Below are 144,179 nucleotides of genomic sequence, written 5' to 3' on the forward strand. Positions count from 1 at the left end.
GCTTGTCCTACTAAGCCTATCTATGTGAGTGAATCTCTAACTTACAAGGCAAAGAGATTGTATTATCTAGCCAGGGAGTTTGCTAAAACAAATGATTATCACTTCTGTTGGACTTCAAATGGAGTCGTCCATCTCCGGAAAAGAGAAAATGGTCCGGTAATAAGGATCAATGCAGAGGAGGATTTTTCGAAAATGGTCAAATGACTAGGCTTGCAGGATGTTAGTCATTGTTTCGAAGCAAACATTAGATATAGGATACTTTTATGACTTGTTTATTGCATGTACTTATTTTGGTTGTTACTTAAAATTTTAATTTATTGTGACGTCCAAAACCAACAAATTATCACACAATCATACTTAGATAGAATTACTGCACAAACTTCACTCAGAGAATTTCCCTTGCTTGCTTGCCCTCTTACATACTTCTTCTGCAGACAATATGTCTCCCTGCCAGAGTCCCAGGTTCATAAGGCTTTACATTTGCTGCCATAAATGATCTTTTAAATTATATCGACAGTTTCTCCTTATGCGAGTCACTCATGTGCAGACCGGAAGAGTGTTCTACATATATTCAAAATTCTGATAATAAAATTAACGTTGTAGCCCAAAATATACGAAGCATGAATGCTAATATGCCAGGTCTCTAGGTCTAATTGAACAGATTGGGGATACACTGTGATATCATTATTCTATCAGAATGCTGACTATCGTGTAACCCAAATCTACCGTCTCTGTGTGGATATAATCATTTTGCCTCATCACATACTTACAACCAAAATGATGGGGTCATTGTGTATGTTAATAGCTCTTTTACTAATATCTCTGTATATGAGCCTGAAGTTTTAGAAGTTAACTGTTTAGTAATTAAAATTGGATATGAAATAGCTATTTTAGCAATATATAGGCCTTTTGCTTTCTTGAATATCACAAACTTCCTTAACTCCCTAGATCAAGTTCTATCCGGACTCGCAGGCTTCAAAAATATTTACATCATGGGTGATATTAATATCGATATAACTCAGGGGCGGGAAAACTCACAGGCATTAGATTACCTTGACCTTATAGCTCATCATGGTCTCCTTTCAGGCCATTTTTTTCCAACGCATGGCGCTTGTTATGACCATACAATATTGAAAACGTCAATAGAAGCAAAATGTCTAGTTGTAGAAACTACCCTCACTGATCATAACACTGTTATTCTATCACTCTCAACAAAGAAGACACTGACGAAACGGACAGTTATCAAAATTGATGAAGCTAAACTGGAGGATACCGTAAAAAATATTGACTTTTGTCCAGTTTTTACTTGTACAAATCCCAATATTGCCATTCAATATTTAATTGACCCACTAATGCAGGCTATAGCTTCATGCAGTTGACCGTATAATGCATCTATAAAGCGTATAACAATCAAACCATGGATCACTCCCGGACTTTTAAGGTGTATGAGGCATAGAGATTCTTTACACAAAAAAATGAAAAAGAAACCACACGACGAGACGGAAAAATTGGTATACAAAAGATATCGTAATTATTTAAATAGCTTATTAAAAAGAATTAAAAGGGAATATGAAAAAGCTGAATTACATAAAGCTAAAAACAATAATAAAATGGCTTGGCAAGTAATTAAAGAAATAACAAATTTGAATAAAAAACAACCTTTGCAAACTGATCTACTTAAACTAAAAAACTCACCACAATACTCTGTAGATGAGGTAAACCGATTCTTCGCCAATATTGGCAAAGATTTAGCGGATAAAATTACACCAGATCCAAATTTCCAAATCAATTCCCAAATTAACCCCAACTCACTTGTATTGCTCAAAATAGATGAAGATGAAGTGGAACGGCAAATAAATTCGTTAAAACCCGACAGTGCTCCTGGATGGGATAACATCTCCCCTAAATTTATACAAACTTATAAAAAAGTAATAATCCCTCCTCTGACTTATATATGTAATTTATGTCTATCGTCAGGTGTATTTCCAGATATTCTGAAAAGAGCTGTCATAATACCTATGCACAAGGCTGGGGATCGAAAATCGTATTAACCTCTCAGCTGCTGTGGCGCATATGTGCGCCACTACCGTAATCTGCTGTGGCGCACATATGCGCCAACTGTCCGAGACAACTTATAACTCGATTTTAAGCTAAAAATACATATCGTTATGATTTAAAATTGCTTAATTTACATCTCAAACATACTCAGCAACCACAGACAATAGAAATTAATTTGTTGAAAAGTGCAACCGTCATTGGTATCCCCAAGCCGGGTAAGGACCCGGCTAACCCCTCCTCCTACCGACCCATCAGCTTGCTCAACACCATGGGCAAGATCTTCGAACGCATTATACTCGCTCGGCTGAAAGACTATATAGAGTCTAAAAGCCTCATCCCCGACGAGCAATTTGGCTTTAGGGCCAAACACTCGTGCGTCCAACAAGTGCACCGCCTCACGGAGCACATTCTCTATAATAAAAATAGGGGCTGGAAAACGGGATCGGTCTTCTTCGACGTGGCCCCGGCGTTTGACAAAGTATGGCACCAAGGTTTGATTTTCAAACTTGTTCGCATAGGGCTGCCATCCTCTCTCGTGCGCATCTTACGAGACTTTTTGTCAAACCGCTCGTTCCGCTACCGTCTGGAGGGCTGTCTCTCGTCGCCCCGCCCCATTCGAGCAGGAGTCCCGCAAGGATCCGTGCTATCCCCGACCCTATACTCGCTATACACTAGCGATTTTCCGCGAACCCCGAATGTGGAAGTAGCGCTCTATGCTGACGATACGGCACTCTATTCCTCCTGCAAACAACCGGCCACCATAGCCAAACGACTCCAACAGGCCATCAAGGCTCTGGAGGAGTGGTTCCGTCTATGGAGGATCGAGGTAAATCCCACGAAGAGTACAGCAGTGTACTTTTCAAGGGACCCCGCCATCACCACGAGACCCCGCCGGGGAGGCTCAACGCCGATCGTTGGCACCCTTCAGATTTATGGCAGGCCCATCTCCTGGGCCAAACAAGCCAAATATCTAGGAGTCACCCTAGACAGTCGCATGACGTTTGGTCCTCACATCAAACGCGTCAAAAACAGAGCTGCCTTGTACCTCTACAAGCTCAGCCCCATGATCGTCAACCCAAAAATGTCGTTTAGAAATAAACTGACATTATACAAGTTGTGCATCCGCCCCGTCCTCTGCCAGCGTGTGTTTTGCACACGCGGCAAAATCCAACATTGTATTGCTCCAACGCATACAAAATAGATTCCTCCGAAAGGCTACCGGGGCCCCCCGGTACACCAGAATGAATGATCTTCACAGGGAACTGGAAATCCCATCGATCGTTCGTTACTTTAAAGAAACGTCCCAACGTTTTTTGATCGAGCTCCCTCCCACCCGAACCCATTGGTAGTGCAAGCTGCCAATTATGCCCCCGCACCCAACGCAAGGTACAGACGACCAAGGGATATTCTCATCGATCCGGATGACCCCATTACGGCCGCTGTCCCCCCCTCAGACCCCCTACCGTCCCAACAGAGGCACCGTGCCAACATACTCGCGTTCATACACCGCGTTCGCCGACGCGGAGAAGTAGGACTAGTGGCCGGTTTACTAGGTACCGCCCCGCGGCGGCACCCGGTGGATCCGCCACTTAGTCGGCCCTTATGGCAGTTGAACACTAGGTTCAACCTACTCGGGTGGCGCCAAAGCCGAGGTTCGTCCCACTTTGGGAACCCTTTGAGCAGCCACTGCGTCGGCAGGAGGCCCTTCAGGCCCCGCCACTAAAAGTCCGGTTAAGTTGTAAAGCCCTTCAGGCAACAACAAGTAATTTTTATAAAAAAAAAAACAATATTATTCATAAAGTCCAAATCATGTGGCAAAAGCCATTATTCCTGAAGTGCTAAAATATGGGAATTTATACATAAATCCCTTACATGTTGTACCGAGCGGTTAACTGATTTACAGTTGTATGAAATTATCCTTAACTTATCTGTATTTTGTACATCCATATTTTATTTTTTAGTTGCCACGGTATCACTTCTTATTGGACGCTGTTGACGATATCTTCTGAATATCTAACCCTCTGACCAAAAAACTTTAGTCAAAAATGTCTTCAGTTTCGATGTGGAAATAGTTATTTTAAATGAATTAAAATTTGGTTCTTGTGTCTCCTGTAATATTTCTATTAGGGAATATTCCTGTTTCATCACTTTGATAGAATCTATTATGTCATTCTCTGGTATATGTTTCTTCAATCTAGATAAGTATATACAGGCATTTGACTCCGCTGCTTGTAATTTAGTACTTATTTGTGAAGTACCTCGAATATTCCTATATTTATACGTATCAGGCCGTTTCTTAACTACTTTCGTAAAACCATTGTCATCTTTTTCGTTCGAATCATTGCACATTTTTGCTATATCCCTAAAGGAAGGAATATACGTTGTCTCTTTAGTAGCGTTTTTTTTTTATGAAATATCTTGTTGTTGCCTGAAGGGCTTTACAACTTAACCGGACTTTTTGTGGCGGGGCCTGAAGGGCCTCCTGCCGACGCAGTGGCTGCTCAAAGGGTTCCCAGAGTGGGACGAACCTCGGCTTTGACGCCACCCGAGTAGGTAGAACCTAGTGTTCAACTGCCATAAGGACCGACTAAGTGGCGGATCCACCGGGTGCCGCCGCGGGGCGGTACCCAGGGGGGTGACACTCCATAGTAACTTGACGTTTCGGAAAGATAGAGGTGCCCTCTAGACGTTGTCCCCAAACTAGTATCGAAAGGGATGCCCACAGTAAATCGTTGAGTTTCAAAACTCGATTCCTTCATCATCGATTTACAAACAAAATAATTTTTGGTTGCTTTGCTGCTGTATTAAATATAAAAAAAATAATTTAAACATAATATATATATCACAATAATATAAATTTGATGTTTTATTCCTAAGAATATGACTAAACAAAAAATAAACAAATCGATTTTTTATAACTGTAATCGAGTTGATCTCGAGCATAACATGGGGGATGTCCCTAAAGTGTTCACAAAATGGCTACTGTTCTGTGCGTATGCACTTTTCAATAGTTTTTTGTGTATTCTTCATTTATTTCGTTTTTTTAACTCCGGTAAGAGCGTCAAGTCGAGCCCTCAGTGTTCCTTCGCCTTACCGTCGAGAATTTCCGAGAGGTTTTGTGTTAGTGCTAAAACTACATAACGATAGGACGTTTGCGATAAAGACGCTTTTCATTTATTTTTAGTGTTTTTCTAGTGTATTTCAATATGCCTAGACTCTGTGCATTTGGGTGTTCGTCCAAGGGTAAGTTCAAACACACATTAGACAAGATTTGTGCATTACCTGTCCCAAACCAAAAACAAGTTGTATGTGAATGTTATCTTTTTACGCTATACCTGCTATGATATTTGGATGATTGATAACCATTATTATAACCATAATAAAACCTGGAGCACAAAGGGTACTTACTTCTTAGTTTTTGTCACACAATATTTGTTGATGAGTTAGGTTACTTATAAAAATTTATGAAAAAAAAGTTTCTGTGTTCTCGTTTCAGTCAAATGTACAAATTTTCATATTAAATGATGATATTATAATAACCAATCACTGTTTAAGGCGCTACATTCAGATGACATGTACCTCGATGCGGGCGAGAGGCTCACCCCGCGCGGGGCTCACCCCCGACCACGCTTGCCCCGCTAGATCGCCGCCGCACCATAGCCGCTGGCGCGTGACCTCACGTAACCGGAATAAAGTTTGCGAATGCAATGGAGTCCGCATCAGAATATTTATTGTTTTTGATACAATAAAATTATTTTACAAAAAACATACATATATTAAATTACATTATAAGCAATGATATAGTTGCGGATGTATGCAAACATTTTGTATGAAATGAATAAGTTTGTAATGGTTTTAAAAAAACTACGTAATGTATATCATAATAATATATTTTATGGCTTCGGAACCCTAAAAATATATGGTTTTCTATCTTGGGTTGTCGTTGATGTCGGCGTCGGAATAATGCCATGACTATCTAAGTCCATAATATCAACTGTCGACTCCACACCATCCGCACTTCTCTGTTCGGACATTGTCAACGACGATATCGGAGACAATTTATTTTTCCTAAAAATTAATAACAATCAAATAATGGGATAATGACTGTGATCGTGCCAAATGAAGAAAGCGAAGAAAAGTAAACCCTGCGACGTCTTGCAGCTGAGGAGGTACCCTGAATAATACAGTTACCTAGGAGTAAGTACCTATAGAAAAAGACATAGAACGATTGTTCTATCCAGTAAAAAGTACTGTTTCCGTAGGCAAAGACCAGGGCAACAACTTGTGACAGTATAACCGACGGCGGCGGAGCTGTTGTTTGTTGTTGTTTTATCTATCTATCTACCTACTGCCGCCCCGCCACAAGCCGGTATCAAATGAAAAAAAAAATCTCAGTAGGCATCTATATGTCTATCTATTAGTAAGTGTAATTAGTACCCACCATCTTAATTGTCCCATATGGGAAGCTCTTCCAAGTTTTTTTTTTAACATGCTAACATGACGTAAAATTATACACCTATTTACACTAAACGAAACAAATAAACAGTATTAAAAACTAACCTTAACTATCTATAATATATTTCAGAAAGTACCAAAATCCACGATCCTAAATACCTACGTAATATCACCCCGGCCGACGGAAAAGCGACGCGTAAGATTCAGAGATCAACGACACAATTCATAAAGCTGAGCTGACAATTATGTACAGAAATAAATTCAAACAAAATGAATGTGGGAAATTAAATACTTCGCAGAATATTTTTCAACGACGCTCGGAGCGACTGGCACAGGTCCTGCGTCCGAGAATGTGATCCGCGGAGTGAAGGCACGCTTACAAAGGACAGCGCTTTATCCCACCCGGTCGTGTAGGAATGAGACAGAGATAAAGTGTCAACACTCTACTGTCCAGTACTATTGTCGCAACAATTTTAATTCCTGTTTTCATCTATTTAGTTTAATGACGTCTAAACAAAACATCCAATCGAAATTTCATCTTCCAGAAGTTATTATTTTTTAATGATCTTCAATTTGGTACAAAATTCAAATTTTAAATCCTTATAGTTTGAGATAAATAATCGAAATCTAGACTTGTGTTCCTGAATTTTTTTGATCGAGGATTTTTGTTCCAATCGTGTTTTCATCTTCCACAAATATAATTGAATATATTTACTTTCATATCCTAAAATATTGAAACGATGCAAGTTATATTTTATGAGAAAAAACCAAGTGAAAATGACCCAAAATCTATGATGTATCGCCTTAAGGCTTAACTCTTAAAACGGGCCACCGCCAGAGAGGTTGGGGAGGGTGTGGGGAGGGTGGGGGAGGGTTTGTATGACCCCCCCCAAGTATTTTTTTTTGCCGGAAGCCCCCCCTTTTTTATATGAATTTTTGAAAATCTTAAAAATTGCACTAAACAACGCAATATTTTCGGTTTGTCATTGTAAACTGTGTTAATTTAGTATTACATAATTAGTTTGTCAATTAAACATGTACAATACATACATACATACATATGATCACGTCTATATCCCTTGCGGGGTAGACAGAGCCAACAGTCTTGAAAAGACTGAATGGCCACGTTCAGCTATTTGGCTTAATGATAGAACCGAGATTCAAATAGTGACAGGTTGCTAGCCCATCGCCTTTTACGACATCCATGGGAAAGAGATGGAGTGGTCCTATTCTTTTTTGTAATAGTGCCGGGAACCACACGGCACTCACACATGTACAATACATTAATTAATATATTTTAGCACTAAAAATATAGTCAAAAACTTTGCTTAAAAGTAAAAACAAAAAAGACACTAACTATGAACAGAACGCAATCCGCCGTTTTGGTTTTTGTGCTACTGTCATCTTATCTACTGACTTCGAAAGTAGCTGTCAGTAAATGGACAGTAGGCGGTGCAGGGGGCGTAGCCCCCCGGCACGGGGGGGTCGGGGGCGGTAGCCCCCCGCAATGAAAAAAACAAATAGGTCACAAATCAAACTCGGTTTTTTTTTTTTTAAAGAAAATTCCATTTACCTCGGTCTTGGGACAGAGTGTTTGTTTTTTTCATTAGTTTAGTTTAGCACTTTTATGTTTTTATTTACTTTCTTTGTTAAAAAAATTTCTATCATTACGTTTTGTTCCTCCTAATAACTTTTTCCGCTACCTCCATACAGAATTTTAAAAATTTGTTCCTCTTTTCCGGATCTTTCATTATTTCCTTAATGCTCTCCTTAGCCAGCTTACACCCTAACTGCTGCTCAAGGTCAAACCTGTTTCTGTCATGTACGGGACACGACAGGATGATGTGTAGGAGGGTCTCCTCCGTTGTGCTGTCACATATACACGATGGACTCCCCTTACACTTGTACCTGTACAAGTATTCGGAGAATCCACCGTGCCCGGTCAGGACTTGTGTGAATACTGCCTTTGGTCCCAAATCTTTAACGATTTTATATGCCGCTATGGCATCCGGCAGGAATACCTTAGTGGTCGCCGCCGCCTCGCCGTTGACATATCTCCCGTTCCACTCCCGAAGCGACTGATCTCTTATCTGTCGCTTCACGAATGAAACGGGGCACAAGTCGTAGTCCGGCTTACGCTTGGAGTGCAGAGCAGCCTCTCTTGCCAATTGGTCCGCCCGCTCGTTGCCTTGGAGCCCGGCATGAGCCTTAACCCAAAAAAGGTTGATAATCTTCCCCTGATTCCGGCTATTTTTAATATGCGATCGGGTCTCCAAGGCCAGAGGGTGAGTGGAACCGCTGTCGGCTACCGTTTCAAGTGCAGAGCGGGAGTCGCTGAAGACGCCAAAGGTGCTCCTGCTGCTATTGTGGGCAAACTTCGCCGCCTCGCATAAAGCGTACAATTCCGCCTGGTAAACCGTGCTGTACGACGGCAGAGACAGTTTTTTGGCTTTGGCTTCTACGCCTCCTACCCAGATGGATAGGGCCGCTCCCACCTTGTCTTCGATCTTACTGCCGTCGGTGTAGACGCAAACCTCCCACGAGCTGTTTGCGTCCACGTCAGCCCGGCTTTCCAGGCATTGGAACTGCACCGCTATAGTTTCCGCCGGATGCGGTTGTACGGCGAACTTTGCCCTCTGCTCAACCTCTCTGCCGCTCAACCCCGGAACCGGCATACCCCTCCTCGCCTCGTACAGAGCTGCGGCTTTCCGCACCTTGAGGTCGAGGGGGAGGACACCAGCCAGCACCAGAACGGCGTTGAGGGATACAGTGCAGTATGACCTGGTCATCCTCTGAGCGAATCCCCTCTGCACTATGTTGAGTCTCTTCTGCACTCCAAGCTTATTGACGGCAGGCGCCCACGCAGCCGCGGCATACGTTATGATCGGGACGATGACTGCCGTGTATATGGATCTGATAATGTCCTCGTGGAGACCCCAGCTCACTCTTGCGGCCCTGGACAGCTGCCCATATATCGCCAACGCCTTGTTGCATGTATATGCTACATGGGCGTTGAAGGTCAGGGCTGTGTCTATCCGGAGCCCCAAGAGCTTGACCTCTTTGGACATGCCAATGTCTATCCCCCCCATGCTCAGGCGCGGGGTGTCATGTTTTAGTTTGCGCGTCAAGACCATTGCGTTCGTCTTTTGTGGCGCAAACCTCAACTTGTTTCGGGCACCCCACTCCCTGACATAGGCGAGAGCGGCATTGGCACGTCTCTCGATGTCAAGCGCTGTTTCCCCCACGAAGAACATGACCACATCATCCGCAAATGCCTGGCATTACTCACCCCTCCGCTCAAGTCCCACCAGCAATGGGTTAAGCAAGAGGTTCCAGAGCAGGGGACCACCTATGGAACCCTGCACACAGCCTTTTGTGGTAGCCCGCTCCGCTCTACTTCCGCCATAACTGACAGTCACTTTCCTGCTGTCCAGATAACTGTCTATGGTCCTCCTGATGTTTATCGGGCAATTTTCCTCAGCAAGCCACAGTTTCACCGCCGGCCACCATGCATTATCGAAGGCGCCCTCTATATCCAGGGACACCAACGTTACTATTTTTTTATTTTCAATATGAGTACGTATTTGGTGTAACAGATCATAGAGGGCGTCTTCGGTGCTCCTCTGTGGCATAAAACCGTACTGGCGAGTACTAATGCGCGAATGGAGGTGCCATTTCAGCCTCCGGACAAGCAGTTTCTCCAGGATTTTTCCCAGCACCGGCAAAAGTCCTATCGGCCTGTAGGATTTGGGAGTTGTGTAATCAGTCTTTCCCGGTTTTCTGAGGATTACCACCATGGCCTCCTTCCAGAGAACCGGGAAATACCCCAACTCGAGGCATTTATTTGCCAGTGCTAGGAAAAATCCGGGGTCCACAGCGACGGCCTGCGAGCAGATGTCGGCCGTAAGGCCATCGGCGCCCGGTGCCTTCCTGGGATTAAACCCGTCCACTACCTCTTGGAGCTCCTCCAAAGTGAATGGGGGGGTCATGCTGTTCATTATAGCCCCTGTCATTCACTGTCGAGGCTGCTCTACGGGCTTCTCGGTGGCACGGTCCATCCTCCTCCTCTTTGTCTTCGGGGTAAAAGGTTTCCGCCAGCCATTTTGCAGACTCCTCGGCGTCCAGGCCCCTCCCCTCTCTTATCAGAGGGACCTCGCTCTGCCTCCTCGTAGTTCGGCCTATCACCCTATATATACCCTCCCACATTCCCTCCCTATCCTGCCTTTCGCAAAACAATTTCCAGCTCCTTGTTTGCGCTTCCCTGACATCCCTCTCATACTTTAGTTTCTGTTCCAGGTAGAGCTGCACAACGTGGTCTCGGCGTACGGGAGCCGCACAGCGGATCCGGCGTTTCCTGCGTACCATCTCTCTCTTCGATTCTTCGAGCTCCGATGTCCACCACGGTAAGTTCGGTATTTTGCTATTTTTGGTTTTGGGTATGGTCTCCGCGGCTGCTTGCGTTATGACATCTGTATAATTTCGGGTTATGTGTTCCAAATTGTTTGTGTTAGTTATGAATTTTACTCTATTTTCATTGAGGTTATGTTCAGCGTGTAATTGGGCCAGTTTCTCACGAAACTGGACCCAATTTGCTTTCCTGGTATTGTATACTCTTGTTTTGCGCTCAACGTCCATACCCTCCGCCTTAGCCTCACGAATACCGAATATGATGGCATTATGATCGGAGCTCGTGAATCCCTGGTCCACTTTCCACCCCTGTATCCGCGGGATCAATTCCGGTGACGAGGCCATCACGTCCACAATGCTGGAGAACTCCCTGTTGTTTCTGATTGTATAGAACGTGGGGGTATCCCCAGCATTGAGAACGTGTAGGCCCATCTCCGCGATGGCCCCCGCTGTTTCATCTCCGCGCCTGTCAGCCACCATGCTGCCCCACCATGGGCTCTTGGCATTGAAGTCTCCCCCAACGATGACGCTGAGCGGTGCGAGCGTCGTAACGATGCGTTTGAGCCCGTCGAGATACGGTTCCACGGGAGTGATCGGCTCGATGTATAGAGAAACCAGTATTATTTCTCTGCTACCCATCTTTATTTTCACCACCACTAGGTTAGTCGTGGTGAATTCGTCATACAGGACGGCTGATATTTGTTGGTCGAAGATGACAACGGCAGCTTTGGTCACCTCGCCCGCCTGTTTGGTGCATTGAAAAACTCTGCTTCCTCTACAATCCGCCATCCTCTTCCCGCTTCCCACGTACGGCTCCTGCAACAGAGCTATCGCTCGCGAGACTCCACCTGCCATTCCTGCGTCGCCAGCCTCATCCTCTGGAGGTTCACCTGGACCACTTTGTAAACTTTGGTGGAGTTGGCTACCGTGTTTTCCCTTGTTGCAACCTTAACAATACGCCACTGCCGATCTAGCCAGGGCGTCCCACTTCTTCCTTATAGGGCACTCTCTTTTAAAGGTGTTGTGGGCTGTTTGTGCCATCTTTGCTGCCTTGCAGTTGCTGCAAGTCGGGGCGCCACCCTCCCCACTCACCGGGCACTCCGACTTCATATGTGGTCCGCCGCAGTGGCTGCATATGTCAATAGTCTCACTACAGTATTTTTTGCTGTGGCCATAAGCCAGACAGCGTGAACATTGCACCAGCGGGGATTGGTCCTCGACCCAGATTCGCTGGATACATATGCGAACGCTACCGGCATCCACAGCCCTTTTCCAGATCATAGGCGAGACCTTAAGCACCACGGTGTTGGTTAGTTTATTCCTGTTTGCTCTTCGGTATTTAACCTCCACTCTATCCTCCTCCACTTCGAGTCCACGGAACAGGTCCTTGTTTTGGTTCCTTAATGCAATCAAACTCGGTTAGGTTAGGTTTTTTTTTTTTTTTTTTTTAATTTCCCCCGGGTGTTACACCACACCCAGGGGGAGTTTATTTACCAGTATTCCCTATCAGAGGACAGAGCCATTATTTACATTTTTGTTTACATGATATAGGAAGAAAACTATAACATTGCTTTATGCTACACTTTGAGTCTGCTTCTAATACAACAGTGAAGTTTTGTTATATGCTTTATATAATACGTGTAGTTTTCATGCAAGTTATATTACATTTCTTATAGCTAGTTTATATGCTTAATAAATTTTTCTTTTCTTTGTCGTCTTAATTTAGTATCTATCTACCTTTTAAATCAGATTTTTTACTTATTTCTATATTATTATCTAATACATTGTCACTCTTTTAATACTGGTCAATAACTTTTAAAATCATACTACGTCATACTTTAATATCAACCTTGTCCATTCATAGCGTGATTTGCTATTATTTTTAATTTGTATTTTTGCTAGTCATTATTTAAAACATTTTTATTCCTTATCTCTATATACAATTAAATTATTTGTTTATACTCTTAAAACCTACGATTGGTTGTTAATTAAAAAATTTTGTATACATGTATACATTTTCGTCATTTAATTTTTGTTATACCTAACTTATAACCACGCAACCAAGTCACTGTCACAGTTTATTTTCACTAACTATTTATACACGTTTTATTATCATTCGCCCCTTAAGTTTACTATTATTGCCTTGTATTACAAACTACATGTGTCTTCACTCCAACGGATATTTACTATCCGTTGATGCAGAGCCACATATCGATGGCTCCTACGTATACTATCGTAATCCACAAAATAGCCATTTTCGTTTTATTAGTATTTCCGAAATATTTTATTATAAACTATCTAATTCACAAACAAAAAAAATTCTATCATTTAAAATTAAAAAGTTTTCTCACGTATATAATAGTATGTTGCCGTTTCCTGCATAGTATACCGTCGTAATGTCTTATACGATCTGCTACGGGGAAGGCAGGAGCGGAGTTGGCAATCGTAACGATTACTTGCGGTTTGGTACGCTGCAAAGAGGCGCGATATTTTCGTACAGCGCGTCTGCAGATTTCACATATAATACAATAACTAAATTGATGTATGTTAAGAATGCGTAATAAGTATAGGATGGATTATTCAAAACAACACGCTAGAGGTCGAAAATTATGCGATATTGCATTAAAAACGACAACGGCAAGAAATGACACTGTTGTTTCTTAATCAATTTCTATCACCTAAGATTTGGCGTTGCTCAATAATAATGTAGAAGAAACTGGATGAGTACTGAGTAAGTATACTGACAAGAAATTTGTAATATTCAAGTATTTGCTTATTTTTTGCCAATAGTTAAAACTTAAACTATAGTAAATATAACACACGATTGTTTACGTTATTCATTTGCATTGAACAAGTATCGTAAGTATCATTTACTATTATTTACATTGTCATCAAAACTTTTTTTTTATCGTATGCAATACATACGATTTTTTACGTGGTTAATATTGAAATATTTATTATAGCATTTACACTTACTACAATTTACATTGTTTAATTATATTTTTTTATTGATAGTAATGTTTAGTTAAGATTGTTTACGTCTTAGATGCAAAATAAATATGTATCTTATGTATCATTTTATTTAAAAAAACGGCCATTAATAAATCTTACGGAATTAATCACTTGCTATTTCAAATTTTTTTATACTCATCATTATCAGAAGAAGCAGATTTATAAGAAATTGACACACTTTCTAAAATGAATATGATGCCGGTATTTTGATGCAATTGTTACAACTAATATTTTAAATCTACTATTGACATTATGTAAATATCACAATAGTAGATTTTATCAGTTATTATATTTTCAGGAAACATTTTAAGCAACTTACCTGAAACTATAATTGATCACTTGCAGCATTCCCCTGTTCATAGAGTACTTAACGATTTTTTCACCAAAGTCTTCAAACACACAGTACCCGTCTTGCCCTGAATGTACAACTAACAATGTAGAATAAATAGGCATGATTTTTGCCCGTACTTTATTGGTGATCAAACTATTCGACATCCTTAGCAAACACGCCGTTAACATATTTTAGTGATGTTACACCTACTCCCGAAATAAAAAAGGTAACTAAACAGACAAGGACCATTAGAAACAGTACATTTATTAGAAGACAGTATAAGAATGAATGGATATATGCAAAAAGAAAAATAAAAAAAATCTTGTTAAGGTGTACGTGACTCGTGAAGGTATACAAAATCCGAAAAAAGAAATAAAATCACCGTGTAAATGTCGATTAAAATGTTTCAAAAATATATCAACTGACCAAAGAAAAGCCAGTTTTGCTTTGGCTCTCTGGAAATTTGGTAATCATCATAAACGATGGATTTATGTATATAATCTAGTAAACCAAAATCTTAAGCGAAGAGTTTATATTGATACCCAATCCCACCGAAAATATAATATATGGTATATAAGTATTGATTGAGGTAATCAATACTTATATACCAGGTACTTATATTCCCGAGTCAGATAGTACAGATGAAATTACATTATAGTTTGCAAAACAGTTCTTATCTACGCTGATGAACAGTGAACAATTTGTTTACACAGTAATACAGAAGACAGACTCTTCTACAGGTACTGTTGCTACTGATAACCGAGGCAAGCATTAAAATTATCCATGTAAATATCTGCTGATGCCAGGAAAAGCGTATGTGACCATATCAAATGCTTCCAACCTGTAGAATCCCATTATACTCGAAAAGATAATTTTAAATTGTATTTAGATAGTGACATAAACTTATGCTCTTTGCGCGGTCTTAAGTTGGTTGTCCGATTTCATATTTAAAGAAGTAATGGCAGGGGCAGTCGAATCTAGGTTTTGGTTAGCTAGCGCCACAGGGTAAACCGGAATAGAATAGATTATGCAGCTTACATGTTAACAACGTGTAATGATTGTTTTTTTTATTTGGATTTTTTTGGAAAAATATATATATAACAAGAAGGAGACAGTGTTTATGCATTGATTAAAGGAATTGCCAATAATACCTAAATATATATCGATACTCCTTTGGAATGGTTTGCATAAGTGCGATGGGCTAAGCAAGATGGAAAACCTTATAATGTTGTTAAGATGGATCATACCAAGTTATTGAATAATAAATCAACTTTGAGCTTAAAAAATTGGTCTGAAAATATTAACAGTGAAGTAGTGCAATGGATAAACATAAAAGAAATAAATGTTTTTTCTTCTGAGCCTAATAAACTTCTCTATAAATATAATTTAGATGAATCCCAATACATGACCAAATACAAGACGACGACTCCAAGATAGTACCCATATTCCTCCACTTTATGATTATGTGCTCCCCATATCTTTGGCTAAAAATGACCTAATAAGTCTTTGCAATAGTTCAATTATTCCAGCAGTTCAATATAACTTTAACTAAGGGATAGGCTTATATACTTAGGATTCCTATTTTAGGTGATGGGCTAGCAACCTGTCTCTATTTGAATCTCAATTCTATCATTAAGCCAAGCAGTACAAAAAAGAATAGGACTACTCCATCTCTTTCCTATGGATGTCGTAAAAGGCGACTAAGGGATAGGCTTACAAACTTGAGATTCTTTTTTTTTTAGGTGATGGGCTAGCAACCTGTCACTATTTGAATCTCAATCCTATCATTAAGCTAAATAGGTAAACGTGGCCATTCAGTCTTTTCAAGACTGTTGGTTTTGTCTGCCCCGCAAGGGATATAGATGTGACCATATGTATGTATGTAAGCCAAGCGGTTGACCGTGGCCTCTTTTGATAACTGTTGGCTCTGTCTTCCCCGCAAGAGTATATTCCCGCATAGACGTGATTATATATCGTATAATAATATATTATCACTATATTGTGCATATTGTTTGCATTAAAAACACACAAATCATAAAGAAATATTATTTTACTTTATCAAGATAATTAATTTTAGTTGTTATTTTTTTAATTCTGGAGAAAATGTTTATTTTATGTGCAATTATTATGTTCTAAAAGTATGAAAATAAAATAATCTCTGATTCTTTGATTATGATGAAAAAGTCCAAAAATATTAATTGGTGTAATAATTTATTATGCACAAAATTAAAACCTTACACTCAACTGCCTATTATTATAATGAAATTTATGTTTTAAATAAGTTTTAAATATAATATCCCAATATACGTGCATAAACAAAAATCTTATATTCCCGTAAAAAGCAGTAAGTAACTCATACCACATTTTTTGTTGACAAATATACAAAGTAAATACTCGTAAAGGAAAGATACGATTTTTTGATCGACAAATTATACGAAGTAAATAATTGTATAGATAAGTTACGATTTTTAAAAAAAAATCGTTTCAACGTAAAGTATCCTAACAACAATATCTCAGAAACTATAACATATTTATAAATGAATGTTATTATATTCATATACACTATACTTCAAGTAATTGTAGAAAAAAAATCATGTGTCTAGCTTAAAATTTACAGGAACTACACACTCTAACACGTTCAATCGCTTCTCCTGTAAAGTTACATTTTAAGACATACGATAGTATACTTGGGAGCCATCGATATGTATGTTTGTTTCCGCGAAAACTCAGTTTGGCCCCACGTACATGCCGCGGCTTGCCTAATATTATTGCTCTACTTGATAGATCATCAATATTACAATTTCGGATGCCGCGACATGCCGAGAGAATCAAACAATAAGTGCTTACGCGTATGCAATTCTGGATCTGGCGAGAGCCTCCCACCTTTGCCTGACCTGACACGCGGAGCTAAAAGCGTTGTGATTACTCACCGCGTTTCCGTCCGCGCGGCAGTTCAGGCACGATGGGACGGCTCCCGCCATCCAGGCCTGGCACACCGCCCTTTGGTGCTCACCACCACAGTGGCAGCACCGCTCCACCTTCTCCCTGCAGTGGCGCCTGCCGTGGCCGTAGCCCAGGCACACCGAGCATTGGACCAGGGGAGAATAATCCTCCACCTGGATCCGCTGCATATCGATGCGCACTGAGCCGGCCTCGGCCACTGCTCGCCACATCCTGGGGGGGACACTTGCCACTACATGTTCCAGTAGCGGGTTACGCGACTTTTTTCTGAATTTTACTTCAATCATTTTCTCGTCCTCCTTTAAATCTTGTAAAATTTTTCGATTTTGTTTAGTTAATTTACTCACTATTTGTTGATTTGTGTTGTTTTTTAGAATATTTTTGAAAATGAGGAGTGGATTTTTGTTGACTACCTCCTTTACCTGCAAATTTTTTATTGTGCTAATTTTATTTTTTAATCTCTCCCTACCCTCTTTGGTTTTACAACTGATGATTACTTTTCGATCTTTTGTCTTCCTCACTTTTTCTATCTTTATCCACTCTCCTCCCTCTTCTGCTACTTCCCTGATCCTCTGCATGACCTCCTCACCAGTTTCCATTCCCTTCTTGTCCTCGACAATGACGGAATGTAACGTCAGGGGCTTTCCTTGAGAAGCAGCCACGGCCTGTGTGTCTGTCGGAGGGTGTGAGGCTTTTGTTGATGTTCCTACGCTGACTTCGTGCTGGCGGTTCATTGATTCCTTTATTTCCCGTATGCTTTGGGTGTTTTCTTCTAATTTGTCCATCAGCGGTTTAAGAAAGTTTTTCAGGTCTCCGAGTTGTGTCTCCTGCTGAAGAATGGGAATAGGGGATGTCTGCGTTCGGACGCTGGGATGCTGCCCTGGCGTGAAGTTCTTCAACTCCTGGTATATTGCCAGGTCGCATGCCAGATCATCCACCTGTCTTATCTTGTCTTTGATAGAGTCCTTGGCGGTCCTCTTCAGTCTTTGTGCGTTTTCGACCTCTTCGCTCATCTCGTTCAGGAGGTGTCGGATGCGACCGCAGAGCTCGTCCCTGTCATCATCCGTGAGGATCTTTCTACGGTCGCATTCCTTCAGGAGAGGCGTTTTTGGGTAGTACTGGAGGTATTTGTTACTTTTGTATATGTTGGGGGTTTCCCATTCTTTCGCTGAGGGTAGTTTGGTGGGGGAGCCCTGAGAGGACGAATCGCTCTGCAGTTGAGTGGGCGAAGGAGTTTTATCTTCGAGGTAGGTAAGAGTCCTTTTGAATGATACGGACTTGGGTGTCGGGTTAAGTGTCATTGTTTAAAATTAAATTTGTATAAGTTGTAAAGGAAAAATGTAAAAAAAAAAAAAAAAAAAAGATAAACTAAGTAAAATATAAAATGTCAAAGGATAAAATGGATAAAAACGAGGGGGTCAATAATTTAAAACTGTTCTAAAATCTTAAAATTTGTGGCATGTGCGTTGCACAGAAATCCAGGAATATCCCCTCGATCTTGGTCAGGACACTGAGGAGTGATGCAGTCCAGGTATTGTCACACTGTCACTGACACTTAGAAACCTTTATTTTTAATTTTTAATATATTTTTTTTACTATTTACACAATTTTTCACAATATTTATTCGCGGAGCGCGTCGGAGCACGTCTGCACTCCACGACGGCTCGAAGCAGACTTGGGTTAGGTTAGGTTAGGTTAGGTTCCTCTGTGAGGTGGTGGCCGCTCTGTTCCCGCAGGGAGCGGCCTTTCAGCCCCCCAGTATGGCACCGCCACTGGCGGAAAGAAGCGAGGGCGTGGAGGCGATCCCGGAGGTGACCCGGAATGAGTTTGCTGCAGCCGTTACACGGCTGCGTGCGAAGAACGTCGCCCCGGTCCCTGATGGAGTTCCGGGTCGTGCCCTCGTCCTCGCTCTGGACGTTCTGGGGGAACGGCTGAGGGGGCTGTTCACAGCCTGTTTCGAGCAGGGAAGGTTTCCCGCGGCGTGGAAAGTGGGCCGACTAGTCCTACTGCAGAAGGAGGGACGTCCGGCGGATTCTCCGACCGGGTTCCGTCCCCTCGTCGTGCTCGATGAGGCCGGCAAATTGCTGGAAAGGGTCATTGCTGACCGCCTCGTCGAGCACCTGGAGAGAGTCGGGCCGGACCTGGCGGATCGCCAATACGGGTTCCGCCGGAGGCGGTCGACGATTCACGCCGTGCTGAGGGTGAAGTCCTTGGCGCAGGATGCGGTTGCCCAGGGTGAGGTGGTCGTGGCGGTGTCTTTGGACATCGCCAACGCCTTTAACTCCCTCCCCTGGTCTTGCATTGTGGAGGCACTCCGATACCATGGGGTGCCGACCTACCTGCGTCGGGTCATCCAGGACTACATCTCAGAGAGATGGATAATCTTCCCTGACCGAAACGGTTGGACGAAGAGTTCAATGACGCGCGGTGTTCCACAGGGTTCTGTCTTAGGACCGCTCCTGTGGAACATCGGTTACGATTGGGTGCTGCGGACGGTCACTCTGCCCTGGGTGGAGGTCGTCTGCTACGCGGACGACACACTCGTGACCGCCCGCGGCGCCACATATAGGGAGGCGTCATTGCTCGCCACTGCGGGAGTCGCTGAAGTGGTGCGCCGGATCCGTTGACTGGGTCTGGAGGTGGCTCTCCACAAATCCGAGGCGCTGTGCTTCCATGGCCCTCGGAGGAAGCCGCCTGCAGACGCCAGTCTGACGGTTGGAGGTGTTTCAATTGCCATCAAGCAATCGATGCGCTACCTGGGCATCGTTCTTGATGGCAGATGGAACTTCGGCGCCCACTTCGCGGAATTAGCGCCGCGCGTGACGACGGCGGCCGGAGCGCTGACTCGGCTCATGCCGAATCTGGGAGGTCCAGAAGCGTCCTGCAGGCGCTTGTACATGGGGGTCGTGCGATCTCGCCAAAACCTCGCTTCCCTGCGGAGGCCACAGAGGCTGATGGCGACGAGAGCCGCAAGGGGATATCGCACGATCTCCTTTGAGGCAGCGTCTGTGCTGGCCGGTTCCATTCCCTGGGACCTAGAGGCGAAAACCCTCGCGTCGCTGTTCTTCTGGCGCGAGGAGGCCGTGGCCCAGGGTCACCGGTTGGCACCGAGGGAGATCGCAGGACGCCGCAATGAGCTGTGTCAGCGCTCCATTGAAGAGTGGTCCCAAAGGCTGGAGCAGCCGACTGCTGGGCGTAGAACCGTCGAGGCGGTCCGTCCGGTGTTGGGACAGTGGTTGGCGAGGCAGCACGGTAGCCTGACTTACCGTCTGACCCAGATGCTCTCCGGACATGGTTGTTTCGGAGGGTATCTGTGTCTGATCGGTCGGGAGCCGTCTGCTATCTGCCACCACTGTGACGGATGTGCTGACGAGGACGCCCAGCACACCTTGGAGGTTTGCCCAGCCTGGGACCAAGACCGCGCGGAGCTTCGCGCGGTCGTGGGGGACGACCTTTCCCTGCCGGCTGTCGTGAGACAGATGGTCGACAGCGAGAGGTCGTGGACAGCAGTGCAGACCTTTGCGGAGAGCGTCATGCTCCGCAAAGAGGCGGCGGAAAGGGTGAGAGAGGACACGTCCGACCTCCCCATACGCCGCCGGCGCACTGGGCGCAGGAGGCGGGCATACGCCCTGCACCTGCTGCCCCCACAATAAGGGCCGGTCGGGCGGCGGAAACGGGATTCCGCTGCCTGGCGAAACGGCCCTGGGTCGAAGGCGCGCTTGTGCCAGGCGCGCCCTCCCCTAGCGGGTAGAATTGAAGGCCGACGGGTCACCCCGCTGGCCGCTCCGTGGAGAGCGGCCGAGCCGAGGCCGCCGTGGAAGCGGCCGCCGCGTCAGGAGTATGAGCGAGGGCAGCTCACACTCCTGGCAACGAAGCGGTAGGCGATGGCACCGTGTGGTTTTAGTGGGTTCAAGCCCCACATAACCCGTCCGACTTCCCGTAGCCGGCCGGGTAGACGAAGATCTTTCCACACGTTAAAAAAAAAAAAAAAAAAAAGGTTAGGTTAGGTTGGTGTAAACCACTAAAGCGGAGCGAGCGGAGCGAGCGGAGCGAGCGGAGCGTTCAAACTGAGTAAAATAGTCTAGTATAGGTTAGGTTAGGTTTTACTCACCTTCACCCCTTTCATCCCTTCTTACTTCCCCCCCCTTGCCCATCTGGCGGTTAATGACCTTTACCACACTTTTTATATGAAAACTTTAAAAATTGGTAAAAAAAATAACTATAGGCTTCCGGTAAGGGGGGGTCACGGGAGGGGTGGTGTCTTTCACCATTATAGCTCTCCAGCGACCTCTGTCGGTACACAATGTTAATCTATGCAGAGCGGCAAAATTTAGAAGAACATTACAATCTATCTATATATATATATAAAACTCTTCCGTTACTGAGTGACTGACTGACAGACAACGCACAGTCGAAACTACTGGTCGTAGACAGCTGAAATTTGGAATGTAGGTTCCTTGGGATATGTAGGGGAGCACTAAGAAAGGATTTTTGGAAATTCAACCCCCAAGGGGGGGAAAAGGGGTAAAAACGTTTCTATGAAAAATCTTATTCCTTGGGTTTATAAACTTGAAACTTGGCATGAACACTTACATAGGCAAGTAAATATGTTTGACATTATAAGTTTTTTCAAACTACCCTCCAATCGTGATTTAGGGGGTGCGATTGGGTGACTGATTTATTAACGCACAGCCGAAACCGCTCGGTATAGGAGTCTGAGATTTTGAACAGAGGTTCCTTTAGTAACATAAGTGAGCACTAAGAAGGGATTTTTGAAATGTCAACCCCCAAGAGGGGGAAACGGGATAAACTGAGCCGAGGCTGCGGGAAAGTTCTAACGAGATGCCGTGGCCCCGGAACGCAAAGGGCAACTGAAGGAACGAGGTGGGTTTTAGTCAGTAAAAGTCTGACACTCCCTTCTGTTCCACCCAGAGCGGGAGAGGTCATTTGATGATTTCCCATCCTTAAAAAAAAAAGACTTTGTATGACAACTTTCAGTCGTCTCTTTAACATACATAATAACATACATAATTATGTACATACATGCATAACATTACTTAATAACATCACGCCTTTAAATCCCTATTTTGTGTTAACACTACCCATACAAACAGCTACGAAATTTGTCCGCATTCATTTTCACCTAAATTCTTAACGTTAATGAGATTTACTTTTTATTATCAGGTCAACCTAATAGCCTCACATGTACGTATAACTTCGTAAGAATTTTCTTTCAACTCCTAACCGTTGAGGAGTTGTACCTTCCATCATCAGCTCATTCACATGGGATGATGACTATCAGACGCAAATACTTAAACAGATCTATGAAATTGTCAAAAACGTAATTGCCTGTAAATTTGAGGTTTGCCCTTGATTTCCCTGGAATACCATCATCAGATCCTGACTAGGTAACAACGGGACCAACTTGAAAGTATACGCTACCGAACAAAAAAAGAATCACGTAAATCGGTCCATAAATCTCGGCGTAATCGGTATGCATAAATAAAACACCCGAATTTTATTTTCTATTAACTATCACGAGTTGTCTCGATGCTCGATAGATGGCGTTGGCATCGAGATAGATCGCGCTATGGTTTCGTTACCGTCATTTAGCTAGGTAGCGTAAAATATTTTAATTTATCGTGTAATTTTAGCAGCGCCCCTAGCCCCTAGCGGACATACGCGAAACTACATATTACACACTACAAATATTTTGATTTGAAATTATTATTCGTTTGATTCATTAACTTTTAACTTGACTTATTTAACTTATTTTACTCTCTATTTCAGTTAATTTTTGATTTGTTGATTAGATTTGATATTTTTGATAGTATATTTAGTTAGTATTTTTTATTCATTTCTTTGTTACTTTATTAGTCTTAGTTAATTTCCATAGATATAGTTTTAGTTAAAAAAATTCTAATTAAAATGGTTCAAGAAATTTTGTTTGTTAATGGGAATTATATTCCTCATGCTGTGGTAGATATAGAAAAAGATGGAGCCTGTTTATATAACCGAATTACACGTGGGCGAAGCCGCGGGCGGAAAGCTAGTTACAATATAATTCTACATAACTAAAACAATGTCATCTAAATGACAAAACATGACTTCAACTAACACTTAATACTACTTACATACTATTTTTTATTTAAACAGTTTCCACTTTTCAACTTTCAAGAAAAAGGAATGAGTTTCGTTATATGAAAGAGGTTCGACTCTGCCTTTTTATGACCAGTATTAATTCTATAAATAGAATTTGAAATCTTTTCAACAATTTTAAATGGACCTATTCTTAATTCATCTAATTTATTTCTGTTTAATTTACTACTATTCTCCACATATACCATATCTTCTACTTGGAAATCAAATTTAGCTCTATGTTTATCAAATATTTTTTTGTTGTAATTATGAGACTTGATACTATTTGTTAATGCTATTTTCCTATCTTTGAGCAAATCTACTTCTGATATTCTTTGTTTTAATTCATTTGGCAAACAGGATATATTTGTGCCTTCTAATAGGTATTTTTTTGCAAACTCAGTAACTGAATGTTTTGTTTTATTATATTTATCGACACAGTTATGAGCAATTGTTGTCCATGCCTTTTTATAATTATTTTCATTAACTTTACATCTAATTTTATTTACTAAAGTTTGATTCAGTCTTTCATTCAAACCATTAGAAAAGGGAGCATTTACAGCAGTAAAGATTATTGGTATTGATTTTTCATTTAAATATTTCTTGAATTCTTTTGAGTTGATTCCTTGTGTTGGTACTGATCAGAGAGGAGCATACCAATTGTGTTTGAGTCTGTTATTTTATTTATTAGTTTTATAAAATCATTAGCATTTTGTGTTTTTGACGTAATAATAAAAGCATATCTTGTGAAGTGATCCACAAGAAGATGTAAGTATTTTTTTGTGGATCGTGAGCCTTCAAAACCTCCAATTGAATCAATTGAGACTATCTAAAATGGTCTGGTAGCAGGACCTAATTGAGACATTAAACCATATTTTCCTTGGCCTCTTGTTTTATTCTTAATACAAGTCTCACAACTTTTACAATATGTTGAATATTTGTTGTGAAATTTTTTGCTGAATATAATGGGCTTATTGTGTTGAGCATTTGTCTTACACCAATATGACACATGTTTTCATGGATATTTTGAATCAATTGTTTACTGAACTCCTCAGATAAAATTATTTTTTCACAATTTTTATATTTTTTGTAATAAACATTGTTTTTGAATATTAAACTGTTTTTTTTATTTTGTAACTCTGTATAAAATTTACTATTTTTAATGTATCATCTGAGTTTTCATTTGCATCTAATACAGGATTCCTACTTAAACAATCTGCTTCAATATTTTCTTTGCCTGGAGTGTATTTGATTTGAAAATCATATTAAGATAAATAATAAGTCAGATCTCCCAACTCATCATCTGTCCTAGATCTAATATTTAAATTTTCCAAAGGTTTATGATCAGAATACACTGTAAACGTTTTACCAATTAACCAGAACTGCCAATATCTTATAGCTTCTTTGATAGCTAAACATTCTAAGTATATTGCTTTTTTTTCTTTTGGACTTGGTTTAATTTTGTGGAAAAGTATGCAACTGGTTTTTTAAATTCCATTTGGCTGTATTTGTTTTAATACAGCTCCAATACCTTCCAAGGACGCGTCTGTATAAATATTAATTGGTAGGTTTTTATCAAATATTTCTAAAATTGGTTTTGAGCATAATAATTGTTTTATAGTCTCAAAAGATTTTTGGCAATCTGGAGACCAAATAAAAGTTTAATTTTTATGAAGCAAATTGTGAAGAGGGTCCAAAATAATTGATCTGTTTGGTATATAATCATGATATAAAGTAATATTCCCCAAGAACTGTCTAATATTTTTTTGACATTTTGGTATAGGAAAATCTTTTATGGAAACTAAATTATCCCGTATTGGGCTAATAGTATTTTTTTGTATAATATGACCTTTGCTTGTCCTGTCGATACTCCATGCAGGTCACATCGTAGGACCATGCTGAAATTCCCTACGCATCGTACGGCCACTTTCTCCAACTCCTTCTCTGTCCATGCTGTTAGATTGTGGAACTCATTGCCTCCCGAGATACGTGACTCTAAATCTCTGTCCCAATTTTAAAAAATAATAAAAAATTATTACCTTTCCAAGCCTTGCTAATTTACTTACAGTTTATTATTTTGTATTTATATATGTATTTTATTATATTTTATATATGTACGGTCGCGTTCATAATTGCAGTCATACTTCGCAAAACTTTATAGCTTGCACCGCTGCTATCACTCACACATTCACACAAATAACACAATAAACAACAAGTGGTGAAGTGTTGGGTAACGCGCCATCAAGAAGAGGGTAGTGTAAAAAGTCAACCGCGCAGCGGCCGTCGTCCGCTAATCAACACAGCGACACGCCACACAGCGGAGATCCATGGTAGAACAGTACGAAAATAATGGCTTCATACCGACCAGAATATTTGCGGAACAGTTCGACACATCAGTGGTTACTGTTCGTGGAGTTTGCACCGTGAGGGGACTACACCACAGACAGCCAGCAAGAAAGCCGTATTTATCCGAAATAAAAAAGCATAAACGTTTAGAATTTGCTCGGCAGTATTTGGATTTTGATTGGAGAAAAGCGATATTTACGGACGAAACGTTCGTTTATGTCATCGCAACACGGTAGGCTTCATTTATGGCGAAGAAATGCAACACGGTATGAAGAAAAAAAAAATTGTGCCAAATATGGAGTCTGGACGCCTATCTGTAAATATGTGGGGCTGGATGAGTGCTGCTGGACCTGGGGAACAGGTGTGGATAGCAGGACGCGCTACAGCTGCTCATTATGTGCAAGTGCTGGAAGAAACCATGTTACCAACTGTGCGTTTCGGTGTATTTCTCCGATTGATAATATGCCAACAATTATCATTTGTGCAAGACAACTGCCCTGTGCATCGAGTCCATATAGTGCGTGAAATGTTCTGCTAGTTTATATTTAAACTACTAATTACTTAGATAGTATTTTAAGGACAGCGTCAATATCTTTTCTTTATGAAAACGAATAATTAAGCTGTTACCTTAATAAAAGGAGATAAGTAGATGGTGCAATTAGTGTAATATGCTGTTTGTATAGCTTTATTAATCATCAATATGTAAACAAAACTATAGGTAAACTGTATCAATAAAATTTACTAATTTTAATTATTGAATGTTTTATTTTGCTCCCTCTTGTTTAATATTTCTTGCTGATTTCCGTGTTTGAAGACACGGGTATTGTAATTCTTAGATACATACATACATACATAAGATCACGCCTCTTTCCCGGAGGGGTAGGCAGAGACTACCTCTTTCCACTTGCCACGATCCCTGCATACTTTCTTTGCTTCATCTACATTCATAACTCTCTTCATGCAAGCTCGCGTCGGCATAGAGCAGACATTTGACGAGTAACTCATTCATCCTTAATCCACTTTCAGACTCTTTCAAATCTATCAAACAACTATCCATAAAAAGGTTGAACAGCCACGGTGATGTAACACATCCTTGCCTAACGCCTTTCTCAATCTTAAACCACTCAGTGTGCGCTCCGTTTATCCTGACACAAGCACTCGAATCCTCATATAAGGATTTCAGTGCTCGTATTAAGAGACTGCTCACCCCATGTATAGAAATTGCTGACCACAATTCATTCCTCTCAACGCTGTCATAGGCCTTTTCTAAATCCACGAATGTGCAATAGACTTTTTGACTCTTGGCCAAAAACTTTTCGGCTATGCCCCGTAAAGAAAAGACCTGATCAGTACATCCCATTCCCTTTCGAAATACCGCTTGAGCATCCCATATTTTGTCATCAGTTTCATTCCTGACTCTATTAATCAATACCTTAGCATACAATTTGCCGACGACGCTAAGCAGGCTTATACCACGATAATTTTTGCAGTCCAGTTGTGACCCTTTTCCTTTGTAAAGTGGCACGATAACAGCCTTACACCAATCTTTTGGTACTCGGCCGCTTCTCCAACACAAATTGAAAAGGCAGTACAACTGTCTAACTACGACGAATTCTTACATATCAGTTAGTTAGTTAGTCAGTCAGTTACTTAGTTCAAATGGCACCTTGAAACATTAAAAATTGTCAGTATCACTAAATTTTTAACAAAAAAAAATCCTTGAATAACTTCGGAAGCTCCCAGGCATCCCAACTCATGCAAAGTATTTGTTGAAATCATTGACCACTGCATTTAGATCCGACGTCAGATTGTTATGGATGTTCAATTCTATGTATTGATGAAGGTTTCGTGTGTTTTTATTTGTTCCCTTTTCCTTTGTAAAGTGGCACGATAACAGCCTTACACCAATCTTTTGGTACTCGGCCGCTTCTCCAACACAAATTGAAAAGGCGGTACAACTGTCTAGCTACGACGCCTTTTCCTGCTTTTAGCATCTCGACTGACACTCTATCATACCCAGCAGCCTTACCCGCTTTCATACTCTTAAGTGCTTTCACAATTTCAAACATTTCAATTTCGCCTTCCATCTCGTTCTCTTTTTCTTCGCTATAGCAGAACTCTTTCTTATTTTCTTCCTTTTTTTCAAATAAACTCTCAAAATAGTCCTTCCATATTTTTAGCACACATTCTTCTCCTTTCACAACGCTACCATCCTCGCATCTGATCCTAGTCAGCTCTCTGGTTATAGTTTTTCCTCGGGCTGACCTTACGGATTTCCAGAATACTTTCAGATTTGACTGAAAGTCTTCTGATAGCCTTTTATCAAAATCTTCTTTATACTTTTCTTTCTTTCTAATCACAGCTTTCTTAACCAAATCTTTCATTTTTTTATATTCCTTACGTGCTTCATTCACATTTTCATCTATAACCTCTTGCATTCTTAAGTTAGCTTTTGCTGCTAACAAATCCAGCCATGCTTTCTTCTTTAATCGCACAAGTTCTTGCACATCTTTACTCATCCACGCATTATTGTAATTTTTCCCTTTCCTTCTTCTACTTACATCACACACTTCAACAGCTACTTTTACAATTCTTTCTTTAAATTCCTTCCATCCATCTTCAATATTGCTCCTCTCATCTAAATCTTCAAATTCATCCTTCAGTCTATTTATATACTTCTTACCTACATCCATATCTTGCAAATTTTCTACTTTCACTCTTTCCAAAGCGCTGGTTTGCTCCCTTACCCTGTGCCGCCAGCGATTGAAGATACCCCTTATCCAGGATATCACCAGTAAATGGTCCGAGTCAATGCCATCACCGCGATATGCACGGGTTTCCAGCACTTTGTTCTTCAATCTTTCATCTACAACCACAAAGTCTCTCATTCTTTTTAAAATACCTTCCACTCTTGTGTAGGTGTGGATCTCTTTATAATGAAACATTGAGTTTGACACAAAAAGATCCCACTCTAGACAAATTTCTAATACACTTCTTCCATTATCATTCACCTTTTCGTCACCAAACGCACCAAGCACCTTTTCATATCCATCACGCTTTACACCCACCCATCCATTAAAATCACCTAGCATAATAATCTTCTCATATGGCTTGGTAACTTTCAATACTTCTCTCCTCGTTTTCGCTTTTTACTGATGCTGTACCCCTCGAACCCACATCCCACGGTGCATAAACACCTAGAACGAAGATCCGAGTGATTCCAACTTTCAGCCTAATCCATAGAAGACGAGGGCTGACACACTCATACTCATTCACACACTCAGCCATTCGTGCAGAAAGAATTAGACTGACCCCTTGACAGCCTCGGCTGGTACTGGAAATTCCAGACCAATACGCCGTGTAAGGGCCGTGCTGCGTCGCGTCGCATCCTTTACGCTTCGTTTCATTCACGCACAACACATCCAAACGTCTTTCATCCATCATCTGGCATACTTCCTCAGTCTTATCCTTCATTCCTCCTCTTACATTCATCGTCGCAAAGCGGCTTTCAGCAGACCGCATACCGCTCCCGCCGGGAACGAGACGTGATGGGGTGCGGACACCATCGCCGCCATTTAGGTGCTTTTTACGATTCATCATGCGATTCCCACGAGACGCAAGGGAAAAATTTTGTCCGCCCCAGCAGAGCCCCGCATGCCAGGGTAAGGCTAGCCATTACCTGGGGGTCGCCCAACCCCATGGCGGAAGTGGCACGCTCGAGACTAGGCTCGCCCCTAGCCATGCATCCATCGGCGCGGCAGAGCTTAGATTGGCAGGCATTAAAAGAGGAATCCCAAGTCTATCCTTTAGTCGGCTTTTACGACATCCATGGGAAAGAGATGGAGTGGTCCTATTCTTTTTCTATTGGTGCTGGGAACCACACGGCACGCAAATGTTAAAAAACCAAAAGGAAGGCGTTTCACTATTGAAGAAAAAGTTCTATGTTTGTTATTGTTTAAAAAGAGTCCGAAATGCTATAAACTTTTACATAAATATTTTACTTTGCCATCCATAAAGGCTATGCAACGATTAATTAGCCAAATCAAAGTATGTCCGGGGATCAACCCCATAATTTTTAAAAAACTCAAAGCTATTGTACTGGATATACCAGTAAATGACCGTCTTTGCAGTTTAATTTTCGATGAGATGTCATTAACACCACAAGTGTCATATGATGCACACAAAGATAGTTTGGAAGGGTTTTCCACTAATAAGATGACTGAATTCACTGACCATGCTCTGGTATTCATGATTAAGGGCATCAAAAGTAATTTTAAACAACCAGTTGCGTATTATTTTACGACAAAATTAAATAAATTAGAATTAAAAATTGTTATTAAAGAGGTAATTATCAATTGCCAAAATGCAGGCTTAATTGTAATAAATACCTGTTCGCATTAAACATAACCCTGCTCCTTGGCTCACACCCGAGATCAGGAAGTGCATGGCCAGAAGAGATAAAGCTAAACTAAAATTACGTCAGTGCCCATCTGCTGAGAACCATTCTGCTTATGTTTTTCTTCGTAATTTTTGCAATAAAAAATGTAGGGATGCTAAGCGCAAATATATTCATTCTAATGTGGAAAACTGTCCCCCTGGTAAATTGTGGAAGTTTTTGAAGGGTTTGGGTTTTGGAAAGCAAGGGCCTGAGGAGAGTTTTGATATGGACGTAAATGAATTAAATAGGCACTTTTGTTCTTCTTCTAAGAATTGTTCGTCATTTACGAAACAGGCAACGCTTGCTAGTCTGGCTGTTCAACCTTCTTGTGATTTCCCCTCTTTCTGTATAAATGAGATTACCATTGACGATGCAATAAAATTAATTAAGTCCATTAATTCAAGGGCAGTAGGTGATGACGCTATATCCCTTGATATGATTAAACCGATAGCGGAATTGATTGCCCCTTATATTGTAAACATCTTAAACTGTTCCATTTCGTCGGGCATCTTTCCCACTAATTGGAAACTCGCTCACATAATTCCTCTTCCTAAAAGAAATTCGCCTTCAAGTCCTTCTCATTTGCGTCCTATTTCAATTCTGTCTGTGCTGTCAAAAATCTTGGAATATCATGTCCATCAACAATTAAGTGCACACTTATCTCGCTATAATATTTTAAGTTCTTTTCAATCAGGTTTTAAATGTGGCCATAGTACTACGACAGCTCTTGTAAAAATTACGGATGACATCCGTTTTAATATTGATAATAAAAAGCTTACCGTACTTGTTCTTCTTGATTTCACAAGTGCTTTTAATACTGTCGATTTCGATATTTTGGTTGAAATTTTACGTACTTTAAATTTTTCCTCAAATGCCCTCTGTTGGTTTTCATCTTACCTTACTGGTCGTAAACAACGTATAAAATTGAATGATTGCTTCTCAGATTGGTGTGATCTAGTAGCTGGTGTTCCGCAGGGTGGCATTCTTTCTCCGGTTCTGTTCTCAATATTCGTTGATGGTATTACTGCATCTCTTTCCTCTAATTTTCATCTTTATGCCGATGACTTACAGATCTATGCGTCTGCTAGTTTGGATGATATTAATGATGCTTTTAGTACCATTAATTCGGATTTGGAGAGGATTGCAGATTGGTCAAGCCGTTTTGGTCTTTTAGTTAATGCTGCCAAGTCACAGGCCATTGTTATTGGTAGTCCGCATTATATTTCGAAATTGGAAAATGTGATGGTTCCTAGCCTAGTTCTGAATAACAATATTATTCCTTTATCTCCCAAAGTGACTAATCTGGGTATCATCATTGACCAGACTCTCTCGTGGATTCCCTATATTAATGAAATCAGCCGTAAGATGTATGTGTCGTTACACTCACTTCGCCGAATGCAAAAATTTTTACCCGTCGTCACTAAAGTTGTGCTTGTTCAGTCGCTTCTCTTTCCTCTTCTAGATTATTCCGATGTTGCTTGTTTGAACATTACTGAGGAATTGCTTGACAAGTTAGAGCGTTTACAAAACCAGGGCATTCGCTTTGTTTTCGGTCTTCGTAAGTTCGATCATGTTTCAGAGTTTCGTCGCCAATTGAATTGGCTCCCAATTCGCCTTAGACGTAATGTTCACACACTATCTCTCTTGTTTAATGTCCTTTTTAATCCTTCTTTCCCCCACTATCTTCATGATAATTTCTCATTCCGTGAGACGGATAGTCGTTTGCGGTCTCATAACGATCCCAAATTACTTATTCCTCCTTATTCCTCTCGAACTTATGGTTTATCTTTTAGTGTACGTTCTGCTCAGCTTTGGAATGATCTTCCCCAAGATACGAGATCTGCCCCTAACCTAAGTTCTTTTAAAACACTAATCAAAAGACTGTATTCTGATGCATCTAACATTTGAGTGTACTTATATTTATGTATGTTTATATATATTTTATTTATGTATGTTTATCATTAATTAGTTTGTAATTTATTGATTATTGTAACGCATCCTCAATGCTTTTAACTGCGCTGCCTCTTTGACTTTGATTTTCCTTTTTATTTTGGTTGACTGGAAGAAATCCCGATTGGGATAAGTCCGCCATTGTACATATTCTTTTATATTCAATGACTGTTCTGATTTTGTTATATTTATTTTTATGTGCAATAAAGAGTTTACAAACAAACAAACAAACAAATACCGTATGTGACCAAAGCACAGTTAATGTAAGTGCAATATCAGACTTGGTTAGTGATACAAAAGCTTCATTTTAAAAAAAATGTAAAGAGTGGCGCCATGAAGTTATAGGCATTAATAAACGGAACATTATACCACTATATGATGTCCCTCACCTAATTAAATGTATTCGAAACAATTTATTAACTAAAGACATGTCATATGAAGTGGATAATGAAATATATGTAGTAAAGTGGGAGTATTTTCAAAAATTATATGCAGCAGACACTTCTTATGGGGAATTGAGGTTATTAGATAAAATTACGGAAGAGCACATTAACCCAGAAAAAATAAATAAAAATGCAGGTAAAATGCGCAACATAAGTATTTAGCCACAGCGTTGCTGTGGCTGCAGAACATTTAACCGGTAGGGGCAATTTGCCGATTGAATGTAAGCAATTAATTAAAATTACCTTATTATTGGACAATTTGTCTGACAGCCTTAATGTAAACTCTTTTAATCCTATTAATGGTAAAAAATATAAAGGTGCTGTCAGGCGCAATTCTTGTCATCACCAATTGTGGAGAAATGCAAAAAAAAATTTGAAGACTATTAGATTTAGAGAAAATAAATTTGTTGGAAACAAAATTAGATTGACTGAAAAAGTGGTATTATCTGTCACAAATTTTATAAAAACGATTGAGGGCATGGAAGCAATTTGGGATGTTTTGTCTAAAAAGTATGGTTTTGATACATTGTTTACTCGTAATTTTAATCAGGACCCAGCAGAAAACTTTTTTGGGAATGTCAGAAGTTTCGGAGGAAGAAATAATGCTCCTAATTCAGTTGCCTTTCAAGGAGCATTTAAGGGGCTTTTATTAAATAATTATAACTCTCCCCATTCTAATCGATCTAACTGTGAAGAAGACAATAACAAATGTCTGCAGTCATTACATATTTTTTTTAGATGAAGAAATCATTGAAACTTCTGATGTTCCTACTCATGAAGGAAATGTATTTTGTAATGAAGATATTTTTGATGTAGTCGATTTTAATAATGAAATAGACGCAGTTCAAAGAAATTATGTATGTGGATGGGTCTTGCTAAAACTAAATGCTTAAAAAATGTTGCAAAAGGCTGTAGACAATGTAAAGAAGACTTACTTGATAACAAAAAAGATAACGAAAGTAATGCATTCATAAAAGCAAAAGAATATGCCAACAAGAAATGGCTTTGTTACCCAAACAAATATACAGAACATTGCTTCCATGAAATGCAAAATATAATAATATCATTTTTGAAAAAAGACGCACCAAAAACAAATGTAAAAAAAATATATATATGCTTTTATTAACTTATTAATTTCCCATTTAAATGTCAGAGGCACAACGAAGTTTTAAAAGAATATTTCACTAATACTATCTCAACGTAGTGTTACACAGTTGGTGTCGCTCAGTCAACCGAATTTTGAGTGGTAAAATAAAATATGAAGGGGAGGACGAAATTAAAACAGCTGCACAATTGTACTACGATAAACACAAATATTATAAAAATAAAAAATGATTAATGGTTATAACTTGTTTTATTTTTTCTTGTTCAACAGAAACTATTAACATTATTTAGTATAGTATTAGTATTTTACTTTTGCCTGTGTTATTGTCCTATTTAGGTATTTCATATTAAACTTTTTTGAAATACCTAAACAGGATAATAACACAGAAAGTTCAGCAGTGGAAGTTCGAACAGTGTTTGCGTTCCTATCGACAATTTTCGTTAACTTTCAAAAATAAAAATATTGTACAAATTGAAAGTTAACGAAAATTGTCGATAGGAACGCAAACACTGTTCGAACTTTCACTGTAGAAAAGTTTTCACAAATTCAAAACATACCTATAAGTATAGGTACCTGTATAAATAAATATACCAATACTATAGGTAGGCATGTATAGGTATATCAACGGAGCTTTAGTTCAGGGGATAACGTTCAGAGGGCGCCTCTCTTCAATCGTGAAGCAAAAAATCAACGCGAGAGGGCTCTCTTTTCCTACAGTATTACTTTGCTCTTTGGCGGTACCTAGTGAACCGGCCACTAGTCCTACATCTCCGCGTTCGCCGGCGAACGCGGTGTTGTCATAGATTGTAATTCCAGTCGAAAAAATTGTAAACAAACACTTTGTAATACGACACACGCCAATTTTAAATATGTATGGGGTAGAAGGGACATTGAACAAATAGACAAATATACATCGTTTTGTGATATCTAATTAAATGAATTAATTATTAAATATACAGAAAATTTTACTAATGAACATTTAAATCGAGTTTTGGGAAAAGAGTACCTAGATAATTTATATAATGATTTAATTAATATATTACGAATGGTGGCAGCACATACTTTTCACGTAACTAAAAAGAAATGACAACTAATATGGTGGAATTTTCATGTTAGGAATGCACATGAAAAGGCCAGGCAATATTTTTTGACTTGGGTTGCTTATGGTTAGGCCATGCGCGGGATATTATTACGAAAACATAGTAGTCGCGCGAAGGGAGTTTAAAGCTGCCCTTAAGTATGTTCAAAATAACCAAGAAAAGATTAGGATGGATGTGCTAGCTCGATATCGGGCTAATTGCAATTTTGTTGAATTTTGGAAAGAAACAAAAAAATTTAATAATAAAAGTAGTATACCAGTAATTATAGAGGGTGAGAAAAATCAAAAAAACATTTCCGACATGTTTCGAAACAGTTTTAATAAATATTCCAATAAAATTACAAATACTATTAATTTGGAAAACCAAAATATGCACAGCAGACGGGGCACGGCGACTGGCCGTGTGTCAGTGTCTCCCAAACAAATAATGGATATTTTGAACCCTGTCATATGCCTGTGTCATATCAAGCAATATTCCAACTCTATATTTTTTATCGTTTAACAAGTTTAGTATTTCTTGCATATATTTAACCCTTAACCGGTATCGTGGGGGCCGCGCAGACCCCACGCGTTATATTTTTTTGAATTTCTTAAAAACTATGCATAGTACGCGGCTGCCGGACGTTCGGCGCTGAAGCTTTTACCAGAGCGGAGCTATGTACGTTGCGGGGGCCCACTATATGTATATATAATTTTGTGTTAATTATTTTCTAATACGTTGAAATACTTATGTTTGAGTTTATTTTTTCAAAGTTTATTTTATAAGAAATAAGAAAACATACATATGTATGTTAGGTAAAGCCTTTGGAAAAAATATTTTATTTTTATTTTTATAGTGGTAAAAAAAAAATACCAAAAAATTGACCAAAGTTTGTGATCTCTTGTAGTAAATAAGTTAAAAGAAGTATATGAATAAAAACTTATTAATTTCATAAAACAAGCTTGTTATTTATCCTATCAAAATAATTCTTAAAAAAACTTGTAGACATTTGTATCCTAGAATCTAATTTTAATAGGGGGCCGCGCGGCCCCCACGATACTAGTTTCGTCAAATTTACGATACCAGTTAAGGGTTAAAAGTCGCAAGTGCAGTGGATTTATTTTTGCGAAAACCATTTTGGCAATCGTCAAGGATGTTAAATTTTTCACAATAATTGTAGGCTTGCATACACATTGCTTTCTCAAAAACTTTTGTAGCTGTGCAGGGTATTGCTATAGGACGAAAGTTTCGAGTCTCCGTTTTTCCCCTTTTTTATGTACAGGTGTAATCAGGGAATTTTTTAGGAGTTCTGGAAATTCACCTTCCGTAAAGGATTGATTAATCATCAACGTTAGCGGTAGGGTAAGCTCGTCGGCACATTTAAAAAAAAAATTGGTAGCATCTCATCAATTCCGGTACTATATTTATTTTTTAGTTGTTTCAATATTTTTTTGACTCCAGATAATTCGATTTGTCCTAAGAACATAGAATTTTCTGAGGGATGTAGTACGGGCCGGCCTGGAGACTGTATGGAGCTCCCAGGCATCCCAACTCATGCAAAGTATTTGTTGAAATCATTGACCACTGCATTTAGATCCGACGTCAGATTGTTATGGATGTTCAATTCTATGTATTGATGAAGGTTTCGTGTGTTTTTATTTGTTCTCTTTTATAATTCGCCACATAGTTTTTACAATATTTTTTGATGTTTTAACTTGATTTATATAGTTAATAGTTAAATTTTTTGACTTAATCGCCCTCTTTAAAGTTTTTTCATAAGATTTATAGAATTTTTTTAGGATATCACTATTTGAACTATTTTTTAACCGTCTTTTATTTCTACACGTTATTTTTATCCCTTTTGTAAGCCAGCGTTTTTTTTAAGTTTGATTTAACTTTTATAAATAGTAGATGTTTATTGAGAATGCTGGGACACACAAATTAGATTTATTCTAACCATCAAACATTATTTTGTTGTACTTTCCTGATTCCTGTTCAACCAACAAGATTTTACATGTTTAAATTATAAAACGTGTTTATTCATTAAACCTAAATTCATTTCGCTCAAATTCGTTGAGTACTGCAGACGAGTTTAAGCACATGTTAATAATTTGAAATGAAATTTGTGAAACAAAAAGACTCACTCAAATTAGATTGTATTTGTCCTGCTTCATCACACGAATCAAAACGACACGGAAACCTTCTGCTAAACAATACGTTTTATCGTTTGTGGTCCATCAATTTGTGGAAAAACCAACTTAGTAATAAGTTTATTGTTACATACAGATGGTCCACGATTTTGTAACTTATATGTTTATTCAAAATCTTTATATTAAGCAAAATACTTATTTTTAGAGAAAGTTATGAACATGGTTTCTGGTACAATCTTTCATAAATACAATCACAATTATGAAATTTTGAGTCCTCACGAAGCGCTACCTGATTCAATTATAATATTTGATGATGTAGCTTGCGAAAATCAGAACAGACATAAGAAAATTGATTGTTTTTATATTAATCAAACATATACAAAAATACCTAAACAACTAGTGAGAGACAATTCCAATTTGATTATATTATTTAAACAAGATGACATTCATTTGAAACATGTTTACAATAATAATTCAGGATGGTCCTCTTGACCTGGTCGGGAGTGAAGAACACCGCGACCTCATTCTCCGGCACTGGCTCCGCCACGCCCGACAACTGCCGACAGAGGCGGTAAACGGAGGGGATATCACCGCCCACCGATATGAGGTGGTTCTCCCACGATCTGGCTGCGTGCTCCTCCAGTCTATCCTTGACGGTCTCCACCAGCTTGTTGAGTTCGGCTTTAAGAGTTGGGCAGCGACTGCTTATCCACAGCCTCCGCATTCTTCGCTTCCGCTCCAGCAGCGCGGTGATGTGCGCCGGGAGCGGCTCGGGTTTGGCGGTGGCCGGCACGGGCGTCCGTGCGGCGTCGAGAGCGTGCCGGATGCTGCGGGTGATGGCACTCGCCGCAAGCTCGACTTCTTCGCTGGTGGAGACCCGCTTGAAGGCGACACTGGCCTTGTCGCCCTCTATTTCGTCTTCATAAATTGTTCAGTTTATCTTCGATGTTCTCCTCGGCAGCGTGACCCTTGCTGGAAGGTCCCGGAGGATGAGAAGAATCGGCCGGTGATCTGATGGCAGGTCCAGGTAGACGTGCAATGTTGACAGCGCGGTCAGCCCTCTGTGGGCCACGATGTCAATGACGTCGGAGCCTCCCACTGTGTCGGTGTGAGTGGGTTCGTCCGGCCCTAACAGCTCGAAGTCGTGGTCCACAGCGGCCTGAAGAAGGCGTCTTCCGCTCCGGCTGATCCTCGTGGAGTTCCAGGCTGTGTGCTTGGCGTTGAAGTCGCCAGCCACAAGCGTTGGCGTGGTGGTGTTCATGAGGGACCAAAGCTCGTTAGTGTTGAGTTTGGCCCCTGGCGGAATGTAGGTAGCAAACAGCCGTAGCTCGCGGCCGGCGACGCTGACGAGCACGCCCAAGGCGTACATCGTCTGGAATTCCACGTATGGGATGATCGAATGCCTTGGATAAATCCAGGTAGCTGACATACACCGGTGTCTTTCTTGCGGTATAGTACTGAACAGTCTGCTTTAGGCAAAGGATAGCATTCTCTGTAGACAGACCTGGTCGAAAACCGAACTGCGCTTCATTAAGTGAAACGTTTTTATCCAGGTGCTTACTAAGCAGACTGTCCAGCACCTTCACTATCACCGTGGCGAGCGAAATCGGCCTATAATTTCAGTCAGCGCGCGTGCGTGTTAACAAGCACACACTTACTGCGTATTATCTGGATTTGTTCCGGACCCGCGATATACGGCACATAATCAAGTGACATTGTTTCAAAAATTTTTAATATACTCGTATATCATTTTTGTTAAGAACTTTGTCAAACTCCATCAGTGACGATCCTGCAAAAATTTTAAACATGAACTTACAGCGAAGTCCTCCTGGCCACTCTAGCTCGCAACCTAATATTTCGGAGCTAATAAACAGCGACTATGAGCAACAGGTGACACTCAGAAAAAGAAAAAATCCAAATGAATTCAACGTTGTAGAATTTGATAAAAAAGTGGAAGAAACGCTGGAGAGTATGCGGTCTAACATTATTATTGACATCAACAACTCATTGGCCACGTTCCAGGACCACATGAAATCTACTTTGCAAGGTATGATCGACAATCAAAATGACACCATTAAGGAACTTGCCAATAAGGTCACTGGCCTCACCTCACAGATAAGCGATATGAAGCAATCGTGTGACACAATCCAGTCGGAAAACAAACGAATCGGGAATTTTTAAGAGAGGTTAAAATCTTAGAATCGGACAACAGTGACCTGAACTCCAAGATTTAATTACTGGAGAAAAAGTTAACTGATAACACAAACACAATCACTGATCTTGCCAACCAGCTTTCATATAAGGAACAGCAATGTAGAATGAATGCTGGCATACCCTACATGAAATCAGAAAATCTGTTAAACATTATACAAGCAATTTGACCAAAATTGGTATATCTTTGTGTTCTTCCGATATCGACCACATTCATCGTGTGCGACGTTTTGCTTCAGTGAAAACGGCTACAGAAAGCAGTGGTTAAGAACCAACACAAATCCCCAATATCATCGTTAAGTTCATACAACGTCAGAAAAAATCTGATGTGCTTGCAGCAGTCCGCGCGAGACGCGGCGAACTGCCTACGATGTGGATATCGACGGACCCGCACGGTCAGTGTACGAGTGTAGTGAACGAGCATCTAACGCCCAGCAACAAAATGCTGTACAGTCGCACGCGTAAACTGGGCAGGGATATGATACGTGGATATGCCTATATTAGAATAAAAGACTGTAAAATTTTTGTGAGAAAGAACGATGAATCAAAACCTATTTTAATTTCACGTGACGTTGATATTGCAAAAATAAAATGACTTTTATTTATATTGTTTAATGGTGATTGTCATACTTTAGTATACTGCTTACTGTTGCGTCAATAACGTTTTTACCAAATAACAAAATACCTTACTAAGTACGTTCCAATTGATATTTTTAAAACTGTACTTACTTATTTCTTTAGTAAAAATAAAGTTTGTTTTAAACGTCTCAGGCCTCTTTTCCATTACACGGTTTCTCGCCGTGAAAATCTACGGTTAATTCGCCGCGTGTAGGCACGGTCGTCAGTGTGGTATGGATCACTATATGAGCTTGTCGACATGCACGGTGGCGCCAAGGCACGGCGCCGCGGCCGCGTGCGCCGTGACTGCCCCTCGGCGCGCCGCGTCTACGCACGGCGTGATTTTCACCAGTGTTGTATGGCAGTCTATCGGGGTGTGTCGACGGTGCCGGACGTACGCACGGATTCGTGACCGCTTATATATGCTGTTTCGCGATTTTATTATAAAATGAACATAAATCAAGAATTATTAATTACGTTGATTCAAGAAAGGCCTGTAATATGGGATAAGACCATCGACGATTATAAAAATAAGCGGCTTAAATATGATTCCTGGAAAGAAATATTTATTCATTTCCAGCCCACATTTGAAGATTTAAGTGGTGATGAGAAAAACAAGTTTGGTAAGTTACAGATATTTAATTATTAACTTTTTACTTATGCATAGTTGTTTTGATAGGAGAGGCGACCTTCGTTAGATACAAAATATTGTGCAAATCTGTTGCGAACTTCATTAGCCGCCAAACTTCCGCGAACTGCATTCGTGATAGGTAACTGGATTAGTTCCGATTCTGAATCAAGGGTGGACTCATTTTCACTCGCATTGTGAAACTGAAAGTTTTCCTGCTTATGTATAAAATTTTGCAAAACACAACATGTTTTCACAATATCAACTGCCAAATCGATGGACACATTCATTGGCCGGTGAAAAATTCGCCATTTATTGGATAAAATGCCAAACGCACATTCAACAAATCTTCGCGCTCTTGTGAGTCTGTAGTTAAATGTACGTTTTAATTGATCAAGCTGATGACCACCAAATGGACGAAGCAAGTGATAATGCAAAGCAAAGGCTTCGTCCGCAACGAACACATATGGCAAATCGTAGTCAATTCCAGGCAAACGTGTTGCATCGGGTAGATTTAATCCGTTGTTTGTTAAATTTTTCCAAAATGGGGTCTCTTTAAACACACTGGAATCACACTCCTTTCCGTAGGCGCCAACGTCAACAAATATAAAGTTGTAATCGCTATCTACTACTGCCATCAAAACTATAGAAAAAAAATGTTTGTAATTTAAAAACATCGAGCCACTATCAATTGGCTTAATAAGTCTGATGTGTTTTCCATCGACCGCTCCTAAGCACAGCGGGAAGTTGGAAGATTCTTGAAATTTGCTTGCAATGTGTAGCCAGTCTTCTTTAGATGGTATTTTCATATCGCTCCTTCAATACAAAAGCACCACAAGTCAAAATAAGCAAATTGTTCAGGAGAGGCATTTGAAAAAATAATTTGGATAATTTTGTGTTTTTTTTATAATCTATGGGTAATTAAGTAATGTTTTTGGTATCAAAAGACGCGTAATTAAATAGACTATTATTAAATAAAGCAATCTTAACCATACCTCAAATAGATCCTCGAAAAAATGCAGATAAGTTAGTTTTGTATATAGACTTCGACTTCAAGAACATTCAAATTTTATAAATGAAACCAACATAATAAGGAAAATTTGAGTTTTATTATCAGTTTTCAAGTTAAATAAACATACCATGAGATCAATATTTAAGTCTTCTAATTAATATATTACCTTTTTAGTAGGTAAGAGGAATAAATTTAAATTTTTAACTTAATACAAACAAAACAAACCTTTTAAGCTATAAAAACAAAAAACTCTTGCATAGAATTAACAAAACAAATAATAAGAATTATTGTAATAGTAAATACACTATCCAGGTATTTAACTAGCCTCCTAAAACTTAACAACTATCAGTTACAACAATGTAGGTACTTGTAATTATTCTCACTTTACGTTCACCACCAAGAAGAGGTTTCACCTCTTTGAACAACCGATTAAAGAAATAATAAGTAAAAAATAACTATACTTTAATAATAAAATGTTTTAAGCTATACCTAGTCACGATCAAATCAGACTTTTTCAATGGAATAATACTAATTTGTATTGTTTTACTTATGGAGTAGACACCTCCAAAATTATTTCCCTGATCTACATTCTACACTAATCACAACCATATAAAACACATAAACGTGGTATACTCGTAAAAGTGTTCTTACAAAAATATATTTTTTATAAAAGGTTGACTTACAACTACATGGAGCGTAATGCTCGTAAAGGTATAAAAAAAACTTAAACTGTTTTAGTTCAAAAATCAGTTCACAACAGTAACTTATGCACGAATTTAGAGATTATTATAAAAAGATTCATAAAATTTTGGCACGACATTTTTTTGGATTAGCTTTAGAATCCCATGCTTTTTTGCTTCAGGAACAGTAAGCTTTTCAGTGTAAAGTTGGTTTAGAGTCAAATTATTATCAGGTACTGGGTTCGACTTCGTGCGGCGTTTTCTCAACGTAGATACCGATTTGAACTCTTCGTCTTCGTAGGACGTTTTAAAGAAAAATATGCCATTGCTTACTTTATCTGTCTTCAGAATCTTTATATCAGCCCATTTGAATTTATTGCCATTATCATCTATATTGTAGTTTCCTATACACAGAGATTTGAGGTCAAAAAAATTCTCATGTGTCAGTTCTTACAGTAACAGTATAAGGCTTTCCAGTTTTCTTCGCTGTTTTAATCAGAGTGATATACTGGTCTGGAACGTAAATTGGAGATGATTTTAATGCTCTAGTAATATTACGTTGAATGACCGAATGAACACAGTCTCCTTCATTTTGTGTGTGGCCTTTTATAAGGAACTTATGAGTAATACTCTTGATGTTTGGCAATTCTTGAGTCGCATATTGGTACATTGCAAGCATGAATTTGTTCTTTTGTTGCCCACAGCAACAACACTAGGAGACTGTTCGTCTACGCTAGATGGGTGCTCGTCAACGCTAGATGGCTGGTCATCAACTCTAGGTAATGGTGAATTAATTTTGAATATTTCCTGGTTATCTACGGCTGATGATTGTGGAAAATCTTGAATGCCAGGTAACTGCGCTTGTGGTTGTTGCTCTTCTTCGGAATCTGACTGGGCTTTGCGTTTTTTAATAAATGGATCTTCATACGTAGGATCTTTGACACTATCATCGGATGAGAAATCTTTATGGCTATTTGTAGAACTGGAGCTACTTGAAGAACTAGAACTGCTCGAAGAGCTAGAAGATTCATCAGATGAAGAGTTACTGTCTGAGTCTGTTTCTGGGATGACTAAAGATGGTTTATTGAATGTTCTGTGTTTTGATGGCGTTTCTGGAATATCTTCGTTTTCTTCATCAGAGTTGAGAATATCTAAATCAAATTGACTATCTGGTACGGATGATTTGCTATCTTCTATCTTATCAGCATCATATTCCTCAGGTGGTACCAAGTTCAAAATACGGTACGCTCTTGATGTCATGCTGAACAAAAAAAAAAAGGTAAGGTGAGTAGGTAGGTTGTTGAACCCTACTGCGGCTTGCGCGATACCTACATGGAACGAGTAGGTATAGCCCGCAACGAAAGTGGGATTTGTCACTTGAAGCTTATAGTGTACAATAAAAAACTTTCAGACAAAATAGCAGCATTAAAACTAAACATTGCTTTTTAATTAAAAATAACACAAAACTCACTTAATTCAAAATATGGTGGTATTGCATACAAAAATAAGAGCAAATACCACATGTATTAATTCAAAACTAACCAATTTGCAAACATTGTACTATTGCATATAAAAATGATAAGATACTTACGTGTATGTGATCTGCAAAAGGTAATTATTTTTGAATGTGGCACTTTTAAATATATGATTTCACGCGTCTTTTAGCAGTTGTTTGGAATGTGGTAGTTTTACACAAAAAAAGCGTGTGCTTGTGCCGAATGACTGCTGACAACTGACAATATGGTACTTTTTCGCGGAACTCAGTTACAAAAACGGTACAAAACAAAACTAACGTGTGTGCGTTTACGGGTGTTTATAGTCATAAAACAATGGCTGTTTTCGCGAAATATTAAAGTTTCATCGTTTAAGATGCATTTTATGCAAAAATAACGTTTTTGAAATTTTTTGACTTGTGGTGCTTTTGTATTGAAGGAGCGATATATTCTTTATACAGTTCTAACCAAATGTAGTGGCATACTTCACGTACGATGCAACTTATGGTTTTTATTCCAATTCTATAGCTGTAGTATAGGTCAGTAAAGGTATCTCCTGTTGCTAGATACCTGAAATATAAAACCAAACGGTTCAGGTTCAAATACTAAAACCCCATTTTAGGTCGGGGTCGATTCAGTTTAGGTCGGGGGTTTTTATAAATTTTGAATTTAATAATTAATATTTATTTATTTTCAGGGCAAATGGTGATGAAGAAGTGGACCAATATGAAAGATAGCTGGATAAAATATGACAAAAAAATTAATGAATGTAAGTCTGGTTCTTCAGCAAAAAAAAAAAGAAAATATATGTTCTATGATGAAATGATGTTCCTAAAAAAATGTTGAGCATCGCAAGACCGATTCTAACATGACTGAACATGTTCATGATTCTAGCCTCAGTAATGAAAATTTTGATAGTGCAGTCCCGAATCAATCAAGCTCGGGATACACTGAACGGAGTGAGACGCAAAGGGCTAAAAAAAAAAGAAAAAATGAACTAAGTGAAGTTGACATTAGGTTTATGAAGTTTATGGATTCAGCAGAACGAGATGAGAAAAAGAAAAGCCGTAGTATGAACTTTTTTATGGGAATCGCTGATACAGTTGACAAGTTCAGTGATGAAAATATGATAGACTTTCAGTTTCAAGTAATTTCAATAATTAAAAATATTCAACAAAGACAGTGTACTCAGTATATACCTACATCAAGAAACCAATGGGATCAAGGCTATCAAGGATATTTAAGTGGTACAGCATCCTCAAATGCGCAATCGTCAACATATGGATATTCTACAGCTGCTAGATCGGGCTATGGAATAAGTCGTCCACAGACGTCTTCTCATGATTTTGGACACGGTTCTGGTTCAGAGCCAATCCACTACCGACCCGAATCACAATTATCTGTACATAGTGTAAATGCGGAAAGTATCTCGGCAGATTCTCAAGTTTCTATTGAAGACGAATTCGATTTTAGTACCGCACTTGAGTAGCATTTTCAGCGTAGTGTATTTTTTGATTTACTTGTTCTTAAATTAATATTTGTTAAAATTCAATTACATGTAATAATTTTGTTTGTGTGCAATAAACAATTTTAAACTAAAATATGTCATTTAATTTTGTACCTACTTACCTCAGAGTTACAGCCAATCTTTCTGCGGGCGATATACTCTCTCGCATAAAAGTATCTTGATGTTTTAGTTCCTGGGATAATTTTTGGAGCAAGTTGTCGAATGTAGTTTTCTGCATTCTAAAATAATTGTAAAACTTGTCTTCATCTTCTCTCAATTGATTCTTGACAAGTGTATGAAACGCGCCATATTCCTCCCTTTTTTCTAAAATCGGATGTATCCAAAACCTTACTTCCCTTTTTTTTTCTATTTTCTTTTTCCTATATATGTAATAAGCAACTATAATCTTTTTTTTCGTAAGAAAATTCATGACGCAGCACGTCCTACACAGCCCGAGTAAAAAGCGCTACTAGCCAGTACTTACCAATGTCTCGCGCGGTGATTTTGCCGTATCATGTACAAGCTAGCACGTTTTTTCAACCGTACGGCTTACACACCGTACGTTTGAACAACCGTGTAATGGAAAAGAGGCCTCACTCTAAATATATTTGTCAGTCTGACTATACCTATACCTCATTACAAATACTTTCTGAGTTTATTCTTACGAAGCGGGTGGTACGCTCATTTCCTACACACAATAACACAAATGACTTATCTATGTATTTACTATTAAACACGAGAGGTTTGCGAACTAAGTCAGAGTTATTTCTACGGGAGGTTTTAAATAACAACTATGATATAATTTGTGTATCTGAGTCTTGGCTTAGTGATGGTTTCTACTCTTCTGAATATATTGACTCCCGCTATAACGTTTTTCGTTGTGATCGTGACAAAGATGCTAGTGGGCATGGGCGCGGGGGCGGGGTGCTGGTGGGTGTGCGCCGCGAGCTGTGCGCGGTCGCTCGCCGCGAGTGGTACGCGCCGCCGCCGCCGGCCGACGAGCTGTGGCTGAGCATCTTGTTGCGCGCCCGTGACTTCCCGCCCCCCGCCGCCGCCGCCGCACCTGGGTCTGCGTCTCCGTCTGCGCCTTCCGATCGTAAACACGGGCCCTACCTTTACTTGGGATGTACTTATATTCCGCATTCGCCCTCGCACGAAAATATTCTATCTGCCTTTTACGACCGAGCAGCCGACTTGGCACATTCAAATCCTAATGATACTTTTCTTATACTGGGCGATTTTAATATGGCATCTGGACGAAGAAAATAATAATATGATTCCACAGTCGAGTGCTGACACTCCAACTAGTCTTACAGTTGAATTTCTAGATTTCTCATTACTACAGCAATTTAATAAAGAATTTAATATTAACTAGCTGTTGCCCGCGACTTCGTCCGCGTAAAGTTCGAGTTGAATCTTAATCATACAGTCAGATTCAGACAGACAGACAAAAAATGTAAAAAAAAAATTCTTTATCCGTTTCAGTCAAAATATTAAATATAGAGACAAAATATTTTTACCGTTTTATTATATGTAGTATTTTGATTTTCATTTTTTTTAAATAAAATACTCAAACAACACAAAAAAAATATTTTTAATAAAAAATAATACATATCTTGTTTTTTTGTAAGGATTCGAACTTGGACCGTCAACTTCACAGTCTCACGCGCTAACCACTGGACCATCGAAGCCGTTGCGGTGGTGTCGAAATTACAGTAGACTACATACATATGGTCACGTCTATATCCCTTGCGAGGTAGACAGAGCTTGAAAAGACTGAATGGCCACGTTCAGCTATTTGGCTGATGATAGAATTGAGATTCAAATAGTGATAGGTTGCTCGCCCATCGCTTAAAAAAGAATCCCAAGTTTGTAAGCCTATCCCTTAGTCGCCTTTCACTTATATTTATATGTTATAGGTATTATGCTGTCGTGTAATGATAAATGACTTTGAATTTCAAATTTCGTAACTTATTTGCAGGCAAACTCATGCCTTGAATTCATCCAAATGTCGATTACTTTTTTTAATGAACCGATTTTGATGAAACAAACTTTAAATGTTCTTCTGAGTTAAAACAAAGCAATTGGTGAAAGTTTGAAGTAAATCGGTTCAGTACTTTCGGAGATAATCGTGATCATACATACAGACAAACAGACAAGAAATTAAAAAAAAATATTTTTGCTTTCTATTATTCATTCTAAGTATCCCTCTATCCATTTCAGTCAAAAATACTAAATGTACAGACAAAATATTTTTACTATTTTATTATATGTATAGATAATAGACTTAGTATTTAGTAATACTTTTTGCACAGTTTCTCACTCCTGTAGACCGCTAGTATTAGAAGACTAGCTGTGCCCGCGACTTCGTCCGCGTGGAATAGTTATTTTGGGCATCATTATGCGGTCAGGCGGTCACGTTAGAAAGAACGCTAGTTCGCCGTATTAAATGTTTTGCTGCAAATTGCTTATAACGACTATATCTCAAAACCTATTCGTCTGATTTATAAACTGTAAATGGCAATTTTAGTCTACATGAAAAGCCGAAAGTAATAAACATATTTATTTGGATAAGGATTAATACTGAATCAAAGAAAATTGGTTTCAAAATAACTTATGTTTATAATGAAAAAATAATCTTAAAAAATTAACTTAAAAGTGGTAATTGTAAGTAAACCTTAAGAGATAGATATATGCTCTCGCGGACTTTTTTGTGGCAAAAAATGAGTACTTCACATCTTTAGTACATTGTTTTACTATATCTTTGTTGGTTTGCGCAGCGTTCGCGTGGAAAGCTCGCAGATGGCCGACTCATTCAACTTTCGCCTGCATTGTTGACGTTTCCCGTAGGAAATCCGGGATAGATAGCCTATAGCCTTCCTCGATAAATAGACTATCTAACAGTGAAAGAATTATTCAAATCGGTTCAGTAGTTTCTGAGATTAGCGCGTTTAAACAAACAAACAAACAAACAAACAAACAAACAAACAAACAAAACAAACTCTTCAGCTTTATAATATTAGTATAGATATAGATCAGCATCAAAAAGCGTTAGACATTAATTTACCAGCATGTTCTCCTCGAACTGCTCTTGTAAACAATAAAATTCTGAAGAAATTATTTTATAAAGCCGACTACGATGCCATAAATAAAGATATTAATTCTCACAACTGGTTTTCTTTCTTCTCGTCCCTGGACAATGTTAACAGCTATATTGACTATTTCTATGATGTTATTAATAAGCTAATCTCTAAACATGTGCCTACGAGAAATACATTTATTAATAGTAAGCATCCCCCCTGGTATACTAGGTCTTTGGTAAAACTGAGTAATGAGAAAAAAAATTACCATCATAAATGGAAAACTTATGGCAATCTGTCGGCTTATAGCACTTTCTCTTTGCTGAGAAAAAGGTTAAGAAAATTACAACATACAAAATATAAAATTATATTACTTTATCTGAAAATATATTAAAGAAAATTCAACTTATTTCTGGACTTACGTAAAGTCCAAAAAGCAACTTGGTGATACCCCAATATTATGTACAATGTAAACAAAGATCCACTCACAACCGGAAAAGACATTTGCGAAGGATTTAATACGTATTTCCAGTCTCTTTTTGTAAATTTAGATTCTGACTTCCCACCACTTGATTGTTCTTATTTGCCTGAGAATGAACATTCTAACTCGCGTATCAATTCTATTAATATAGATAAGGAGACTATTTTGTACGAGTTAAAGCATATTAACCTAAACTAAAGTGCAGGAGCTGATGAAATCCCCCCGATTTTTATTTCAAAGTGTGCTGATTCTTTACTGATGCCTTTATATTTAATTTTTAAGAAATCGATAGAGACTGGACTGTTTTCTAGTAAATGGAAACAGGCTCTCATTATCCCTATTCCCAAAAATAATCACCGGGAGTTCATTTCACAGCATAGACTGTTGCGGGTCGAGGTGACAGTATAACCCGGACTAGGTACCTGCCTCCCCTAGCCTCCCCTTCACTTATAGGAAGTCCCGAATTCCGCTCCAGTAGAAGTCCGCACCCCCGTTGGTATGAGACGTCAACGACTGCGGACGCGGCCGTGAGGCCAACAAAGAATCCTCGGATGGTGGGTTGTGTAGAAATGGGGTCATCAACCTCTTCCAAAAGCCTATGTCTAAGTTCACTAATCACTGGATTGTCAATAATTTACTATATATGGGGTCATTGACCTTACTCACTGAGTGTCTATGCAAAACTATTCACTATATGATCACTATATTGAATAGTTTTGCAGTGAGTCTCTCTCTCTAATTAAGTCTATGTCACTTAATAATGTCTGGAATACTTACAGTTTTCAAGTCCAATCACTGAAATCCAATAGCGCTGTCACTAATTGGAATACCTACTCACTGTATCTAAGTCTTATTGGAATTCACTAAACTAAAATGATGAGGAGTTAAAAAACAAAAACAATGTACACAATTTGTCCGTCCACTAACCACGCATAACACCTTAAACTGATTCCCTAATACTATTAAACTATTTCATTAAGAGGTATTATTCCGACTTAATTTTCTTGAAGACTTTTTCTTTCTTGAAGACTTTTTCTTTCTTGAGGACTTTTTCTTTCTTGAGGTCTTCTTTTTCTTGATTTTTCACTTAAAACTGGAACAATTGCACTACGATGCCCTCTGCCGGCGATTTTACTATTGTAAGTCGGAGTAATACCCTAACGTGAACCTCAAATTTCGTTACAATTTCTGGTGTTGTGCATAGCTTCGCTTAGGCGATATTTATTAACTTTTCTCAATTTTACAACATACAAACAAAACAATTTCCATTTTCCATATAAACTAACAAAAATTCTCATCACATAAAATAGTTTATACATATCAAAAGTTCTTTTCCATAGAGATTTTAACAAAGGTTTGTCTTCAACATATGATTTCAGCAAAATTTCCTGTCAACTTTTAAAGATTTCTCGAATATATAATAAAAGACTCTAATAAATTCTAAGTTATACAAAAATACATATATTATGCTTCCTTACTACAATAGTTTTGTTTATAAAAATAATATACTTTTCGAGAAATTAACTTATATTTGTTGACATCAAAAAACTTAATCCAATTATTGACCTCGTGTCATTGACTTTTACAAAAATAACATTATCAATTATCTATGACGGTCTGCGTTATCTTTTATCAATAAGGTTTCATAAATAACAATAATAATATTCAAATTATGCCTCTAAGTTGCTCATTCGCTTTCTAGTATACTATTTAATACACTCGACCGTCGTAGTGGGGGTATTGTTTGATCTCGCTTCTTTTGTTCTATGACAATATGACAATACTTAATGAGTGTGCGTTATGTTAAATTTAGTGTGTCGCTAACTTAGACCCATCTCCAAACTTTGTAAATTTAGTCAAATATTTGAAAAAATAGTTACCACACAATTATCGAATGCACTTAAGCATGTAATCTCGGAAAATCAACATGGATTTTTCAAAAACAGAAGTGTTGATACTAATATGATAAGATTCGTATACTTTTTATTTAATGCACAGGATAAAGGCACTCAGGTGGATGTCGTGTAAACTGATTTCTCCAAAGCATTTGATAAAATTAATCATGATCTACTAATAACCAAACTTTGGAGGATCGGGGTAAACGGCTGCCTACTTAGATGGATTGATTCCTACATAAGAAACCGAAGCCAAGCTGTATGTATGAAGGGTTACTGCTCTAGTTTCTTACCTATTCCATCTGGCGTGCCACAGGGCTCCCGTCTAGGCCCGGTCCTTTTCACAATTTTTACCAATGATATTCATGAAGCGCTCACTAACACAAATCAACTTCTATACGCTGATGACACCAAACTATTCACTAATATTGATGACTGTGTCAAAATCCAACAGGATCTTGACTCTCTAGTCGAATATTGTGACAACAATCAACTTTTTCTTAACATCGAGAAATGTCAAGTTATCACTTATATAGGGTGTCCCAAAATTAACGCAAGATTTGAATTTGCCGCCATTTGTGCAGTGAAGTGTTGGCAACCCTGAAAAAAAAGCAATTTGAAAGCTAACAGTATAGGGTTATTAAAAATGGAGCGTTACTTGATAGAACAACGTGTCTTCATTATTAAAGAATATTTCAAAAATAGTGAAAGCTTGGCGGCTGCAGTTCGAAAATTTCATACAAAATAAGGTCGGAATAGTGTTTTAACTTTGTCAACTGTGAAGAGATTAATTAAAAAATTAATGCTTCAAGCCCAAAATCCACACCATTTAGTCACGCGTTGTGGATGCATTTGTTTTTCGACAATCACATGTGGGTTCTCCGAACTTTTGTATGAAATTTTCGAACTGCAGCCGCCAAGCTTTCACTATTTTTGAAATATTCTTTAATAATAAAGACACGTTGTTCTATCGAGTAACGCTCCATTTTTAATAACCCTATACTGTTAGCTTTCAAATTGCTTTTTTTTCAGGGTTGGCAACACTTCACTGCACAAATGGCGGCAAATTCAAATCTTGCGTTAATTTTGGGACACCCTATACAAGAAAAAAACAGTTTATAAAATATGACTACCATCTCAATGACAACTTAGTCACTAGAGTAGATTCGCTTCGTGATTTGGGCATAATGATGGACAGTGAGCTTTCTTTTAAGTATCACTTTGTAACACTTTAATCATCAAAAAAGCATTCAAAAATTTAGGTTTTATTAATAGGATTACCAAACCTTTTAGAAATAATGACACCCTAAAAATTCTATACTATAGTTTTGTAAGATCAATACTGGACTTCGGTTGTAACGTCTGGAACCCATTTTACCAAAATGATATAAATGGAATTGAGAAGGTGCAAAATAAATTCATCAAATTACTTAACTATCGCAATAATGTAACAGATATGTCATTTAACATTTCACTTCGCGCTATATTATCGCTATAACATCTTATCCCTTCAGAACCGTCGTACCCAAATCGATATAGCATTTTTACATAAGATAATAAATAACTTGATTGATTCTTCTACACTCCTTTTGAAAGTAAATTTCATATCCAAAGCTCGACTTCCACTTCGTTCCTCTCGCAATCTACACATCTTAGTACCCCCTCAGCTTCGCAAAAATTACACTCGGAATAACTTTTTCTACCGTTGTTTATGTAATTACAATAAAAATATCTCAGACGTTGACATTTTTTAAACTCATTGCAGTCCACAAAAAATTTAGTTCGTAATAAGCTGTTATCAATACAAAACTAAGGTACAATACTACATATACATACTTGTAATCGTTTGATATCTACTCGTATTTCTGTTTGTACTACTCTGTCAAGAAAGTAGCAGGAAAAGATCAATAATACACAAACTGTTTGTTATTCATCCAAATTTATTTTATCACCTTCAAAATATGCTCCTTTAGAAACGATACACTTACGCCAACGAAAAATCCAATCATCAAAACATTTTTTAAACGCTGTTTCCGGAATTGAGGTCAGTTCTCGCCGCGAATTCTCTTTTATGTCTTCTACCGATTGAAAACGGGTGCCACGAAGTGGTAATTTGAGTTTAGGAAAAAGAAAAAAGTCGGCTGGAGCCATATCTGGTGAATATGGTGGTTGCTCGATGGTATTTGTTGAGTGTTTGGTTAAAAATTCGTTCATAATGATGGCCTTGTGCGAAGGTGCATTATCATGGTGCAAAATCCAAGAATTTTCTTTCCACAAATCTGGCCTTTTTCGTCGGATTTGCTCTCTTAAACGCCGCATAACACTCAAATAATATTCCTTATTTACCGTTTGACCTTCCGGCAAGAATTCCGAGTGCACAACACCGCGATAGTCAAAGAAAACAGTCAACATGTCTTTGACTTTTGAACGACTTTGGCGTGGTTTTTTCGGTTTCGGTTCAGTTGGAAGGCGCCACTCCGAAGCTTGTTGACTAGTTTGCATGTCAAACTCGTAAACCCACGTCTCGTCACTAGTAACAATGCGTTTCATGAATGTTGGGTCGGAATTGACTCGTTCTAGCATGTCCTCAGCGACTCTCATGCGATTGAGTTTTTGAAAAAAATTCAGGTCTTTTGGGACTAGCCGAGCGGCAACGTGTTTCATACCCAAATTATTAGTTAAAATGGTACGGATCGACTCGTGAGATACAGAAAGTTCGGTGGCTATCTCTCTCAAAGTTGAATGAGGATTTTCAGTCACTATTTCCTTCACTTTTGCGTTGTTAACTTCAGTTGCAGACGTTGATGGCCTACCAGAGCGAGGCAAATCTTCCATCACATCTCGACCGCTTTTGAACGCTTTGTACCACTCATAAGCACGAGTTTTTGATAAAGTCGATTCACCGTAAGCCTTCTGTAACATTTTCAGTGACTCCGAACACGATATTCCATTGGCAATGCAAAATTTAAGACAAACTCTTTGTTCGATGTTTTTATCCATTATGAAATTAGCAATACACACTAGATATGATATAACTAAAAATAGCACTGTATTTAATGTAAACAACAGATGCAACTCAAACTCCGCGCCAAAATGGAAAACAGTTGTGCCAATCTAACAACAACAAAAAAAACAAAAATTTGAATTTGGAACCATAAACAAATAATCCATTCCCGATACTTTTCTGACTGAATGTATTTGTTTTCTACGCAACTTGATGTCCTCCTTCTACTTTATATAATGGCCTTTATCTGATACCTACCAAATTAGTTTTTCTTTTACCATCTCTTGCTGTTTGTTATAAGCACGCAATTTTTATTGTATTATTGCTCGACACTGTTTGGTCTATCTTTTTAAAACGGTATTATTGTACTTATTTGTTTCTTATGACTGTTTGTGTAAAAAAAAAAAAAAAAAATAATAATTGAATGCATCTGAGGCATCACCAGTCTTGTTTTTTATTACAGGCACAACTATAGTCTGCATTAATTTACTAGGCAGATAAGAATGACCAATACACAGATTAAAGAACAGAGATAAAACTCTCGGAAGGTGAACACCAGCGTGCTGCAGGTGCTCGATGCTGAGGCTGTCATGCCCCAGTGACTTACCCCAAACCATGGAATTTATCACTCCTGTTACGTCCTTAGCTGTAAAAAATACACTTCCCTTTGGAGCGACCACCTCAGAATCGGACACCAGCCGCACTGTTGATCCCATAGGCGATTCCACCTTAAAATGTTGTTGAAACATGTTAGCAATCTCACGAGGCTCGTGAAAACCGCGGGAAACTAGCGGGAAGACTCGACTTATGTTTCATTTTGTTGGTGGCCTTCTAAAATTGACCAAACTTTTTGTTTTTGTGGTGTTCAGCAATGATATTAATTTTTATTTGCTGCTGATTGTTTTGGCACCATTTTAGTTTGGACTTAAACTTATTTCTATTTTTACGCATATCATTGTAAATATGGCCAGAAGTGGGTTTACCGTGAAGTGATCACATAAGGAAACTCAGCCGAGCCTTCTCGTGAGCATTGCGAACATGCTTATTCCACCCAGGTATATATATACCTCTCCTCCTTCGCACATTGGAACTACATTTAGCGGCCCCCGATAGTATACATACAATATCATCATACATTTTATCCATATGAGTTCTGTGATATGGATCACCACAAACGGCATCACAACATGCCGAGAACTCGTGTGGAAAATTTATCATTTTTTAATTCGAGTGACATTCAGTGTTATATTTTGAGATTTGATCATTATCTCTTTCTCCCCAAACAATTTTATTTAAACAATTATTGGAAGCTAGTAGTTTTGGACTCAAAAAATTAAGAAAATCACATACTACTAATACAGGATAATGATCTGACCAATATATATCATATAAGACAGATACCGCGAGTACAGTGGGCCGCGCTGCACTTGTGACAACACAATGATCGAGCCATCGCAAACTCCCATGCACATCACTCACAAACGTATGACCATTCGTTGGTAATAGTTCTCTGTCCACACACGACCACAATTATTCTGAGCAAAAGGATTAAAGTTCCGTATCAAAGGACTCACCAGGGTGTGCATTGTAGTCATCAAGCATAATCACTGACTCACTTAAACCCTCAGTAAATTCTACTAAATTTTTATCACAATCTGTTGGCATGTACACTGAGAAAATGATAACCGAACTATCATTGAGATTGATCTTAATAACTGCTAGCCTAACACTGTTGCACTTCACCACTGTTACCATAGGAAACGCAGCCTTTCTCCAGAGTATGGCCACACCTCCGTAAGCCCTGCCCCGTAGAACACCAGCCGACGTGTCAACAGCGGAGGTACCTGTGAAACCGAAGTCATTGTCAATTGACCCCAGAAATGCCAGGTCGTGTGGAAGTAACCACCTTTCTTGCAACGCACTAAGTCTGACGAGCGGCACAGGATACGCACACACTCCACAGATCTAACAACGTTTTTACAGTTGTAACTTATTAATTTGACGTTACAATTCATTATGAAGTTTGTTTACTAGCCCCGGCCTATACGGCTTTTCCTCTTTCTCGGTACCTAAAGTCGATAGATCTTCTATAGGCGATACCTTTAGGCCAGAAGTCTTCCGACAAAAATAAATCCATTTTATGTTTAGGTACAAATATTTTAAATGATTCATAACCGATTGCTATTTTCATATTAATTTTTTCTACACTAACATCGATATCACATTTTTTCTTTATGTATGAAGTGATATCACACATGGACACTCCCTTCGCCACATTGTAAATATACAAAGGAATTTTAATTTCAGCTGCCTTAAAATTATTCCCAGGCTCTAAGGCCGGGTCCAGACGAGTGTAACGTGTAATGTAAGATTACGTGTAATTTAGTATCAACAGTGTGGACGGCACACGAACTAAAGCGAATTGTGAACGCGAAAATATTTCAAAAGCTGTTTCCACTCAGTTGCTACGAACATGCCGAATAGGAAGGTCGTGATAGCTGGTGCGGCTTTTATTTTCATGTATTTACTAACTGAAGACCGCAAAAGTCGGAAGCGTCGATGGTGGAAAACTAATTTGTATAAAAGAAGATCTTCTTTACTTGTGGAACTAAAATCTCAACATATAAGTGGTCAATATAAAAACTTTACCCGGATGTCGCCTACTGACTTCGAATATTTGTTAACAATCATTGCGCCTAAAATATCAAGACAAGACACTATAATGAGATCTGCAATTTCGCCGCAAGATAGACTGGCTCTAACACTAAGATTTTTGGCAACAGGAGATTCATTTACAAGCCTTCAATACACCTTCAGAATTTCAAAACAGTCAATGTCTTGCATTGTACCAGAAGTTTGTGAAGCGATTATAAAAGCATTGAAAGAAAACATTAAGGTGAGTTTTACATATTTTTATTTATTTATTAAAATAACAAATTAAGCTATTGTATTAAGTACGGTAAGCAAAATTAAAATTATTCCAAAATTAAAATTAGAAAGTTGAATCAAATTGTATCTTCAAATCATGTAGTACAAAATTTATTCTTTTCAAATCAGGTCATTCACAAAGTCTACATCTTCATATGAAGTTTGAGATAATTCTGAGGGAACAGGTGAAGCATATGGAGCAGTAGGGCAACTTGTTTGATTTTGACCTGTTGAATACCCTGAAGTAAGTTCTGAGCGATTAGACAAAGAAGGTGGTTCATTGCAGTATCTTGATGAAGGAACCGAGCCTGTTGTATACCCACTGTAATTGAATGCCGATGGATAATAATGTTGAGAAAAGTTAGTGCACCCTTCATCGGCTTTGAATATTACGTCCATTATTGCTCGCTGCACGGCATTTTTAGTACTTCTGTTATATTGTTGCATCTTGCTGCATATAAAATTTGAAAAGAAAAGGGTTTCACTGTCAAAATTGTTTGGATTATTGTTCCGGGGTTCAGGAGTAGGACTAGAAGCAGCACTCTTAAGCAGGCCAAGAGCCTCCGAAAGCATACCCATTTTTTTATTTTCGTCTGATTTCTTTTTTTTGGGGGCCTGACCAGTTGGTGATATAAATTCTGAACTGTTATCAAACAAACTGTTATCATTTTCGACACTTGTAGATGCACTCTGTTCCGGTTCATTTGTAATCTGTAATTAAAAAGAAATTCATTGTTTCAGCTGCCAAAAACAGAGTCAGAATGGATCCAGATCTCAAACAGATTTGATGAATTGTGGAATTTTCCCCATTGTGCCGGAGCCATGGACGGTAAACATGTCATTCTCGAGGCTCCGGTACATAGTGGCACAGAATATCGTAACTACAAATCTAATTTCAGTATAGTGATGTTTGCTTTAGTAGACGCGGAATATAATTATAAATTTCTGGATGTCGGATGTCAAGGCCGCATTTCAGATGGTGGAATTTTTAAGGAAACTGAATTATATAAAAAACTAGAAAATAATTCGTTAAGATTGCCTGCACCTGAAGCACTGCAAGGTAGAAACAAAGTAGTACCATATGTTTTTGTAGGAGACTCTGCCTTCCCTTTACAAAACAATATAATGAAACCCTATCCAGGAGAATACCCCAAGGGATCGCCGCGAAGAATTTTTAATTACCGGTTAAGCAGAGCTCGCAGGATTGTAGAAAATGTATTTGGTATCACAGCATCTGTGTTCAGAGTTCTACGAAAACCTATGCTCCTTCAGCCCAAAACCGTGGAGACTATAGTCATGGCTATTGCACACTTGCATAATTTTTTGAGAAACACGGATTCATCTAAAAACTTGTATGCACCCCCTGGCTCACTTGACAGCGACCAAAACGGAAGATTATGTGAAGGTAGTTGGCGGAGAGATTGTGAAATGTCATCTTTACTTCCATTGAATAATGTACCTAGAAGAGCTGCCTCAACGGCAAAACAAATTAGGGATGAGTTTAATGACTATTTTATGAACGAGGGTACAGTTTCTTGGCAGAATACATATTGTTAAGTTTTTTTTATCAAGTCGAAGGAAACTAGTTCAATGCAGTTACCTCTGTGTTGCGTCGTTTCCTTGGATTATTTCGATCTCCTAAAAATGCCAGCGCCTCGTAAGCAAACCATGTACTTTTGTACGTTTCATCCCCACCTGTAAAATAAATTACAATAAATAAACAATACAATAGAATATAGTACATATATGTATAGTAAAATATAGTAGAATATAGTAATATAGTGGGTATACAATAGAAGTAATAATTGTACTAATAGCAAGTAAGTGATAATACCGTAAAAACTAAATTAATAAATAAAAGTGTGTAATATGTAAAGCAACATAAATTTATAATAAAACATACCTTTTTCGGAACTATGGCTCTTCTTTACTTTTCCTTTTTCTCTTCGATGTGAAGCAAGCAAACTAATTGTAAGTGTTTAGGTGGCTATCGAGTTATGAGTCATTTATAGGTAGTAAGTAAAACAACCGTGTTAGCTGAGTGAAGTTGAATGACTGAATTTTATTTCGTTAACTGTTCACCACAATAGTCCCCCCTTTTTTTTTTTTTTAAAACAAAAATATATACAAATGCAATACATACTGACAACAACAAAAAGAAACAAAAAATATATATATATAAATTGTCCGAATTTCACATTTTATTATTTATTACACTTTCACTATTTGCGTTTTTCACTTTTCGCTGTCATTCTTATACGTATTGTGGTGAACAGTTAACGAAATAAAATTCAGTCATTCAACTTCACTCAGCTAACACGGTTGTTTTACTTACTACCTATAAATGACTCATAACTCGATAGCCACCTAAACACTTACATTGGTGACCCCGATTAGTTTTGTAACATAGTAACACGTTCCGCGATTTTAACTTGTGATTTAATTTTCTTTGTTATCTTCGTGTCACGATAATTATACTGCACAACCTGTCAGCCTTCCTTAAGGGACTCTCACTGACTTCGTTCCAAGAGGCATATATCCATCGCGCAACATGAATACGAGTGGAAATTGCACCCCCGGAACTCCTGGATGCGGAGCGCCGAGCACCAGCAATGTCAACACAGAAATTGCAGCCTTCGGCATATCGTCAAAGATACCAGATTTTTGGGTCGAGATGCCCAGAGTTTGGTTTGCTCAGTTCGAGGCGATAATGGCTCCTCAGAAGCAAGATGATGAAGCTAAGTATGCTATGGTGCTGTCAAAAATTGGCAAAGAAGTTGTCAGGCAGATAACCGACATCATAACGGCACCTCCCGAAAAGAAGAAATACGAGGCTGTCAAGGAAAGATTGCTGTCTGTTTATGAAGAGTCGGAAGAACGTCAATTTCAAAAGTTGGTCGGTGAAATGGAGTTAGGCGACCAAAAACCATCTTCCCTGTTGAGGCGTATGAGGGAATTAGCACGCAATAGTCAAGTAAGTGATAAGACTCTACACAGTCTATGGCTATCAAGACTCCCTGATCACGTGCGAGCCGTATTAATGGTAAGTCAAGATCAGAAACTTGATAATCTTGCCATTATTGCAGATAAAATATTAGAAGGAAGGTCAGCTGAAGTATCGGAAGTGTCGAGCGGGCAACCACAACTTATGATAGAAATATTAAATCAAATGAGTAAGTTAACCATGGAGATAGCAGCCTTGAAGTCAAACTCATTTCAAAATAACTACGGACGTCGCAATTTCAATAGAAACCGAAGTTCGGAGCGCTCAAGATCCCGTTCGAGACCTAGAATAACACCCGATAGCCCCAATTGGTTATGTAAATATCACCTGCGTTACAGAAATAGAGCCCGAAACTGTGTAAAACCATGCAACTGGAAGAAGCCGTCGGAAAACTAAATACAGCGTTGACAGAGGCGGTCGTCAGCGCTATTACACCATCAAACCGCCTATGCGTTATCGACAGAAAAAGTGGATACCGTTTTTTAGTGGATACAGGTGCCAACATCTCCGCAATCCCGAAAAGAGGGAATAAACTGAAAACTGATAACACATATAAAATATACGCCGCAAACGGCACCGTAATACAAACATATGGTGACAAAACGCTGACTCTAGATTTGAATATGAGACGACCGTACAGGTGGACTTTCATCGTTGCTGACATTACGCAACCAATATTAGGCGCCGATTTTTTAGAAAAACATAATATTTTGGTGGATCTTCGAAACAAACGCCTGATAGATGGCACGACTGGACTTCAGAGGGACGCAAAATTCATGAAGTCAAGCACGCCTACACTGCGGACCATCAAATTAACAGAAGAGTATGAAGACATTTTGGTTGATTATCCAAGTATTTTGAGACCTCTCGACGCTTTATCACAACCAAAACACAACGTTGTTCATCAAATTATTACCGATGGACACCCAGTTTACTCAAAATCCAGGCCATTACCAGCTGATAAATACTTAAGGGTGAAAAAAGAAATTGAGCAGATGTTAGAAACTGGTATATGTAGACCCTCCAAGAGCCCGTGGGCCAGCCCCTTACACGTCACTACGAAGAAAAACGGCGAGTTGCGGCTTTGTGGCGATTATAGGAAACTAAACGCAATCACGGTACCGGATAGATACCCTATCCCGAGAGTATTAGATTTCACGTACCTATTACCAGGAACCAGCATATATTCTAAAATAGATTTAAAAAGAGCCTACAATCAAATACCAGTTCAGGATGTCGAAAAAACCGCCGTAATCACGCCATTTGGCCTATTTGAGTTCCCTAGAATGCCATTTGGTTTACGCAACGCAGGACAAACCTTCGTCAGATTCCTGAATCAAGTTTTAGCGGGATTGGACTTCATTTTCATATATATCGACGATATACTTGTGGCTTCATCGTCGACTGAAAGTCATCGACAACACCTCCGCGAAGTATTCAGAAGGTTGGATGAACATGGCATTGCAATAAATCGAGACAAATGCGTGTTGGGTCAGTCGCAAGTAGAATTTTTGGGCTATTTGATTACGCAAGATGGTATCAAGCCGTTACCTGAGAAGGTCGAAGCAATAAATAAATATCCAACTCCGAGTACCGTGCAGGAATTACGTCGATTTTTAGGTATGATCAATTTCTACCGAAATAACATACCACAAGCAGCTAAATACCAAGCTCAACTAAACAAGTATCTGGTTCGGTCCAAGAAAAACGACAAGACACAAATCCAATGGACCCCGGAGGCACTAGAAGCATTCGATCAATGTAAAGCAAGTCTAAGCGACGCGGTTACATTGACGTCACCGACGACACACTCCCCGCTATCGCTCATGACAGATGCGTCACAAACGTGCGTCGGCGCTGTTCTCCAACAATATGAAAATGACATTTGGAAACCGCTATCATTTTTTTTCAAAAGGTTTAAGCGAGACTCAATCAAAGTACAGTACATACGATCGCGAATTACTGGCAATTTACATGGCAATAACACATTTTCAACCTTATGTAGAAGGAAGAGAGCTAATAATATACACAGATCACAAGCCACTATGTTATGCCTTCACTACTAAACAAAACGGTGTAAATAAAAAGGAATCCCCAAGGCGATTACGTCATCTCGAGTTCATTGCACAGTTCACAACAGACATACGTCACCTCGCCGGTAACCTGAACCCGGTAGCCGATGCATTATCACGAGTCGAACAAATAGATTGTCCTTCACCTGTGGATTGGAGTGAGATAGCAGATACTCAAAACAATGATTACGAACTCAAACAGCTGTTGCATAAAAGCAATCTTAATTGGAAGAAAATACATTTATTCGGGAATAAATACTTGTATTGTGAAAATTCTAAAAATCAATTGAGACCATATGTGCCGAATTCACTTCGAAAACAAGTATTCGACACTATGCTTAACATCACTCACCCCGGAGTGCGATTATCGAAGAAAATGGTATCACAACATTACTTTTGGCCACGAATGAATACACACATCGGAAATTGGGCGAGAGCTTGCGAATCATGCCAGAAAAGTAAAATATATAGACACAACTCATCGCCAATTGGAAGTTTTTCGGCAACAGCGCGTTTAGATCACGTGCACATAGACATCGTCGGACCATTGCCGGAATCGAACGGCAATAGATATATTGTTTCAATGATAGACAGGGCTACAAGATGGCCAGAAGCTGTACCGGTAGCAGAGATAACGGCGAAGACAGTAGCGGAAGTTTTTGTCAACACCTGGATAGCAAGGTTCGGATGTCCAAACGCAATAACATCAGATCAAGGACGACAATTCGAGTCAGATTTATTCAATGTTTTGACTAAACTACTCGGCATTAAAAAAATCAGGACTACTAGTTACCATCCACAATCAAACGGTTTGGTCGAGCGTTGGCATAGGTCGATGAAAACCGCATTAGTTGCGCGAGGAAACACGACAAACTGGTCAAAAGAACTACCTTTAGTACTTTTAGGATTACGAGCAGCCTTACGGTTGAAAGAAAATATTAGCCCGGCACAAATGCTATACGGAACTAACATACGACTTCCTGGAACATTCATGAACCCTAAAACTCAAATTTCATCGCCAGAAACGTTTACACAGTCCCTACAGGATTCGATGGCAAAGATAAGCCCTTTCAATGAAAATCACCACAACACCACCCACAGAACATTTGTTCACCCCGATATGAAAAACTGTGAATATGTCTACGTTAGAACGGATGCTGTGAGGAAACCGCTCACACCACCTTATGAAGGCCCATACAAAGTCATAGAGAAAAACGAAAAATATTTCATAATTCAATTACCGAAGAAAACTTCAACAGTATCTATAGACAGATTAAAACCTGCATATATTTTTGTCGAAGAAAAGGTGAATGAACCTTTAGAGCACTTAAAAAGTGACCAGAGGCACAACGAAACTGATAAATCAGCGGAAAATAGCGAAGACATTTTGTTTTTGCATTCTTCTACATCTCTTTCCAATGAATGAGCAATATCACTCCAAGCATCGTGTTTCAGATTTTTTTTATAGTATTGCGGGTTTTTTGGATCCCAAATAACAGGTTTTTTTTGATACAAACTAATAAGTTCAAGCGATTGTTCGTCACTCCACATCATGAACGTACATACGACACAACCGTCACGAACGCCGTCCAAACGAGCACTGCGAGCGTCTTTGTGTTCGCGCGAAAAACCGACAGCCGATGGATCAACCCCGAGCGCCGCGCGAGCGTTACATGTAATGCTCGTAGTGCCGTCCACACGTAGAATTCGTGTTACATTACACGGTGGATTACATTACACGTTACACTCGTCTGGACCCGGCTTAAGCTAGCTTTCGGGGCGGTCATCTGTTCGGGATGCGTCATCGTAGCTGTTCTGTCTTTTGTCTCGGACTCTCGTCGCATTATTCTACTGTGCGGTGACGAACGTCTACCCTCCAATGAATTATTATTCGTAGCCTCCAATAAATATAATTCTTCACCAATATCTTGATACGTAGGTCCTTTCAATTGCTCTTCCGTCCGAGCATTCATCGATAGCAGACGTGTTACTTAGTTATTTTACCATTATTTTAAAGTAAACACGCGAATTAGATTCTTATATTGTTCGTTGTCGGCTTAAAGTCCTACCTTAGTTAAGTGTGTACTTACGACACCATCTTACGCGAGCATAGCCGTGGCAACACACCCCACCTCCGTGAGACAAAGTCAGTTGTACATTTTTCGTCCTGCTTCAACGCTTGACCACTGACGCCGCGTAGCAAGCAACTGCTGGCTGGTGGGGGCCGAGTGACGCAGGGCCTACGACGCTAAGGTGTGCTACGAGCGAGGCTGCTACGAAGATACTGGACACCTACTAGCAGGTTGTTTTTGCTACGAGTACGCTACGAGTCCCACGTCGACTACAAACAGATGAGTGATTTTGTTAATATCTGCTAGTAAATAACTAGAGCGTTCGTACTGCTACATTTAAACATCTATACATATTATTCACATTGCGCACTTGTTTTTCTTTGCGTTGGCTATTGAGACACTAAATAAAATTAAGGAAAGTCTTACCTGCACTTTATTATCATAATGGATAATAACATGATGAATAGGTCTCTTTCTGAGTCAAATATTAATAAGGATGTGGGGGTTGAAACAGAACAACATACGTCTCCTAACTTTGTAGCACAACGAACAAAAAGAAAGCGAGGTGATGATATCGATATAGACCGCCTCGATCTTTTTAAGGATGAAATAATATCGTTAATTCAATCCATGTTCCATAAACATGAAAATGAAATAAAGAAATTTGGTTCCACGCTGACTGAGATTAACCGGACTACCTCCAGCATACAGACTACAATGTCTTTTCTCGCTGAACAAAATGAAGAGTTAAAGAAAAAATTAGAACTTTTAGAGATAGATAGGAAAAAAGATAAAGAAGGCATTCTGATTTTAGAAGAACAGCTAGAAGATTTGAAACGTGACAAGCAAAAGAATAATATTGAGATTAAGAATGTTCCTAAAAATGAAAATAAAGAATATCTCCTAAAAATAACCCTGGAGCTGGCTAAGTCCACCGGCAATCAAATATCTGAAAGAGATATCAATGACATCTATAGGATAAAAGGAAAATGGGGTGCAAGTGCCAATACCCCAATTGTAGTCGAGCTGGCAACCACACTTTTAAAAATGAAGTTCCTACAAGCTTGCAAAGCCTACAATCTGAGGCATAGAGAAAAGCTGCTTACAAGTCAAAATTCAAAAAAAGAATCTCGGCTTCAGATCGAACGACAATGTTCCGATTTACGTATCGGAGCAGCTCACTGCCCGAGGCGCTCGCCTTTATTTCCTCGCGCGAGACCTCACTAAATCAAAGTCCTACAAATATTGCTGGACTTCTTATGGCAGAATATACGTCCGAAAACAGGATAACACTCCTATTATCATGATAACAACTGAAGATCAAGTTAACAAACTATTGCAGGATAAGTGACTAGTGCATATAGTTGTTCTGAGTGTATTTATTTTGTCTATTTATATAGTTTACCTAACAGTGATGCAGAGTACACATTTGTCTCATGATCCCCCACACAGCTTATTTTTACTCCAAACATTACTTTTCGTCTACACATTTAAAATAGGATTTATTTATTCTTCTATATTTGATTTTTTATCAGTTATTATTATTTTTTCCCACTCTAATGAGATAAAATTAACTACGCGTATATCCATAATCTGCACATGGCACCTGAATCATGATATTGTCCATTTCATATCTTTATCCCCTGAAAATGGATAGTTCCCTACTGACGGTAACAGAAATTGACAGTACAGAAATAGCTCAGTCGAGTTTGTGCAACGTTGAAGATTTGATTAAGACAGCACCCAGTTCTCTAAACAAAGACTTTAAAATAATCTGTCAAAATATAAGGACAATTTATAGTAATCTTGATGACTTTTTGATTACCATATCCGAATATAATTTTGTGCCAGACTTAATTATTTTGACTGAATGTAGACTTGACCCATTAAAACCTGTACCAGAGATAAATAATTACGTTTCCTTTTTCACTACAGTACTTTTTCGGCGGTAGAAGTCAAAATAATCAGACGTGTTTAATTTTGCTCTGATTTAAATTTAATTTTTAATAATATAGTAGTTCCTTAATGAAGTAAATTTACCTCTAATTTATTGGCCAGCTAGCACTAATTTATTCCTCTCACAATTTTCACACTAATCTCCTATTACTACATAATGGATCAACTTGCACAATTGAAATCACAAATGGATGATATGTCCAAAATGTTTGCAACGAGGATGTCCTTGTTTGAAGAAAAGAATGCTGGAAGCAGTAGCCCTCAAGATATCAAACATCTATCAAGTGAGTTCCAGAATTTCAAAACATTTATTTGGAAAGCTGTATCTGGTCTCCGGTCTCAGATGGTTATACAGACATTAGACTGCTTTGAGATGAGGTCCAGAGCTAACCTCTTATTGCTTCATGGTGTGCCTGAAGACAAGAAAGAGAACCTACTGGATAGGGCACTCAATGTTTGTCACACCAAATTGCAGCTGCCGGACTTGTCTAACCAGTCATTATCAGTTGTGCGCTTGGGCAAGAATATTCATCCCGACAAACCCAGGCCCATACTGCTACGCTTTACTGACTGTAGCAGCCGGAATAAAGTATGGGCTGCCAAAAAATCGCTCAAAGGAAGTGGTCTCACTGTGTCTGAATTCCTTACAACTGCACGTCATGCTGTATTTATTGAGGCACGAAAAATCTTGGGCATCAAAGGCTGCTGGACAAGCGATGGCCGGATTGTAGTGGTATGTGGGAATGGCTCCAAACGCAAAATTACTAGGATGGAAGAGTTGCAGGCTGTACTAGCAGAGCTTCCTGTCGCAACTGAGCCTGCCAGCGCTCCTTCATGTCACCTTCAAGCTCCTAAGGCGAACATGAGTTCTGTTAAGGAGAGCATCAGCGGGTCTACAAGTCGGCCTAACAACAAGCAATCGCGAAGTACCAGGGCTGCTAGTAAGACCAGTAAATAGCTACACAATACTTCCTTGCTTTCCTTTTCTTTCACTAAATACTTTATTTTCTTCTTTGTGTGTGGGTATTTATTTGCCATCAATAATTTCGTTACGTAACATTTGAGTTCGTAACTGGTCGCACGGTATTTTTATATTTATTTTATTCAAAATTAAGAGTGCCGACTATGAACGATTAAATTTGTGTTGTGACATTAATCTTGTGGCGTTTTGACGTCTGTCTCTGTCACAAATGACAGTAAATATTATTGTGAAACGTGTGATGCGTTCCGTTTCAACAAATCATTATTGTGGTTTCAAATTTATTTTTTATTTTTTTTATTATCTGAATTTTTTTTTGTCTCCGTTTAATTTAGTCTGGTAGCTGCCGGCCAGTAATTGAGGAATTAGCTTAAATACTAGTTTTAATTTTATTCGTATTTTAATTGTATTTACTATTTATTTATTTGCTTGATGTCTGATGTGCTAAGATTTAACTTTAGTGATGAATATTTCTGTCTTTCCTCTGCCGATGTGTCACAATTTCACAATACTTCGTGTGAAGATCCTGACGAGGGTTGTCTAAACGATAATTTGAAAATAGAGTTTTCTTCGTTTCACAAAAAATTCAATGTGGCTCACATCAATGCCCAAAGTATTCCAGCACATTTTAATGAGCTTTTAACTACATTTGCATCTACGCAAATTCATGCTATTTTAATCTCCGAAAGCCTCCTTAAACCCTCATTGCCATCCACGCTCTATCCTCTGCCTGGCTATCGACTTTTCAGAAATGACCGCTCATATACCGTCGCGCGGAATGGCAAGACTAGGATAGTTGGCGGTGGTGGCGTGGCTATCTATTTACGTGAAGACATTCCTGCACAAGTCCTTTCTCAATCCATCCCAGAAGCAAATGCTCCTGAGCACTTATTTTTAAACGTTAATCTCCATCACACTCAAATTCTGCTTGGCGTCTACTATAGCCCATCTCTTCATATTAATTATTTTAATTCATTAGACTGTCTTCTGTCAAGGTTTCGTCCTCAATTTGATAATATTATTTTAATGGGAGACTTTAACACTTGCCTTATTAAAAATGATTCGAGATCTAAAACTCTTTGTTCTCTTCTTCATTCTTTTGACCTACATGTGTTGCCCCTCAATCCCACCCACTTCCCGCACAACGGTCCACCATCTTTACTTGACCTCATTATAACATCCTCACCAAATTTGTGTCCTTTACATGGCCAATATAACGTTCCCTGCTTTTCAGCGCATGATCTTATTTTCGCGTCTTTTAAACTGCGCTCACCCAAATTCAGACACAAACTTATTTTGCGTCGTAATTTCAGAGACTTAAATTGGAAAGTTTTTGAGGATGACTTGATGAAGGTTGATTGGGACGTACTTCTTTCTGCGCCTGATGTAGATGCCAAGGTAGCTGCTTTCAACTCCACTATCCTTTCCCTATATGACAAGCACGCCCCATTGCAACAGGTGCGGGTTAAGCACTTCCCGGCTCCCTGGTTAACTCTGGCCATCAAAGCGCTAATGGCTAGGAGGGACAAGGCCAAATTGAAGTTACGTAGAAACCCCTGTCAGACTAATCGCGAAAATTATATCGTGTTGCGGAATCTTTGTAACAAGCAGTGTAGAGAAGCAAGACGAAAGTATATCTACGGTAGCATCGACTCATGTCCACCTAACAATTTGTGGAAGTTCTTGCGTAGCATTGGGGTAGGCGAGCAAGCGTCTCCTTCAATTATAAATGTTTACATAAATCAACTCAATAATCATTTTTGCTCACCTCCCATAAATCTCACACCTAATATTAAGCAGGCAACTCTTACTCAACTTGCTGCAAGACCTACTCCTGACTGCCCTTTTTTTGACCTTGACCCTATTACTGCCGATGAGGTGATCAAATTTGTTGGCAAACTTAGGTCCAACGCGATGGGTTATGACGGAATAACTTAAAATATGGTCAAGCCAATTGTATCGATAATTGCACCCCATCTTGCTTCAATTATACATTTTTCTTTGAGTTCTGGAGTATATCCGTCTGCATGAAAATTAGCACACATTATTCCTCTTCCCAAAATATCTAACCCAACCTTACTGTCCCATTTCCGTCCTATCTCTATCCTACCACTGTTATCTAAAATCCTAGAACACCATGTTCAGCGGCAATTCTCTAGTCACTTGATAAGGCATAGATTGCTGAGTCCTTTTCAATCGGGTTTTAGAGCAGGCCATAGTACAACCACAGCTCTCCTAAAAATTACAGAGGACTTGCGTTTAAACATTGATAATAAGAGCCTCACAGCCCTAGTTCTCCTAGATTTTTCTAATGCTTTCAACTCAGTCGATTTTGATATCCTGCTGGCTGTTCTGGGTTCTTTAAAAGTTTGTTCATCTTGTCTTCTGTGGTTTCGCTCCTATCTTCAGGGTCGCCATCAGAAAGTTTACGCCAACCAGATTAGTTCTGACTGGTGTGAGCTCGCTGCTGGTGTTCCACAAGGAGGAGTTCTTTCTCCCATACTTTTTTCTATTTTTATAGATGGAATAACGGCCCTATTATCCTCCTCTTTTCATCTTTACGCTGATGATCTCCAAATTTATGCAGCTGCCCCACTTGATGAATTCCACAATGCTGTCGGCGTTATCAACGCAGATCTTATTTCAATTGCGAATTGGGCTCGGAATTTTGGACTTACGATAAACGCGAACAAATCTCAGGCAATTATTATCGGTAGCCCTCATTTTATTAGTAGATTAAATTTATCCTTGGTACCCAACATTTCACTCAATGGTGAAATTATCCCTTTTACTAATAAAGTTAAAAATTTGGGTATCATATTTGATCAGACTTTATCGTGGGCCCCTCAAATCAATGACGTAAGTCGAAAGATTTTCTACTCACTACACGTCTTGAAACGACTTCAAAACTTCTTGCCTCTTAAAACTAAAATTATGTTGGCTAGCTCAATCTTGCTACCTCATCTTGATTACGCTGATATAGTCTATTTGGATCCGTCTGAAGAACTTCTCAATAAACTCGACCGTTTACAAAATGTTTGTATACGATATATTTTCGGTCTCCGGAAATACGATCATATTTCGAAATTTCGTGATCAACTTAACTGGTTGCCTATCAGAGCTCGCCGAAATCTCCATATTCTTTCTCTGCTCTTTAATGTTCTTTTCAATCGATCTTTCCCCTCGTATCTTTACGAAAAATTCTCTTTTCGCGAACCGGACAATCGTCTAAGATCCTACAATAAACTTCTTCTATGTGTTCCTTTACACTCTTCCCATTCCTACTCTAACTCTTTCTCCGTAAAGGCTGCAAAGCTTTGGAATTCTCTCCCCTTGGACACAAAAAAATCACAGACCCTCAACATATTCAAAAATAATGTATTTAAGTTCCTGTCCAGTTGAGCACCTAGATCGAACGTCAAGCAATTTATCTTAGTTTATGTATGTTATTTATTATAAGTTTATACATATATATTTAGTGTATAAGTATATGTCTATATATGTATTTCTGTTAGTATACTATTATATTGTTGCTAAAAACACAGTGACTTGCCGCTTTTTACTGAATTATTTAGTTCCTTTATTATTTTGCCGGTTAACTGGAAGAGATCCCTTTATGGGATAAGTCCGCCATTGCTAGTGATTTGTTTATTTTATAACTTTGTACTATTTTCTTGTTACTGTGTAAATTTCTATGCAATAAAGATATTACAAACAAACAAACAAACAGTTCACATGAATAAATGCGATGGTGTGGTAGTCTACGTATCTAAAAAGCATCGGGCATGTGTCAAAGCAATAATTCTCACAAACGCATCGTGCTTACAAATTAATGTCAATGATAAAACGGTACTGGCCATATATCGCTCACCGTCTGTAACTAATGCTGACCCGTTCATTAATTCCCTTGATAGCCTACTTAAAAATCTAAAATCGATAAAAAACATCATTATCACAGGAGATATCAATATAAATTTAATAGAAAGATCCAACGCCCAACCATATGAGCGCAATAATCGTCTGAATTATTTAAATATGGCGGCCACGCATGGCTTACTACCTGGTCACATACTACCGACAAGGATTGACGGATGCCTTGATCATTTCATTTTGAAGCTTGAATATAGTAAGAATACCGCATACATTAATATTATTAATACATCCATAACTGACCATTCAATGATATATTTAAGGTTATCTGGTAGGACAAATGATATCAACTATTCCAGGACTAAAATTGATGTCGATTATGGTAAAGCTGTTGCAATGTTAGCAAATAGCAACATTGTTGATGATTCACTTTCGATGGATGACCCTAATATTTGACAGATTTCTTTCTTACGAGACTCAGGGAAGTTATAATTCTTAACACAGTAACAAGGATAATTCCATGTAAAAACCGGATAATAAAACCTCGGATGACCCTAGGAATCTTACGATGTATCAGAAACAGAAACCTTATGCAAAAGAAATTAAATTTAGACCCTAATAATACTATCCTGAGAATTACATATAGGAGATATCGCAATTATTACAACAATCTGATTAAGAAACTTAAAAGAAATTATGATAGACTACAACTAATTCAAAATAAACAAAATTTCAAAAAATTATGGCAATCTATAAATAAAATTACTCACCGAAATAAAAATAAAGGGGATAACTTAGATTTACTACATATTAGGAATACGCCGGAGGAGTCCGTTAATCACTGTAACCATTATTTTTCTACTATCGGCAAATTGTTAGCTGAAAATATACCTCCATTACAAAATACTTTAAATTCTCCGAATAACTTAGGTTCTACGGTTTACCAAAATATGACATCATTTGTACTTATAGATACCGATCCGGACGAAGTATATGCTATGCTAATGAGTCTAAAATCTGATAGTGCTGTAGGATGGGATGGTATTCCTATACAATTTTTGAAACTTTCTGCTGATAAAATTGTTCCTATAATTACACATTTAACAAACCTTTGTTTTCAACAAGGGGTATTCCCAAAAGCACTTAAAATGGCACTAGTTACTCCAGTCTATAAGAGTGGAGATAAGAGTGACGTAGGCAATTATAGACCAATTTCTGTCTTACCACCTATAGCTAAAATACTTGAAAAGTTACTCAACAAGCGTCTAACGGGGTACTTAAATAAATATAACATTCTTTCGGAATCACAGTATGGATTTAGAAAAGGCCGTTCTACTGAAGATGCCATTATTGACTTAACATCCCATATCACTAAGGCAATTGATAGTAATAAGAAATGCATAGCGGTATTTTTAGACTTCAGGAAGGCTTTTGACACAGTGTCTACCAATATTCTTGTAAGGCGACTTGAGAGCATTGGAGTGAGAGATGTTCCCTTAAAGTTTCTAAAGGATTATTTATGTGACCGTAAGCAACAAATAAAAATTGGAGAATACTTAAGCACCACAAGTGACCTAACTTACGGTGTTCCACAAGGGAGTGTTTTGGGTCCTACCCGCTTCCTCATTTATATTAACAATTTGTGTAACATGGAAATAGCCGAGGGGAAAATTTACTCATACGCCGATGACACTGCATTGGTCGTCACTGGGTCTTCTTGGGAAGCTGTTCGGATTAGTACTGAGAGGGCACTTGCTGGGATGTATGGTTGGCTAAACCACAATCTATTAACCCTTAACTTAACCAAAACCAATTATATCTGTTTCTCAAATTACAATGCATCTCAACCTGACGTTAATTTTATGGTTAAAATTCATACATGTGATGATTCATCCATTCAGATCACTTGCAATTGTAATCCTATCACCAGAGAAAATAAAACAAAATACTTGGGTGTTGTGGTTGACCAGCGATTGTCTTGGGGTGCCCCAGTTGATCTTGTTATATGTCGTATAAGAAAACTGATGTGGACTTTTAAAAATCTAAGACATGTTGCTACAACTGCTCTTCTAAACCAAATTTATATCGCACTAGCTCAATCCGTAATGACATACTGCATCTCCGTTTGGGGAGGTGCAATCAAAACTAAGTTTATAGGGGTAGAGAGAGCTCAACGACTTTTAATAAAAATCATGTATTTAAACCTTACAAATTTTCAACTGAATCATTATATGGTTTGAGTGATCTCCTTTCAGTCCGTAAGCTTTATGTTCTGCAAATTGTACTAAAAACTCATAGTATTATTCCATATGATCATCACAGAATTAACAGTAGAAGAAGAAGATACCATGTTGCCCCCATAATTCCCTGCAACACTTTATACGCTCGTAGACAATATGTCAGCCGATCTACTCATCTATATAATAAACTAAATAGGATCTTAAATATATACCCTTTAGCGAAATTTGACTGCAAAAAAACTGTAATAATTTGGTTAAAAACCCACAACTATCATAATATAGAATCATTATTCGAATTTATAGTATAAATATACATTTTCACACCTATTATACTATGTATCTTCATAATAAAAAATGGATAATAATCAATCTTCATAAGGAAAAAATAACTAGCATCTATTTCGTTTTGTTCCGTGATTTTTAATCGAAAAACCTAGTAAAAAGTTTTAGTTCTGCATGTGACTATATATCGTTGAAAAGAAGTTTAAGTGAGCAACTTGGTAGTGACTGCAGTTTTATTAAGAGGCATCGCATTTGTGAGTAACAACGATATTCATTTTACAAATTCAAACGACATTATCAACACATCGCTTCGCCGGACACCGGCCGTAGTCGTTGTCAAGCGGTGACTCATCGCCACTGGTCACTCTCGTCGTGCGCATTGCATTGGAGGTACTTAGCTTGCATAGCAACTCGGCCGCTTTGTTAACATAATGGCTAATGTAAACAGAAAAATATGCGCTGGTTGCCGCATTGTTATTTCTTCACGGCAATACTTGGTTTGTTCTTTCTGCGCTCTCGTTTATGATTTGGAATGCGCTAATGTCCCAGAAAGGCGATTTTTTATAATGACTTCGGATCATAAAAGCCAATGGAAATGTCCTGAATGTTATAGTAAGCAGCCAAAGAATAATAATTCTAATACTCCTGTACGACCATCTGTGTCTGACAACACCGCAAAATCATCAGCGGGCATCGACGAGTATGTAAATGTATCAAAACGTGGTAAAAAGTTGGACGATTCCAGTCCTCCGTCGTCCTCCCTAATCTAAACAGAGGATAATTTACGGGATATATTAAAGCAAGAATTATTAACAATCATGAGAGCGGAGTTGAAGAGTGTCCACGAAAAAATGGATAATTTCCAAACAGCCGCCGAATTTTTCAATAAGCAATATGAGGACCTTAAAGCTGTAGTTGAGGAAAAATCAGCCGTCATCGAAATCCTTAAGGAAGAAAATTCTACTCTTAAATCCTCGGTTCTCAACCTGACTACGAGATTGGAATTAGTGGAGCAGCAGCAAAGGGATTGTAATGTAGAAATAAATGGTGTTCCTGAGAGCAGAACAGACAATCATCTTACTGACACGATTAAGAAAATTGGCAATACTGTCAACTTTCCTATAGCTGATACGGATATATTACACGTCACAAGGGTAGCAAAAATGGATAAAACCAGCGCTCGTCCGCGTACTGTAATAGTAAAGTTCCAGAGCACACGTCATCGGGATAACTTCCTTGCGTCAGTCGTGTTCTTCAACAAGAAGAATCCCAAGGACAAACTGAATACTCGACACCTGGGTATTGAGGGCGCCAGCATCCCCGTCTACGTATCTGAGCATCTCACCCCCGGCAACAAATCTTTGCATGCCCAAGCGCGGCAAGCAGCGAAGGAAAAAAAGTATAAGTTCGTGTGGGTTCGTAGTGGACGTATTTTTGTGAGAAAAGACGAATACTCTCAGCCTATTCTTGTTAAGTGTCCCGCCAGTCTTGCAAAAATTAAATAGCTTCCTTTTCATTGTACGGATAGTATAACTTGTTACGACTGATTACTGTCATATATGGATTTAAGTATCTATTATCAGAATACTGGTGGTCTTAGAACCAAAACAACCAAAGTGTTTAATAGTATATCTCTATGTAGTTATAGTATAATAGTGTTTACAGAAACATGGTTTAATGATAATATAAATAGCAGAGAGTTGATAGATGAAAGATACGTAATATATCGCAGAGATCGTGATTTGTCTAAATCTTCAAAATTGGATGGTGGTGGAGTTATAATAGCGGTCTTGAAAGACATTGTATCGGCCCGTATGCATGATTGGGAAAGTGATTGTGAGGATCTATGGGTCAAGGTTGATCTTATAATCAATAACAAATTAAATACTGTAGCAATTTGCGCTGTTTATTTGCCACCACCTATTAAAATAGATCACATTTCGAAATTTTTTGAGAGGGCTAGTTTGGTTGGTGAAACTTGTAGGGATGTCATTATCTTGGGTGACTTTAATATGAGGTTCATTGATTGGTCTCTTATAGATAAAGACGAGTTTGCTCTTCCTAATGAGTTCCGTCGGGAAGCTAATTCCTTGTTAGACTTTATCTCGTTCAACAATCTCACCCAGGTTAATGATATGTGTAATGAGGAGGGGAATACGCTTGACTTAATTCTGAGTTCTGTTTCTAATGTGAAAGTGTCCAAACCGATGGATCATCTGAGCAATGTTGTCCCAAGGCATCCTCCATTACTTCTGTCTTTTTCGGCACATACTGTAAATACCATTACGCCTAATAAGCGAGTTGATTATAATTTCTTCAGAGCAGACTACGTCAGCATTATTCATGAACTAAATGAAATTGATTCGCATGCTAAGTTAGGAAACACTGATGTGAATGTACAAACTTCCGAATTTTATAATATTTTAAGACATTGTATCGAGAAATATGTTCCAAAACGTAGAAATAAGATTAAAAGAAGTCCTCCATGGCTAGATAAAAATCTTAGAAAAATGTTATCAGAAAAGGAGAAGCTTAGAAAAAAATATATGAAATATAAAAACCCGCGAGATAAACTAGAATTTGAGATTTTGACAAGTAGGTGCCATAGGTTGCAACAACAAAATGCAAACTAAATGTTTTTCACAAAAAATCGAAAAAGAAATCCATGTCAATTCTAAAGCATTTTGGCGGTTTGTGAACGATAAGCGAAAGGCGGATTCGGACTTTCCAGCTCGCATGCATCTCGATGATGAAATAGCAGACAATGGACAACTTATAGCAGATTTATTTGCCAAGTCTTTTAGCAATAATTTTACAAAGAGTTCAGGGGCTTCCGTTCACTTCCCTCCAAAAATGTGTCAAACTGTATCTGGTATATCTATTACTGCAGGGATCATCCTGCAAAAGATACGGGAGTTAAATGTTCATAAAAGCGCCGGTCCTGATGGTATTCCCCCAATTTTTGTAAAGAGATGCGGTGCTGCTTTGAACTTACCTCTTTCAATTTTATTTGATTCTTCCTTGCAAAGTGGTCAATTTCCAGACGAATTTAAGAAGGCAAGGATAGTGTCAATTTACAAAAAGGGAGACCGTAGTGATATACGTAACTTTAGGCCAGTTTCCATGCTTTCCATATTCTCGAAGCTATTTGAGTCCATAGTGGAACCTGTCATAAGCAATCATGTTTGTAATCAAATTAGTCAGAATCAGCACGGGTTCAGATGCAAATCCATCCACAGAGACAAACTTAGTTTCGTTAGTGTGCGATTTGTCACGTAAAGTGGACGCGGGACTTCAGGTAGATGTAATATACATTCAGTCAGAAAAGTATCGGGAATGGATTATTTATTTATGGTTCCAAATTCAAATTTTTGTTTTTTTTGTTGTTGTTAGATTGGCACAACTGTTTTCCATTTTGGCGCGGAGTTTGAGTTGCATCTGTTGTTTACATTAAATACAGTGCTATTTTTAGTTATATCATATCTAGTGTGTATTGCTAATTTCATAATGGATAAAAACATCGAACAAAGAGTTTGTCTTAAATTTTGCATTGCCAATGGAATATCGTGTTCGGAGTCACTGAAAATGTTACAGAAGGCTTACGGTGAATCGACTTTATCAAAAACTCGTGCTTATGAGTGGTACAAAGCGTTCAAAAGCGGTCGAGATGTGATGGAAGATTTGCCTCGCTCTGGTAGGCCATCAACGTCTACAACTGAAGTTAACATCGCAAAAGTGAAGGAAATAGTGACTGAAAATCCTCATTCAACTTTGAGAGAGATAGCCACCGAACTTTCTGTATCTCACGAGTCGATCCGTACCATTTTAACTAATAATTTGGGTATGAAACATGTTGCCGCTCGGCTAGTCCCAAAAGACCTGAATTTTTTTCAAAAACTCAATCGCATGAGAGTCGCTGAGGACATGCTAGAACGAGTCAATTCCGACCCAACATTCATGAAACGCATTGTTACTGGTGACGAGACGTGGGTTTACGAGTTTGACATGCAAACTAGTCAACAAGCTTCGGAGTGGCGCCTTCCAACTGAACCGAAACCGAAAAAACCACGCCAAAGTCGTTCAAAAGTCAAAGTCATGTTGACTGTTTTCTTTGACTATCGCGGTGTTGTGCACTCGGAATTCTTGCCGGAAGGTCAAACGGTAAATAAGGAATATTATTTGAGTGTTATGCGGCGTTTAAGAGAGCAAATCCGACGAAAAAGGCCAGATTTGTGGAAAGAAAATTCTTGGATTTTGCACCATGATAATGCACCTTCGCACAAGGCCATCATTGTAAACGAATTTTTAACCAAACACTCAACAAATACCATCGAACAACCACCATATTCACCAGATATGGCTCCAGCCGACTTTTTTCTTTTTCCTAAACTCAAATTACCACTTCGTGGCACCCGTTTTCAATCGGTAGAAGACATAAAAGAGAATTCGCGGCGAGAACTGACCTCAATTCCGGAAACAGCGTTTAAAAAATGTTTTGATGATTGGATTTTTCGTTGGCGTAAGTGTATCGTTTCTAAAGGAGCATATTTTGAAGGTGATAAAATAAATTTGGATGAATAACAAACAGTTTGTGTATTATTGATCTTTTCCTGCTACTTTCTTGACAGAGTAGTATACAGACTTTACAAGCGCATTTGACAGGGTAAATATCTCATTGTTGCTGGCAAGGCTAGAAGCAAACGGTATCCATGGCTCCCTTCTAAATTGGCTAAAGTCATACCTTGAACGAAGATCGCAAATTGTGGCGGTTCTTGGATATGAATCATGCGTCTATTACGCTGGCTCCGGAGTTCCTCAAGGTTCACACCTAGGACCAATATTGTTTTCTATATTCATTAGTGATTTACCTGACGTTATCTTAAACTCCAAGTGTTTAATATTCGCCGACGACACAAAAATTTATAAAGTTATAAAGTCTTCAACTGATGTGGATCTTTTACAAAACGATATCGAGCGATTGACAGCATGGTGCAAAGCCAATGATATGTCAATAAACATAAATAAATGCCATTACATATCATTCACAAGAAAAAGACAACCCATTGCCACATCTTACAAAATAGGATCAGAGGAATTACAAAAAGTGAAAGTAATTAAGGATCTTGGTGTTTGGCTGGATTCAGAACTCGGTTTTGTTGATCATGTTGATAATATCGTAAGAAAATCAGCTCAAATGTTAGGCTTTCTCAAACGAAATTCAAAAGAGTTCCGTTTTGCTGAAACAAAGATTCTCCTTTTTAATACGTTGGTCAGAAGTATCTTGGAATATGCTAGCTCGGTTTGGAATCCAACATATGCTGTCCACTCTCAGCGAATTGAACAAATCCAGAGAGCTTTTACTAGGCACCTAGCATTCTCGGCACCTGCGGTTGCGAGCGGTTGAAGTATTTCGATATGACATCTTTGTACGATCGACGCAAATTACATGATGTTATATTTCTATATAAAATATTAAATAACTTATTAGATTCCGGGGACATACTATCATCAATAAATATTAAAGCTCCAAGTAGAATTCCGCGTAAACCCATCACCAAACTCCTAGGTGGTCCGGCGCCGTCTAGAACCAATCTGGGTAGACACGCTCCTGTTACCCGTATGTGCAATACATATAATTCTATAAATGGCGACTCTGGGAACTTGGACATATTTGGCGATAGCCTTAATGTCTTTAAACAGAAGTTGCTCAAACATATCAGGGATTGTTAATCACAACTCAAGCATCATACTTTTAAATGTGTTAGTCATTTGATATCTTGGGTAAATGTTGTGTATACCTGTTATTTGTGTTTACTTTGGGACTTATAATTGTGTATCTTTGTTAAGAATGTAGTAAGTAAATACTGTTGGTGTACCTTAATAAATAAATAAATAATATATTCACTTTCACACTCTGCTATCATCTGGATAAGATTATTTCTTTGGATTGTAATTAAGTAATGTTTTAGTATAAGTAACTTACAATCTGTACCCTTGGAGGAGCGAAGTCTCCTAACACAGGTATTACATACTTAACAGGAGACTTCAAACACTTTTGTTATTTACCATATTGTAAGTTAAAGAATAAAATATTTTTCATTTTTCATTTTTTTTTCATTTTCAATGATAGATCGGGTTTATTATTGTTACTAATATTTATAGGAGACAATCCCATGGGGCCACTGTGATACTCGAAACTCTCTTGCAAATGAGCCCCGCGTCTTTCATTTACATAACACCCATAGTTATTTGAAACCGACGTATTTTTCAATATTTCCACTTCAGACTGCATTTCCTGTAGCTGGTCTGTAGTCACATAATCTTTTTTGATGTGACTAATATCCTGCTGCATTTTGACAATGTCTTTTAATATTCTCATGACGTCAACATGATCGAATAGCACAGGGGGCAGTTTCTCCAGATCTCTGGCCACAAAAATAGGGATTTCTTCCGAATCAGTCTCTTAAAAGACAGATGATGTCATGTAGGTCTTTTCTTGTCTTGGCTTCTTTATTTTGAGCATCCTTTTTACGGACTATCTTACGTTTGGAAGCCGGTACGGATTCGAATAGTAAGTTTTTAGCCGTTACAATGTCACTTTCCGAAAAAGCACTAACACAGATATTTATTATGCTTTCGTCATCCATAACCGACTTTTTGTGATCCATAAAGGAAAGGACTTCGTTTATAACAACGTTGCAGCTAGCACATTTCACCACTTTCGAGGACATTGTTATCCCTCCAAGGATACTGCACACAACGCGCCCGTATAGCTACGCGTGCGCAGTACAATTGATGTTAGTTTATGATGAGCATGTTGGGTCTGATATGTCATGGAATCAATTTCGTGAAATGTGTTCAAAAGTTTGGATAAAGCCTTTTAGTTATCTTGTTATTAATAAGGATTGTGATAAAAACAAAGGATGTTATAGGTCAGCATGTCACACTTTTATAGTTCTAGAGTAACATACTTAATACAATGTAGTAATAATAAAGGGTCATTTTAAAGTGTCATCTGCGACTGAACACAATATCAAGCAGTAAAACGGAAAAAAACATTTAAAAACAAATAGTTAAGTCAGCAGCAGCTGTTAAAAGAAAAGTGGGGATGATTAACGATACAAAAAACGTAAATAATATGGCACTGGAGAAAATTTTCAAACCTATTGTTGATCCGTGTTGTAATTAATAGGCTTTATACTTAATTACTTATTTATTTAACAGAATAATACGCATTAGCAAACACTTTACAGCAGAGATCGGGGCGCGAGTTTAACGACCTGTCAAACGTCATGACGTAGTGAGAACGCGGCAATTTCAAATTACTACAACACTCTCTCCAAATTACAGCGTTCCTCATTGAAACAAATAATAGTTACTAACAAAAGCAATAGGTTAAGTTACTCTACACATACATAATATTACTAAACAAAGTATTACAGAATCAAGTTTTATAAGTACAGTTACATTTTCCAAATACCTAATTTACTTCTTAGATATTTAAATTTACTTTTACATAAGGGTTTAGTAAATATATCAGCCCTTTGTTCATTACTACTTATAAACTTTAGATCAATATCTGTACTTTCATATTTCTCTTTAACAAACTTGTATTTTATATCTATGTGTTTACATCGTTTATGATAATTTTCATTTTTTATGACAGAGATTGCACTTTGATTATCTATGTTAAGTGTTACAGAGTCCTGATTATATTCATCTATATCTAACAAAAGTCTCTTTAACCAAATAACTTCCTTTGTAGCACTACAGGCAGCCATAAACTCTGCTTCAGTTGTAGATAGTGCTATCGTTTGCTGACTTTGACTGGCCCAAGTAACAGCAGCACCATTCTTAATGAATACATATCCTGTCATTGACCTTCTTGTTTCAGTATCATTAGCCTAGTCAGAATCACAATAACCTTCTAGTATATTATTTTATGAAGGTGTATAGTACAGTCCATAATCACCTGTTTCTTTGAGGTACTTCATTATTCGTTTTACGGCATTCCAGTGAGTACTATCATAACCATCCAGATATCGGCTGACTAAGCTAACCACAAACATTATGTCAGGCCTGCTGACTATAGCTAGATGCATCAAGGAGCCCACAGCTTCTCTATATGGAATGTTTCTATCTAGCTCCGATGTATTCTTTTCTAATTTGATACCTGTCTCTACTGGTGTACTGTTCCCATTGGCATTAGTCATGTTAAATTTCTTTAGCAATTTTTGTGTATATGTGGTCTGATGTAGAAATATGTAGTTTTCTCCTTTCTCAATTTCAAGGCCAACAAAGTTTTTAGGTTCACATACTTTTATTTCAAAATTTACATTTAAATCATCAATAACTTTGTTTAACACACTTTTATCCTTAGAAATTATTAGTCCGTCATCCACATACAGTATTAGGTACACCTTACTACCATTTAACTGACCAATATAGATACACTAGCTGTGCCCGCGACTTCGTCCGCGTGGAATAGTTATTTTGGGCATCATATTTATTTTTGCAAACATCCTCCTCGGCTTTATCAACGGTCACGCGTATTAGAAAGAACGCTGGTTCGCCGTATTAAATGTTTCGCTGCAAATTGCTTATAACGACTATATCTCAAAACCTATTCGTCTGATTTATATACTGTAAATGGCAATTTTAGTCTACATGAAAAGCCGAAAGTAATAAACATATTTATTTGGATAAGGATTAATACTGAATTAAAGAAAATTGGTTTCAAAATAACTTATGTTTATAATGAAAAAATAATCTTAAAAAATGAACATAAAAGTGGTTATTGTAAGTAAACCTTAAGAGATAGATATATGCTCTCGCGGACTTTTTTGTGGCAAAAAATGAGTACTTCACATCTTTAGTACATTGTTTTACTATATCTTTGTTGGATTGCGCAGCGTTCGCGCGGAAAGCTCGCAGATGGCCGACTCATTCAACTTTCACCTGCATTGTTGACGTTTCCCGTAGGAAATCCGGGATAAAATGTAGCCTATAGCCTTCCTCGATAAATAGACTATCTAACAGTGAAAGAATTATTCAAATCGGTTCAGTAGTTTCTGAGATTAGCGCGTTTAAACAAACAAACAAACAAACAAACAAAACAAACTCTTCAGCTTTATAATATTAGTATAGATTTGTCTGAGTGACTATTGGTAAAACCAAATTTCTTTAAAACAGAATCAAATGTTTGATTCCAGCACCTGGGTGCTTGTTTTAACCCATATAATGACCTTTTAAGTTTACAAACACGCCCTTCAGGTACATCTAAACCATCTAGTGGATTCATATAGATATCTTCAGTTATGTATCCATAGAGAAAAGCAGTTTTAATATCAAACTGTATCATTTGCAAGTTATCCTGACACACTTTAGAAAGCAAAACTCTCACAGAGTCATACCTGACAGTTGGTGAGAATGTTTCTGTGTAATCAACCTGGTGTTTCTGTGAGCAGCCCATGGCACATAACCTTGATTTATACAGTGGTCCCGATGGTGTATCTTTCACTTTGAAAACCCACTTACAGCCAATAGTTCTCACTCTATCTGGCTTCTTCACCAACTCCCATGTTTCATTCTTACTGTGTGCTTGCAACTCTTCTTCTATAGACTTTTTCCACTTATCTTTATCCACTGATGACAGAGCCTCTCGGTAAGTCATTGGAGTATCATTTTCTTCGTGTTCTCCACCTTGACAGAGGTAAGTATTAGTTTCATATTTTCTATTTCTAAGTGTTATATTACTAGGTCCACTAATATTTATTTCTTTTTCAGGTACATATGCGGGATCATTATCAGAGAAGAATGTTTCTTCTTTATCATTATCGGATAATGTTACAGATGAGTTATTTGACTCTCTTGTGCTACTAACAGATTCATCAATGTTCTTTGTTTCATCAGCACATATTTTAACATCATTAGTATTTTCTGTTAGCGGAACCATACAATATTTTCTTTGTACAGAATTTTCCAGAAATGCAACATCTCTACTGATAAGAATTTTTCTTGTTTTAGTATCTAATAGTCTGTAAACTTTAGTGACTTCTGAGTAGCCAATAAATATCATTTTTCTTGCCTTAGGATCCAGTTTTTGACGTTTAGCATCAGGAACATGAACCATGACTTCGCATCCAAAGATTCTAAGGTGTTTCAAATTTGGCTTCTTCCCGGACCATAACTCCTCAGGTGTAGCGTATGAAATGGATTTTGTTGGACAGCGGTTCGTTATGTACGCAGCTGTCGCCACTGCTTCAGCCCAGTAGTATTTCTGTAAATTAGCATTAAGCAACATACAGCGAGCTCTCTCCATCAATGTACGGTTCATACGTTCCGCTAACCCATTTTGTTGTGGGGTATATGGATTAGAAGTTTCATGTATAATGCCACAATTTTGCATGTATTCAATAAACTCGTTACTTAGATACTCTCTTCCATTATCAGTTCTTAATTTCTTTATTTTACATTCAAGTTGATTTTCCACAAATGCTTTAAATTCTTTAAATTTATTAAATGCTTCAGACTTGTTTTTAAGTAAATAAATAAATACTTTTCTAGTATAGTCATCCACAAATGTGAGGAAATATTGCGCTCCTCCAACTGATTTTACCTCCAGTGGCCCACAGATATCGGAATGTATAAGTTCTAGAACCTTCTTAGCACGAGAACCTTCCTTAGAAAATGGCAGGCGGGATTGTTTACCTGCTTGACAAAATTCACATATCATATCCAGCTTATTGTCGGTAAGCTTGACACCTTCTGCACATTTGGAGAGTTTGTTCAGATCAGTCATATTGAGATGAGCCAGCCTTTGATGCCATAAATAGCTGTCATTTTCCTTTGTATCACATGCATATGCTTGTGCACTACTTAAGTTCAGACGATACATGTTATTCACTAATTCACAAGCTACTACTTCTTTTTGAGATTTGTTGAATATTTTACAGCCGTCATTACTAAACTGTACAGAACATTCTTTCTTTATCAGCTGACTCACGGAAAGAAGATTGCTTGCTAACTCAGGCACATACAACACATTGGTTACTTGTATGGTTTGTGTTTGTCCTTCACTATTACATATAGGCAGATCTATTTTTCCACAGCTCTTCACTTTAAGCATTTTATCATCAGCAATACGGATGCTTGTAATTGGAGGTGATGATTCATCATATAGCCAGTCCTGCCTCATTGTCATATGCATGGACGCTCCTAAATCAACAAACCAGCTCTTACTGTCATTTGCTGCAGCGGATGCCGAGAACACAGCGACATATCCAGTTTCTTTGCCTTGGTCCTTTTTCTTTGTTCTGCAATTTTTACTTATGTGACCATAACGGTTGCATTTGAAACAACGGGGACCTTTATTAAACTTCGGAGAACTATCAGAGTCCTTTTGTTTATATTTACTTGGCTTACTTGCATACAATGCAACTGACTCGGAGCTCTTTATTTCTTGTAAGAGCTTAGTCTTTACAGAGTCTGCTGTAATCGGCACACCAGAAATTTCGAGGGCCATAATCATTGGCTTGTAGACTTCGGGTAATCCAGCAAGGAGCAATGTACCCAGCCACTCATCATTGATGTCAAATGATATGTTTCAAAGTTTATGTGCTGCACTCATTATTCTGTTAACGTAATCTTCAACATTTTGACAATTTTCTAACGTCGTTGTAATCATATCTCTCAATAAGCCCACGCGTCTTGTCAACCCTTTGTCGTCAAAAGCTTTTTGTAAATTGGTCCACACTTCTTTTGCCGTTTTTGCCTCTTGTATATGTATGTAATTCACTGAGTCAACCAACAATATAATTTTTGCCTTTGCTTTCAGGTCGAGCTTTGAATCAACAGGTTCGCCTTTATTTTCGATACAGCACCAGAGGTCTTCATGTTGTAAATACGTCATCACGGCAAATCTCCATGTATTGTAATTATCTCGACCACTTAACTTTTCGATAAGAGTCATTGCATTTGAAGACATTTTGTATAAAAAAATATTTTTCTACACAAACCACGCGGCTTTAGGTTATGTCGTGTCAGTTTTAATGACCGGCGACTTTGTATATCGTTATTTCACTGATATTACTTCTCACTGATACTTATTACAAACAGATTACGTTCTGGGCCGATAACCTGTTGTAATTAATAGGCTTTATACTTAATTACTTATTTATTTAACAGAATAATACGCATTAGCAAACACTTTACAGCAGAGATCGGGGCGCGAGTTTAACGACCTGTCAAACGTCATGACGTAGTGAGAACGCGGCAATTTCAAATTACTACAACAATCCGCTTAATTTGATAGCCAATAAAAATAATGAAAACAGGGTTGAGAATGAAAATAATCACATCACCTCTGTTGGGAAAAAATTTGTCGTGGTCTACATCATCAGAAGTAATGCACTTATTGGAGTAAGACATGAGCGGGGAAAACTAATGCTTGGCAATATTCGTGTTTTCGAAAATGATAACATTCTGAAAATAGGAACTCGAATTTTAAAGAAGACAGATGGTTTAAGAGAATTACTATTTAAAAGGAAACCTGATCTAGAAAAAGTCAGATAGGAGGACTTGCACAAATCTAAATTGTTAAAAATTGATACTAATGCACATCGACGTAATTATGAGTCATCTAAACCGGTAAACAATAACAAAGGTTCTAAATACATTAATGTCATTAAGCCTTTATTTAAACTCTCAAAAAATATGACTTCAAGTGTAGAAAGGACTCCCTCAAGGAAAAGGTATTCCACTTCTGAAAAAAGTAAAAAATATACTGATTATGTTTATTGGGGTGATCCCAACGAACTGGTAAAACGATTAAAATTGTTGTTAGGATAAAGCATACGTCGATAATATACTACAAGAGTTAAGAAAAGAAATAAGAGTGGTTAATGATAATATACAAGTATATTTAAAAAAATTGGAAAAAGCTACATCAGACCGTTTGTCAAAATCGTATTATGCAAAACAAGAAAAAGATAATTTGATTCAACTTAAATTGAACAAACACAATGAGCAAAAAAAACATAGTGGATGAAATTCATAAAGCAGCAAGAAGAAATTTTCCTCGTCGAACTACAATTATAAAAGGAATAGACGACTCATGGCAAGCTGATCTTATGGATTTTCGGAAATATTCTTATTTTAACAAAGGATATAAATATGTTTTAGTTGTAATAGATACTTTTACTAAATACTTATGTGTATATATCCTATAAAATCAAAAAAAAAAAATGTGTGACAAAAGCAATGTTGGAAATTTTATCTCGTTCAAAACGAAAACCTATAAATTTACAAACTGATTTAGGCAAAGAATTTAATAATGATGCTTTTAATAAATTGTGTAAGAACTATGACATTGATCATTATTCCACCAAAAAAGCTTCTATTGTGGAAAGAGTTATTCGTACAATAAAATATAATCTTTACAAAATTTTTAGTTTGTGTGGTTGTTATAAATGGTTAGGACCAAATTTAAATTCCGTTGTAGAAAAATATAACAATACTACTCACCGTACTACTAAATTTAAACCAGTCGACGTAAATAAAATAAACCAGATACATGTTAGATGTAACATATTGCGTGCACAAAAGCGAGTTTTATATCGCAAACCTACGTTCCACGTTGGTGATAGTGTTCGGATAAGTAAATTTTATAAAGGATACACTCCCAACTGGTCGACAGAAATATTCGTTATTGCCAAGGTAAATGATACGAATCCACCAACATACCTATTAGAAGACACACATAAACAGAAAATTTTGGGAGCTTTTTATTAATATGAATTACAAAAAACGAAATTTCCAGATCTTTATCTAATTGAAAAAGTTATTAACCGTAAAGGTCATAAACTTTATGTAAAGTGGTTAGGTCTAAGTGAAAAAGAAAATAGTTGCGAGGACAAGAATGCATTACTATTGTAATATAAAGCGAGCGTCATAATAAATATCTTCATTTTAAGAATATCTATGAAGGAGGGAAGAGGTATTTTAAATAACGTCATCAATAATTTACCTTTCGAACTACATATTCCTGGATATCAGTTATGTGGACCAGGTACTAAACTTCAAAAATGATTATTGAGAGGTGAGCGAGGTATAAATAAATTGGATGAAGCTTTTTTTGATATTGCATACAATAATAAGGATTTAAACATTCGACATAAAGCAGATTTAGACCTATTGAATTGGCTTAGAAGAGAATAAAATCGAAGAATGCTGGAAAGGGCGAAAAATTGGCTTCATGGATTGTAAAAAATGCAATGAAAGCAAAACTCAAAGCTGGCGCTGGAGTTCGTTCATTAATGAAAGTAGTGAAAAATATATAGTCTATGTTTAAAAATATTAAATCAAAGGACAAGCGTTCAACTATAAACTATGCATATGCAACCGCATAAAGACTATTTTCTAAAAATAACGGATCACGTACACGTTTACCACGATGTATACCCATTCCTAAATGCGGAGGCTTTTTACCGCTCATTCCCATCTTTGCCGGTCTATCAGCGTTAGGTTCACTTGCTGGTGGCGCGACAGGTATAGCAAAGGCTGTTAATGATTACAAAGTAGCGGAAAAAAACTTTGAAGAGTCTAAACGACATAACAAGATGATGGAATCTGTTGCTTTAGGAAACGCCTTGTATATGAAACCATTAAAAAGGGAGCAGGATTTTATCTAAGTCCTTCAAAAAACTGATAAAGCGGCTACCCAGACGAGCACTAACTAATTTAGATATAATGGAATATGCTATTGATATTCCTTACTTTCGCGGAGTGTATATGAGAGATACTCTTCCTCGGAAACCAAAAAAAATTGAGGGTGCTATATTAAATTTAGATAGTTCTGACCATCCTGGAACACATTGGGTAGCCTACGTTAAATATATAAATTACTGTGAATATTTTGAAAGCTTTGGCTGAAGTTCCTGGTGACATAAAAATTATACCCAAAACTAAAGAAAACTATGTTTCATTCACCAAATTTGTACCGGTTTCAAATGATCAGTTTTATCAGCTTCGTTTTGTTGATTCATTTAAATTTCTAGCTACAAGTTTAAGTAAATTATCAGACACTTTGAAACCAGATGACTTTAAATACCTTAAAAAAATTTACCCCTGTGATGAGAAATTTCAGTTACTTACTCGTAAAGGTGTATATCCGTACGAGTACATGAGCTCATGGGAACGTTATCAAGAAAGTCAACTTCCACCAAAAGAATTATTTTACAGTTCGCTGAATGACGAACATATCTCCGATGAGGATTACAGGCATGCGAATTTAATTTGGTCAACCTTTAAAATTTCTGACCTAGGTTCATATACGGATCTCTATTTGAAAACTGATGTGCTATTACTATCAGATATTTTTGAAAATTTTCGTCGGACTTGCAAACAGCATTATCAGTTGGATCCAGCATTTTATTTGACCGCACCTAGTTTATCTTTTGATGCAATGTTGCTTAAAACAGGCGTTCAGTTAGAGCTTATCAATGATTTATCTATGATTCGAATGTTGCAACAGGGCATTCGCCGCGGTGTGTGCCTATGTTCCCATAGACATGCTAAAGCAAATAATTCTTTCTTACCTGATTACAAACCCTTAGAGCCTACATCGTATATTACTTATATCGACTGCAACAATTTATATGGGTTCAGTATGTGTCAATATTTACCATTATCCAATTTTAGGTTTCTTAATCAAAATGAAATCAATACATTGGATATAATTCAAGTAGAAAATGATGCTGACTATGGGTTTATACTAGAGGTAGACCTAGTTTATCCTAAGCACTTGCATAATTTACATAATGATTTACCATTTTGTCCAGAAAAATGCATTCCACCTGGTGGTAAAAATCACAAACTCATTCCGAATTTATATGATAAATTTTATTATGTAATTCATTACATTTATTTAAAAACTTGTTTAAAACATGGACTGATTTTGAAAAAAATACATAGGGTAATAACATTTAGACAAAGACCGTATTTAAAACAAAATATTGATTTGAATACTACTTTAAGACAAAAAAGTTCATCCGCTTTTGAACAAGATTTTTTTAAACTGTTGAACAATAGCGTTTTTGGAAAAACTTTAGAAAACAATGAGAAGCGAGTTAATGTGCACCTGGTTAATCAGTGGGATGATAATGAAAATCTTACTAAAAAAAGAAATTGTGCTCAAGAACTTATCGCACGTCCAAATTTCCACAGTGCAACAGTTTTTTCTGATAATTTAGTAGCTGTTCAATTAAACCCTGAAGAAATTATTTTGAACAAACCCATTTACATTGGTTTTACTGTTTTAGAACTTTCTAAAAGTCATATGTATGATTTTCATTACTCAGTTATACAACCCCATTACAAAAGTCATGTTAAGATGTGTTACACTGATACAGATAGTTTTATATATTATTGGATGAGAGACCAAAAATGACTATAAAGGGTGGCGTATCGTCTGCGCCGCACGCAGTCGCTGAGCAACACTCGTCCCGCGCGGTCGTCACTCTGTCCGTTTAGATTTTGATTTTAAATCGTTGCATTATTGTTTTCATTATTTTGGCAATTATTTAGATTTGTCGTTAATTAATTAATGAGTTATGTCTATTTTGATCTAGAAGTCGTTATTTTGGTTGTTAAATCGTTTTGTAAGAAGCTTAGTAATTTGGTCGGGTAGTTTTTAAAAAGTAATTGTCTTGGCCAAAATTAACTTGTTTTGTAAGAAATTGTTTTAATTCCTTTAGGTTATTAAGATTGTCTTTTTAAAAAAATCACTTCTGGTCTTATTTCCAAGATCAGAAGTGGGATAGATCTCTCTAGCCCACATAATTTATTTCACTGGTTTTAGTTCGTTTTGTTTTTACAATTATTAATCTACCCTACACAACGAGTGCGATTGTTTTGTATGTATGCTGTTGTCGTCGTTTTCGGTGAGTCTTTTTTTTGTTATTGTTTGTATGACTTACTTTTTACATTTTTTGTGTGGTGTATTTTTTTTGTAAAAGTGTTTAAATTATTGGCTTTTGTCTGAATCGCTGTTAGTTAGAATGTCAGAACACGGGTCTGATCGTAATGTGAGTCGTCGTCGTGATAGTCGTAGCCCGCGTCATGACCGTGATCGACGCAATAGCCACAGCCGGCATCATAGGTACTGTGATCGATCTTCCGAGATGGAAACCTCATTGGCCCGTCTCAAAGCATTAGAAGAGCAGGTTAGGGTTCCTTCGCGATCCCAGCGAACACCTTCCGTACCACCGTTATGTTCACGTGAACGGCGCCTATCGCCAACTCGGTCCACGCGTATGTTAGTGTCACCAAGCAGACGTGTGTCGCGAACACGAGATAGGGAACCGTCGCCTCCTCGCGATAGAAGTAGGAGACAATCACGGGATTGGCGAATGACTCCCACGGTCCCACCGACAATCATGATCGTCGTCCACGTTCTAGAACTAGATCGCCACGTCATTCAGGACGTATTTCGAATACCACTCGATCGACGCTGGAACATTCATCTGTTACCGACCGCATTGTAGACGCGATTCGTTCTATTAACTATGCGGGTAGGTCGAGTCAACATTTTTATATTTCCAATTTCGATCCAAATTTACATAATTTTGACGATTGGTGTGCGGAGGTAGATCGCGCAAAATCATGTAATAGATGGAGTGACTATGAATGTCTTTCGCGTATCGGTAATTGCCTTAAAGGTGATGCACGCTCGTGGTTAAACGAGTGGGTGTCAAGTGACCGTTCCTGGACAAACTTCAAAAAATAATTCAAGCCGTTATGCCCAAAAACATCTGATATCGCGAATATTTTAGCTGAGGTCATTAATACCAACTCTGATAAGTACCCTACATATGCGGATTATGCGCGTCGTGCTTTACTTCGCTTACGTATTGTGCGAGGCCTTAGTGATGAGTTAATTTCAGCCATAATTATACGCGGAATTAGCAACCCCAATATTCGCGCAGCGGCAACTAATGCGGAACTGATGCCAAATGACTTAATAGAATTTTTCTCGATTTATGTTAAGCCGGTTAGTTTAACAAAGAGTTCTTCTCGATCAGTTTCATTTAATGCCACCCAGAATAAGCAAACTACGGATTCGTCGCGGAAAAGAAGTAATAGTGATATTAAATGCTTTTCGTGTGGTCAGCTAGGACACAGACAGGCTAATTGTTTTAAGCGTTCTAAAACGGATCAGGTAAACTGACTGCTACCACGAGTGCCCCGTCTTCAAAACCTACTTTTGTGCCGACTAGGTCTGAACCCTGTTCGTTCTGTAAGAAATCCGGTCATAGTGTTGAAACTTGTTTTGCCAAACAGAGGTCTGAAGCAACGAACAAGGATACGGTTAATTTTTGATATGCTTTGGTTACTTCTACAAATAGCGACGTCGTAGTGGCGGTTATCCAAGATGTTCCTGTAGATATTTTGATAGATAGTGGTTCGACTATATCGCTCATGTCATCATCTTTGTTGAAGCATTTTAACTGTTCGGTTAAACCTGCTTTTAGAATATTAAAAAGATTGGGTCAGGAGGTGGAAAGTACATCTTATGTCCGGTTACCAATTGAGTTTGATGGCTTAACTCTCGAGGTAGATTTATTTATTGTGCCGTCTCAATACATGAATACTCCGGTTGTATTGGGCACAGATGTTTTAAATAGGGATGGTGTTAGGTATGTTCGTACCAAGAACTATCAGCGGCTTACGCGAGTTGAATGTAAATCGAACATGACAGTAGTTCAAGGTCTTATTTTACTGCGGAATGTTCTTGAAACGTTAACAAACGCCGGTTTTTTTTGATAAACTTGAAGTGTTCGTTTTCGCAACAGAAATAGAATACCTGGGACGGACAATTAGTGAAGGTCAGGTTAGGCCGAGTCACGATAAGGTTGGTATTGATGCGGCAACGCCACTCATCCGAAGTGATGTGGCTATTGAGGGTTCCAGTCCAAACAGGGAAGCTCTAAGGGAGATGAGTCGTCAGCGAGTGTCTGAACGTCTTCGCTCAAACCAGGAGGCTCAAGATAAGTATGTGAATAAAGGTCGCAAAGCACCTCGTGGCTTTGAATTAAACTCATTAATTTTTCTGAGAAAACAGGCTCAAGCAACGGGGAAGTTGGACTCCTGCATGCGAGGGCCTTATCGTGTGGTGAAGATCCTGCCTCAAGGGCGCTACGAGCTCCAGCTGTTGGCCGGCTCATATGGCAAGTCGACGCAGGCAGCTGCGGAATATATGATGCCGTGGCACAGAGAATGGACTCCTGATGTCTGTTCTGCTTTATTTAGCGGTGAGTGAATTTAATTATTTTGGCTTACCATAGATCTTGTGTGAAATATTTTATTGAGACAAGCCTGTGCCGGGGCCTCTGTCTGTTTTAAAGATCAGTGATTTTAGAAAGCTTTTATTTAGTTATAGTTTTGGGTAGGTAATAAACAATGTTTGTGCTCCATGTAGTTAGTGCAATGGATGGTTGTGTTTATCTTGCTGTCTGGATAGCCTCTTTCTTGAAGTCCGTGTACTTAGATAAGCTATCTAGGCTGACGGATAGCATTTCCAGAATAAAGTGTGTTCAGTGTCCTGGAATGCTGTCTTGGAGTCGCTCAGACATGTGGTCCTGGAGCTCTGGTACTTGCAGGGCCATGCGGTGGCCTCTGACAAGTTGTGTTATGTGTTGTGTTGTGTTAACTATTGTTTTGACTATACTGCCTATTATTAATTAAAAATGATGATTTAATGATTCATGTTGATGGTTTGGGTTGAAACATGCTTTTATGTGGAACTGATTCACACACGCAAAGTTATGTCTCACGTAAGTGCGCGTAGATCTCTAGCGAGTCGTGAGGCGGCACTCCCCCGACGGGAACTGCCCCGGGTGATCAGTACAGATATCAGTTTGTTTTATATCCATTGTGCATAGGTTGGGAGTTTATAGTATTGCAGCTACTTATTATTTTTAGATGTTTAAAAAAAAAGGAACATGTTTTTGTGCTGTTTTCGTCTGTGCAGAGGCAGACCGCGAGAGTGAGGAGTCTGCGGTACCCGATGCTGATGAACCCCAACCTAGTACATCCGGGACACGAGAGGTTGGCGCAAGGATCTCCTACGCCGCTCAGCACACCGTCTGGCAGCGAGGACCCCTCCATGCCAATCTTGGATGAAGAAGCTTGAGAAGGGAGCCCGAGGACGGACTCCTGTCAGGAAAGGCCGTATTGGATGAGAGACCAAAAATGACTATAAAGGGTGGCGTATCGTCTGCGCCGCACGCAGTCGCTGAGCAACACGTCCCGCGCGGTCGTCACTCTGTCCGTTTAGATTTTGATTTTAAATCGTTGCGTTATTGTTTTCATTATTTTGGCAATTATTTAGATTTGTCGTTAATTAATTAATGAGTTATGTCTATTTTGATCTAGAAGTCGTTATTTTGGTTGTTAAATCGTTTTGTAAGAAGCTTAGTAATTTGGTCGGGTAGTTTTTAAAAAGTAATTGTCTTGGCCAAAATTAACTTGTTTTGTAAGAAATTGTTTTAATTCCTTTAGGTTATTAAGATTGTCTTTTTAAAAAAATACTTCTGGTCTTATTTCCAAGAATATCATATACAAACAAATAACTTTTATTATGATTTAAAAAAATACTTTTTACATTATTTTGATACTAGTAATTGTGAAAGTATTGAATATAGTTTACCAATTCAAAATAAAAAAGTTCCTGGTCTATTTAAACTTGAAATGGGGACTAAAGTTATAACCGAATTTGTTGGACTTCGATCGAAGTTATATTGTATTAAGCCCAATAGCACAATAAAAAAAGCAAAAGGAATTAAGAGAAACATTGTGCGTGATTTTAATGTATCGGATTATGAAAAATCTCTGCATGAAGGTAACGTAATTCGTAAAACAAATATTTTATTTAAATCAATTAAACATGAATTATTTACATGTGCCGTAAATAAAATTGCTTCATCAGCTGATGATGATAAGAGAGCCATATCAAAGAATAAGATTTCGACTAAAGCATGGGGGCACACAAGTATATTTAATTTTTAACAGGTTTTGAAAATGGATACTTATTTGTTAAATTTAAATGTTTTAAAAAAACATACATATTTGTAACATATTTCATATTTTGTTTATATTCTAAGTCAGAAAATGTCTGTATTGTTTGTAAATATGTAGGAAAAAGAATAAAATGGGTATAATAAAATAATAAATTGTTTTATTAATTCATATTTTTAAAATAAAAAGTTTTATAAAGAAACTAATGACGAAAGAATACTATGAACATGCTCACAAGGGATAAATTACATAAATTGAGCCCTACAGTAAGTTGTAAACTTGAGTCGCAAAATACTTACTCAACAATACTATATTTTGTTGATTCACGTATAGAAAACCATACTCGGGACAAACTGAAAAAACAGATCGTGTTACATCTTGACCCGGTCGGGGATCGAACCCGAGGTCTCAGTGTCTCAGTTCAGCTTGATAACTGCTGAGCCACGGAGCTCGTCAAACCGCGTGTGGACGAAGCGTTCTGTGCATGTATTTTTTGTTCATTGTAATAAATTTTATTGATATACCTTGGTATCTAATTACAATATGAATGAACGTGCTCTTACGTGAACAGTAATTTGAACGACTATGACACAAAACATTTTAGCAAGGACAAAATCGCGCTGCGCATGCATTTTTATTTGAGTGCAGTGCGCAAACTGCATGTGACATGTATCACTTTTGTACGATCAAGCGCATAGTCCATACCACAGGACGTTGCTTCCAATAAATTTAAGTATTTAAAAACTAAAACAATGGTAAATTGCTTTATATATTTAATTGTTTCTTATAGATATAAGATTGATTTAATGTTATTCTAAATTTATGTTTTTTTACAGACGTCGCAATACGTAGATGATGTGACTGCGAATTCAGATAATGAAACATTTATTCCCGATTCTTTTGAACATGCTCAACGTCCATCAGATGGATTGACTGAGGAATTAATTAAAATACAAGCTTTCTAAAAATCAAAAGCAAAGGCGCGTGAACAGAAGGTACGAAAAAATTTCTTTCTTTATTATTAATTTAAATAAGATTGGATAAACCACACAGATTGAGCTAGCCCCATAGTAAGTGGTAAACTTGTGTCGCAGGATAAGTACCAACGATACTATAATTTTTAATAAATCCCACCCAGGTCAATCTAATAAACACTATTTTTCCATGTTAGCCTGGTCGGGGATCAAACCCGTTTTATTAGAATTATTGTTATGTGTATTTTTATTTTTTGTTACAGACAACAGGACGCGATATCGCTATCTTTCCAGATAGTGAAACATTAATACCAGAGTCATTTCAATGTCCTCGAGATTCGTTTGGATTCTCCGAAGAACTTTTCAAGATACAGAGTCGTCCCACCGAACAATCAAAATTAAGTACTCATAAACGGAAAATGAAGTTAAAGGGGGGTCGCAATAAGGTAGATTTTTCCAAAAAGATTGTCAAATCACATGTTCCCCATCAATCGTTTGTGATAAAAAGTGCTCCCCACAAAGGTCTTAGACTGATCAAGATTCAAGTGCTTGACTTAGAGTGTAATCTATATATATAAAACTCTTCCGTTACTGAGTGACTGACTGACAGACAACGCACAGTCGAAACTACTGGTCGTAGACAGCTGAAATTTGGAATGTAGGTTCCTTGGGATATGTAGGGGAGCACTAAGAAAGGATTTTTGGAAATTCAACCCCCAAGGGGGGGAAAAGGGGTAAAAACGTTTCTATGAAAAATCTTATTCCTTGGGTTTATAAATTTGAAACTTGGCATGAACACGTACATAGGCAAGTAAATATGTTTGACATTATAAGTTTTTTCAAACTACCCTCCAATCGTGATTTAGGGGGTGCGATTGGGTGACTGATTTATTAACGCACAGCCGAAACCGCTCGGTATAGGAGTCTGAGATTTTGAACAGAGGTTCCTTTAGTAACATAAGTGAGCACTAAGAAGGGATTTTTGAAATGTCAACCCCCAAGGGGGGGAAACGGGATAAGCCGGGGCTGCGGGAAAGTTCTAACGAGATACCGTGGCCCCGGAACGCAAAGGGCAACTGAAGGAACGAGGTGGGTTTTAGTCAGTAAAAGTCTGACACTCCCTTCCGTTCCACCCAGAGCGGGAGAGGTTATTTGATGATTTCCCATCCTTAAAAAAAAAGACTTTGTATGAATATTATATTAAGAATATATAGTATTGAATCATACCTTCTTAATAGAAGTCAATATGTAGAAGTAAATAGTTTATGTTCAAAATCAAAGAATGAAGAGGTTCACAGATCTGAATCTAGAATAAATAGATTCGGAGTACCTCAAGGAAGCGTACTGGGACCACTGCTGTTTCTAATTTATATCAATGATCTTCCAAAATATATACGACATAAAATGGTTTTATTTGCTGACGACAGTACGGCCATAATCAAATGTGACAATACGAATGAATACGAATGTGACATAAATAAAGTTTTAAATGATATTATAATGTGGTTAGACTCAAACAATCTAAAAATTAATTTGCAAAAAACTAAATTAATGCAGTTTCATCAAAGAAAATTACCACCTAATCTGAATATAAATTATAATGGCTACAGGCTGGAGGAGGTACAAACAACAAAATTTCTAGGACTTTCGATTGACAGCAAATTAACATGGTCCTCTCACACTGAGCAAGTATGCAAAAAACTTTATAAAGCAGTATATGCTTTGTTCAAATTGTCAAAAAAAGTAAACATTGAAGTGGTATTAACTGCTTACCATGGTTTAGTTACACCTCATTTACGATACGGCGTTATTTTTTGGGGTAACTCGAGTGGTAATGACAAAGTTTTTAAGGCACAAAAAAGGTGTTTAAGATCGATGTGCAATTTGCAAAGTACACATACAATCTTCTCATTTCCTTTAATTAAGATATTTTAACTTTTTAAATATGGAATTATAACTCGCCGGAATTCTCGATAATCGATAAACCCTTCATACCAATGTAGTCCCAGATTATTTTCTAACCATCGAACTCGCTTTTTTTCTTCATCAGAAAGAGTTTTTGAAGAATAAGGTGCATTAACCAAGAAAGTTTGTGTGTATTCCTTAGTTGCAATCGAAAATTCCTTAATAATAAAATTATTTTTCAAATCCTTAAACCCTTGTAAATCTATGATTATTGTATTAGCATTCATGATAACTTCTTAACAATATTGCTCAATGGCTTGTATTCAAATATGCAATCGTGTGTGGTAAACGTGTACGTGATCCGTTATTTTTAGAAAATAGTCTTTTTGCGGTTGCATATGCAAAGTTTATAGTTGAACGCTTGTCCTTTGATTTAATATTTTTAAGCTTAGATTGTTTATTTTTCACTACTTTCATATCAACATCAAAAAAGCTTTATCCAATTTATTTATACCTCGCTCACCTCTTAATAATCGTTTTTGAAGTTTAGTACCTGGTCCACAAAACTGATATCCAGGAATACATTCAGTCAGAAAAGTATCGGGAATGGATTATTTATTTATGGTTCCAAATTCAAATTTTTGTTTTTTTTTGTTGTTGTTAGATTGGCACAACTGTTTTCCATTTTGGCGCGGAGTTTGAGTTGCATCTGTTGTTTACATTAAATACAGTGCTATTTTTAGTTATATCATATCTAGTGTGTATTGCTAATTTCATAATGGATAAAAACATCGAACAAAGAGTTTGTCTTAAATTTTGCATTGCCAATGGAATATCGTGTTCTGAGTCACTGAAAATGTTACAGAAGGCTTACGGTGAATCGACTTTATCAAAAACTCGTGCTTATGAGTGGTAGGTACAAAGCGTTCAAAAGCGGTCGAGATGTGATGGAAGATTTGCCTCGCTCTGGTAGGCCATCAACGTCTGCAACTGAAGTTAACATCGCAAAAGTGAAGGAAATAGTGACTGAAAATCCTCATTCAACTTTGAGAGAGATAGCCACCGAACTTTCTGTATCTCACGAGTCGATCCGTACCATTTTAACTAATAATTTGGGTATGAAACATGTTGCCGCTCGGCTAGTCCCAAAAGACCTGAATTTTTTTCAAAAACTCAATCGCATGAGAGTCGCTGAGGACATGCTAGAACGAGTCAATTCCGACCCAACATTCATGAAACGCATTGTTACTGGTGACGAGACGTGGGTTTACGAGTTTGACATGCAAACTAGTCAACAAGCTTCGGAGTGGCGCCTTCCAACTGAACCGAAACCGAAAAAACCACGCCAAAGTCGTTCAAAAGTCAAAGTCATGTTGACTGTTTTCTTTGACTATCGCGGTGTTGTGCACTCGGAATTCTTGCCGGAAGGTCAAACGGTAAATAAGGAATATTATTTGAGTGTTATGCGGCGTTTAAGAGAGCAAATCCGACGAAAAAGGCCAGATTTGTGGAAAGAAAATTCTTGGATTTTGCACCATGATAATGCACCTTCGCACAAGGCCATCATTGTGAACGAATTTTTAACCAAGCACTCAACAAATACCATCGAGCAACCACCATATTCACCAGATATGGCTCCAGCCGACTTTTTCTTTTTCCTAAACTCAAATTACCACTTCGTGGCACCCGTTTTCAATCGGTAGAAGACATAAAAGAGAATTCGCGGCGAGAACTGACCTCAATTCCGGAAACAGCGTTTAAAAAATGTTTTGATGATTGGATTATTCGTTGGCGTAAGTGTATCGTTTCTAAAGGAGCATATTTTGAAGGTGATAAAATAAATTTGGATGAATAACAAACAGTTTGTGTATTATTGATCTTTTCCTGCTACTTTCTTGACAGAGTAGTATGTAGTTCGAAAGGTAAATTATTGATGACGTTATTTAAAATACCTCTTCCCTTCTTCATAGATATTCTTAAAATGAAGATATTTATTATGACGCTCACTTTATATTACAATAGTAATGCATTCTTGTCCACCCAACTATTTTCTTTTTCACTTAAACCTAACCACTTTACATAAAGTTTATGACCTTTACTAAGAACTCTTTCAATAAGATAAAGTTCTGGAAATTTCGTTTTTTGTAATTCATATTCATAAAAAGCTCCCAAAATTTCCTGTTTATGTTTTTTTTCTAATAAGTATGTTGGTGGATTCGTATCATTTACCTTGACAATAACGAATATTTCTGTCGACCAGTTGGGAGTGTATCCTTTATAAAAATCACCTTTAAATTTACTTATCCGAACACTATCACCAACGTTGAACTTAGGCTTGCGATATAAAACTCGCTTTTGTGCACGCAATATGTTACATGTAACATGTATCTGGTTTACTTTATTTACGTCGACTGTTATATTTTTCTACAACGGAATTTAAATTTGGTCCTAACCATTTATAACAACCATACAAACTAAACATTTTGTAAAGATTACATTTTATTGTACGAATAACTCTTTCCACAATAGAAGCTTTTTTGGTGGAGTAGGTGGAATAATGATTAATATCATATTTCTTACACAATTTATTAAAAGCATCATTATAAAATTCTTTGCCTTAATCAGTTTGTAAATTTAGGTTTTCGTTTTGAACGAGATAAAATTTCAAACATTGCTTTTGTCACACATTTTTTCAAAATTCAAAATTCAAAATTCAAAATTCAAAATTCAAAATTCAAAATTCAAAATTCAAAATTCAAAATTCAAAATTCAAAATTCAAAATTCAAAATTCAAAATTCAAAATTCAAAATTCAAAATTCAAAATTCAAAATTCAAAATTCAAAATTCAAAATTCAAAATTCAAAATTCAAAATTCAAAATTCAAAATTCAAAATTCAAAATTCAAAATTCAAAATTCAAAATTCAAAATTCAAAATTCAAAATTCAAAATTCAAAATTCAAAATTCAAAATTCAAAATTCAAAATTCAAAATTCAAAATTCAAAATTCAAAATTCAAAATTCAAAATTCAAAATTCAAAATTCAAAATTCAAAATTCAAAATTCAAAATTCAAAATTCAAAATTCAAAATTCAAAATTCAAAATTCAAAATTCAAAATTCAAAATTCAAAATTCAAAATTCAAAATTCAAAATTCAAAATTCAAAATTCAAAATTCAAAATTCAAAATTCAAAATTCAAAATTCAAAATTCAAAATTCAAAATTCAAAATTCAAAATTCAAAATTCAAAATTCAAAATTCAAAATTCAAAATTCAAAATTCAAAATTCAAAATTCAAAATTCAAAATTCAAAATTCAAAATTCAAAATTCAAAATTCAAAATTCAAAATTCAAAATTCAAAATTCAAAATTCAAAATTCAAAATTCAAAATTCAATATTTCAATATTTCAATATTTCAATAATTCAAAATTCAAAATTCAAAATTCAAAATTCACCTAACATAATAATCTTCTCATTTGGCTTGGTAACTTTCAATACTTCTCTTACACTATTCCAGAACTCCTCGTTTTCGCTTTTTGCTGATGTTGTACCCCTCGAACCCACATCCCACGGTGCATAAACACCTAAAACGAAGATCCGAGTGATTCCAACTTTCAGCCTAATCCATAGAAGACGAGGGCTGATACACTCATACTCATTCACACACTCAGCCATTCGTGCAGAAAGAATTAGACCGACCCCTTGACAGCCTCGGCTGGTACTGGAAATTCCAGACCAATACGCCGTGTAAGGGCCGTGCTGCGTCGCGTCGCATCCTTTCCGCTTCGTTTCATTCACGCACAACACATCCAAACGTCTTTCATCCATCATCTGGCATACTTCCTCAATCTTTTCCTTCATTCCTCCTCTTACATTCATCGTCGCAAAACGGCTTTCAGCAGACCGCATACCGCTCCCGCCGGGAACGAGACGTGATGGGGTGCGGACACCATCGCCGCCATTTAGGTGCTTTTTACGGATCATCATGCGATTCCCACGAGACGCAAGGGAACAATTTTGTCCGCCCCAGCAGAGCCCCGCATGCCAGGGTAAGGCTAGCCATTACCTGGGGGTCGCCCAACCCCATGGCGGAAGTGGCACGCTCGAGACTAGGCTCGCCCCTAGCCATGCATCCATCGGCGCGGCAGACCTTAGATTGGCAATTTTTAACAACTAACTATTCCCCTACATTACAACTGAATGGAGAGTACGAATGTGGGCTTTTGTATTTTTCTACATTTAATTCTATACCTAACATAGACGCAAAAAATAACAAATTTTACTATGGAAAAGATGAAGTTATTGAAATTCCTGAAGGATCGTATGAGTTTCAAGATATTTGTGATTATCTGAAAAGTAATATAAAGAATGCAGCGTTGAAATTGAGTTGTAATAATAATACGTTAAAAACAAGAATTTTTTGTTCCAAAGATGTACACTTTAATAAAAATAATTCAATCGGAAAAATATTAGGATTTAATAGAGAATCAATCAAAGCTAATATAAGTGCAGAATCTCAGCATCCTGTCAGCATTTTAGCTACAACTATCGTACGCATCGAATGTGATGTTATTAGTGGATCATTTGTAAACGGAAAAGCAAGCCATATTATTTATGAATTTGTGCCTAACCTACCCCCTGGTTACAGAATTATTGAAATACCTAAGAATTTAATTTACTTTCCTGTCAATCAGAGCTCAATAAATTCACTCAATATAAGGTTGTTAGACGCAGAAAACAAGCAAATTAACTTACGCGGTGAAGAAGTTCAGTTGTATTTGCACTTTAAACCAAAATGTTAAATTTTCATAAAAACACCTTCACTCCTATAAAAAGACTCAGTCCTAAAGGATCACCTCACAAAGAAACATCGCTGCGAATTAAAAAAAAACTAACAAAGAAAAATAAAGACTTTTTAAGGCTACTAGGTTTGTTAATATGAACATTTTAAATATATGCCAACCAGCGTCTTACGACAATAGCATAGAAAGTTTTGAATATCATTCGTACAAGCCTTATGTTTCAAGTTTTAACAAAAATGATGAAATACGGATACCGATTAATCAACAAGACTTGTATGTGTTGCCTGCACTCAGCTGTTTGTATATTGAGGGCAGAGTCGATGTGTATAAACAAAATAACGCTAGCAAAGAAAAAGTGCCGAGTGTGCATTTCGTAAACAACCCTGTACTATTTCTATTTCAAGATATAAGATATGAACTAAATGGGATAGAAAAAGATAAGGTTAAAAATGCAGGTATTACCACAACAATTAAATCTTATCTATCATTGAACGAAAATGAATCCAAAAGCGCAAAAGTTTGGGGTTGGTCTCCTTCAGGCATTACCTCTGATGGAGGATTTTCTGTGTATATACCGTTAAATAAAATATTAGGTTTTGCAGAAGATTATGAAACAATCATAATAAACTGTAAACATGAATTAGTACTATTGAGAAGTAATACAAATCTCAATTCCTTATTACTAAGTTCTGGAGAAATTGTCGAAGATATAATTATAAATAAAATAGTTTGGCGAATTCCTCATGTTCGAGTGTCGGACCGTGAAAGAATCAATTTACTTAAACATACATACATACATTCATATAGTCACATCTATATCCCTTGCGGGGTAGACAGAGCCAATAGTTCCGAAAAGACTGAATGGCCACATTCAGCTGCTCTGCTTAATGATGGAATTGAGATCCAAATAGTGACAGGTTGCAAGCCCATCGCCTAAAAAAAAGGATCGCAATTTTATAAGCCTATCCCTTAGTCGCCTTTTACGACATCCATGTGAAAGAGATGGATTGGCCTATTCTTTTTCGTATTGGTGCCGGGAACCACACGGCACATTTACTTAAACATTTAGAAAAAGATCGAGCGATAACCTTAGCGTTTCGTAACTGGGATTTGTATGAGTACCCATTGTTACCCAAAACCAGGAAACATACTTGGTCCATTAAAACTTCATCACAGTTGGAGAAACCAAGATTTGTTATTATTGCTTTACAAACAAACCGTAAAAGTAATGCAACAATGTCGATGGCAGAGTTCGACCATTGTCATATTCGAGACATTCTTCATATTATCCGTATGAAGGTTTAAACATTAGTTTCTCCGACAACAGATATTCATTAATATATGAACAATACGCAAGATTTCATCAGTCTTATCATAGTCGCCGAGCGGAGCCGTTGATGGGATTAAAAGAATTTAGAGACATAGCTCCGTTATTTGTTATAGACTGTTCACGACAGCATGAAATGTTAAAGGGATCAATTGATGTGAGAGTTGAATTCGAATCTGACCAAGACATACCCGATCAAACGGCTGCATATTGTCTGATACTGAACGATTGCATATTTGAATACAAGCCATTGAGCAATATTGTAAAGAAGTTATCATGAATGCTAATACAATAATCATAGATTTACAAGGGTTTAAGGATTTGAAAAATAATTTTATTATTAAGGAATTTTCGATTGCAACTATGGAATGCACACAAACTTTCTTGGTTAAAGCATTTTATTCTTTTAAAACTCTTTCTGATGAAGAAAAAAAGCGAGTTCGATGGTTAAAAAATAATCGAGGACTACAATGGTATGAAGGGTTTATCGATTATCGAGAATTCCGGCGAGTTATAATTCCATATTTAAAAAGTAAAATTGTCTTAGTTAAAGGAAATGAGAAGATTGTATGGATTCAAGAGTTATGCAACGATTGTGAAATTATAGAACTGGGTGAAAAGGGTTGTCCTAAATTACTTAAATTATATGAGGATTATTGTGAGGAGAATAATCAGGTGTTAAATTGTGTTCATCATAAAAAAACGTGTGCTTTGAGAAATGCACTCTGTTTAAAAAAGTGGTGTCAAGACAATTTTGTGTTTAATTCTTTATTTCAATTATAATAACATTTTTCGAATAATAAAAATATTTACTGAAAAAAATATACTGTGTTCTTATTATTATTATTTAGGTTATGGTTCTTATTAAACTATAAAATAAAGGCACATATCTTTTAAATTTTACGTTTATTGATACTAGGCAAATAACACAAATCTGTAAAAAAATAACACAATGACATAAAAACTGATAAAGGAAATTACATTAATTGTACATACGTTTTAATATATAATTTTAAAACCAATTAGTATAACTATAGTTACAATTTTTTTTTAATATTTCTAATATTTTTTTCAGTCTGGTCCATAATTTCATCACCACCATCTTTTACCACATATTGAGAGCTCAATAAGACCCTATCGTCCTGAAAACCGTCACTTATTACTTGATTACACTCTAAGTCAAGCACTTGAATCTTGATCAGTCTTAAGACCTTTGTCGGGAGCACTTTTTATCACAAACGATTGACGGGGAACATGTGATGTGACAATCTTTTTGGAAAAATCTACCTTATTGCGACCCCCTTTAACTTCATTTTCCGTGTATGAGTACTTCATTTTGATGGTTCGGTGGGACGACTGTATCTTGAAAAGTTCTTCGGAGATTCCAAACGAATCTCGAAGACATTGAAATGACTCTGGTATTAATGTTTCACTATCTGGAAAGATCTATCGCATCCTGTTGTCTGTAACAAAAAATAAAAATACACATAACAATAATTCTAATAAAACGGGTTTGATCCCCGACCAGGCTAACATGGAAAAATAGTGTTTTTCAGGTAGACCTGGGTGGGATTTATTAAAAATTATAGTATCGTTAGGTTAGTACTTATCCTGCGACACAAGTTTACCACTTACTATGGGGCTAGCTCAATCTGTATGGTTTATCCCTTCTTATTTAAATCAATAATAAAGAAAGAAATTTTCAGGTACCTTCTGTTCATGCTTTGCTTTGATTTTGATTTTTCGAAAACTTGTATTTTAAATAATTCCTCACTCAATCCATCTGATAGACGTTGAGCATGTTCAAAAGAATCTGGAATAAATGTTTCATTATCTGAATTCGCAGTCACATCATCTTCGTATTGCGGCGTCTGTAAAAAAAACACAAGTTTAGAATAACATCAAATCAATCTTATATCTATAAAAAACAATTAAATATATAAAACAACTTACCATTGTTTAAATACTTATATTTATAGGAAGCAACATCCTGTGGTGTAGACTTTGCGCTAGATGGTACAAAATGTCATACAGTTTGCGCGCTGCACAACTAATATTACAAGCAAAAATGCATGCGCAGCGTGATTTTGGCTTTCACAAAATGTTTTATGTCATAATCGTTCGCTCACAAATAATAATTTAATTTTCTTCATTGCCCGACTATTTAAACAGAAAATATCACTTGCTCATCAAAAAAATTGGTCAAGCGTAGGTTGATTCTGAATTTAATTATTGATAATCAATATCTTAGACTAATGTGAACCTTAACAACTAACGGTGAAGGTATATATTTTTTTAATACTTGATAAAAAAGTTAGGTTTACATTAAATAAAAATACGTAGTTCAAACCGATACATGTATTAATATTTTAATTTTTATAATTCAAGTACTAAGTAAAGATGATAACAGAGTCAACTATCAATCTATTTTTTAAAATACTTATCTCCAACATTTGGTTTGAAGATAAAATCGAATCATATTGTAAGCAGAATATATAAATTCCAAATCCAGAAACTTAAATGTGAAAAAAAAATTATATCTTAATTCAGTTGTGATCGAACCCGAGACCAAAAGTTACGGTCAGACTTGTTAACCACTATGTCACGAGGGTCATCATTGCATTCGAATATGATGACTACATAATTTACTGTACAAGAATAATATTTTATATCAGGAATCGTGTGGTGCTGACAGAGTAGAATAACACCACCCAATATCTGCCTGCAGGCATTGTAAGAGGTGATTAAGGGGGAGGTCATTAGATGTTGTTCTTCTTGTATGAAACATTGTAGGTACATACACATACATACATATGGTCACGTCTATATCCCTTGCAGGGTAGACAGAGCCAACAGTCTTGAAAAGACTGAATGGCCACGTTCAACTATTTGGTTTAATAATAGAATTAAGATTCAAATAGTGACAGGTTGCTAGCCCATCGCCTAAAAAAGAATCCCAAGTTTGTAAGCCTATCCCTTAGTCGCCTTTTACGACATCCATTAGGAGAGACATTGTGGGTTGAACATAAAAAAGTCTTCAACCCTGGTCGTTGTCTTTGACAATGGATAAACTATCAGTTTTGAAAAGACTGTAGGTCACATTTAACTGTAAAAGTTATGATATATAGAATTGAGATTCAAATAGTGGCAAGTTGATAGCCCATCATATACAAAGAGAATTCTAACTTTATTAGCCTAATTCTTTCCTAAAGCAAGTCATCATAGATAATATTGTTTGTTATGAATAGAAAATATTTTTATCGCATAAACTATTCAACCGATTTATATAGGATATACGTACATAATAATATGTATAATCACACCCATATCTCTTTTAGGGTAGACAGAGCCCACATTTTTTTCAAAATATAGATTATATAATTTATGAGAACGATGGAGGCATAGGATTTATAATGATTACCATACCCCATTCAAAATCAATATTAATTAGATTAAAATGAAGAAATTCATGAATAAGGTTTTAATGTAAAATGTATGCTTTAAAAGCTTTGAGAAACATTTAATATTGGTATAAACAAAATTTAGCGGACCCCGGGCTCCCAAGCCATACCCTTGAGGATGCAACCAGGAACACGCTCTAATGAGAAATAGTCCATCCATTCATATAATCACGTCTACATTCCTGACGGGGTAGACAGAGCCAACAACCTTGAAAGGCTGACAGACCACGCTGAAGCCTATTTCTTTCTCGCCTCTTGTGACATCCATGGGAAAGAGATGGAGAGGTCCTATTTTTCATTGGTGCCAGGAACCACACGGCAGATGAGAGATCGGTATAAACAAATTATGTATTTTGTTACAAAACTTACTTTGATATTCGATCACCGTCATTCTACAAAGCACATCCGCTAATGCTTAAACATAATTTTTATTATATTGCATTTGCATGTCTGCATATTGTTATTAGGACGACTACACACTTAATTTACTTACAAACTCAAAGTATGGTATTGATATTCTGTGTTACATACATACCTATGAAATCCTTAAGTAGGTAGCGGTTGTCCAATTACATCTACAAGTTTCAATAGGGATTCATGTTATTCTCTAATAATAATATTGATTACGTAGACTTAACTAACACGGTGCTTGATATAGCAATAGTACGTAACCATAAGAAAGCTGGAATGTAGCCCAAATTCTAGTACATATACCTATGAGTACATACCTGAAGGTGGTTTTGTCTTTCAAACAAATTACTATTGATATAAAAGTGTTTACTCAGTAAGTGTGTAAACACACTTAATTACTGTGTATCTGCTTACTTTGCGTATTTCACTCGTTCGTACATTAGACCATTTTGTTGCTAAGAACTAAGTTGTGATGTTGTGTTGTGTGTGATAATTTATTAAGATTATAATGTCGGTCTGTTTATTTATAATTTAAAGTTTCTGCTATTATTGTTAAAAAAAATGTACTTAGGAAGTATGGTTGGTGCGTGATCTTACCACGGGCTCGCAGGAAGTTTACTTACCACGGTTTCTTCCAGCCAATCATCAGTTAGGAATTAGGAAGTGTGGTTGGTGCGTGATCTTACCACGGGCTCGCAGGAAGTTTACTTACCATGGTGCTTTCAACCGATCATCAGTTAGGAATTAGGAAGTGTGGTCGGTGCGTGATCTTACCACGGGCTCGCAGAAAGTTACTTACCACGGTGCTTTCAACCGATCATCAGTTAGGAATTAGGAAGTGTTATCGGTGCGTGATCTTACCAAGGGCTCGCAGGAACTTACTAACCACGGTGCTTCCAACCGGTGAACAGTTATGTGTAAAAAGTGTGTTCGGTGTGTGATCTTTCCACGAGCTCGCGGGTGATACTTATCAATTTTATAATGGAGTCAGGTGAGTGCATTCGACTAATGTTTTGTGTTTAGAATGAATCGAATTTTGTTTATTTACACTTTTGTGTCCCAGAATTCCCAATAAACATCTACTAAAGTACACGCCAAGAGAAGTTACTTTCACGAATCGCTTGTGAATCGAAGCCCTGCCGAGACGTGGAAATTTTTGAGGTCTGTTGGTGTGGGAAAATCCTCTTTTCTTACTTCATCCTCTAATCCAACTATAAAATCTGCTACTAGTAGATGTGGGACACTTTTGTGTCCCAGAATTCCTAATAAACAAAATTCGATTCATTCTAACCACAAAACATTAGTCGAATGCACTTACCTGACTCCATTATAAAATTGATAAGAATCACCCGCGAGCTCGTGGAAAGATCACACACCGAACACACTTTTTACACATGATTCATTCTAACCATCAAACATTATTTTGTTGTGCTTTCCTGATTCCTGTTCTACCAACAAGATTTTACATGTTAAATTATAAAACGTGTTTATTCGTTAAACCTAAATTCATTTCGCTCAAATTCGTTGAGTACTGCAGACGAGTTTAAGCACATGCTAATAATTTGAAATGAAATTTGTGAAACAAAAAGACTCACTAAAATTAGATTGTATTTGTCCTGCTTCATCACAAGAACCAAAACGACACGGAAAACTTCTGCCGAACACAATACGTTGTATCGTTTGTGGTCCATCAAATTGTGGAAAAACCAACTTAGTAATAAGTTTATTGTTACATACAGATGGTCCACGATTTTGTAACTTATATGTTTATTCAAAATCTTTATATCAAGCAAAATACATACTTATTTTTAGAGAAAGTTATGAACATGGTTTCTGGTACAACCTTTCATAAATATAATCACAATTGTGAAATTTTGAGTCCTCACGAATTTTGAGCTTGCGAAAATCAGAACAGCATTAGAGATTATTTTGCTATGGGTCGACATAAGAAAATTGATTGTTTTTATATTAATCAAACATATACAAAAATACCTAAACAACTAGTGAGAGACAATTCCAATTTGATTGTATTATTTAAACAAGATGACATTAATTTGAAACATGTTTATGATGAGCATGTTGGGTCTGATATGTCATGGAATCAATTTCGTGAAATGTGTTCAAAAGTTTGGAAAAAGCCTTTTAATTATCTTGTTATTAATAAGGATTGTGATAAAAACAAAGGATGTTATAGGTCAGCATTTGACACTTTTATAGTTCTAGATTAACATACTTAATACAATGTAGTGATAATGAAAGGTCACTTTAAAGTGTGATCTGCGACTGAACACAATATCAAGCAGTAAAATGGAAAAAACATTTAAAAAACAAATAGTTAAGTCAGCAGCAGCTGTTAAAAGAAAAGTGGGGATGATTAACGATACAAAAAACGTAAATAATATGGCACTGGAGAAAATTTTCAAACCTATTGTTGATCCCCTTAATTTGATAGCCAATAAAAATAATGAAAAGTGGGTTGAGAATGAAAATAATTGCATTCCCTCCTCCTTCTTTCCTTGTTGGGAAAAAATGTAAAAATGAAAGTACATCGTCTTATTCATCCAATGAAGAATCGAATGACACTGTTTCTGAAAGCGACTTTCCTAATAATTACAACAAAACTTTAATTTCCACACCTTCTGAAGATCATAATGTCAGTGAAGGTTCGTTCAAATCTATTGCGTCTTTTCCAGATAATCGTCAAACTTTGTCGTGGTCTACATCATCAGAAGTAATGGATGCTATACCTTTTGGAGTAAGACATGAGCGGGGAAAACTAATGCTTGGCAATATTCGTGTTTTCAATAATGATAACATTCTGAAAATAGGAACTCGAATTTTAAAGAAGACACATGGTTTAAGAGAGTTACTATTTAAAAGGAAACCTGATCTAGAAAAAGTCAGAGAGGAGGACTTGCAAAATTATAAATTGTTACTAATTGATACTAATGCACATCGACGTAATTGTGAGTCATCTAAACCTATAAACAGTAACAAAGGTTTTAAATACATTAATGTCATTAAGCCTTTATTTAAATTCTCAAAAAATATGACTTCAAGTGTAGAAAGTCTCCCTCAAGGAAAAGGTATTCCACTTCTGAAAAAAGTAAAAAAATATACTGATTATGTTTATTGGGATGATCCCAACGAACTGGTAGAACGATTAAAATTGTTGTTAGGATCACGAGCGGCTGGCAATAGTGGTGTAGATAATGAAATTATTGCAGTCATAGAAGAATTACGAGAAGCTGGAATTATAAATATAGAACATAAACAGCTATCACCACAGAAAATGACCAGTATAATTCGAGATCTCTAATCATCTAGACAGCAATGAATGTAAATAAGTTCGGTCATCACGTCCATAAACGTTTGCGATTATTGGAATTTATCGACACATTAAACTGTTAGTTTAATTATATGAAACCACTTCAAATATAATATTATTAAATGATTTAAAATAAGAGCACACTTATGCAGCCACACAGTATAGCGTTTATTTTTGAAGGGAAAAAAAGATACAAATGACATTGACACATAGTCACCATAATGGAAGACGCCAAAATTTAAATATTCAACAGTCCTGCCAAATTTAAGCCTTCCACACGAGCAAAGAAATACAAATTACAAATCAAAAACTAAAGTTTACATTGAATCAACACCAATATCACTCAATTTTAACATTCCAAGTTTACATCTTAAATTTTGAAATTTTTCTTTGGTGAGAGCTTTAGTTAACAAATCAGCATACTGATTATTGCTAGGTACATAATGCAAATCAATAATATTTTCATTAAATTTATCCTTTATGAAATGATATTTTGTTTCTATGTGTTTACACCTTTTATGAAAATTTACATTTTTGATCACACTAATGGCACTTTGGTTATCTATATTAATACAAACTGATTGTTGATCATATTCACCAAAATCACACAGAAGCTGTTTGACCCATGTAGCGACATCGTCGTACATACAATCAGCACATAACCAGATAAGGCACACTATAAGATAAAGTTTAGAGATTAAGTTAGATAGCAAAACGCACGTCCTTTATTAGTATATAAGCAACCGATATATGTAAAATAGACACACTTAAAACCATTACGTGTTTCACTACATCTCCTTGCCGGACCATCGGCAAATTGGTGACCTCGACGAACAGCAAGCAACTGACCAAGAAGAAAATTCGTCAAAACAAAATGTACACCTCGGCACAATCACCCTGCAAATCAAGCAACAACGCACAAGAAACCTTCACACCTTCTACGTAAGATGCGAGTGCTGAGTAAGGAAAAAAATCGGCGACGACACCATAAAACTCCTATGGTTGAGGCTTTTACCGCCATCCGTAACCACGGTCCTGGCTGTCACAGAAAACATGGACGTCAACAAAATGAGCGAGATCGCCGACAAAATATTAGCAAACTCACAGATTACAGAAGTATCAGCCATGAATCAAAACAAAACAAATGACGACACAATGACGTGCATATTAGCGCAATTAGCAAATATGCGAGTAGAACTGAATGCAATTCAGCAAGGTCATCGACGCAGCGGTCAAGATTATTACAATCGTCAGCATTATCCATTAAGGTCAAGACCAAGAACAAACAGTCGGGAAAGAAGACACCTTTGTTTTTATCACGAAAAATTCAGAAAATACGCGAAGAAATGCGTAAAACCTTGTGATTGGAAACAGGAAACTAACTCAGGAAATCAGGGAAACTAATTCAAGCATCCGCTGTTTAATTTAATTAATTTTAATTATATAGCGATTAATCAGTGGCGCCATCTCTACGCCACTCGCTTCTCCATCATCATCATCTCCAATCCTCAGCCATCACTCCTCACTCTGCAAGCAGTCTCACAGCAAGCCAGCAACTGGGTATCGCAGCAGGTCCATCGCAGCCGACTCACCGAGCTTCCTGGTCCTGTCTCCACCCGCACTCACTCTAATCGACTTCAGCGACCGACGCATCGACCGCAGCCCACGCCTGGATCTCTTCGACGGCCGCTCTTCTCTCCAGCGTGGCAGCTCTGCACGATATCTTCCGGCGCCAACAAGTCGACTTCGCTCTCTACTGTCTCGACTCACCGCAGACTACGAGCAACGCAACGGCTCACTCCTGACTCACTAGGACTTCGAGCAACTTCCGACTCACTGGAAGACAACTGGCACTCATGACGGACGCCAGCGCTACCTGTGTTGGCGCAGTTCTACAACAAAAAAAAAGGGACGCATTTGGGAACCATTAGGATTTTTTTCAAGAAAACTAAGTGATGCACAACAGAAATATTCAACGTTCGATAGAGAATTACTCGGAATATATATGGCAGTCAAACATTTTCAAAGATTGATCGAAGGAAGAGAATTCACGATTTTTACGGATCATCGACCTTTGACTTACGTATTCTCTCGAAAATCTTCACCTAACGATACACCACGAAGAATACGTCAATTAGATTTTATTTCACAGTATTCTACCAATATCCAACACATAAGTGGACGTGACAATATTGTCGCGGACACATTATCACGTATAGAACAGATAGATATGCCATCACCAATCAATTACGCTGAATTAGCAAAATGTCAACTCAGCGACCAAGAATTAATAAGACTTCGTGACAATAAGAAATTATTATTCAGAAACATCAAACTTCCGGGTTCTACGGAAAACATCAGTTGCGACGTATTTGCTGGAAAAAATCGCCCTCTTATACGGAATAATGAAGACGGTAGACAAAAGAATACGATCAGCAACAAAAAATAATCAGCATAAGTGCATCGGGTGACAACAAACATTTTTTATCAAGGGGGGAGTACATGTAGCGACATCGTCGTACATACAATCAGCACATAACCAGATAAGGCACACTATAAGATAAAGTTTAGAGATTAAGTTAGATAGCAAAACGCACGTCCTTTATTAGTATATAAGCAACCGATATATGTAAAATAGACACACTTAAAACCATTACGTGTTTCACTACATCTCCTTGCCGGACCATCGGCAAAACCCACATTGCCTCTTTGGTGGCAGCACAGGCTGCCATGAACTCCGCCTCAGTTGTTGACAGTGCAACTGTATGCTGCCGCTGGCTGGACCATGTCACAGCGGCTCCATTTTTAATGAATACATATCCAGTGGTTGAACGTCTTGTTGTTAAGTCATTAGCATAATCAGCATCACTGTATGCAATCAATTTGGGAGATTCAGATGAACTATAGCATATGCCTAGGTCTCTACTGTTGCTAAGGTATTTAAAAATCTTCTTTACAGCATTCCAATGGGCGTCAGTATAGCAATTAAAGAATCGACTTACCAGGCTAACAGCAAACATTATATCTGGTCTACATATTATAGCAGCATACATCAAGGATCCCACGGCCTCTCTGTATGGTGTATTCCTGTCTGGTTCCTGGTCGCTTTGCTCAAGCTTTGAGTGCGGGTCAACTGGAACACTGTTGGAGTTAGCATTTTCCATGTTAAATCTTTTAAGAAGTTGTGTAATATATTTTGTTTGATGTATAAACACAAAGTCCTTCGATCTTTTTATTTCCATACCAACAAAATTCTTTGGTTTACATACTTTCACATCAAAAATCATTTTTAGATCTTTTACAACAGCTTTTATCACATTTTGAAAACAGGAGTCCGTCGTCAACATACATACAGAAATAGCATTTTTGACCTTTAATATTAGCTATATACACACATTGATCTGCTGAGCTGTTACTAAAACCAAATTTATTTAGTACTGAATTGAATTTCCTGTTCCAGCACCGTGGTGCCTGTTTAAGGCCATACAGGGATTTTACTAATCTGCACACCATATTAGGTGCACAACTTAGGCCTTCAGGGGGTTTCATATATAATTCTTCTTCTAGTTCCCCATATAGAAATGCGGTTTTTATGTCAAGTTGAAGCATTTCATAATTATTTTTAGCAGCTAAAGACAATAATAAACGTATTGAGTCATACCTTACCGTTGGAGAGAATGTTTCCTTAAAATCTTTACCTTTTACTTGAGCAAACCCTTTTGCACATAATCTGGATTTGAAGCGTGGACCCGTTGGCTCATTCTTTACTCTGAACACCCACTTGCAGCCGATGACTTTGGCGTGTGGTGGTTTGTTAACCAATGTCCATGTTCCATTCTTTTCATGTGCCTCTAGTTCTTCTTTTATAGACATTTTCCAGTTTTCAGCATCTGTAAAGTTAATTGCTTCTTCATAGGTAACAGGTATTTCATCTGGCAGTAGGTATTCATCACAGCAGAGGTGTGTTCTTTCAGTTGTTTTATCTTTATTTCTAGGTCTTAAACACATTTTCTCCTTAGGAGTTTTATCAACAGTTGTTTTCTCAGGTAAGTAATCACTGTCAGAATCTGATTTACTTTTTACAGTGTTATATGAATTATCAGAATCACTATTTTCTTCAATACTGTCATTTAATTCATTCTCTTTCTCTTTTTCAGATAGTTCCAGTGCAGCATAATCTCTTTTCACCGAGGATTCAAGAAACACAGCATCACGACTTTTTACAATCTTTTTACAGTTTAAGTTTGTGAACCTATATCCCTTCGTGTTTTCACAATAACCTATAAAAATCATTTTCTGTGCTTTAGGGTCCCACTTTTTTCGTTTTTCTTTTGGTAAGTGGACCATGGCTTCACATCCAAACACTTTTAAATTAGACACATTTGGTTTCTGACCATTCCATACTTCCTCAGGTGTTCGGAAGGCTAATGACTTTATTGGAGAGCGATTTGACAGGTAAGCAGCTGTTTTTATGGCCTCAGCCCAATAGAGTTTAGGTAATTTGGCATTTAAAAGCATACACTTGGCTTTTTCTATTAATGTTCTGTTAAGCCTTTCCGCAGCACCATTCTGCTCAGGTGTGTATGGAGTCGTGGTTTGATGGATAATTCCATTTGCTTTCAAATAGTCAGAAAAAGGTTTGTTAACATATTCCAGCCCATTATCAGAACGCAGAACCTTAATCTTACATTCAGACTGTTTCTCAACTTCTAATTGGAATTCTATAAACTTTTCATACACTTCACTCTTACTATGCAGAGTATAAACAAAAACTTTCTTTGAGTGGTCATCCAGAAATGTTAAAAAATATTTAGCTCCACCTAGTGATGCAGTTTCCATTGGGCCACAGAGATCGGTGTGCACCAGTTCTAAATGTTGTGTAGAATGTGACACTTGACTTTTAAATGGTAGTCTTGACTGCTTACCTTCTTGGCAAGTAATGCATGTTAAATTACTGTTTTTGTTTGATAATTTAATTCCTTCAGTGCACTCAGTCATTTTCTTTAGGCTTTGGAAATTTAAGTGGGCCATTCTTTGATGCCATAAAAAGTTATCATCTTGTTTGACATCAGACATGCATGCATAACTTTTTGTTATGTTAAGTCGGTACATGTTATTAATATTTCTTGCTGTTGCTACAACATTGTTGTGTTTATTCATAATAATACATCCATCAGAATTAAAGCTTACTTTGCCACCATTTTCAGTAATCTGATATACAGAGATTAAGTTCACTGCCAATTCTGGTACATGCAGGACATTTTGAAACAGAATCCTATTAGACTGACTGTCTTCGCCAATTATTTATTCTTTAATATATTTTTTTATAAACGCAACACTACATACACGCACTCTTTCACGCACGCACTCAATCCTATTCCTGTCCCACTCTCACTCCTTTCACAAATGTCAAAATAATTTAAAAAGAAAAACGTTCTATTTCGTCTCCGCGCGCAACTGCACCGCTCTCTGCATCGGTTGTGAATATTCGCAAAATTCATCAAAGACGCTAAAACTTTATTAATTACGCACCCCGGGGTTAGTTTGTGAAGTGCAGTGATTTGTGTTTCCCAAAAACTACCCTTTGGATTGTGGAAGATACCGGCGCTGGACGAGAGCTCGAGTTACGGATCAAAGGTACTCCTTGTCCATATCCTTCCGCGACACCAAGTGTTCCTCACGAGCCGTATCCCTATCTGCTATCCTCACATTACTCTTCTTCAACGCAATACTTCTCACACGCTATTAATATTGTATATTTTACTCAATTCCAACGCACCACGCAACGCATTTCATTACTACATATTTAACTACCTACATTACGCTACACTTTCATTCGCTTAAAAACTCAAACTCATATGGTTCCTTTATATATAATAATTTATTATCTTATATATTCACAATAGAATATATATTACACATAACAACTATTCGTTCAATTGTATTTTTCGAGATAATTTGATATTATCATCGCCGCCATATTTAATTTCACCGATTTATTTTATAAATTTATTTTCTAGTTTCATTAAAGTAATTTTTTACATAATATTTTCAATTTAAAATGTCGAAACAAAAGTCTGAATGTGCATATTCTCCCGAAATTGTTCGATTAACAGCAAAAAAGGAACATCTTTTTGCTATTATTCAAGACGCATATACACTTAGTAAAGATATTTCCGATGAAACAAACAAAGAGCAGTTCTTGATAATGATACAGTCGCTTGAAAAAACTAGGACTGATTTTATGCAAACGCTCGATGATTTAGCCATAGCTCAAATCTCTTTCGATCCAAAATCAAAACCGGATTACTCCAGTATGAAATCTTTTGACCAACTTTATTGTCATATTAAAGCTTGCGAAAATAAATACAACTGTAAGATTTCCAGGTGCGATCAAAAGTTTGAATTGTTGAATAAGAAATTACCCCCGCTTAATTTGATATCATTTGATGGTACCCCCACAAAATGGTCACTCTTTTATGAAAACTTTAAGAGTTTAATTCACGAAAATCCCCGCTTGACGGATGCGGAGAAGGTTCAGTATCTGGTAGGCAAACTAACAGGTAAAGCCCTAACAGTATGTTCCGGTATACCTCCCACGTCAGACAATTATTTGATTATTTGGAACGCGCTTTTGAAGAAATACCAAGATATCAGAGTCCAAGCGTCATTTTATATTGACCAAATGATTAATTTTAAGACTGGCCAATCGCTTGATACATTCTTGGAGCAATTTTGCTCGGCCGAATCTGCGTTACGCAGATTAAAAATCGATAACTTGTCCGATTATATTTTTACGCATATAGCACTCAATAAACTTGACAAAGAAACAGTAAGGTTATTTGAGCAAATGCATTCATGTGTTGAGATACCTACTTTTTCTCAAATAACGCAATTTGTCAATCATCAAAACAAGATACAAACGCTTCGTTCGTCTGCCTATACTATGAACAAAACGCTACCCTCGAACGCTAATAAAAATACTAACAAAAATAAAGCAACGCATAATTATTTCGCTAACACCGATCAGATAAATACCAAAACAGACATACGTAATTCTAATTCTAAAAACTCACTATCTTACAATTGTTTGATATGCAATTCTCAACCTTCACACGCATTGTATAAGTGTCAATATTTCTTGAATCAGACTCCAGTTTCCAGAAATAATTTAGTCACTAAGTACAATTTTTGTATTAATTGCCTCGGATTTCATAATATTGCAGTCTGTCGTTCTCAACGTAACTGTAATATTTGTCAGCAAAGACATCATTCATTGTTGCACATGCATGATACTCAAAGTGCTATCACACCGTCTAGTCACAAGGCGACGTCAGTGAGCTATCCGTCTCACTCGCACGCACCGTATTCAGCCCCTGTTGCCGATACGCTCACACAGTCGAATTCTATGCAGCAAGTACACGCAGACTCGAATACGCGCGCAAATTTAAATAATGTTGCGCTGTCGGTTGTTACTTCGTCTCGTTGTAATGAGCTAGGTAATACCGTTGTTTTACCTACTGCTTCCGTTTATGTTTTTAATAAGAATAAGCGACATAATTTACGTCTATTTTTAGATTGTGGATCTATGAGCCACTTCATCACAAAATCTTGCTGTGATCGATTAAATTTAAAAATAACTCCCGCTTCCTCCTCGATTAAAGGTATCGGTCAGACCGAAAGTGTATCATACGGAGTCACTACTCTGAAATTCCATTCCCGTTTCGATCCTATGTGTTCGTATGATATAGTTGCGCGTGTTATTGACTCGATCACCGATCACCTACCCAACTATGAGTTAGATATTTCTAAATTAACTCACTTTAGTGACTTACCAATGGCTGACTATAATTACCACACGCCCGGCGAGGTGGATTGTTTAATTGGTAACGAGCTCTTCCCGTTTCTGTTAGGAAGTGACAAAGTGACTTCACCGCATTCTTCCGTAGTTGCGTTAGAAACTACTCTTGGATATGTAGCCATGGGTAAGGCTGCTGTTACGCGCATCAAGCCCTGTCGCAATGCTAATAATAAAACTTTCTTTTGTTTTACTGAACAAACCTCAACGCTAGAATCAATTACTCAACGCTTTTGGGAACTCGACAATGTCCCTCATAAAATTCATATGAGCCCTGACGATCAGGCCTGTGAAGAAATCTTCAAGTCAACTTATTCTCGAGATAGTACCGGTCGTTATACTGTGCATCTCCCGTTTAAACATAATCCTTCAGAATTAGGAAATTCTCATTTTATCGCTAGACGCCGTTTACTGAATTTAGAGAAAAAACTTGATAGTAATCCTGATTTACGTACAAATTACAACGACACTTTGCAAAGTTATATTGATAAAGGTTACTTATCTAAGGTTGAAAATGCATCGTCGGATGATAGCTCTTATTATATTCCGCACAGAGCTGTTTATCGCCCCGACAAACTCACTACGAAAACTCGTATCGTTATTGACGCCAGTAGTAAAACTACTAGTGGAAAGTCCCTTAATGACCTTCTTTATACAGGTCCGAATTTACAGACAAGTATATTTGACCTTTTATTAAATTTACGCATGTTCTCTGTGGCCCTATCTGCAGACATTGAAAAGATGTATTTTCAATTGAAACTTACTCCCACTCATCACGTTTTTCAACGTATTTTATATCGATTCGATTCTGGATCTGATATCGATACGTTCGAGTTCAATCGTGTATCTTTCGGTATATCAAGTTCCCCTTACCTTGCCATGAGAGTCATTCGCCAGCTAGCTGCCGATAGCCGCGATCAATTTCCTCTCGCCGCCACAGAAGCTGAAACTCACATGTACATGGATGATTTCATCACATCTATGGATGGCGTAGACGTCGCTCTAAAGGCCAAGTCCGAGTTGATCCAAATGTTTGCCTCTGGTGGTTTTAATCTCACGAAGTGGATTTCTAATAGTCCCGACCTCTTGGACAAGTCGTCCGCAATGCAAAGTGAAGACGTCATACAATTTGATACTAACGCTTCAACTCCACATAAGATAGTAGGAATGCAGTGGTTACCTACTACTGATCATTTTCAATTCTCAACGAACGCTGATATGCAAGAGTGCACCAAGCGCTTTATTCTCTCGATTACTGCGCGCTTGTTCGACCCATTAGGGCTACTAGGCCCGGTGGTCACATACATGAAACTGCTCGTTCAAGAATGCTGGATGGCTGGCCTTGATTGGGACGATCCAGTGCCTCCCGCGATCTTAAATAAATGGACACAGTTTCATAATGAACTTGCTTATCTAGAACAAATAAAAATTCCACGACATGTCGGATTACGTTCTCCGCATGTCATTCTTCTAGGTTTCGCAGATGCAAGTGAAAGGTGCTATGGCGCTAATGTGTACATTCGCGTTAGTCAAGACTCATACTCACCCGGCTCTGTCCACTTGCTCGCTTCTAAGTCTCGCGTAGCTTCACTATCTAAAATGCCACTCGCACGACTAGAGCTGTGCGCCGCTCTTCTTCTCGCTAACCTTCTAGACGCCGTTAGACATACTCTTTCTCAGAGATGTCATATCAACGAAATATACTCGTTTTCAGATTCATCTGTGGCGCTTACGTGGATTCATTCTCCGCCGTATAAATTCCATACATTTGTGGCTAACAGAATTACTGAGATTAACTCAAAACTTCCCGCTAAGCATTGGTTTCATGTAAAAGGCATTGAAAATCCCGCAGATATTATATCTCGCCCTGTAACGCCTAAAGCTCTAGTCAACAATCAATTTTGGTTTAATGGTCCCGATTGGCTAAGCCTTAGTTGTTCGGATTGGCCATTGAAACCTTTTACGATTAATCCTAATGGTTGTTTAGGAAATTTAGAGACTAAAACAATAAGTTTAGTCGTTCAAAGTCCTGAAGATATTCAGACTTCTCATCCAATTGAAATTATGGCTGAAAGAATTTCAAACTGGTTGAAATTATTACGCTCGGTTGTTTATATGTTACGTTTTATACAAAAATTAAAATCTCAACAACCTATTTCTGTACAAGATTTAGAATTTTCTGAACTTTATATAATCCGCTTTGTTCAAAATAAGCATTTCTCTAAAGAAATTACCGCTTTGCGAAATGGGAAATTATCTGATAGTTCTCTTCTCAAGTTAAACCCTTTCATCGACAAGGAAGGCCTTCTAAGAGTCGGTGGGAGATTATCAAACTCTGAACTCGATTTCGGTCAAAAGCATCCCATTTTATTACCTTCTAAAAATTTAATAACTCAATTGATTATTGATTATTATCACGTTACTAACCTTCATACAGGACCTTCACTATTACTCGCTCTTATAAGACAAAAGTTTTGGATACTATCCGCTAGAAACTTAATTCGTCAACGCGTACATAAATGCAATATTTGTTTCAAACTTAAACCGAAATTCACTTACCCTCGCATGGGAGATTTACCTACCTTTCGCATTTCAAAAGTTAAGTGTTTCGTTAACACTGCTGTAGATTATTTAGGCCCCTTTTTTATTACACATATTCGACGCCGTGGAATCAAAAGCCACAAGGCATATGTTTGTCTATTTGTGTGTCTCGCTACCAAGGCGTTACATTTAGAATTAGTTTCTGATCTCAGTTCAGAATTGTTTGTCGACGCTTTCAAACGCTTTATAAGTAGAAGAGGTCCGGTTTCTATGATCTATAGCGATGGCGGAACCAACTTTATCGGCGCTAAACGAAAACTTAGTGAAATTTATGATTTATTACAGTCCACAGCTCACCAAAATTATATCAGTAATTATTTATTGACAAATAAAATTCAATTTAAACATAGCCCGCCGTACGGTCCTCATTTTAACGGTCTAAGTGAGGCTAATGTTAAGAGTGTTAAAACTCATATACTCAAAACTGTAGGCTCTCAGATCTTAACTTACGAAGAGTTCACAACTGTCTTAGTTCAAATAGAGGGTTTGCTGAACAGTAGACCCCTTTGTGTGCTAGGTACTGAACCTGAAGCAACTGCTCTCACTCCAAATCATTTTTTAAATGTTACTCCTATAAAATTTCTTCCCGCTGAAAATTACCTTGAATCGCCTGATAATCGCTTATCACGTTATCAATTGTTATGTAAACTCACGCATGATTTCTGGCGTCGTTGGAGCCAGGAATATCTCACTTCCCTTCAACAAAGAGAAAAATGGACTAAGTCCTCAGAAAATATAAAACTGGGTACTGTAGTCATACTCAAAGACAATAATACGCATCCTCATTGTTGGCCCCTGGGAGTCATTACAGATGTTTACCCGGGTAAAGACAATATAGTTCGAACCGTCAAGGTTCGCACTTCTTCTGGGAGTTATATACGTCCAGTAATCCGGGTTTGCCCATTGCCTACTCAGTAAATATTATTACCTAGATTTATATATTTTAGGTTGTAAGTTTTAATTTTTTGTTATTCTATTATATCTACTTAAAACTTGCAATTGTATTCATTCCTAGTTCCTGTATGTTGTTTCATGTAATATAGAGGAAACCTCTAGGCCGGCAGACTTGTCTTCGGCAATTATTTATTTTTTAATATATTTTTTTATAAACGCAACACTACATACACGCACTCTTTCACGCACGCACTCAATCCTATTCCTGTCCCACTCTCACTCCTTTCACAAATGTCAAAATAATTTAAAAAGAAAAACGTTCTATTTCGTCTCCGCGCGCAACTGCACCGCTCTCTGCATCGGTTGTGAATATTCGCAAAATTCATCAAAGACGCTAAAACTTTATTAATTACGCACCCCGGGGTTAGTTTGTGAAGTGCAGTGATTTGTGTTTCCCAAAAACTACCCTTTGGATCGTGGAAGATACCGGCGCTGGACGAGAGCTCGAGTTACGGATCAAAGGTACTCCTTGTCCATATCCTTCCGCGACACCACTGACCTTGACCATCTAAAGTTTCAATACTAATTTCACCAGTACTTTTCACAGCTAAAGTCTTGTTGTTAGCCACTTTTATGTTCTGAATTGATGGTGATTTAATATTTTTAAGTAAACGGTGATCTCCTGTCATGTGCATTGTAGCTCCGGAGTCTATGTACCATGCAGAACTATCATTATCAGAAGCAGCGAGGAATGCAGCAGCATATGAACTACTTGAATTTGATGTATTCTTTGATTTCGGATTAGATTTGCATTGCGGACTCTTGTGTCCATATTTATTGCACTGATAGCATCTTGGACCTTTAGTAAACTTCTTTTTCACATTCTGGTAATTTTGAACATTATTCCTTGTGACAAAAGCAGAGTTATTGTTATCAGTTTTCACTTCTTGAGGTAACTTTGACTTAATGGAGTCTGCACTAATCTTCATTCCTGAGCTCTCAATAGCTAGAATCATCGGCTTATAAGTCTCTGGTAGACCGGAGAGAAGCAGTGTCCCAAGCCATTCATCTTCTACCTTGAAGCCGATATTTCTTAATTTATGTGCCGTAGACATAATTTTGGTCACATACTCTTCTATATTATGGCTGCCTGAAAGTGTGGTGGTGCAGAGATCACGCAGCAGACCTACTCTGCGTGTAAGCCCCGAATCGTCGAAAGCACGTGTCAGGTTATCCCATACTTCCTTTGCAGTTGTGGCTTCCTGGATATGCACATAATTTACTGGATCGACAAGTAAGATAATTTTCGTTTTCGCTTTTAAGTCTCTCTTTGGATCACCGCAGGTTGATTTCTCAACACAATCCCATAGTTCCTCATGTTGTAGGTACGTCTTTACTGCGAATTGCCATGTGGCATAATTGTCCCGACCAGTCAATTTCTCGATTAGTGCAAGCGGGCTGTTTCCAGATATTTTATTTAAGAAAATAAAAACCGGCCACGTTTTCACTTTGTAGGTAGGTTAGGTTGGATTATTTTTACTGACACTACTTTTGCAACTTTGCACAATATTTTATTGTAAGGGCTTAACTGGACTTATAACCTGTCAGTTTAATTATATGAAACCACTTCAAATATAATACGAGTTAAATGATTTAAAATAAGAGCACACTTATGCAGCCACACAGTGTAGCGTTTATTTTTGAAGGGAAGAAAAGATACAAATGACATTGACACATAGTCACCATAATGGAAGGCGCCAAAATTTAAATATTCAACATAAACGATACATTGGTGAAAACTGATGCTAGACACTATGATTTGAAAACATCTAAATTAAAAGGTCTTTCATCTCCAAATGAAGCCGATGAAGCAGTGAACAAAGCATACGTCGATAATATACTACAAGAGTTAAGAAAAGAAATAAGAGTGGTTAATGATAATATACAAGTATATTTAAAAAAAATTGGAAAAAGCTACATCAGACCGTTTGTCAAAATCGTTTTATACAAAACAAGAAATAGATAATTTGATTGAACTTAAATTGAACCAACACAATGAGCAAAAAAAACATAGAGGATGAAATTCATAAAGCAGCAAGAAGAAATTTTCCTCGTCGATTAACAATTATAAAAGGAATAGACGACTTATGGCAAGCTGATCTTATGGATTTTCAGAAATATTCTTATTTTAACAAAGGATATAAATATGTTTTAGTTGTAATAGATACTTTTACAAAATATGTGTGGACATAATTATCCTATAAAATCAAAAAACAAAAAATGTGTGACAAAAGCAATGTTGGAAATTTTATCTCGTTCAAAACGAAAACCTATAAATTTACAAACTGATTTAGGCAAAGAATTTTATAATGATGCTTTTAATAAATTGTGTAAGAAATATGACATTAATCATTATTCCACCTACTCCACCAAAAAAGCTTCTATTGTAGAAAGAGTTATTCGTACAATAAAATGTAATCTTTACAAAATGTTTAGTTTGTATTTTTCAAATTTAAATTCCGTTGTAGAAAAATATAACAATACTACTCACCGTACTACTAAATTTAAACCAGTCGACGTAAATAAAGTAAACCAGATACATGTTAGATGTAACATATTGCGTGCACAAAAGCGAGTTTTATATCGCAAGCCTAAGTTCCACGTTGGTGATAGTGTTCGGATAAGTAAATTTAAAGGTGATTTTAATAAAGGATACACTTCCAACTGGTCGACAGACATATTCGTTATTGTCAAGGTAAATGATACGAATCCACCAACATACCTATTAGAAGACAAACATTAACAGAAAATTTTGGGAGCTTTTTATGAATATGAATTACAAAAAACGAAATTTCCAGAACTTTATCTTATTGAAAGAGTTATTAAACGTCAAGGTCATAAACTTTATGTAAAGTGGTTAGGTTTAAGTGAAAAAGAAAATAGTTGGGTGGACAAGAATGCATTACTATTGTAATATAAAGTGAGCGTCATAATAAATATCTTCATTTTAAGAAGATCTATGAAGAAGGGAAGAGGTATTTTAAATAACGTCATCAATAATTTACCTTTCGAACTACATATTCCTGGATATCAGTTTTGTGGACCAGGTACTAAACTTCAAAAACGATTATTAAGAGGTGAGCGAGGTATTAATAAATTGGATGAAGCTTGTATGTACCAAGATATTGCATACAATAATAAGGATTTAAATTTCTACCCACCGCCACTAAAATTTTACTTGTACAATCACTTCTCTTTCCTCTTCTTGATTATTCCGATGTGGCTTGTCCTAACGTTACTGAAGAGTTGCTTGACAAATTAGAGCGTTTACAGAACCTGGGCATTCGCTTTGTTTTCGGTCTTCTTTATTTATTCTTCTTTATTTATTAGGGACTGAATATTTAGTATCTTGTTATTCTAAGCCAGGAGCGTCAATAGGTAGTATTTTGAACAATTATTTAAAGGCCGACCTGAGCCAACTTACAAAAAATGATGTTGTTATACTTGCAGGCGGAATTAATGACAAAAATCCATTTAATTTACAGTTAGATATAAGTAAATGGATAAATTCTTTGTCTAACACTAATGTAATAATAACTGAAATTCCTTATAATTTCCATTTAAACGAAAAGAAAATTAACTATACCTTGCAATTTAAATGTAAAAATGATAAAAATGTAACATTTGTAGATATGGACTATAGCAGGATTTTACCTCGTTAAAAGCATTTTACATTAAATCTTGCCAGATCTTTACTAAGAGAAATTTCACGCATAGGTTATAAGACTAACATGGAAATGTATAAAAAGAATAATAATTGTAATTGCCATAGGAAATTGTATAAAGATCAAATGACTCAGACTGACTTAGATAATAATATTGACATTTATAACAATTTAGATTCCAATACTAATAAGAATGACAATAATGGCATAATTTTAAATAATAATAATGTTAATGGTAATGATATAATAAATGATGTAACTTCTAATGATAAATCTAATTGCAATAATAACAATTTATTTCGTGACTAATTTTTTACATACTATGCACCAAAATTTAAATGGATTGATTAGTAAATCCGATTTATTATTAGTTTGCTTAGACGAGTTAGCGAATGAAGGCAAATATATTGATATACTATGTATAACTGAACATAATATGATTAAAGGGGATGAACTGAATCTAGCGTTAAGTGATTTTAAATTGGCATCAAGTTTTATGAGAAATTCTCGAGATGGTGGTTCATGTATACTTGTCAGGAGCTCGTTTAAATTTTCCGAAATCAAAGAATTTACAGATTTATCAATTCCAAACGTATTTGAGTGTTCCGCAATAGAATTGTTAGAGCATAATACAATCATAATCTGTGTCTACAGAAGCCCAGATAACAAAAACCATATTCTAGACACTTATTTTAACAATACATACATACATACATATCGTCACGTCTATTTCCCTTGCGGGGTAGACAGAGCCAACAATCTTGAAAAGACTGAATGGCCACGTTCAGCTATTTGGCTTAATGATAGAATTGAGATTCAAACAGTGACAGGTTGCTAGCCCATCGCCTTAAAAAGGATCCCAAGTTTGTAAGCCTATCCCTGAGTCGCCTTTTACGACATCCATGAGAAAGAGATGGAGTGGTCCTATTCTTTTTTGTATTGGTGCCGGGAACCACACGGCAAATTTTAACAAATTAAATTTAATTCTGACAAAGCGCAAACAAAAATGCAAGGTAATTATATGTGGTGACTTTAACATAGACATATTGCAAAGAAATAAACAGACAAATACCTTTCGGAATTTAATATATTCTTATGATCTTAAAATCGAATTTGAAGAAGCTACTCGTTTATCTAGTGGAAAGTGTCTGGATAATATTGTACACAATACAAATCGCTCTAAGAGTGAGTTACGTGATTTTGCATTATCAGACCATACAGCGCAGATATTAAAATTCTCTTCTCTTATAGTGTAAAGCGTGACTTTTCAAAACATAATAGGTCAATTTTCATACAATATATTAGTCAATTAAGCTTTTCCAGCACATATGAATCAGACGACCCAAATATAGCGTTCAATGAATTTTATGAATTATTTCAATTAATATACGGCCTTTGTTTCCCAATGATTAAAGTAAAACACTCTACACAAAAGCGACCAAAGTGGATAAGTAAAGGTATTAAGATTTGTAGCAAACGAAAGCGAAGTTTATTGTGGAAATATAGAAATAATCCAACAAAAAAGAATGCAACCATTTTACGAGCCTACACAAAGCGTTTTAAACATATAATTATGTTGACACAAAAATCTCAAAATGACTATTACATAAAACAATCAAAAAATAAGAGCAAAGCCACTTGGTATATTATAAATCAGAACAAAACTAACTTTCCGAAGGAGAATATTGATAAATTACACTTAAAGAACAAAATTATTACAGATCCTACAATGATAGCTAATGCATTCAACGATTACTTTATTAATGCAACAAAGGCAGATGATGACATTGGTAATAATAATAATTCAAGTATAAAATACAATAATTTAAATACAATTTTTTTGACTCCGACAATTCCAACTGATATTTATGAAATAATTATGACACTAAAGAATACTAATTGTACTGGTTTTGACCAGATTTGTACAATGGCTATCAAAGATGTTGCTCACATTATCAGTGCAGTATTAAGCCACATTATAAATATGGTCTTAGAAAAAGGTGAATTTCCCAAAAAATTAAAACTGTCCATCGTAAGACCTCTGTTAAAAAAGAATGACAAGAATCTAATCAGCAATTATAGACCACTAGCTTTAGGATCTATTTTTACCAAAATTATTGAAAAAGTAATAAACAAACAATTCTATGACTTCTTCGAGTCAAATGATATATTTTCGGAACATCAATATGGGTTTAGGCCTAATAAATCTATTAATCTCGCTATTTACGAATTTTTATTCAAAGCAATGACTGAAGTTGATAAGAGGAAGCCGTGTGTAGGTTTATTCATGGACATGTCACTGGCGTTCGATGGTGTTGACCATAATATTTTAATGGATAAACTATACCACTATGGTATCAGAGGCAATGCTTACCAACTTACCAAGTCTTACCTTACTGATAGACAACAAATAACGCAAATTGACAGAATCTGTACTAAATCAAAAACAGAATCGAGATATTATTCTGAGTGCAGAAAGGTTCTTTGTGGTGTCCCACAGGGTAGTGTTTTGGGCCCATTATTGTTTCTGATTTATATAAATGATCTCCCCCTGGTAACAAATCACCATGTTACACTCTTTGCGGATGACAGCACCGTTTTATTTGTAGGTAATGATTTGGAAATCACAAAATCAGAAATTATACATAACTTGACATTAATAATGGATTGGCTTAAGAATAATAAATTAAAATTAAATATTGACAAGACTAAATTAATGAATTTTAAGCAGAGACATAATGATAATACAAAAATGGACATAATATTTCTTAATCAAAATATATCTGACACTGAAGTTACGAAATTCTTAGGACTGTATATTGATAATAAATTAAATTGGAAAACACATATCGACTTTCTATGCAAACGTTTAAGACAATTCTCCTATGCTTTATTTAGACTTCAAAGAATTGTCAATCAAAAAACAGTTCTAACGGCCTATCATGCATACGTTAATTCAACATTACGCTATGGAGTTATGTTTTGGCGTAATTCCACAGACAAAGAACTTATTTTTAAGGCTCAAAAACGTTGTATACGATCTGTTTTCCAACTCCAGCAAACAGATTCGTGTGTACCATATTTTAAAAAATTTCAATTACTGACATTGCCATGCATGTATATATTTGAGTGTGCTATTTTTGTGCACACACACAAAAATAAATTCACATTTCGTACACGGGCTCGAAATTCATCTAAAATAGCGTTATCTGTCTGTAAAACAGCTTTGATGCAAAAAAGTGTATTTGGAAGAGCTCCTGTGATATACAATAACCTACCTATCTCTTTTGAATCGGCCAGTTTAGATACATTTAAAAAAAGCCTTCATAAACTACTCGTTGAGAAATGCTATTATAAGCTTGATGACTTCCTAAAAGACAAACTGTAATCAATGTTAAATTTTATTTTTTATTTTTGACTTTATATTTGTACGCCACTTTGGCAAAATACAGAGCAACTTAATTGTATTGACATCTTTGTATTTACCTGTATTTACAAATAAATTATTTTGATTTGATTTGATTTGATTTGATCTTCGCAAATTCGATCATGTTTCTGAGTTTCGTCGCCAATTGAATTGGCTCCCCATTCGCCTTAGACGTAATGTTCACACACTATCTCTCTTGTTTAATATCCTTTTTAATCCTTCATTTCCTCACTATCTTCATAAAAATTTCTCGTTCCGTTAGACGGATAGTCGCATGCGATCACATAATAATCTTAAACTACTTATTCCTCCTTATTCTTCTCGGACTTATGGCTTGTCTTTTAGTGTTCGTTCTGCTCAGCTCTGGAATAACCTCCCACAAGATACGAGATCTGCTCTGAACCTTAGTTCTTTTAAATCACTTATCAAAAGACTGTATTCTGATGCATCTAACAATTGAGTGTACTTATAAATATGTAAGTTTATATATATATATATATTATTTATGTATGTTTATTTTTAATTAGATATGTAGAAATTTATTGTTTATTTTACTGCATATCAATGCTTTTTATGTGCGCTGCCTTATAATTATGGATTTTCCTTTATATTTTGGTTGACTGGAAGAAATCCCATTGGGGATAAGTCCGCCATTGTACATATTCTTCTAAATCCAATAACTGTTTTGCAATTTGTTTTATTTATTTTTATGTGCAATAAAGAGTTTACAAACAAACAAACAAGGATTTAAACATTCGACATAAAGCAGATTTAGACCTTTTGAATACGGTTAAGAAAAAAATAAAATCGAAGAGTGCTGGAAAAGGAGAAATATTGGCTTCATGGATTGTAAAAAATGCAATGAAAGCAAAACTCAAAGCTGGCGCTGGAGTTCGTTCATTTATGAAAGTAGTGAAAAATAAACAATCTAAGCTTAAAAATATTAAATCAAAGGACAAGCGTAGTAGATGTTTATTGGGAATTCTGGGACATTTTTGTGTCCCAGAATTCCCAATAAACAAAATTCGATTCATTCTAACAACAAAACATTAGTCGAATGCACTCACCTGACTCCATTATAAAATTGATAAGAATCACCCGCGAGCTCGTGGAAAGATCACACACCGAACACACTTTTTACACATGATTCATTCTAACCATCAAACATTATTTTGTTGTACTTTCCTGATTCCTGTTCTACCAACAAAATTTACATGTTAAATTATAAAACGTGTTTATTCGTTAAACCTAAATTCATTTCGCTCAAATTTGTTGAGTACTGCAGACGAGTTTAAGCACATGCTAATAATTTGAAATGAAATTTGTGAAACAAAAAGACTCACAAAAATTAGATTGTATTTGTCCTGTTTCATCACAAGAACCAAAACGACACGGAAACCTCCTGCCGAACACAATACGTTGTATCGTTTGTGGTCCATCAAATTGTGGAAAAACCAACTTAGTAATAAGTTTATTGTTACATACAGATGGTCCACGATTTTGTAACTTATATGTTTATTCAAAATCTTTATATCAAGCAAAATACTTATTTTTAGAGAAAGTTATGAACATGGTTTCTGGTACAACCTTTCATAAATACAATCACAATTGTGAAATTTTGAGTCCTCACGAATTTTGAGCTTGCGAAAATCAGAACAGCATTAGAGATTATTTTGCTATGGGTCGACATAAGAAAATTGATTGTTTTTATATTAATCAAACATATACAAAAATACCTAAACAACTAGTGAGAGACAATTCCAATTTGATTGTATTATTTAAACAAGATGACATTAATTTGAAACATGTTTATGATGAGCATGTTGGGTCTGATATGTCATGGAATCAATTTCGTGAAATGTGTTTTCGTGTGGTTCCCGGCACTATTACAAAAAAGAATAGGACCACTCCATCTCTTTCCCATGGATGTCGTAAAAGGCGACTAAGGGATAGGCTTATAAACTTAGGATTCCTCTTTTAGGCGATGGGCTAGCAACCTGTCACTATTTGAATCTCGGTTCTATCATTAAGCCAAATAGCTGAACGTGGCCATTCAGTCTTTTCAAGACTGTTGGCTCTGTCTACCCCGCAAGGGATATAGACGTGATCATATGTATGTATGTATGTATGTATGAAATGTGTTCAAAAGTTTGGAAAAAGCCTTTTAATTATCTTGTTATTAATAAGGATTGTGATAAAAACATAGGATGTTATAGGTCAGCATTTGACACTTTTATAGTTCTAGATTAACATACTTAATACAATGTAGTGATAATGAAAGGTCACTTTAAAGTGTGATTTGCGACTGAACACAATATCAAGCAGTAAAATGGAAAAAACATTTAAAAAACAAATAGTTAAGTCAGCAGCAGCTGTTAAAAGAAAAGTGGGGATGATTAACGATACAAAAAACGTAAATAATATGGCACTGGAGAAAATTTCCAAACCTATTGTTGATCCCCTTAATTTGATAGCCAATAAAAATAATGAAAAGTGGGTTGAGAATGAAAATAATTACATTCCCTCTGTTGGGAAAAAATGTAAAAATGAAAGTACATCGTCTTATTCATCCAATGAAGAATCGAATGACACTGTTTCTGAAAGCGACTTTCCTAATAATTACAACAAAACTTTAATTTCCACACCTTCTGAAGATCATAATGTCAGTGAAGGTTCGTTCAAATCTATTGCGTCTTCTCCAGATAATCGTCAAACTTTGTCGTGGTCTACATCATCAGAAGTAATGGATGCTATACCTTTTGGAGTAAGACATGAGCGGGGAAAACTAATGCTTGGCAATATTCGTGTTTTCGATAATGATAACATTCTGAAAATAGGAACCGAATCTTAAAGAAGACAGATGATTTAAGAGAGTTACTATTTAAAAGGAAACCTGATCTAGAAAAAGTCAGAGAGGAGGACTTGCAAAATTATAAATTGTTACTAATTGATACTAATGCACATCGACGTAATTATGAGTCATCTAAACCTATAAACAGTAACAAAGGTTTTAAATACATTAATGTCATTAAGCCTTTATTTAAATTCTCAAAAAATATGACTTCAAGTGTAGAAAGTCTCCCTCAAGGAAAAGGTATTCTACTTCTGAAAAAAGTAAAAAAATATACTGATTATGTTTATTGGGATGATCCCAACGAACTGGTAGAACGATTAAAATTGTTGTTAGGATCACGAGCGGCTGGCAATAGTGGTGTAGATAATGAAATTATTGCAGTCATAGAAGAATTACGAGAAGCTGGAATTATAAATATAGAACATAAACAGCTATCACCACAGAAAATGACCAGTATAATTCGAGATCTCTAATCATCTAGACAGCAATGAATGTAGATAAGTTCGGTCATCACGTCCATAAACGTTTGCGATTATTGGAATTTATCGACACTTTAAACGATACATTGGTGAAAACTGATGCTGGACACTATGATTTGAAAACATCTAAATTAAAAGGTCTTTCATCTTCAAATGAAGCCGATGAAGCAGTGAACAAAGCATACGTCGATAATATACTACAAGAGTTAAGAAAAGAAATAAGAGTGGTTAATGATAATATACAAGTATATTTAAAAAAATTGGAAAAAGCTACATCAGACCGTTTGTCAAAATCGTTTTATACAAAACAAGAAATAGGTAATTTGATTGAACTTAAATTGAACCAACACAATGAGCAAAAAAAACATAGTGGATGAAATTCATTAAGCAGCAAGAAGAAATTTTCCTCGTCGATTTACAATTATAAAAGGAATAGACGACTTATGGCAAGCTGATCTTATGGATTTTCAGAAATATTCTTATTTTAACAAAGGATATAAATATGTTTTAGTTGTAATAGATACTTTTACAAAATATGTGTGGACATAATTATCCTATAAATTCAAAAAACAAAAAATGTGTGACAAAAGCAATGTTTGAAATTTTATCTCGTTCAAAACGAAAACCTATAAATTTACAAACTGATTTAGGCAAAGAATTTTATAATGATGCTTTTAATAAATTGTGTAAGAAATATGACATTAATCATTATTCCACCTACTCCACCAAAAAAGCTTCTATTATGGAAAGAGTTATTCGTACAATAAAATGTAATCTTTACAAAATGTTTAGTTTGTATTTTTCAAATTTAAATTCCGTTGTAGAAAAATATAACAATACTACTCACCGTACTACTAAATTTAAACCAGTCGACGTAAATAAAGTAAACCAGATACATGTTAGATGTAACATATTACGTGCACAAAAGCGAGTTTTATATCGCAAGCCTAAGTTCCACGTTGGTGATAGTGTTCGGATAGGTAAATTTAAAGGTGATTTTTATAAAGGATACACTCCCAACTGGTCGACAGAAATATTCGTTATTGTCAAGGTAAATGATACGAATCCACCAACATACCTATTAGAAGACAAACATAAACAGGAAATTTTGGGAGCTTTTTATGAATATGAATTACAAAAAACGAAATTTCCAGAACTTTATCTTATTGAAAGAGTTATTAAACGTCAAGGTCATAAACTTTATGTAAAGTGGTTAGGTTTAAGTGAAAAAGAAAATAGTTGGGTGGACAAGAATGCATTACTATTGTAATATAAAGTGAGCGTCATAATAAATATATAAAATACGCCGTGTGGTTCCCGGCACCATTACAAAAGAATAGGACCACTCCATCTCTTTCCCACGGATGTCGTAAGAGCCGACTAAGGGATAGACTTGGGATTCCTCTTTAATGTAAATCCCTGCCAATCTAAGGTCTGCCGCGCCGATGGATGCATGGCTAGGGGCGAGCCTAGTCTCGAGCGTGCCACTTCCGCCATGGGGTTGGGCGACCCCCAGGTAATGGCTAGCCTTACCCTGGCATGCGGGGCTCTGCTGGGGCGGACAAAATTTTTCCCTAGCGTCTCGTGGGAATCGCATTATGAACCTTAAAAAGCATATAAATGGCGGCGATGGTGTCCGCACCCCATCACGTCTCGTTCCCGGCGGGAGCGGTATGCGGTCTGCTGAAAGCCGCTTTGCGACGATGAATGTAAGAGGAGGAATGAAGGATAAGATTGAGGAAGTATGCCAGATGATGGATGAAAGACGTTTGGATGTGTTGTGCGTGAATGAAACGAAGCGGAAAGGATGCGACGCGACGCAGCACGGCCCTTACACGGCGTATTGGTCTGGAATTTCCAGTACCAGCCGAGGCTGTCAAGGGGTCGGTCTAATTCTTTCTGCACGAATGGCTGAGTGCGTGAATGAGTATGAGTGTGTCAGCCCTCGTCTTCTATGGATTAGGCTGAAAGTTGGAATCACTCGGATCTTCGTTCTAGGTGTTTATGCACCTTGGGATGTGGGTTCGAGGGGTACAACATCAGCAAAAAGCGAAAACGAGGAGTTCTGGAATAGTGTAAGAGAAGTATTGAAAGTTACCAAGCCAAATGAGAAGATTATTATGTTAGGTGATTTTAATGGATGGGTGGGTGTAAAGCGTGATGGATATGAAAAGGTGCTTGGTGCGTTTGGTGACGAAAAGGTGAATGATAATGGAAGAAGTGTATTAGAAATTTGTCTAGAGTGGGATCTTTTTGTGTCGAACTCAATGTTTCAACATAAAGAGATCCACACCTACACAAGAGTGGAAGGTATTTTAAAAAGTATGATAGACTTTGTGATTGTAGATGAAAGATTGAAGAACAAAGTGCTGGATACCCGTGCATATCGCGGTGCTGGCATTGACTCGGACCATTTACTGGTGATATCCCGGATAAGGGGTATCTTCAATCGCTGGCGGCACAGGGTAAGGGAGCAAACCAGCGCTTTGGAAAGAGTAAAAGTAGAAAATTTGCAAGATATGGATGTAGGTAAGAAGTATATTAATAGACTGAAGGATGAATTTGAAGATTTAGAGGAAATGAGCGATATTGAAGATGGATGGAAGGAATTTAAAGAAAGAATTGTGAAAGTAGCTGTTGAAGTGTGTGGTGTAAGTAGAAGAAGGAAAGGAAAAAATCACAAAAATGCGTGGATGAGTAAAGATGTGCAAGAACTTGTGCGATTAAAGAAGAAAGCATGGCTGGATTTGTTAGCAGCAAAAGCTAACTTAAGAATGCAAGAGGTTATAGATGAAGATGTGAATGAAGCACGTAAGGAATATAAGAAAATGAAAGATTTGGTTAAGAAAGCTGTGATTAGAAAGAAAAAAGAGTATAAAGAGGATTTTGATAAAAGGCTATCAGAAGACTTTCAGTCAAATCTGAAAGTATTCTGGAAATCCGTAAGGTCAGCCCGAGGAAATACTATAACCAGAGAGCTGACTAGGATCAGATGCCAGGATGGTAGCGTTGTGAAAGGAGAAGAATGTGTACTAAAGATATGGAAGGACTATTTTGAAAGTTTATTTGAAAAAAAGGAAGGAAATAAGAAAGATTTATGCTATAGCGAAGAAAAAGAGAATGAGATGGAAGGCGAAATTGAAATGTTCGAAATTGTGGAAGCACTTAAGAGTATGAAAGCGGGAAAGGCTGCTGGGTGTGATAGAGTGTCGGTCGAGATGCTTAAAGCAGGAAAAGGCGTAGTAGCTAGTCAGTTGTACTGCCTTTTCAATTTGTGTTGGAGAAGCGGCCGAGTACCAAAAGATTGGTGTAAGGCTGTTATCGTGCCACTTTACAAAGGAAAAGGGTCACAGCTGGACTGCAAAAATTATCGTGGTATAAGCCTGCTTAGCGTCGTCGGCAAATTGTATGCTAAGGTATTGATTAATAGAGTCAGGAATGAAACTGATGACAAAATATGGGATGCTCAAGCGGGATTTCGAAAGGGAATGGGATGTACTGATCAGGTCTTTTCCTTGCGGTGCATAGCCGAAAAGTTTTTGGCCAAGAGTCAAAAAGTCTATTGCACATTCGTAGATCTGGAAAAGGCCTATGACAGAGTTGAGAGGAATGAATTGTGGTCAGCACTTTCTATGCATGGGGTGAGCAGTCTCTTAATACGAGCACTGAAATCCTTATATGAGGATTCGAGTGCTTGTGTCAGGATAAACGGAGCGCACACTGAGTGGTTTAAGATTGAGAAAGGCGTTAGGCAAGGATGTGTTGCGTCACCGTGGCTGTTCAACCTATTTATGGATAGCTGTTTGACAGATTTGCAAGAGTCTAAAAGTGGATTAAGGATGAATGAGTTACTCGTCAAATGTCTGCTCTATGCCGACGATCAGGTTATACTGGCGTCATCAGCGGAGGAGTTACAGGAGATGGTAAACTGTATGCATGAAGCTTTAAAAGAGAAAGGAATGAAAGTGAACGTAAGTAAAACTAAAACACTGGTTTTTGAAATGGAGAAAGAAATGACAGCATGTAATATTTTGATTGGAGGAGAAAAAGTGGAGCAAGTGAAAGAGTTTGTATATCTAGGATCAAAGTTTACATCAGATGGCAAGTATGATAGTGATATTGAAAGGAGAGTGAACGCGGGGAACATGGTGAATGGAGCTTTGCATGCCTTTATGAGCAGTCAGAAACTATCCAAAAAGGCTCGACTGGCTGTGCACAGGGGCGTGTTGGTCCCGACATTAATGTTTGGGAGTGAAAGTTGGGTATGGCAAAAGAAGCATGAAAGCAGAATAAATGCAGTGGAAATGAGAGCGTTAAGGAGTATGATGGGTGTGAAATTGAGTGACAGGATAAGGAACAGCGTGATAAGGGAATGTTGTGATGTGAAAGAAGATGTAGTTACAGGAATAGAAAAGGGTATGTTAAGATGGTTCGGTCATGTGGAGAGGATGAATGAAAGCAGGTTGACTAAGCAGATATACAAGGAGAGTGTGGAGGGAAAGGTCGGAGTGGGAAGACCTAGACGAACGTATCTTGATCAAATTAAGGACGTCCTGGTAAAGGGTCAGGTCAAAAGTACCCGAAACCGCCGAGCTTGTATGAAGAGAGTTATGAATGTGGACGAAGCGAAAGAAGTATGCAGAGATCGTGGCAAGTGGAAAGAGGTAGTCTCTGCCTACCCCTCCGGGAAAGAGGCGTGATTTTATGTATGTATGTATGTATGTAATAAATATCTTCATTTTAAGAATATCTATGAAGAAGGGAAGAGGTATTTTAAATAACGTCATCAATAATTTACCTTTCGAACTACATATTCCTGGATATCAGTTTTGTGGACCAGGTACTAAACTTCAAAAACGATTATTAAGAGGTAAGCGAGGTATAAATAAATTGGATGAAGCTTGTATGTACCACGATATTGCATACAATAATAAGGATTTAAACATTCGACATAAAGCAGATTTAGACCTTTTGAATATGGCTAAGAAAAGAATAAAATCGAAGAGTGCTGGAAAAGGAGAAAAATTGGCTTCATGGATTGTAAAAAATGCAATGAAAGCAAAACTCAAAGCTGGCGCTGGAGTTCGTTCATTTATGAAAGTAGTGAAAAATATACAACCTAAGCTTAAAAATATTAAATCAAAGGACAAGCATTCAACTATAAACTTTGCATATGCAACCGCAAAAAGACTATTTTCTAAAAATAACGGATCACGTTCACGTTTACCACGATGTATACCCATTCCTAAATGCGGAGGCTTTTTACTGCTCATTCCCATCTTTGCCGGTCTGTCAGCTTTAGGTTCACTTGCTGGTGGCGCGGCAGGTATAGCAAAGGCTGTTAATGATTACAAAGTAGCTCAGAAAAACTTTGAAGAATCTAAACGACATAACAAGATGATGGAATCTGTTGCTTTAGGAAAGACCTTGTATATAAAACCATATAAAAAGGGAGCAGGATTATATCTAAGTCCTTCAAAAAACTGAAAAAGCGGCTACCCAGACGAGCACTAACCAATTTAGATATAATGGAACATGCTATTGATATTCCTTACTTTCGCGGAGTGTATATGAGAGATACTCTTCCTCGGAAACCAAAAAAAATTGAGTGTGCTATATTAAATTTAGATAGTTCTGACAATCCTGGAACACATTGGGTAGCCTACGTTAAATATATTAATTACTGTGAATATTTTGATAGTTTTGGTGATTTAAAACCACCATTGGAACTAGTAAATTATTTAAGTCCTTTAACTATAAATTATAATTATTTGCAATATCAATCTTATGGTTCTATAAACTGTAGACACCTTTGTTTAAAGTTTTTAAAAGAATTTTGGAAACATCATTTGTATAAATAATATAATAAAAATATATTTGTATCAGTATAATAATGTCTTTCACTGTGTCAATAACAGGCAGAGGAGAATTTCTAACAACTAACTATTCCCCTACATTACAACTGAATGGAGAGTACGAATGTGGGCTTTTGTATTTTTCTACATTTAATTCTATACCTAACATAGACGCAAAAAATAACAAATTTTACTATGGAAAAGATGAAGTTATTGAAATTCCTGAAGGATCGTATGAGTTTCAAGATATTTGTGATTATCTGAAAAGTAACATAAAGAATGCAGCGTTGAAATTGGGTTGTAATAATAATACGTTAAAAACAAGAATTTTTTGTTCCAAAGATGTACACTGTAATAAAAATAATTCAATCGGAAAAATATTAGGATTTAATAGAGAATCAATCAAAGCTAATTAATATAAGTACTGAATCTCAGCATCCTGTCAGCATTTTAGCAACAACTATCGTACGCATCGAATGTGATGTTATCAGCGGATCATTTGTAAACGGAAAAGCAAGCCATATTATTTATGAATTTGTGCCTAACGTACCCCCTGGTTACAGAATTATTGAAATACCTAAGAATTTAATTTACTTTCCTGTCAATCAGAGCTCAATAAATTCACTCAATATAAGGTTGTTAGACGCAGAAAACAAGCAAATTAACTTACGCGGTGAAGAAGTACAGTTGTATTTGCACTTTAAACCAAAATGTTAAATTTTCATAAAAACACCTTCACTCCTATTAAAAGACTCAGTCCTAAAGGATCACCTCACAAAGAAACATCGCTGCGATTTAAAAAAAAAGTAACAAAAAAAAAAATAAAGACTTTTTAAGGCTACTAGGTTTGTTAATATGAACATTTTAAATATATGCCAACCCGCGTCTTACGACAATAGCATAGAAAGTTTTGAATATCATTCGTAATAAGCCTTATGTATCAAGTTTTAACAAAAATGAAGAAATACGGATACCGATTAATCAACAAGACTTGTATGTGTTGCCTGCACTCAGCTGTTTGTATATTGAGGGTAGAGTCGATGTGTATAAACAAAATAACGCTGGCAAAGAAAAAGTGCCGAGTGTGCATTTCGTAAACAACCCCGTACTATTTCTATTTCAAGATATAAGATATGAACTAAATGGGATAGAAATAGATAAGATTAAAAATGCATTGCACAACAATTAAATCTTATCTATCATTGAACGAAAATGAATCCAAAAGCGCAAAAGTTTGGGGTTGGTCTCCTTCAGGCATTACCTCTGATGGAGGATTTTCTGTGTATATACCGTTAAATAAAATATTAGGTTTTGCAGAAGATTATGAAACAATCATAATAAACTGTAAACATGAATTAGTACTATTGAGAAGTAATACAAATCTCAATTCCTTATTACTAAGTTCTGGAGAAATTGTCGAAGATATAATTATAAATAAAATAGTTTGGCGAGTTCCTCATGTTCGAGTGTCGGACCGTGAAAGAGTCAATTTACTTAAACATTTAGAAAAAGATCGAGCGATAACCTTAGCGTTTCGTAACTGGGATTTGTATGAGTACCCATTGTTACCCAAAACATACATACTTGGTCCATTAAAACTTCATCACAGTTGGAGAAACCAAGATTTGTTATTATTGCTTTACAAACAAACCGTAAAAGTAATGCAACAATGTTGATGGCAGAGTTCGACCATTGTCATATTCGAGACGTAAGAGTATTTCTAAATTCTTCATATTATCCGTATGAAGGTTTAAATATTAGTTTCTCAGACAACAGATATTCATTAATATATGAACAATACGCAAGATTTCATCAGTCTTATCATAGTCGCCGAGCGGAGCCGTTGATGGGATTAAAAGAATTTAGAGACATAGCTCCGTTATTAGTTATAGACTGTTCACGACAGCATGAAATGTTAAAGGGATCAATTGATGTGAGAGTTGAATTCGAATCTGACCAAGACATACCCGATCAAACGGCTGCATATTGTCTGATACTAAACGATTGCATATTTGAATACAAGCCATTGAGCAATATTGTTAAGAAGTTATCATGAATGATAATACAATAATCATATATTTACAAGGGTTTAAGGATTTGAAAAATAATTTTATTGTTAAGGAATTTTCGATTGCAACTAAGGAATACACACAAACTTTCTTGGTTAAAGCACCTTATTCTTCAAAAACTCTTTCTGATGAAGAAAAAAAGCGAGTTCGATGGTTAGAAAATAATCTGGGACTACATTGGTATGAAGGGTTTATCGATTATCGAGAATTCCGGCCAGTTATAATTCCATATTTAAAAAGTAAAAATGTCTGAATTAAAGGAAATGAGAAGATTGTATGGATTCAAGAGTTATGCAACAATTGTGAAATTATAGAACTGGGTGAAAAGGGTTGTCCTAAATTACTAAAATTATATGAGGATTATTGTGAGGAGAATAATCAGGTGTTAAATTGTGTTCATCATAAAAAAAGGTGTGCTTTGAAAAATGCACTCTGTTTAAAAAAGTGGTGTCAAGACAATTTTGTGTTTAATTCTTTATTTAAATTATAATAAGATTTTTCGAATAATAAAAATATTTTACTGAATAAAATATACTGTCTTTTTTTTAATTTATTTAGGTTATGGTTCCTAATTAAACTATAATATAAAGGCACATATCTTTTAAATTTAATGTTTATTGACACTAGGCAAATAACACAAATCTGTAAAAAATAACACAATGACATGAAAACTGATAAAGGAAATTACAATTATTGACATACATTTATATATAATTTTAAAACCAATTGGTATAACTATAGTTACAAATTTTTTTTGAAATATTACTAATATTTTTTTCAGTCTGGTCCATAATTTCATCACCAACATCTTTTACCACATATTGAGAGCTCAATAAGACCCTATCGTCCTGAAGACAGTCACTTATTAATTGATTACACTCTAAGTCAAGCACTTGAATCTTGATCAGTCTAAGACCTTTGTGGGGAGCACTTTTTATCACAAACGATTGATGGGGAACATGTGATTTGACAATCTTTTTGGAAAAATCTACCTTATTGCGACCCCCCTTTAACTTCATTTTCCGTTTATGAGTACTTAATTTTGATTGTTCCGTGGGACGACTCTGTATCTTGAAAAGTTCTTCGGAGAATCCAAACGAATCTCGAGGACATTGAAATGACTCTGGTATTAATGTTTCACTATCTGGAAAGATAGCGTCCTGTTGTCTGTAACAAAAAATAAAAATACACATAACAATAATAATTCTAATAAAACGGGTTTGATCCCCGACCAGGCTAACATGGAAAAATAGTGTTTGTTAGATTGACCTGGGTGGGATTTATTAAAAATTATAGTATCGTTGGTACTTATCCTGTGACACAAGTTTACCACTTACTATGGGGCTAGCTCAATCTGTGTGGTTTATCCCATCTTATTTAAATTAATAATAAAGAAAGAAATTTTTTCGTACCTTCTGTTCACGCGCCTTTGCTTTTGATTTTTAGAAAGCTTGTATTTTAATTAATTCCTCAGTCAATCCATCTGATAGACGTTGAGCATGTTCAAAAGAATCGGGAATAAATGTTTCATTATCTGAATTCGCAGTCACATCATCTACGTATTGCGGCGTCTGTAATAAAACATAAATTTAGAATAACATTAAATCAATCTTATATCTATAAGAAACAATTAAATATATAAAGCAACTTACCATTGTTTTAGTTTTTAAATACTTAAATTTATTGGAAGCAACGTCCTGTGGTATGGACTATGCGCTTGATCGTACAAAAGTGATACATGTCACATGCAGTTTGCGCACTGCACTCAAATAAAAATGCATGCGCAGCGCGATTTTGTCCTTGCTAAAATGTTTTGTGTCATAGTCGTTCAAATTACTGTTCACGTTAGAACTCGTTCATTCATATTGTAATTAGATACCAAGGTATATCAATAAAATTTATTACAATGAACAAAAAATACATGCACAGAACGCTTCGTCCACACAGCGGTTTGACGAGCTCCGTGGCTCAGCAGTTATCAAGCTGAACTGAGACACGGAGACCTCTGGTTCGATCCCCGACCGGGTCAAGATGTAAAACGATCTTTTTTTTCAGTTTGTCCCGAGTATGGTTTTCTATACGTGAATCAACAAAATATAGTATTGTTGAGTAAGTATTTTGCGACTCAAGTTTACAACTTACTGTAGGGCTCAATTTATGTAATTTATCCCTTGTGAGCATGTTCATAGTATTCTTTCGTCATTAGTTTCTTTATAAAACTTTTTATTTTAAAAATAAGAATTAATAAAACAATTTATTATTTTATTATACCCATTTTATTCTTTTTCCTACATATTTACAAACAATACAGACATTTTCTGACTTAGAATATAAACAAAATATGAAATATGTTACAAATATGTATGTTTTTTTAAAACATTTAAATTTAACAAATAAGTATCCATTTTCAAAACCTGTTAAAAATTAAATATACTTTAGTCCCCATTTACCCCCATGCTTTAGTCGAAATCTTATTCTTTGATATGGCTCTCTTATCATCATCAGCTGATGAAGCAATTTTATTTACGGCACATGTAAATAATTCATGTTTAATTGATTTAAATAAAATATTTGTTTTACGAATTACGTTACCTTCATGCAGAGATTTTTCATAATCCGATACATTAAAATCACGCACAATGTTTCTCTTAATTCCTTTTGCTTTTTTTATTGTGCTATTGGTGGTTTTAATACAATATAACTTCGATCGAAGTCCAACAAATTCGGTTATAACTTTAGTCTCCATTTCAAGTTTAAATAGACCAGGAACTTTTTTATTTTGAATTGGTAAACTATATTCATTACTTTCACAATTACTAGTATCAAAATAATGTAAAAAGTATTTTTTTAAATCATAATAAAAGTTATTTGTTTGTATATGATATATAAAACTATCTGTATCAGTGTAACACATCTTAACATGACTTTTGTAATGGGGTTGTATAACTGAGTAATGAAAATCATACATGACTTTTAGAAAGTTCTAAAACAGTAAAACCAATGTAAATGGGTTTGTTCAAAATAATTTCTTCAGGGTTTAATTGAACAGCTACTAAATTATCAGAAAAAACTGTTGCACTGTGGAAATTTGGACGTGCGATAAGTTTTTGAGCACAATTTCTTTTTTTAGTAAGATTTTCATTATCATCCCACTGATTAACCAGGTGCACATTAACTCGCTTCTCATTGTTTTCTAAAGTTTTTCCAAAAACGCTATTGTTCAACAGTTTAAAAAAATCTTGTTCAAAAGCGGATGAACTTTTTTGTCTTAAAGTAGTATTCAAATCAATATATTGTTTTAAATACGGTCTTTGTCTAAATGTTATTACCCTATGTATTTTTTTCAAAATCAGTCCATGTTTTAAACAAGTTTTTAAATGAATGTAATGAATTACATAATAAAATTTATCATATAAATTCGGAATGAGTTTGTAATTTTTACCACCAGGTGGAATGCATTTTTCTGGACAAAATGGTAAATCATTATGTAAATTATGCAAGTGCTTAGGATAAACTAGGTCTACCTCTAGTATAAACCCATAGTCAGCATCATTTCCTACTTGAATTATATCCAATGTATTGATTTCATTTTGATTAAGAAACCTAAAATTGGATAATGGTAAATATTGACACATACAGAACCCATATAAATTGTTGCAGTCGATATAAGTAATATACGATGTAGGCTCTAAGGGTTTGTAATCAGGTAAGAAAGAATTATTTGCTTTAGCATGTCTATGGGAACATAGGCACACACCGCCGCGAATGCCCTGTTGTAACATTCGAATCATAGATAAATCATTGATAAGCTCTAACTGAACGCCTGTTTTAAGCAACATTGCATCAAAAGATAGACTAGGTGCGGTCAAATAAAATGCTGGATCCAACTGATAATGCTGTTTGCAAGTCCGACGAAAATTTTCAAAAATATCTGATAGTAATAGCACATCAGTTTTCAAATAGAGATCCGTATATGAACCTAGGTCAGAAATTTTAAAGGTTGACCAAATTAAATTCGCATGCCTGTAATCCTCATCGGAGATATGTTCGTCATTCAGCGAACTGTAAAATAATTCTTTTGGTGGAAGTTGACTTTCTTGATAACGTTCCCATGAGCTCATGTACTCGTACGGATATACACCTTTACGAGTAAGTAACTGAAATTTCTCATCACAGGGGTAAAAATTTTTAAGGTATTTAAAGTCATCTGGTTTCAAAGTGTCTGATAATTTACTTAAACTTGTAGCT

At 37.0% G+C, this 144,179-nt stretch overlaps 7 protein-coding genes and 2 pseudogenes across 7 annotated transcripts; 7 read left to right on the forward strand and 2 right to left on the reverse strand.

The window, feature by feature from the left end:
- The first annotated feature begins 19,971 nt into the window (after positions 1-19,971).
- On the forward strand, positions 19,972-20,877 carry LOC132904141 (uncharacterized). The gene has a single exon (XM_060954062.1). It carries the CDS (start codon positions 19,972-19,974, stop codon positions 20,875-20,877), a length of 906 nt encoding a protein of 301 aa, XP_060810045.1.
- An 18,982-nt stretch (positions 20,878-39,859) lies between these two features.
- On the forward strand, positions 39,860-45,014 carry LOC132904298 (uncharacterized; annotated as a pseudogene).
- LOC106139887 (uncharacterized) lies at positions 42,459-43,889 on the reverse strand. Its single transcript, XM_060954239.1, has 3 exons — positions 43,614-43,889; positions 42,691-43,283; positions 42,459-42,535 (listed from the first exon to the last, which is right to left on the reverse strand). Exons 2-3 carry the CDS (start codon positions 43,280-43,282, stop codon positions 42,459-42,461), a joined length of 669 nt encoding a protein of 222 aa, XP_060810222.1. The 5' UTR covers position 43,283; positions 43,614-43,889.
- Positions 45,015-55,817: 10,803 nt separating the features above from the next.
- LOC106139833 (uncharacterized) lies at positions 55,818-58,017 on the forward strand. Its single transcript, XM_013341335.2, has 2 exons — positions 55,818-56,378; positions 57,152-58,017. Exons 1-2 carry the CDS (start codon positions 55,956-55,958, stop codon positions 57,965-57,967), a joined length of 1,239 nt encoding a protein of 412 aa, XP_013196789.1. The 5' UTR covers positions 55,818-55,955; the 3' UTR covers positions 57,968-58,017.
- On the reverse strand, positions 56,268-58,154 carry LOC106139834 (uncharacterized). Its single transcript, XM_013341337.2, has 2 exons — positions 58,011-58,154; positions 56,268-57,121 (listed from the first exon to the last, which is right to left on the reverse strand). The coding sequence occupies exons 1-2, from the start codon at positions 58,152-58,154 to the stop codon at positions 56,531-56,533; spliced, it is 735 nt and encodes a 244-aa protein (XP_013196791.1). The 3' UTR covers positions 56,268-56,530.
- An 807-nt stretch (positions 58,155-58,961) lies between these two features.
- Positions 58,962-59,758, forward strand: LOC132904142 (uncharacterized). The gene is made up of 2 exons (XM_060954063.1): positions 58,962-59,384; positions 59,753-59,758. The coding sequence occupies exons 1-2, from the start codon at positions 58,962-58,964 to the stop codon at positions 59,756-59,758; spliced, it is 429 nt and encodes a 142-aa protein (XP_060810046.1).
- A 13,945-nt stretch (positions 59,759-73,703) lies between these two features.
- LOC106139829 (uncharacterized) lies at positions 73,704-74,390 on the forward strand. Its single transcript, XM_013341333.1, has one exon. It carries the CDS (start codon positions 73,704-73,706, stop codon positions 74,388-74,390), a length of 687 nt encoding a protein of 228 aa, XP_013196787.1.
- Positions 74,391-89,786: 15,396 nt separating this feature from the next.
- On the forward strand, positions 89,787-92,499 carry LOC132904300 (uncharacterized). Its single transcript, XM_060954230.1, has 2 exons — positions 89,787-89,825; positions 91,737-92,499. The coding sequence occupies exons 1-2, from the start codon at positions 89,801-89,803 to the stop codon at positions 92,201-92,203; spliced, it is 492 nt and encodes a 163-aa protein (XP_060810213.1). The 5' UTR covers positions 89,787-89,800; the 3' UTR covers positions 92,204-92,499.
- Positions 92,500-131,003: 38,504 nt separating this feature from the next.
- Positions 131,004-132,001, forward strand: LOC132904143 (uncharacterized; annotated as a pseudogene).
- The last annotated feature ends 12,178 nt before the right edge of the window (positions 132,002-144,179 follow it).

Source organism: Amyelois transitella, chromosome W (assembly GCF_032362555.1).
Source record: "Amyelois transitella isolate CPQ chromosome W, ilAmyTran1.1, whole genome shotgun sequence".
NCBI classification, from domain to species: Eukaryota; Metazoa; Arthropoda; class Insecta; order Lepidoptera; family Pyralidae; genus Amyelois; species Amyelois transitella.

Bases quoted from the DNA above. Each gene is read 5' to 3' on its own strand.
- LOC132904141 (XM_060954062.1), top strand. From the start codon at position 19,972: ATGCGCTACCTGGGCATCGTTCTTGATGGCAGATGGAACTTCGGCGCC.
- LOC106139887 (XM_060954239.1), bottom strand. From the start codon at position 43,282: ATGACATCAAGAGCGTACCGTATTTTGAACTTGGTACCACCTGAGGAA. The intron at 42,536-42,690 runs GTACCAATATGC...TTTACGTTCCAG, and splicing joins AACAAATTCATGCTTGCAAT to ACCAGTATATCACTCTGATT.
- LOC106139833 (XM_013341335.2), top strand. From the start codon at position 55,956: ATGCCGAATAGGAAGGTCGTGATAGCTGGTGCGGCTTTTATTTTCATG. The intron at 56,379-57,151 runs GTGAGTTTTACA...TCATTGTTTCAG, and splicing joins CATTGAAAGAAAACATTAAG to CTGCCAAAAACAGAGTCAGA.
- LOC106139834 (XM_013341337.2), bottom strand. From the start codon at position 58,154: ATGTACTATATTCTATTGTATTGTTTATTTATTGTAATTTATTTTACA. The intron at 57,122-58,010 runs GTAACTGCATTG...TTTTAATTACAG, and splicing joins GGAAACGACGCAACACAGAG to ATTACAAATGAACCGGAACA.
- LOC132904142 (XM_060954063.1), top strand. From the start codon at position 58,962: ATGAATACGAGTGGAAATTGCACCCCCGGAACTCCTGGATGCGGAGCG.
- LOC106139829 (XM_013341333.1), top strand. From the start codon at position 73,704: ATGAGAGCGGAGTTGAAGAGTGTCCACGAAAAAATGGATAATTTCCAA.
- LOC132904300 (XM_060954230.1), top strand. From the start codon at position 89,801: ATGTATGCTGTTGTCGTCGTTTTCG. The intron at 89,826-91,736 runs GTGAGTCTTTTT...TTTTCGCAACAG, and splicing joins TGCTGTTGTCGTCGTTTTCG to AAATAGAATACCTGGGACGG.